Genomic DNA, 131,707 nt, shown 5'->3' with positions numbered 1-131,707 from the left:
ACTTGGAAGATGCTCACTTGTCCAAACTACAGCTTGCAGTGCATCTGGGTATCCAAATCACTAGTGCTGCTGTCTTCCCCTATGCCAAAGGGACTGCTCCAGACTTCAGCAATATTGCAGTGCAAAGTTTTGCTATGTGCTTAAATCCTATCTCAGAATGAGTCTGTCCATTCCTTCTTAAAGTGGAAAAGCAACCCTGTACTGTGAGGCACCAGTTAGCCTTCAACATGTGCTGGGGCCACGTGATTACATCCACAGGGATAAGGGAGGGAGGAGGGGGTGCTAAGTAACATGAAACCAGTGATTATGCATCACATGCCTCGGTCTTGTGTTTACAAGTCATCTGAATAGCTTTGGCCTTTAGTTAAAACTGCCCAAGCTGCAGTCCTGTGCAGATTTACAGTATTGCACAAGTGCTATTAAGTGTATGGGCACCGAGTGCTGCTTCTGTGGGCTGTGTGACATCTTTTTCTGTGTAAGTGAAGTCTGTATAGGTGAGAAAAGTATTGTGAGGATGCTAGTCATGGCCTGACAGCTCATTATCTCTGAGCCCAAATGAGTTTTTGTAGGCCCTAATGCCCATGTTTTGCTGGTGGACTGGTTGTTCTATGGTCCTCTACAGCTAATGCCCTTACTGTCCCAAAGCCAGGAGTTGCTGCCTGTTCTCATAGAGGCAGGTTCAAGTGTTTCAGCTGGAGCTTCCCCACTGTGTTCTCGAAGGCCCAGTGTTTTCCTTGCTCCTTTTGCATTTGTGAAGATTTGCCCCATTTTTCTCTAGCCAGGGAGTCAAGCATTTCTTAGCACGACCAAGTGCAATCTGGCAGTGTTCTCCAGGGGAGCCCAGTGTGGCTTTGCACGCCAAATTAGCCAGGGGCTTGTTCTTAACCATCTCACATTGATCAACTTCAGGAGATTCTCCCCTTAGCTGAGCACCAGCATGTCACAGGAAGGTGTGGGCAGCCTGGGTCCTGTGACAGGGTACCCACGTCCCATTTTATCTGTATAAAACAAAGCAGGGGGCAACTGCCCCTGCGTCGCTTCAAGAACTCATTCAGAGAAGCACTTCCTGACTTCAGCTGTAGTCACGTTATTCATTCCCTTCCCTGTAGTCACGCTCCAGGGAGGTTGAGTTTGTTGCAGCCCTTTGTGGGGTTTATGCTTTTTGATCCATTCTGTGCTGGGCATTTGTGTGCGTATGTATGCGTGTGAACACAGCATCTTGCAGTGGGGATGGAAGAAGTCCTAAGAAAGTGAGTTACTAAACTACAGAGTGTGGAGTTCAAAGGGATTAGAAACTAAGTTTGGAGATGACTAAGGGGAACAGTTAAGGACTGTGTTTAGCTTCATAATTTCCCCAAGTTCCTGACGTTTGTTTTTTTTTTTTTTTTTCTCAGGAAGAAAGCAATGTAGGTATAAGAGCTGTGTTTATAGCCACGCTCCCAGCTGATAAACAGGGACCAGGTTTGTACATTTCCTAGGGAGCAAGTTTAGGAAGGAATGAAACATCAGGATTTGTCAGAGCTCAGGGAGAATTCTCGTGTGCTGGTAACTACATTCAGAGCTAGTTCCCTCCTGTGAGCTGAAATGGGGTGGAGTCTGTGCTGCTCAGGGGAAGTCCAAGGCGCTGCTGCGCTCCAGTGCTGACCGGCTGCCATGTGGTAGGGAAACTGGTATGTAAAAGGAAAAAATCAGCTTAAAAATTGATAACCCGAGCTCTAAAATAGTGCAGTTGCACGTTGCAGGACCCCGTAGTGATGTGTGAGTTCTCTCTGCGTGCAATCACGGTTTGCCTTTGGCCCTGTGCAGGCAGTAGGATCGCAGCTGTGAAAGCAGAGGTGATGGGCAGAGCTGCTGGGAGCTGAATTCAGCATTGGTGTAGAAGCTGAATGCAATGGAAAAGCTGAAAGCCACAGCCACTGTGTAGGCTTTTCTCTCTAAATTGAGAAAATTAGGTACACAGGTGAAATTCGCATTTCTCTCTTTTTTTTCCTGAAGGGGAGGGAAGGGAGAGCGAAGCCCCACATCCTGCCAAGTGGGCTGTGCAGCCATTTGCATCTGATCTGTTCCACCTGGTGCTGCTCCTAGGCCAGGCCCTTTGTAACGGGGTGGGCACAGGGAATGTTCTCACACATATATTCCTGCTTGCTTCGGAGACCCTTATAGCTGGGAGGCAGCAGGTAAAGCCTGGAACGGGAGAGCTGGTGACTTTGGCAGGTAGATGTTTAAAACGCTTGGACAAATACTGTCAGGAGCGGCTTGAGGAGAGGGGGAGTGATTTTGGCACAGGGCAAGTGTGAGGATGCATTAAATGATCTCCTGAAGCTCTTTCCACTGTTATTTTCTATGATTTATGCATTAGCTTCGTTTTTGTAATTTCCTCTTTTCTAGGTTGATTAATGCTAAATTTAATTTTCTGTAATCAACTTGAGCATGCAACTTGAAGAGATGAGGTTTAGGCTGATTGCAGTAAAAGTCTACCTATCCTGTCTAGCTTGAATAAAGCAAAACTATTTTTATCTCTAAATTATGCAATATTTTCATGGTGCTCTGCAGCGTACTTATATTTAGCCTTGGAATGGAGTGCTCTGTTTTTTCAAATCACCTAATACAAACTTTGAAAATGGGTTTTTTAATTATGAGGGACCCACCTGCATGCCATCAACCAAATTATTAGCAAGGCAGGGAAGGATAACCAGTACTGCTGTCAGACTTCAGCTGCATGCGAAAAAGGTTTAAATGCCAGGAACAGAAGTTGCCAAGAAATAACTTTAAACACCAGGTGCTGGAGAAACAAATTAATATGGCTTATTTTTAGATATAGCTAATGGAGGCCTGATGCTGGCTTTTACAGCAGCACTTGACTGGGCAAGAAAACCAACGAAAAGAACACAACCTCTTTTTTAAAAATAAAAAGAAAGAAAGAAGAAGATGCAATTTAATTAAAAGCCTTAATTAGGGAGGAAAAGAGAACCTGCTCCCTTCTTCGCTAATTTGTGAGACTCCAGTGAGCTGTTCCTGTGCTCTTACTTATCGGAATTGCCTTTGATGTGGTTTGGGATGACCTTGAAGTAAGAAACCTCTGTGCAGAAGCGGTTCCTGAAAGCCTTTCTGCAGCACTTGCAATTGAGTTTCATTTTGGCTGCATGTTGCTGCTGGCAGGGCCCGCTGCTAGGAGTGGCGAGCCTGAGTGTTCTTACTCAGCTGATTTCCTCCAGTGGTGCAGGGAGTCAGAGGTAATTTCTAGACGAAGCAGGACCTGAGACATTATTGAGTATCGCGAAGCCAACAAGAGGGATATCATAGAATCCTTAGAGTTGGAAGGGATTTTTAAAGGCTATCTAGTCCAGCTGCCCCACAATAAACAGAGACACCACAGCTAAATCAGGTTGCCCGGAACCTGGTCCAGCTGGACCTTGAAAGCCTCCAGGGACAGAGCATCCACCACTCCCTGTCAAAGACTTTTTCCTTGTATCCAACCTAAATCTACTATTTTTAAGCTTGAAACCATTTCCCCTTGTCCTGTCACTTGTTCAGCTGAAGAGCCTGTCCTCTTCTATGCCTTCCCTTTTTGAAGGGCTGCTCTCGGGTCTCCCCAGAGCATTCTCTTCTCCGGGCTGTACAGCCCCAGCTCTGTCAGCCTGTCCTCACAGGAGAGGTGTTCCATTCCATGAATCTATTTTTGTGGTCCTCCTCTGGATGCACTCCAACAGTTTGATGTCTCTTTTAGACTGAGGACTCCACATCTGGATGCAGTACTCCAGGTGAGCCCTCAAGGGCGCAGAGCAGAAGGGCAGCTTTGAAAAACTGCTGCAGTAAGCTTCCCCTAACTTTTTTAGCTTTAACTTTTTAGGAAGTGGATTTGCAGGGACATTCAGGGCCACTTTGTCAGTGGTTTGGCTGAGGATACAGGTTACAAAACCTGGGTCTTTCTGGTAGGTACAACTGGCTGGGAGAAATGTGGGAAAACAGAGATGTGTTGATTATGGGTGGCTGTTGGATGCCTGTTAACAAGGAACAGCCTGTCGTGTCTGTAACAACCTGGTGGCTTTGGGCATGTGCTTCAGCAGTCCGTTTTCAGTGGGCTGAGTTGACTTTGGTGGCAGTGATAGGCAGATCTTTCTGTAACAGCCTGGTGCGATGAGTGCAGCTGGGATCAGAGGCTTTTTGTCCAGCTATTTGGTGAGGTTGTGTGGAGGAAAGTGTCCCTGTGACTGTATTTTTAGGAACTGCAGGTGTTTCCTGCACCTGTCTTTGATGGTTTGCCCTGCTGCTTCTGCTAATAACCGTTTTCTTCAGTACAGTTCTGATTTGTCTACTTGTGTTATTACTCAATTAGAGCAGGTCTGTTGTTATTATTTCTGCTGGTGCCAGCTTGTTTTAGCATTACCTAGGTAATTCCCAGCCCTTCCCGGTGAGGTCCCTGTTTCTCCCTGGGGTCTTGTGGCACCGCCAGCTGTAGCTCTGCCGATGGAGCCTCTGGGATTCGGGAAGGCACTTTGTGTGTCATCCTAGCAAGTTGTTCACGACTCCAGGCACGGGGCTTGTGATTCGGCTGCTGAGAGGACTTTGATGAAGAAAGGACTGTTTTTTTTTCCTTACGGCTGCAAATGAAAAAGCTTTTCACTTGGGAGTCGTGGGTCATATTTATGGAAATGTGACGAGCGGTTGCAATATTTATAGCGGTTACAGGAGCGATTGAATCTATCTTTTATTGATACATATTTACATGCCCACAGAAATCCTATTGCACTGTAGCTAAGAGAATTTTATTTAGATTTAGTATTTTGAAGTAATTTTTTAGTGCTTCTCTATTATCCAAGGAGTGTAAGATTCGATATTTCAAGTAGAACTGTCACCAAACAGCCGGAGGTTTTTAAAGGATTTTTATTTTACATAAAGATAAATGTTGAAGACACATTTTTCAGAGACACCATCTGTTCCATGTTGACCTTAATTTTCTGGATGAGTGCTTTTCCTCAAACGTTTTAAGTCTTGTCTACATTTCATTTGCTTGGGAGTGTTTAGGATATTTGTTGAACAGGAAATCAGATATTCAGAATGCAAACACGCCATTACATTGCAAATTATTGCCTTTGTATAATTTAGCAAACTGCTGGGTAAATAGTTCTGCAGACTGGTGGGGGCAACGCTGCCTCTGACATCTGGCAGATTGGCTTTTGGTGGGGCTGCATTTGATAGAATCGCAGAACTCTTTGAATTGGAAGGGACTCTTAAAGGGCATTTGGTCCAACTCCCCTGCTATGAACAGGGACACCCACAGCTTGATCGGGGTGCTCAGAGTCCCATCCAGCCTGACCTTGAATATCTCCAGGTATAGGGCATCCACCATCTCTCTGGGCAGTCTGTTCCAGTGCCTGGCCGCTCATATTGTAAACAACTTCTTCCTTATATCCAAACTAAATCTCTCCTCTCTGAGTTTGAAACAGTTTATCTTAGTATCGCAACAGACCCTGCTAAAGAGATTTCTTGCTCAGATTTCAGATGCTGAGCAAGAAATATGAAGGTTCCACTGTGACAGTGGTGCATGAATGGCTCTGGCCTGCTCTGCAGGCACTCTGTAGGGACAGGGATAGGATAAGGGCTTGTTGTCTTTGTGGCCCTGGTGCAATTTGCTCTTCAGACAGAAAAATGTTTAGTTTTGTGAGATAAAAATACATTTGTTTCCGTGTATCTGCTTTTCCACGGTATCTTCAGAAAACCAATTTAATGTCGGTAGCATCATCATAGAATGATGGGTTTAAAACCATTTGATTGTGTGCTTGTTATGTTTCTGTAGATAGTTCTGCAGCAAGAGGTCTGTTTTCGCTTTGTACAAATAATTATTTTGAGACAAAACATCCGACTTCTGTGTGATTTAAAGGAGGCATTCTTAAAACTCTGCTTTTGCTTGGATATGGTCATAGCTGCACAGCAGCAGTTAAGTGTATGTAATGTGACAAGAAGTACTTTGGTCTACTATGTTGCAAGGTAACTACGAAATAATTGTAGAGCTATTTGGAAGAGCGCAACTGTGTTTCTTCAGTTGGTATGAGACAGTTGAAGGCAAAATGCTTATCCATGTGAATATCTGAACTGCCTTGAGGTGGCACTAGAACATTTGTTGTAAACGTTTGGGGCTAGGGAGCGCTGCTGCTTTCTGCTGGCCCATAGGAGAGGTCAGCACAAGCAGAGCTGCCAGAGGAGAGAGAAGGAAGGTGGGTTTTGAGAATTATTTTTTCAAATTCACTTTGCACAGGAATGAATTGAAGTCGCTATTTTGAATCTGTGGTTCCCATAAAGCATGCTCTACTTGAAGGAAATTGCAACATACGCACATGTTGAAAAACAGAACAGCATTTTGTCTCATTAGAGATTGCTGCTTATCCCAGATAATCTCTGGATCATAACTAATTAACGTACCTACACCTGAATATGGAGTTAGCTACAGGTGAGAAGGAGCTTATTTGTAATGAGCTTTTTGTCTGGTGGAAATGAACGGATTCCCCAAATGCTGTCCTTTCATCCAGAATTTCCTCACCAAGAACTGGATAATGTAGGGATACAGACTGGCTCTGTTGTGCCACAAGCTCTTTGCTCCCTTGCCATGGTGAGTTAGCACTTGGGGTCCTTTAATCCAAGTCTGAAGGAGAAAGACATCCCTTTGGCTGGTCTCAGTGATAGCAAAGAATAGGTGTTACCGTTTATAGCCAAATGCAGTCCTAAACATCATTTACTGCCTCGTCCCAATGCAGACAAATCGTTTTCACACTTGATTATGAAAATAGCACTAATTGTCATCCGGTTATTCTAGACTATATATATTTTTTCCCCTCCAAGGTAAAAAATGTAGATTTTCTGATTAACAGCAACAGTAAAATATGACTGATTTATTTGAGAGCTGCTTTTTGCCAGGCATGCTGCGATAACAAAAGTAGTGTTCATTATGACATTGTACTGAGTCACTTGTTGATGCTATTTGAGGGAGAGAATCTGGTTAAGAAACTGGAACAGGATGTTCATTTTATTTCAGTCTTTGTAATCCTGAGTCATCTCTAATAGCTGATGAAACACAGAAACTCACATTTTAGACGGGGCTTCTCTTAACATAATTTTGGGATGCTGTAATTTGGTAGAGGGTAGAAAAAACGCAAAAAACCCCACAAAGCTGATTTTGTGCAGAGAGTTTTGTTTTAGTTGTCATTCTCTGCCGAAGCACTTGTAAACTTTGTACATCTGCAGCATTTTGCCATGTCTTTAGTTATTTTGTTGGTGGGTTGCGACACAGGTTGATGTGTGCGTAGCTCACAGCTGTGCAGGTATTGGGGTTTTGAAAACGTCGTTTCTGCTGTGCTTTCTGGCTGGTTTAGGGATATGGCTTGTGGGCTGCACCCACTGGTGGGCAGCGTGGGGAATGCCATTACGTGCATGTGAAGCAAAGAGAAAAGGCTGAATTCGTGCTTTAACTGCAGTTTTGGATATAATCTTATGTGAATAAGATTATCCTGCCTGTGAATTTGCCGGACTGTTGTTATCCAGGTGACTATTGGATTAGTATGAACCAATCACCGTAGTGCTATCTCCTGTGGAACTTACTGATGCTGATACGATCCTGAAGCTGAGCTTGCTTCCTTGTTGGAGCACAGAGACCTTCCAAAATAATTTGTGTGCATCCCTTAAGCTTCACTTCAGGGTGGCAGGCAGCAAATCTATACCAGCCCAGCTTACTTATGGGCAGCAAATAAAGTATATTGGCTCTGTTTAAAGCTGTGGGAGAATTTGCTTAGGAAGAACGTAATTATTGGGTCTGGAGTCTGAGTAGGATGCTCACTGCTGCTTCAAGATGTCTGTGGACTGTGTGAGAGTACCTACGAAGGCTCCTTCCCCTCTTAATAGAAAAGCAGAATGAGCATGGGGAATGGAGGTAAAAGTGTACATTTAAATCACCTGCAGCCGAGCAGCGTAATTCATTCATCCCTTTGGCACTGTTGCTAATTTATATTTAAAGCAATGTGAATTTCATGAGCATTTTAAAAAATCATATTTTAAATTCAATTTGCTGTCAACTCATTTGATGTTTTATGTAAAGGCATTTCCCATAAACAGGTTACTGAATATCAAAAGACTTCTCATGCATAATTTTTTGAAGGAAATATTATAATAGAGATGTGAGCCTGGCCCTCCTGAGTCAGGAACAGTGCTGGGATGGCACTGTTCCTTGGTGCTTCTCTTACTGCAGTCAGTGAGTGTCCCAAGCGAGTGGCATTTGAGAGGCACGTAGCAATAATAATAGTGTTTTCTAGCCTGTAGTGGATTGTTCTTCAATGCACTAGTGATAGGTAATCTATGAAGAAAGGCATCAGCAAGTTCTTTTCCAGATATCGGAAAGAGAGTTAAAAGAAAATGGATTGAAATACCTCAAATGCGAGAGAGCTTTCAAGTTGTCCAGCTCACATGGAGCTTAATGGACTGGGTAATATAGAGAGAGATGTTGAAAAAGTAAGACATGTTTGTTAAAAAAACTGTTGAAGAAATAACTGCTGTCTTTCCTTGGTACACGATTCTTGCTTGTGCTCGGAGATTGCTGTTGTTTGGAAGGTGCAGTGCTATGTGAAATGGCATCAGAGCTGTCATGGAGCTGAATCTTTTGCAAAAAGAAAGAAATTGGTCTCGGGGTGACCCCAATTTTTCTTCCAGGTGCTGAGTAAAGTGCCCTGGGTGTGAGCACGTAGCGTGCAGGTAAGCAGCTTGGGCTCTCGCACTGATTTGATGGATTTCTAGCACAGCACATCAGGCCATGAAGGTTACTGCTATAGCTTTTTATTTATTTATCTGTTATTTGAACTGGCTGCATTGTAGAAGTGAGCTTCTCCCTCTCTTTGAAATCCGTTAGAGGAAAAGAATACCAAGCCCCCTGGTTTTCCCAAACCTATTGTTTTCCCCCTAGCTTGTGATTGCTCTGGAAGGAGTTTGTTGTTGTTGTTTCAGCTAGAGAAGAAATCTCCACCCCACCACTAAGCAACAAAATGCTCTCCAAATGGGGTTTCTGAGCTTGAGGTGAGTCAGCTGAAGCCACTGAAGTGGTTTTGAGCAGCCCTGACCCCAAATATCTTCCTTCAGCTGAGCACAGTTCTGTCTAACCCAGTGTGGCCAGAGTTTGCTCCCATTTTTAGTGCCTTTTCAGGGCCTCGGGGTGGCATGGAGGTTTCTAGAAGGAGTTTTGTGGAAGGCACAGGGATGGATGAGGTTGGCCTTGTTTTTAGGTGCTGGAACTTGGCAGCGTGAAGAACCACGATGGCCCATGCTTGGGGCCCACCTCGGGTCTCCAAGGTTGTGCCAGGCACAGGGTGCAGCCTTCCTGTCCCATCGCTCTGGCCCCAGGGAGAAGCCTGGGGCTAAAGGACAGGTTGGGCACTTGGTGCTTATTTCTCTTCCTCCTCGTTCCCTGGCTCTTTTTTTGGAGGAAAATCAAAGGCATCCCTGAGCATCGTGGGTGTCTGGGACTTGACTGAGCGTGGCCAGGGTTGGCTCCTAGTTCTGTGCAGGACAAACTTCGCCACAAGCCCTGTGCGTCTCCGAGCTTGATCTGCAAGCGTGTGGCATCCCCTGCACCACAGGGAGACGTGATATTTCAGTGCGCCGATAGGTGGTGTGAGATTGCTGCCGTTTCTGGGAATATAGAGCTTTTTTTTTTTTTTCTTAATAGTGGGATAAGAGGAATGAAAGCTCGGTTCTGTGCCAGCTGTAAGTAACAGCTGAATCAGAATTTTAGCAGGGCTGCCCCAGCCCCTAGTGATGCAGCCAGAGTTTGTCGTTTGGAGCTCTGCAAATAAAAGAAAAAAACAAAAACAAACAAACAAAAAACCACAACAGGATCTAAAATGACACTGGGAGATCCAGTAAATCCTTGCAAGCTAAATCTGCAAATGCATCCTGCTGATCAGACCGTGGGGTGTCCTATAGGGCTTGCAGGCAGGTTGTGTTGCGGTTCTGGGAAATATGAACAGTTTGTTGAGAAGTTTGTTTTGGAAGAGAGGTGAAATAGTACTAAGCTTTTAAGGGTGGCGAGGCACTGGAACAGGCTGCCCAGACAGGTAGGGGGGTGCCTCATCCCTGAGGTATTCAAGGTCAGGCTGGTGGGGACTCTGAGCATAGGTGTCCCTGTTCATTGCGGAAGGGTTGGAATACACGGTCTTTAAAATTCCCTTTCAACTGAAATGATCCTGTGAAATGTATTCTGTGTTAATACTTGGTTCAGTTCTTTCTTCAAAACAGACCACTGTGGATTGCTGTGTGCAGGTCTGCCCCGCAGAACACACCTCTCTGCCCTCCAGTGTTTAATGCAGGGAGGCTGTGAAACCAAGCAGAGAGAAACATAAGCGGTGCAGCCTGCATGCAGGCGTGTTTTCTAAAAGGGTTTGTGTGCTGCAGCTGGCAGTTGTCTTGCTCACAGCTGTTCAGGGAATGACAATTTCTCTTTGTTGCAGCTTTCAAGTTTTTTAGTCATGTCTGTTTCATATAGAAACAATGACAAAGAGCATCTTCTGGGCTGTTTCCATCAGAAGGGAAACATCTGGTTGGGGATAACGGGGTTCTGACAGCTTTTCAGCAGCGTGGTTGCTGATTGACCCAATCCCCAACAGGTAGCTCAGCAGAGGAGCAGAGCTCACCGGTGTCTCCAGGCTCCGTGCCCGCCAGCAGGCTGCTCTCATCAGTCAGGGAGTGGGACATGATGGCACTCAGCGTGAGATGCAGGGTGACAGCACTGCGCTGAGGCCTCTTCTGCTAATCCTTGCTTAATGTGGTGATGCTGCCATTGTTAGCGGCTGTTGCTGGACAGGATTAAGGAAGAAAAACCTGTGAGAGGCAGGATTGGTTACGCATTATCTCCCTGTATCTTTTAATCTCTTGTGTGGTAAGGCCTGATGTTCTCAAGTCTCCCTTTTGAAATGGCAGATAGAAACATATTGCTGCTGCCTGGAACCTTTAATCTTCAAATGGAAATAAGCTTTCCTTGCAGAAGCAGGCTGCTTTTTCGGATGTTCTCAGAAATGCTGATGTTGTGCCTTGGTTGATCTGGCTAATTAAAAATGACTTCTTGTCAATCCAAACTATTACTTTGATGGCAATGGCAAAAAAGCAAAGTGCAAGAAAACCAGCGTTAGAGAAAGATGTGCCTCACTTTGTCTGTCTAATTTATGCAGGAAGAATTTAGGCTTTTGTTGCCAGTCTGGATATCCTCAGACCCTTCGGTTAGGAACTGTTACTGTTTCAGTTACTGTTGGTTGCACAACAGCTTATTCAAAGCCTGTCATTACTTGCCCATGTTCGGGGAGGTCGCTGTGAGCTCTGAGCTCTAGCTTGCTAAAGCTGCTGTGCAGGGCTTCACTGCGTTTTGTACATCTCTTTTCTGGATCTTATGGAAAAATTCTCAGAGTGGTGAGGTTTGGCACAGGCTGCCAAGGGAGGTGGTGGAATCACTGTCCCTGGAGGTGTGTGAGAAACACGTGGATGTGGCACTAAGGGACGTGGTTGGTGGGTGCAGTGGGGATGGCTTGATAGTTGGACTCGGAGGTCTTTTCCAATTTCAACAGTTTTATAATTCTGCTCTGTGATTCTATGAATACAGAATATGACTTGGAGGTGTGTGCTTGAATTCTTAAGCGTGCTGTTGGTCAAGGTGTGGAGGTCCCACACATGCAGGTGGTGCTGGCTCTGTCACTCGCTCACACACCCATTTTCCACAAAGGCACAAAATGATACGCAACTCCCTTTGCATATCAAATTTCTGAAACGGTAGTACAAAGGATCCAGGTGCCTTAATTAGATTAATTAGACTCAAAATGGCAAACATGACCACCTAGCAACAAAAGTGAATTGTATGCAAACAGTGCATCAACTCAACTAGTCCTCCAAAGCAGCCCCTTGATTTTTTTCTCCATCCCTACTTTAGCCATCAGAAGGTGGCGTGGGTCTGGCACGGATCCTGCATGTGCTTATGGCAGAGCCTTTTGCCTTCCCAGGGTGGAAGCCTCAAAGAAACAATCTGCTCAGGTATTCCTATGCTCCTACACCCCTAATTACAATCTCATGACTTAATCATGAGCTGCCTTTACCTCAGGTCTGCTCGTAACATCTTTCTCTTTTCAGCTTTTGACGTGTGGGCTTTCCCTTTAATGTTTTGGTTGTTCAGTTCTTCGGTGAGTGATGGGACTGAAATGCCTGCTGACAAGCAAAGAATCTCACAAATTCCTTTTGAAATCCACCTAAAATTGCAAATTCAGTTCTCAAATGCAAAATCCAACCACTTACCTCTCAAGGCATGCTACCAGGCATGGGCTTCCTGCACAAACAGGTGAGTGGCACTGGTATAACACACAGCTTCTGTGTTTAAAGCTTGCTGCGCTCCCAGATTCAGGCCTACTTTCTTACTGGGGAGTCTCAAGATAGTCAGTATTTTCCTTAAGGCTCAATCTTCCAGCCCTGTGATTATGAGAAACTGCTTTCATTAAGTAAAATTGGCCTGAAAGCATGAGAGCAATCAACTGGCAGATGCTGCTGGCTTGAAAACTGCAAGATAAAGACACGTACCCCTAAATTTTAAGGCCTTTTGACTTTTGAGGTTGTAATTTCTTTCTGGGAAACCATGGTGATAATTTTGGTGTGCTACTGACAACTATTCACAGCTGACTTTTGTTTCTAAGTTGGCATCTGAAAGATACCTCCGCCACCCCCCCTTCCAGGTTTTGCTTCTTCAGGATGTATATGATGGTGAAACACCTTGTCTGTTTGATTTTGAAAAGATTTCTTGTAATGTATGACTTTTGTGTTTGAAATACTGTTTCTTCTTTGACTAGAAGCTTGGGATCCTTAGCCAGCCCTCTGTGAGCACGGCTGAGATGTGCAGGCTGTGGAGAGCACGGCTTGCTGACAAATCCCTCATCAGGCTGTTATCTTCCGGTCGCATCACAAACACCCACACTGAGGCCTGTTGTCCTTTGGATGATGTGCATGTGCAAACAAAATGAAAATCTTAAGCATCCGTCATGTTCCCTCACAGAAAAGATCCATATGTCCCCCCACAGATTTAACTTTTTCGTAGCAAGAAAAGAGAACTCAGCTGAATAGGGAAGAAAACATAGATTGGGAACTGGAAACCTTGGAAGCTGAGTATTTGTATTGTGCTCTTAGCCAGTGCTGCAGAGCTTCGGGAGTCCCCTTGTCAGCCCTTTGCTGCACAAAGTTCTTTGGTGGTTCTGCTGCAAATGGTGAGGTCATCTAGTTCACAGGTATGCACGTGCCAATGTCGTGAGGATGAGCTGCTGCTGCCCGGGTGCTGCCAGAACTCTGCCTGCTTGCTGGGGAGGTGCCAGTGCTTATGAATGACTTCCTCGCCTTTGCCAGTGTGATCTTGCCCGGGCTGAGCTGCTTTCGTTGGGTTTCTGTAGCATGGCCAGGCTCGCTTTGCTCTCCTGTGACTGACGAAGGACGTTCAAGACGGCTCTGTCCCTGTACATCAGTGCCCTCCAAGGCCGGAATTGGCTCAGATTTCGCCCTCTGCTCAAAACAGCTCTGTGATGGTTGCCTTTGGTGTTTAGGATTACTTCTAAGGGTAAGCGCAAACGTCTCTTCTCATCCTTGAACTGTTGTTTCCTATTGCCACTATCATCTTGAACTTTGCTAACTGGAATAGCTGAGAGAGAAAATTAGCGTAGGATCCATTTCCTTGATGTGTAATATGCTCAAATTCTTATTGAGAGCGCTCCACTGCCAGTTCTTCTTTCCCTAAGCCCTGCTGGCAAAATAATTCACAGTAATGGGTACTTCCATGTTGAGAGTTGAAGCATTCATTCACTTCATAAAATACATGCAGCTCTACCCAAGAATAGCACTAATGTTGTTAACCTCCCTCAGAACTGTTACATCTTCAGCTCTTTAGGCCTCTGTCCTTTCAGGTGCTTGTTATTGATGGCAATTCAATTGTTAATCTGTTTTCAGTTTTGAGAATCTGATTATATACATCGAGAGGAGACAAGACTGGGACGTCGATCGCTGGCTCTGCATGTTCTTGCCTTCTTGGACGTGGTAGAGGTGGGCTGTGTCAGTAGCACGCAGGGTGGCTTGAGTATGGAAACGTGCCGCCTCGTGCCATTGTGGGGGTGATGCATCTGGTCACTCTGCTTAGGCAGCTGGGGGTGCTGGGTTCATTTTCTGCTGAGAAACCGGATGTGGTCCGGTGAGAGTGGGCAACGGCTTCCAAATCTACAGGTGCTGTGTTTCAGGGTGATTCTTCTAATCGGAAGTGGAAAGAAGGTTTAGATTTTTGGACAAATTTCTAATGTGAATTTAAGGAAATTCACATTCTAATACTGGTAAAGAAACAAGTAGTGAAGCAGCGGAAGCTGCTCATTTTTGTATTCAGTAGAAGTGGTGTCAGCAGGTACTCGTTGGCAGTGGTTCACGTTCTGCACTTGGGTGCAAGGATATTACTGACACTTTTTGTTATTTAGGTGAGGAAACGAGAGAACTGTGAATTCGTAAAACTTGATGAAGAAACAGATCTTTAAATACTTAAAAATAAATCTTTAAATACTTTAAAATCTTTAAAAATCTTTAAATGGATGAGTAATTCACTAGTACTTAGCTGAGATATAAGCAGTTTGGGCCAAGTAAGGACCCTATAGGACTCTATAGGCTTGTCATTCTCTGTAAATTTGGTTTAACTGTTCATAATGCCCGTAAACAGAAAAAAGGAAAGAGTAAAGGAAAACAAAGCTTGAGGCACGTGAGCTGTAACTCTTTTTAAAATAAATAAAAGCCACCACTTTTGGTGACGATAAATGCAATAAACTAAAGGCTAATGCAGGAAAAAGCAGGACTGGGGCCCAAACGTGATTATTATGCAAGTCAGAATGTAATTCTTAATGCAGGAGGGGATGTGGGAGTGCAAAATGTGTTTGATATGGTAAAATTTTTGCTGTTCTGTAGCTTTCAGCCTAAAGTTGAAGATTTCCAAAGTTGGAGCTTTGGAATCGCTTTAATGAGAAATACTTATTTTTACATTACAAATGAAATAATGGCCTAGAAAAGAAAAAAACCCAGGGAAGTATGCACAAAACACTGGGATTAGGAGTGTGAAAAACCAAACAGAAAATTGCTTTCAGGTTCACATTTCAGAGCTGAAGTGTCCTGAGTTCTCAGATGTGACAAGCAATCACCAGCTCCTCTTCAACTCTACAGGAGCTGCGGAGTGCTCAGTGTGCGTTTGAAAACGAGGCCACTGATTTAGGCTGTCGCATAGGGACTTAATGAGCTGATCTGAGACATCCACTTCAGGAAGTTTTGACTGGATTCACACGAGCCCTTCAAGTCAGAGTGTATCATTTCGTATTTCCCATGGCCAGTCAGAGACTTAAAACTGTTTTCAATTTTCTGATGCAGAGCTTGCTTATAGCCCTGGAAGGACGGTAGGTATTTTTAAGCAGTGCTGCCTTCACAACTGGTCAACCTCTCAGAACTTATTTGCTTGTGTACGCTGAGTGTAGCAAATGTTAACAGCTCTGGGACAGGCTAGGTTGGTTTTCATTTCCAGAGAATTTAACCAAACACTTGATGGTACAAAAGTTCTTCAGCGGATCAAGTCCCACCACCTTCTCCAGCCAGATGTATGTAATCCCTGGCAGTGATTTGCCCATCCTCTTAGCAGCGTCTGGTGATGGAGGCTCTCCTGCCACCCCAAACAATCTTGCTAGTGCCTAGTGCTGGCTGCTGTTGAAAATCATCCCCTCCAATTGTTGTGATTCTCTCTGCTGGCATATAATCTCAATATTCTTTCCCCTTTGTTCAGAGAGATAATATCTAGATTATTCTTTCCTAGTTTTGAAGTGTCCTTATGTCTGACAGGTAGCAAACTTCCCTTTGATGTTCTCTTTTTTGGTTCTGGAAGGTTGAGAGAGAGTTATGACAGATTTATTTTCTTAGGTACGCTTGGCTCTCTTCAGTTGACCCGCAGCTTTGTAAATGCAGTGCTTCAGAGGAGATCCAAGGAATTTGGGATTTGTTGTTACTGTCGATCTGTGAAGATTTCCTATACCTACTGTGTTTTATGGTTTACGCCTTCCCTGTTTCATATGGGGTCTATTGTGGCTAATCATAGGGCATTACATTTTTCTTCACTAGAGTACGAACTGGATTACGTTTTTAAGACTGTTCGTTCTGCCGATTTGTCAAAATTGTGTTCGTTTTAGCTCTGTCTTCAAACTCCCTTAATGCTTTTGTCATCTGCAGAATTAGTAAGCGTGTTCTTTTCCATCCTCCAAATTATTTATGAAAGTGTTCAAGTCATCTAAGACAGATCATCCTGGAAAATAGCTTTTCAGTTTGACAGCGAACCACTGATAACGCTCTCTGAGGACGGAGCATTGAGCTTCTGTGCTCTAGGTCACGTTTCCCTTTTTTACAATTATGTCTTCAAGACTGTCAAAAAAAAAAAAAGCTAAAGGCAGAATTTGCACCATTGCTTCTTTGATTTCTTTTCAATGAGAAGAGGCATACGACACAGCCGTGGGTACTCACGGATGTTTGTCTGATCCTACGATCAACCCAATTAAGGTAGGGACAAGCACATCCTATCTGATGGGCAGGCCAAGTTGAAAGGAACGGTTAGAGGGGAATTTACATCTTGCCTTTTGTTTGCTCTGAGTCCGATGGGATGCAGATGATCAGGACAACACCAGAACATGCTCTCCCGTTGGTCAGCTTGTAAGATGGGGCTTCACCGCGAAGTCCTTGGAGCTACATGGAAATGCATGCAAATGTTTGGAGGGCCAGGTTATCTGTCCGCTGTTAAAGAAAACCTCCATGCCACAAGTGGTTGCCTGCTCGCAGAGCAGCCCTCAGTAACAGAGAGGGGCAAACAGGTGGATTCCAGTCTGGAAACTGCCCATTTCTGGCAAAACTTCATGGCACGGGGCTGAGGCGCTGGGGGGCTGTGCCATAGCATGCTCAGCTTTGCTGCCTCAGGTCCCACATCTGCCACCCTGAGGTGTCGTAGCGGGGCTGTTGCTGGTTTTCACTGTGCTCCGGGCCTGCTGCATGGCTGACCTTGACTATCCACAGCCATAGTGGAAGGGTAAGTCCTGCGGAGCAAGCCCCAGCTAGAGAGGAAAATGCCAAGCTTGGATTCAGTGCGTCCTTGGACTGCGCTTTGTCGCATAAATGAGTAGTGAATCACAGCATGGTGATGCATTGCAGCTGGCTGCTCCTCTCCTCTCACATACCACCTGTGTTGCTCCTCAGGTCGTCAAGCTCCAATGGCACAGTGCCTTTTGCTCAGCTTGAGCGTGCAGTTGGGGTACGGGGGGAAAGCGGTGCCGCTAACTGCTGAGGGTGTAGGATACCCCCACTGCTGCAGCAAGAGATGTGCCAAGAACGTTTGTCTCCACTAATGGCTAACATTATGAATAAGTAGCATTCTTTCTGGTGATGTACTTTCCACTGGAAGGTAGCTGCTCACTGCAGCTGGAGCATACGCCCCTTCCCGCTTTTGCCCTGCTTTACAGGGCAGGCGTGTGCTCAGTGATAGCACACAGCAAGGCACGCAGGGCATTTAGCACTACATCCTTATCTCAGTTGATGTTCAGAAACCTCTGACTTGTTCATGGCAGGGAGGAGGCAGAGCTATGAACTAAAAGCACCCACATATGTCTGGAGTAGAAGGAAAAGGCTGGTTTCTGACGGTTTCATCTTACATGGCATAATAGGCTCTAAGCTGGAGAGTAATGCTCATCTGCTGTGGCATTTGAGCCACCTCTGTGCTGTCAGAGGGCAGATTTTCAGTTGAATGGATGTGCAGCAGAGGAACCGGCAACAATAATAATTTTTTTGTGTTGTTTCAGTGGTACTGAGGACCTGCTCCTGATTCCCTCTCCTGCAGTTTCAGGGTTAGTTCTGTGCATCTGGTGTTGGCATCTTGTCCATCATCAGAAGCCCAGGTAAGAATAATGAGGCGTTGCTTTAAGCATTGTAAGATTTTTCTAGTGACTCTTAATAATGCCCTGGGTGTTTCTCTTGGCTCCTGTGTCCCACGTGCATTACAGTCATTTCATCACTGCAGTGTGAATTGCTCTACAGCTGTGCAGAGCAGGAGCAGGATGTGGGATGGGTGACTGGGGCTGTAACAAGGGCCCTCCGAGTTGTTGGTGCGGTTGGCAATTTTGTTCGAGCCCTTTTTATCCAATTTATTGTGAGTAAGGGGGAAAACACCGGCCTTGAAAGTGGAGGAGAAAGGAGCTGTGCTGGGAGGCGCGTTACGGACCTGGGCACATCGAATCGTTGTGTTGCAGGAAAGCACAAACAACACGGGAATTTTATTTGCGTGCTCTTAGTTTCTGCTCCTCTTCTGACATAGGGGAAGCAGTTGTGTTCACTAGATCTCTTCACTTTGAGTAGCTGTTTGCGTAGCATTAAGACAGATGCATTTTGGAAGCAGAGAGTTATAGGTTACGGGATTGTACTTGGTGAAGTTGTTGTTCAATGAGATTCCTGTTTTGACGCTAAAATCAGAAGTTGCACAATCTTTTAGTGCTGTGTATGCCTGAGCTACCCGTGGTATGCAGCGCTAAGTCATTCCTACGAGCAGCGGCGCTCTGAGGAGATTGTGCATTACGTCACCACCAGTAATGACAAAAGCCAGGAGGAACGCTGAAACCTCAGAGGCTACACCCCTCCAGGCTCTGGTTAGCACTGTATTAATATCTATGTTCTAATATCTATCTATATCTATCTATATCTATGTTTCTATCTGTGTATTAATATCTATGTTCATATAACTATGCATGTGTTTGCATAGCTTGGAAACAAATATGGCATATGGAAGAGGTTCAACTGCTCCAGACTTCTATTCTTAAAGGAGCTTGTGCAGTATCAAGGCCTGACAGCAGTGGGAATCTTGACAGTGGGATATAGGGCACGTTTCCACTGTGGCTCTGTTTTGAGGGAGGATTAACATTGCAGTTGATTTTCTCTGCTTCTTTGGATTGTGAAAATGATAGACGTGCTGAGCGCTTCCAGATGTCTGCTTAGCACTGTGTGATCAATGGAAGCCTCCCGCGTGTCGGTGGAGGAGATGAGTAACATCCCTGCGGGAGCTTGGGCAGCCTGCCTCGGGGAGCACCACCCCCAGAGTGCCACGTCTCATGGTCTGCCATCCCTCCGCTCTCCCTGCAGCCTGCTTTCAGTGCTTTTCTGTGCGTGTAAGGTAGAAGAAAGCTCCCAAAAATAAAATAGCTCAGTGGGCAGCCTGCTAGGGAGCAGCTACAAAATGCCACCACCCGTCGGGAGCTTCTCCAATCTCAGCTGGTGTCACAGGACGGTGGTGGCTGTGGGCGGTGTTCTCGTGTTACAGATGTGATAAACCTCTGTCAGAGTTTGACTAGCAGCTCCGGCTGAGGATTGCTGATCAGATGCTGTTGGAGCTCCCACTGAGCTACCTGGTGTGTAGGAAGTTAATTTTCCTTTCTTGCAAACATGAATCAATTTCTTTAATAAGCAATAGTTTATTAAAGGGAAATAAAGTCTTTAGGGAAGAGGAACTAACTAACATAAAGTACACTTAATTCTAAAGGGCTCTAATTGCTGCACGGTCCTGTCAAAGGCAGCTACTTGTTTCTTTGAGCTGTGCAAGTTAATGACCTCGAGACCTTTTTTGTGTCTCTCTAGAAGTGACAGCATCCACATTGCATGACTTCATTGTCACTGGTTTACAGTAATATCCCTGACGAGGACTGCTTTCTATCTCCAAAGCACTGGGAAATACTGCAGGTTCTGTCTGTGTGTCATGTATAGCGTTCCTCACACTGACACCATGTGACATGCATTCATTCCTGGATATGCAAACTGCTGTGGTTGTGCTTGTGCAGTTGAAGGGATTGCTTGTACTGTAGAGAAAGATGTACGCATCAGGCGTGTCACTGAACGACACAGCACTCCCTTATTAATAGTTTCAGTTTTTAATACCGCTTTGACAGCTTTCTGGAAAGCAGATGTAAACATCCCCACAAATACCAATACATGAAAATCCCCTCTAAGCAAGGGTGGAAAGCTACTTTCTTTTTGTCTCTGCGCTGATTCCTTGCAGCAACCTTGGCCACGAGCAATGCCATAGAGTCTATGTAGGAGAGAAAATTAGCGTCCTCACAGCCTTGTAATGTCCCCGTTATTTCTAAGGTGGATTTAATACATTTAAAATTTGAAAGTACACTTGGCTTGTGTCAGCTCCTTGCTCTGCCTGAATGGCTCTCATGGTTGCTGCCTCACTAATCTCCGCTTTGATTTTACCAGCATTTCTTATCTGCTTGCTGTGGTCCGTTTGATACATGCAGCTAGAAAAGTAGTAATGCTAAATAGTAAGATAATACCTCTGCCCCAGTATAAAAGGACTTTCTGTTCTTTGGTAACTTGGAGCTCTGTAACGACCTCGTTTTACCGAGCCTCTTTGTGATAATTGGTATTTTTGCCTTTATGTCTGTAGCAGGAGGACTGAGCCAGGGTCTTCAGGGGCTGGAGACAAAATCTTGGAGCTGGAAGCTGCATTGTACTGTGTGGATCCAGACGCCCACTTCAGCAATGCTGCATCTCTGCTGTGTGGTGATGGCAGTGCTCATATACAGCCCGTGCTGCTACCTTAAGGCAAGCAGCATGCCAGCAGGCTGCCCACGTCTTAACCTGATTTTGGCGTTTTCTTTTTGCAGCAGATAACCCCAAGAAAGTAGTCTTCTCCTTCACCTTTTTTGGGATTCGGGAGTGTATGAACTATTCTAGGAGCAATATGGTCTGTGTAGCCGTCTGGATGCCTGCTTATCGCTGTGAGACAAGTGCCTGGAAGCAATCCTCTGGGGAAAAACCTGCTCGTTTCCACTATTTACGCTTTATTGTGGCAGTATCTGAGAGCTGCGGTTACGGTTCAGAGTCACATCGTGCAGGGAACAGATCATGAGCAAGCCTGGCATGAAAGAGGATGGTTCCTTGGGGATGGGCTAAAGTTTGGTATTATTCTCAAGTTTTCTAGAAAAATACATTTAGTTTCTGAATGAGTGGCAGAGCTGGTGGTATATATGGCCTGCATGAGTAATACAACTTCTTTCATTGTTTTACTTCAGGCTCCAAGCCGCAGAAGGCTAAGTGCCGGGAAGGGAAGCTGGCAAGCCAAGCTCTGACAGCATTACTGCCTCCAGGTGGTACATCTCAGAGGCAAACACTAGCGTTTATCCTCTACACTGGGAGAATACTGAGGTACTAAAAAAACCCATCCACACAGGTTTGAAAAGATCTAAGTCATCTGCGGGGAGTCAAGGATTCATCGTGTATCAGGAGATACAGTAGGTGTTTAAGCATTTGTGCGGTATGGGGTGAGGAAGGTAGTGAACGCCTATGAAAACTCATTATTTTCTGTCTTGTTTTGTTTCCTCTTTAATGAGGAGCAGCTCTTTACAAGTTATTGCAGATTTCCTGCAAAATCTCTTTCTAATTTGCTGGGTTTTCTTACTAGTCCAGTGCATGCTGAGAAGTGGCGTAATCCACAGCAAGACCCATTAATTTCAAGGAACGATTCAGCTTTGGTAAAGCTGATTAGCTGAGAGTGTTAGGTGATAGTTTTTGCAACATAAGAATTGTCAAGCTATTAACAATTTTTACATGGATTTTTCCGTTCTTCATGGTTTTGAAAAGTATTTTAATTGCTGATGGATGCCGGGAGCACCTCCTTTTCTCCTCTAAAAAACAGCAACAAAAACCCAACCAATCAAAAAACCCAGAAAGCTTAGTTAAGTGGCTTCGAGGATTAACATAGGCTAGTGGAGTCCCGGTGAAAAACCACTTGAGGATGCATATCAAAGTTGTAATAGTAATAAATTGTGGACAGAAAACAAGCAAGAAGCTCGGAATGCAGCAGCAGGCACAGCAGTGAAGCAGGGTAGTGAAGGAACAATAGCAATAATACAATTTCTGTATTAAATCTGTTAAGAAGCTATAATATACATGAAATATAGCACCCTTCTCCTCGCCTGGTAGTATTCACATAGCACACAAAGCTGAACACACCAATTGCATTGCATAAAGAGGATTACTGTGTAAAAGAACTTTCTAGCAGTCAGGAAAGGAAGGACCGCTTCTCACGAAGGGTGTGACTGAGCTATTGAAATGAGAACAATAACAGCTCTCGGTGCTGATGACCATGGAAGTTTGATGTCTGCAGGTTCTTGTCAGGCTCACCATTTGCTTTGTTAAGTGCTGGAAGGAAGCAAAGTCGCTGCAACTTCATGGAATGCGTTGGGTGGAGAAGAGGAAACTCCGTTTCCTGTCAAGTAATTATTTCAGCTAATGCTTTTTTTGCAGTGCGTTGCCAGCTGCGTAGTTGAGTGTAAATACTGCTTGGGGGAAGATGGTGGGGCTCATTTAGTAATTTATAATTTTAAAAACTAAAATAGGAGTGAAATAAAAGTTGTACGAAGACAAAGAAAGAGGACACTGAGCATGGCGCTGTAGTGCGGTGATTAAGATTTATAGAGCCAAAATGTTCTTTCACATTGCTCCAGTAGGGATGCATCAGGGCAATTTTGTCACGCTCTCTGTTATAAGAAGTAAATCAGGTAAGTTCCAAGCAGAGTTTTTTTGGTTTATCCCTATAGCTTTATTCCTTAGTACGTATAGAAGCACTTTCCCAGATTTCTTTTCTTTTTTGTTTTTGCTAGGGTATGCCAGGAAACAACCTAGGAAATAATAAGATTGGAGCAGGAGAAAGTTGCTTCTAACCTCAGGAAAGTGTGACAACAGTGACCTGTGAAACCACAGGTCTGTGCTACAAGAAGGAACAGTAAAAAGCATGGGTAAGGAAGGGAAAGCCAGGTGGCACGTGCTGCTTCTCAGCAGCTGCGTGAGAATGGAGCAATTCCTGATGAAGGCCAAACATGAAGGAGCATCTCAGCCAACATGATTGCTCGTATCTTAATATAGCAGAACTCTTGGCAAAGCAAGGGGATGAGAACCAGGAACGGGAGGGAGGAAAGCTGGGTTTGCTTTCCAAACCCATTTGGAGCACAGAAAAATTCTGCTGGTTCTTCAAGGCCCCTTCCTCCCAGCTCCCACCCTTCCTGCAGATGGCTTCTCTCGTACGCGCCTTCCCCCACCCACAGCCCACTCTTCCGTTTCTCATCTGTATTTTCCTACTCGTTTTCTCCTGTCATGCACTTCTACCATTCTTAGTTCCTCTCTGTGTTTTCAACTGAGTGGTGGGTACCTTACTGTTAAGACGTACTGGGAGCTGGTTAAGAAAATCTGATGGGTTTATAGGATTCTGTAAATTCTTTTCCTTTTTTGTGAAAGAATTTAAAATAATTCCAAAAATCTGTAAAAATTTTGCTTTATTTGGAACTAGATGTCATATATATACATTACATTTATGTTATATGAGGTGTTTTAGAGATAGTGCATAGCATGGTCTTGTTTGAGGTCGCTGCTGACCCTAACGCATAAATGCACGCATTGTGTATCGTAGGCTTCACTTTTGTTTGTAGAGGAGTGCAGGAGCTTGCAGAGGACGTAATCGTTCTTCCAAAGAACTTACATCGAGACACGCAAACAGAAAATCTCTTCTTCTCAAATTTATGTAGGACTTGTTTACACAGGTCTCAAACAGCTTGTCACCTCATACTGTCTTCAGTCATAACCTGCTCGCTGACTTTCAATCTTCACAAGTCATCAACAGAAGAATGTTAAACATGGTAAGAAAATGAGGGTTATTTCGAAGTCACGAATTGCTTATAGCTTTCCCTGTGATATTGTGGAAATGACAATTGACTCTGCAAATATAGACAGTTTGTGTGCATTCATAATTGGTTGGCTGCTAGCCACATGTTTCCACCGTTCCCTTTTCTGCGTCTCTCTTGGTGCTTCGTCGAGCTGTAATGACTCAGGGATGAGGCAGCTGGTTAATGCAGCTCATGCTGTCACTCTCACAGGGCTCATTTGCCTGCAGGCATGTCAGAAGGAACAAGTAATGTAAGGGTATGTATAATCATGGTTGGTACTGCACTGAGGAGATGCCAAAGCTCACTCAAAATGAGTAGCATAGAACACAGGAAGCTGAGGAGCTGAGGAGCAAGACACGTGCGCTTGTAGTGAGCATTGCATTTCTGTAGGCAGACTGTTCCCTGTACTTGGCCTAAAAAAGGCGTGCGTACACAGTCTGCAGCATTGGCATTCTTTGCATTCTTACCTCACGTTTGTTGCACATTTTCGTTATTTAGCACGGCTGATGCCACCTGACCTCTATGCAACAGATGAGCTGACCAGAGAGGCAGCAGGTCCCGATCTTCCAAGACATTCAGAACCCCCACGTGCACAGCCCTAAGAAACCTGAGCTGAGGCGTCGGACCAGGCCATCTGCAGAGATTCCCATCCACCTCCGTTGTTCTGTTGTTCCAGTTTATGTTCTGCAGCTCACTCTGCTTTGCAGGTTGGTCCTTCTTTGTGTACAGGAACTGCTACAGGATGATGTATGGTTTGCATTCTGGTGGGTGTGAAATGCAAGCACAACATCAAGGCTCTCAGCTGGCACAAGCCTGAATGTACAGCTGCACACTGTCCAGGCAAGGCAGATCCAGGTATCCCTGCTGCTGCTGCAGCACACCTGGGCTGGGCTTAGCTGTTTAGCATTTCAGAGCACTAAATGCACAAGCTTCTCATCATGACTGTTGACTGCAGGTAGGTGGCCTTAGTTTGCATGTCTTCATTCTTAATTCTGCAACAGACTCCAATTTTTTGAGAGCTTTGCACCAGCAGGCGGCAGACTGTGTTGCAAGGGAGGTATGGGAGACAGCTTCAAAAACAAAACACGCATTAAATAAAGAAGTCTCAGAACCTGTGGTGATGATCTAGTACAGTTATCTTATGAGCTATCCTAAGGAACTGTGTCTTTACGCTGTACAGGGTTTTTGCCTAAAGAAGGGAGAACAATGGGAGTTATTTCTGAATCAGGCTGACTTTGAGCTGTATACTGGAGTGGTGTTCAGTGGAAGTCTCCTCTTTCTGCCTATTTGTTCAAAAGAAGGGAAGTAAAAGGTGAAGCACTAGAGAAATATATATGTTGGGAACCACGGAATGATAATAATTAGAAAAAAGTCCTCCAGAGAGAAATAATGACTCATAGTTTATGTTCTCTCGAGCGTTGCTATGGAAAAAGAGGTTAGTGCCAACAGTCATAAAACAATATTAATCTCTGATGTGAAAGAAAAAAAATAATAACAACCTCTAGCTTAAACCAAAGCAGATTTGGTCTGCATTATAGCAGCAAGCTCCATTAAAGAGGATAACAATGTAAGAAAAATTAAAGGTGACATTGATTAGCAGGCTTCAGCACAGACATAGATACAGTTAGAGAGAATGCTCACACGAAGTTTGAGCGCAGGACTGGAGGAGTAAAGGGAGGGAAGCAAGATGCATGGAACGACCAGATGCAGGCCAAAGCCTCCTTGTGCTCACAAATGGGCCCATCTAAGGGCTGGGGCTGGCTCTAGGGAAGTTCACAAAACAGAACCTTGGCAATGGGCAGCTACAAGTGGCTATTGGCCTATTTTTACCATTTATTTGGGAAAGTGAGGGTGGTGAGTCAGGAAAGAGGATGCCTATGTGCTGATGCAGCACCCTAGGCTGCTCTGGCAGCTGCGCGGACTAGACTTCCCTTGCCTGGGCAAAGCCCAAACCGGGCCAAAGCAGCTCTGAGCTTAAAGGGATCAGGTGCTAATGCCCTCTTTGCAGTAGTAGCACTGCTTAACGTCTTCCTTGTGCCTCTGAGAGCCAGCACTCCTAAGTCATTCAAGTCAAAAGCAGACAAAGTATCAGCAGCACAGGATTCAAGTAAGAAGAAAGAAGATTGAGATGGGAATCGGATGGGTAAGAAAGGGTTGGCAAGAGATTGATAACAAATTGCAAAGAGATGGAAAATAAATGGGAAGAGAGGAGATGGTGTAGAGAGGGCATGAGATGAGTGTCTGATGAGAATGTAAGGAGTGGGGGAGGGGATATATGAGATAGGGATCAGAATAGAATGGGAAGACAGTGGAAATAAGCAGAGAAAATGTGGATGAGATGGGATGGGGTTCAGAACAGGTAGATAAGAGCCTGGAAAGAAGCAGAGAATATGTGGACGAGATTGAGATGAAAGTGAGGTGAGATGGGATTCAGAACAGGTAGAGACGAGCCTGGAAAGAAGCGGAGAATATGTGCATGAGATGAGATGAGAGGGGATTCAGAATACGTAGAGAAGATCCTGGAAAGAAGTGGAGATTTTGTGGATGAGATGGGGTTCAGAACAGGAAGAGAAGAGCCTGGAAAGAAGCGGAGTGTATGTGGGTGAGATGTGATGAGATGCAGTTCAGAGCAGGTAGAGAAGATCCTGGAAAGCAGTGGAGAATATATGGATGAGATTGAGGCACGGTGAGATAGAGATGGGCTTCAGAACAGGTAGAGAAGAGCCTGAAAATATTTGGAGAATGTGTGGATGAGATGGGGTTCAGAACAGGTGGAGAAGAGCCTGGATAGAAGTGTGGAATATGTGGATGAGATTGAGTTGAGTTTGAGGATTAGATGAGATGCGATTGAGCCGGGATGAAATTGAGTCAAGGTGAAATTGAGATAAGATGGGGATCAGAACAGGTAGAGAAGAGCCTGGAAAGAAGCGGAGAATATGTGCATGAGATGAGATTAGATGAGATGGGGTTTAGAACAGTTAGAGACAAGTCTGGAAAGAAGTGGAGAATATGTGGATGAGATGAGATGGACTGGGATTTGGAATAGGTAAAGAAGACCCTGGAATGAAGTGAAGATAATGTGGATGAGATGGGATGAGATGAGATGAGATGGGGTTCAGAACATGTAGAGAAGACCTTGGAAAGAAGTGGATAATATGTGGATGAGGTGAGATGATACGAGATGGATAGGTGTTTACCTCAGACTCATTCCAACAGTTGATTCTGGTCATCATGCTGCAATCAGTTCTTTTCTAAAGCAAGGTTCGCTCCACTTGCAGCAGGTAAATCTTTGATTGACATATACTTGGATCATAACAACTGATATGACATAACTGGAACTTAATAATGTAAGAGACATCCTATCATTTCAGTATAATTACAATCAGACTTTTGAATGGTTACATGCATCTGCCGTATTGTTATCTATGAATATGCAGTTATTTCAAGTTCCCACACACACACATCCTTTTTCAATATAGATAAGCGCTACTGGATGGATCTCACTGGGATATCTCTAAGAATGGTAAATATTTTGCTTAGTTTCAGGATGTAAGTCTTCAGCCGTGACAGTGACTCTCACACCTAAATTCTTCTTGTTCCCATACAGCTTGAACTGTTAGCCATTTGTTTTCATTTTGTTGAGCCCATTCTCTTTTTAAATAGGTAGAATATAACCCCATTTTCAGTCAGACTCAGCACAGTGATTCGGTATATGGTATACATGGAAGCATTGAGGCTTCTTCGGACAAAAGCTGCAGCACAGTTTGTGGCAGGATCTTAAGTGAAATTAACTAGATGCCATCAAGATCAAAATTATCTTTCAACTTCATTTGCATTCTCCCAAATCACCTTTCAAATTTCAGTGGGTAAATTGTTTCCTTTACCTTCTACAATGAAGAGCTAGTCTTCCTGTTGAGTTATGGCAAGTGCATCTGCAATTAACAGGTGCTCTTTAATGTTAGTTCTTTCCTGCTGAGGTTATACCTTAGATAAAGCACCACTGATTGGTTCCCACTGCTGATAGCCAAGTCTGCAGGGGTGTTGCAATGCATGATGCACTTGTTGCATCTGACACCCCATTTTTATTCTTTGTTCTCCATCTCTTCATGATTGCCACTACTGCCATTAACGTCCTGGCCCCATTCATTTCCTGAATATATTTCATTTCTATGCTTAACAGTGGTTGAAAGGGTTAAGCATCTATTAGAATTAGAATTCAGTCCCACATACCCAGTATGCCCAATATTGGCACGGGACTGTGACCATCCAGTTAATGTGACCAGATGAGCATAAGCTATTAAAAATATTTACCTGAAGAAAATGCCTGTCCGAAACACTGACACTGATGATACTGCAGGGATCCCTGAGAATGGAGCAGTGTGAGAATGTGAGGGACAGCAACATGTGAGGCACAGCAACACAATTGGCATTTGTAAGCATTTGGAAAACAAAACGAAAAATAAACCAGAGCTTATCATTTCCGGAAGAACCGAGGTTGGCAAACGCATAACTGGATGAGAAAAGTAAACAAAAAAAAGGTTCCTGGTCCCAAACAAACCACAGCTGCAAGGTAGGTCAATTCCAGATAGTTTATTTTGTTCCTTTCCTCCTGGTCATCTTGAGCCTTCCAGGTAAATTTGTTAAGAGGCTCCTGGCGGGTAAAAGGGACAGTGTGTAGCAAATCAGTCCACATCAGTTGTCTTAGGGAATAATCATCCCAACAAGCAGCTCTTTGAGTAAGGCACCACGGGGCACGGTGGTTGCCGGTGGTGAAAAATAGGCCTGGTCCACTAACTCAGATTCCTTCTCAATCAACAAGATCTGTTCTCCCCGCTAGCTGCACTTTCCATACGCAGTCTGTCTCTGATTACCTAGGGGTGTGACCAAAACCTTTCAGCTAGCTCAGTAACAGAACAGGGGACCTTCTCGATACTGACATCAGAGTACCCACCTTCACTCTCCTTGTATGTATGCCCACTTAGTATCAGAGGGTAGTGGAGGGTCACCAGCTTTTATGCTACATCTTTTTGGGCTCTCACATCCTCCAGATTTTCTCTTCAATAAAAGTCACTATCTGGGAAACGAGTGTTTATCTCCCTCTCTTTTAACAACCATTCTCTGTGGGCTTGCTGAAGGAGGGCTTGTTGAAATTTTCTTCTTTTACAGTCCCATGAGATCTCCTACTTGATCCAGCACATATGTAACCAATTCCTGCAAGGACTGAATGATTTGGGTTCCTGCTGTGTACTGATCTTTGTGGTTCTCTATGGCAGCACTAAGAGCAGCTCCTAGAACTACACAAATGAGCGATTTTTCCCTTGCCCTCCCCCATGCAAATCTGCTTGTGGAGCGATTTTATATGAGCTGCAACTCCCTCTAAGATGGGCCAATTATTCTGTGCCCACTCCAACTGCATGGAGGGAGAGTTTGACACTGTGTTTTTTAAAGAGGTCGAGGAGCCGATTACTGCCTTTTTTTATTATTTTTTTTTTGTCCCCTCTATTTGTTAGTGATCATGTCTCAAAATGTGGAGCTATCTGCTCCAGGGGGAACACACGTAAAAATCAACAACTGACTCCCTGCAGCCCCTAAGGGTACTCAGGTACTCTTTCCAACTGATAAGGTAGTTGCTACTACCACGTGGACACATTCGGGCTAACCTCGAGACACAGTCTAATAGCTCAGGTGAGTACACAGTAGGTATTCTTTAGTCTCCCTATTGCTGTGTTACAACTCTTAAAGCCACTTCTTCACTGACAGTTACAAGAAGGCAAAACGGTTCCTTTAAAGCAAGCAGTTCTAACACAGGTGCTGTGATTAAATCCTACTTCAATACTCTTACTAATTCTTTTCCCTCTTCTGTCCATTTTAATACTTTCAGTTCTCCCTCTGATAGTTACAATCTCTTTGTTTTCTTACGCATACACTTCTACTCATCACCTACAGTATCCAGTTAGACCTAGAAACTTTGACAACTCCCTCTTCTACAGCAAAGAAAGCTGTACAGTTCTTTCAGAACTCTCCATTTCCCCTCAGAAATTACATGCCCAACGTATCTGACTTATTTTTCCACGTACTGCAGTTTATTTTTAAACACTCCTAGCCCTTCCTCCCCAAGAAATTCAGGAGTTTATTTCGTAGAATCATAGAATGAATCCTAGAATGGCCTGGGTTGAAAAGGACCGCAGTGATCATCTAGTTTCAACCCCCCTGTTTTGTGCAGGGTCACCAACCACCAGACCATGATGCCCAGAGCCACATCCAGCCTGGCCTTGAATATGGATGGGGCATCCACAACATCCTTAGGCAACCAGTTCCAGCCTATCATGCACATTCTGTAACACCTTTATCCCTTCTTCAACTTGAAACTTCTCCAAATTTTTTCTCCAGCACTCATCCAAGTAAACTAGGTGACTCCGTGAATCCTTGAGGTACAACAATCCACCTATATTATTGTTTTCATTCCTTTTCCTTGTACTCCCTTTCAAAGGGGAAAAGACCTCAACTGTGGTTGAAAGAAAATAAATCATCTTTTAAGTCTGTTATGCTGAACCATTCTTGTCTGTGCGCGATCTAACTCATTAAGTAGAGGGGTTAGGAAGCATGGTACATCACTTGACAACTGTTTCATTAATTTTCCTTAGATCTTTTACCAGCTGATAAGTGCCATCTGCCTTCTGTACTGGCAAAAGGCAAGTGGTGAAGGGTGACATACAGAGTTTCACAAACCATTCTTAACTCATGTTTGTATTACAGACTTAAGACCCATTATCCTTTCTGAAGGTATGGGATGTTGTCGATGTTCTGCAGCTTCACTCCCTCCTTGGACAGTGATTTCTAAGTGAGTAACTGTGAGTCCACCCCTGTTTCCTTTCCCTGTCCACACCTTTGCATTTGTTTTTCATCATCAGCTGTTAACAAATTCCTTGATACCTTGAAAACTAGCAAAACAGATATAAACTGCAATCCTAATTTAACCATCAAATCTCTCCCCAGTGAATTGGTCCCTGCTTTTTGGCTCGTATACCAATCACTCTTTGACTATTTTATCTTCCCATTTTAATTCAGTAGCCTCAGTAAGCGAAACTATCGTTCCTGATCCCTCTACCCCAGTTATTCTCAAGGTGTTCCCATTTACATTCAGTCCTAGTATTTTATAAGCTAAACATGATCGAGAATTGATCTAATTGTTTTGCTAAACCAATAGGATCTTTCATTAGTGATTTCAATTTCCTTTTAAAGTTTCTCGCATCTCCACTACTAAGCAGGGAGTTTACTTATCCAGCATCTCTGGTAACATTGCATCTTACCTAAGAGCATACTCACACGAGTTAGTGGAGTTAATAGCATTAGATTTAACAAAGCAAGAATTTATAATACTTCTTTTGCGTTGTTCCAGTTCTTTCTCAAGCTGGCAGAACTTGTTCTTTTCAGCATCAGCACTAGTCACAGAACTCCACTCAGGTGGACTGCTAAGGGGCTGATGCGAGCCCATGTCCTCCACTCTGTCAGCTGTCTCTAGCCTCGCTCCTGTAGTTACACAACTTGACTAGAGGCCAGGATATTAAAGGGGAACGCCATTCTGTAGAGGAAAGCGACTGAGTTTAGTGCTAGAGAAAGGTCCAGGGACTAAACAGCTTAAAGGATCCCATCTGGGGTTTCTCTGTTCTTGCTTACCTTCAGAATTTTGTGTAGCCGTGATTAACTGCTGTACTCCCTAAATCCAATAAGCGACGTATGTGGACTCCTCCTCCAAAGCAAAAAAAACAATAATAAAAAAGGCAGTTTTACTGTTTATGTGCACGTTTGAAACCTGACAAATACGATCCTTGTCAGACTTGTACTTCAGCCAAGATACTCATTCCCCTGCAATTGGTTATTCAGGCCTTACGAGACCAACACAACATCTGATCATTTCCCATTTATCGTCATTGCTGGTTCTCTAATTTCCCTTCTGATTTTTCGTTATATTTCGTAAAGGGCTTATAGCAGTCACTGCCCGGGGGCCCTCTCTCTGTCCCCCACCTTGGAACTCTTATTCCCCATTTCCCTCAGCAACCTACAGCCGTGCTACTACAGGAACTGCTCTTCTGCAGCGTCACGCACAGCGATTCTCAGATCTATGAAATGAGGTGTACCATCAACCACACTGTGTGCACAGCATACACTGCAATGCCTGCTATGTTTCCCTAACCCCCAATTGTTCACATACCTTGCCTTTCAAAACTGTCTTTGGGTCCAGAGCTGGTTTCACAATGAACTACCACTGCCAACCTGCAGGGCCACAGAAATAAGAGCGGGGTGCGGTAGAGGTGGAGGCTCGCAGCAGGTGACTTTGTTTCCTGGATTTCAGCACTGACTTGTGAGAGACACACTGTACAATCAATGAATGTGCAGATATTACAGTTATGAGGTATACCAGAGAGCTTGGCTATATAGTTATTACAGCCAAGCAGAAAAAATAGGACGCTTACCCATATCCTGGGCTCACTTGTGAAACTCCAGTGGAGTGGATCTCCAGAAGACATCCTTCCCCACTGCTAGTCAGCTTTTAAATGGGTCTAGTAGACATGGAGCCAGGCTGTAAATTGTTTCTTCTGGAAACTTCTGAAACTTCTGGAAAAACAAGTAATTATTAGTCGTAAGAGCTCCGGTGTCTGGAAGTCAAGCTCTCTTGCCCTAATTAAAGAAATCACTGGATTCCGAGACTCACTGGGAGGCAGAGGCCCCTTGTTTTAATCCTTAGCAGTACCACACGTCTACATGTTTCTAAGGGATTGCTGGTTTTTAGATATACCTCAACTCTAATGTCACCAGACAACATCCGCTGCTGCCTTCTTCCAGAGAATAGATGCCCTTCCTGCATGAGGCAGTAGATTGTCAAGATAAAAAGTGATAGAAGTAAGGTTTAGTTACATTTTGACATGAACAGAGAGAAGAAAAGTTATAAGTATGTATTTTTTTCTCCACTGTAAATTTTTAAGACCCTTGTTTGGCTTGAGTGAAATCTTAGGTGAGGGCCTTGATGTTATTTTTAAGATAGTGAATGATTGTAGGTAACCGTTGTTCAACATTTGGGTAACTTAAATTTGTATTTCAGTGTCTCCGTCTAGGAATGTTTGAACTGCATTGTGATAAATTAACAAATGCTTTGGCAAAGCGAGCAGATAATATTTGTGAAGAAATTATTGCCAAAATGCTCAAGGATCGTCAATACAAGTGTGAGGTAACTCAAACGGAAAATGTTTTTTGAAATATGTCTAGTTTTGCTTCCACTGCTGAACTTCATAAAACTTAAAGCATATGATAATTTATTTTTTGCTGTTGCAAATGTATGTGATTTGTCTAAGGATGACTAAAACAAAACAAACTTGCCAAACTGTTTATTTGTTTTTCAGGCTATGTGATGAATTTGAGAGAATATCAGAAAAAGCCCTTAGTACTCCATCTAGTACACAGGAGCTAATGGAACTTAAGGTACTCTCTTCTTTTTAATGAGACCAAGCAAAAACAGCTATGAATACTATTATTCTGTCCTGGAGTAGTAGCATATGCAAGTTATGTAGTTAATGGGTGTGATTCTGACCCTCTTGAAGTCACTGGTGCTGTATCTGTGTTACAGAATTAAAAAGGACAGGTCATCTTTAGCCATGAGGCTAAAAGGCATAGCCTGGTTCTTTTAGAAACATCTAAACTCTTCCTCACTGAATCATCATGCTTGCAACTGAACTGCCTACCTAGAACAATCTTTTGTCTCTGCAGTCATCTGTGCTGCGATATGGTTGGAAAGCGAGCGCGTTGACATGGACCAAAACTCTGTAAGGCAGTGCTAAAGTGAGGTGTGTGCAGATCAGAGGCTGCGTGTGATCCTCTGGAGTGCATATCAGAACTTTTATATTTATTTATCTAAACAATTGAGGAAGAAATTAAGCTTTACCCATATCTAATGTACAGATTGACACTGGTCCCCTTTGCCTGGTCTGCATGTCAGAAGGTCTTGTACCATCTACGTGTGCATCCTGAGGAAGACTGGATATTCCACAATGTGAAGAGTCATCCTCATTCATTCACTTTCAGCGTATTGTAATTAATGCATTGCAGTTTGTGTGCTTACAGTGGCACACAAATCTGCAAAAGAGTAGGTTTACAGATTGTATTGTTCAGTTTTAACTAACCTAACTCTCGCCAAATGGGCAAGTGGCTTAAAAAGATTGCCACAGAGAAACAGCTTCTCGAGCATAATGCTAATACTGTGGGAGCAAAAGGAATGAACGAGAATAGAATGAACAAGAATGACAGAGCTGACGCTTCTGGTACAAGTTCTTTGTCAGCCATGTCATCAGGTAAAAATAATGATGACTTAATCAAAGTTGACAAGAAGTTGGCAAAAAAGCTGCTGACTTGACTGGAATTAAAAAGAAGATGCTCAGGAAAGAACAGAAACTCGTGACATTCATTCACTGCATCAATCACAGGCATACTGTAGGGTATTTAATGTCTTTTTGAGGTACTTCATGCCTGATACACCTCCATCTTCATTAGTAAAGCTAATAGTCCTTAGGGTGTTCAGCCCCTTGATTTGGAAAACGGTGATGGAGAGAGATGAATTCCTTATAATTCAATGGAAAACTGTAAGTGCACTCATTCATGTTTTGAAATTTCTTGAGTCTTTAGCACTGGACAAGATTCATACTAATGAAGCCCTCACCAAGCTACTTTGAATAATCTACCAGCAATCCTGGCTAATGTGGGAGGTCCTGTTTGACTGGAGGTTAGCAAATGTAATTCCAGTCTACATGAAAGGCAGGAAGAAAGATCTAGGGAATTATACATCTGTCAGTCTGACCTATGTTGCAGGGGAAACTGCAGAGCAGATCATCTTGCTTGCTATCACATGGCATATATGAAACAACCAAACGATCTGAGGCAGCCAGCTTGGATTTATGAACTGTAGGCCCTATCTGACTAACATGATCTCCTTTTTTGGCAAGATGGACTGCTGAGTAGGTGAGAGAAAATCTATGGATATTGTTTACCTTTTTTTAGTAAAGCATTTGACACCATCTCCCCCAGTGTTCTCCCAGAGAAACTGGCATCTCATTTCTTGGGCAAGTATATTGTTCTCTAGATGAAGAAGTGGCTGGATGGCTGGACTCAAAGAGTCCTAGGGAGTGGAGTTCAATCCAGTCAGTGGCTTTTACTCAGGGCTATCTTTTAGAGCTCAGTCTTTGGGCCAGTTTTTTTTAATGTTTTCATTATTGGTCTGGATGAGGAGTTTTAGTGCATCCCCACAGGAGATACCAAATTAGGTGACACTGTTGATATGTTTGATATTAGCAAGGCTTAGCAGGGGGATCTGGGTAGGCTAGATTGATGGGCCCAGTCTAATCACGTAACATGTAACAAGGCTAAGTGCCAGATTTATTAAGTGCAGCCAACTGATTGATCTCTGGTTGAGCCCACGAGCCAGTCCTGTTTTAGTTAATAACGTAGATATAACTGAGAAGTTTAGTCACAGATTCGTGTGAGGCAAAGATTTCAAAGATAGTGTCTTGCAGCAAGTGTACTGTTTTATTTATATCTCCCTCTAGCTAGTATAAGGAGCTAACAATTTCTGCATTGCAATGTACCAATGTAAATTTAGATCCTGTGTTCTACAGGCTTCTCAACAGATAGTATATTCAAACAGTGAATGTTTCTTGGTTCCTCCGATTTAAATTCAAGCAGTTGAATTTGATGTTGAAGACTCAAAATCCATTTGTAATATCCTAAACTAATCAAAGAAACCTCTTGAAACCTCTGATGTAAGGAGCTTAAATATGTATTTAGTTCTTAACAAGAAACCTTTAAGAAGCTCTCATTGGCAAGTTGCATGAAGTAATTTTCTTTTTACATACTGTGTTGAATTATCATTTAAAATTTAGTAGATTAGGGTTTACAGTTTGATAGCTAAAATCCCGTCTTCTCACTTACTAATACCATTTCTGTAATCAAAACTTTGCTGTTGCTTTGATGTATTCAGGCTCCAGTTCAGCAAAGTATTTGCATACGCATTTAAAACAACATGACTTAGTCTGTTGCTACTCAGTCAAGTTTTGATGTATGTGCTTGTTATTAAATGTGTGGAATGTAGATGTGTGCTTGAAATAATTTGGGCTCCTGCGTGGTTGGCTGAATGTGAATCTGAGTGGTTTGAGCTTTTGTTACGGTGAAGCCAAACACAGAATATAAGAGCAATATCTTTTTCTGAATAAAAAATAGAATGTTTAGAAGTTTAAATCTGTGCTGAGAATATGGTGCCTTTAGAATACATATGATACTATAGTGTCTGCTGGAGGAATAAAGTCACAAATTACCATACCTATATGTAACGTGCAGTATTTTAGGCAGCATCAAACTCTGTTTCTAACAGTTATTCCATATAATTGCTGGAGGGCTGTATCAGTCTCCTTTTGGATTCTTTTAATACATTGTTGTTTGTTAGGTCCGTACTAATAAATGCGTTCTGATACGCAAAGACTGCTATTAAAAATGAGCAGAAGTGTAGATTCAATGGGTAGTTTATCCCTACCTAAAAATGTTTCCAGTAATTTCACATTATGTCACGTTAAGATTTTCTTTGTCTTCAATTGTGATATCAGTTTTTATACGTGCTGATGTGTTATTGATCTGTCAAATTGGCCGGATTATTACTAATGCAGCTCTTCTAGAGGCTTTCAGAAAGCATTGTTATAGACTGTCATTTAAACTGGGCTGTGTTAAAGTTCTGTTAAGTGTGCTGCACGGAATGCTTACGTGTGTCAGCACAGTTCACTGCCAACTTGTGAGATTTGAAAGAAGAGTGTAATTTGTATTTCAGTCATAATGAGCAGTGCAGTAACTGACAATATTCTTTATGTTCTTAATTCTAGGGAAGACCTAATCTTAACTGGGCCATCCAGTGCTTTCCTTTCTGAAGTGTGTCCTTATTTCTTTGTATTTATTTCACTATTTTTAAGTTGCTAGCATCCTGCATTTTGCCCAGATTTGCAACACTTACAGTAGGCTGTCGGGATTGGTTTTCATTGGTCCCAAGATTTGTGCACACTGTATCAACCATTCCTAGGAGTTTTGTTCAACAAAATATCTAGTAAGGCAATTGTCTTCACATGTTATGTGCTGTAAAAATAGACAGTACCATGCTGCTCCAGGTAAACAAGTTTTTGTATTGCGTATTTCTAAATTTATTAATTTTTCCTAGTGAAAATTTAGTTTTGAAAGATTAACTATTGGCTGTTTTGGCATTAAATTATATATGTTAATCTTTCCTTTTAATTTCTGTTCTCAGGCTTGTATACAGAAAGTGGGAACACAGGACATGCTTGAATTGGAGCAGAAGTTGGTGGATGCTTTGAATTGTATTGCTTTCCTGATAGAATGTGTCAGCTTTTCGCCAGCAGACATTCGACTGAACAAGAACGTTTTTCAGTGGTATGCACGAATGCCAGATATCTTTGAAGAGCACAGAAAGATAATTGAGGAGAAAACAGAACAGTTTCAAGATGGTCTTAAGGTTTGTAACAACATGTAAAAAAACCTTTCTGTTACTGATTTTAAATAACATCTAGAACATGAAATAATATTGGATGGAATAACTTCTTTTATTTTCTCATATATTAAGAAAAGTGTTCAATATGATTTTTTTCATAATATTCTTGATATTAACTAATTTTTGTCTGTTTTCCACTCATTAGTATTTCAGACATGGTTAATTTTAAAATACAAACCACGCATCATATTTTGCTTTCTGAAAGCTCTTTGGCTACAGAATTTTCATTGATGTTGATGAAGGCTCTCTATATGGAATAGTAAAATTCAGATAGCTCCTTTAAAGACATGTTTACATCTCGAGAAGACCCTTGTAATTGCAGTATATCAAATTTATGTTATAGGTCTCAGAAAACAATAATAATAATAAAATATTAATTTATGTGTGATTTCACTGTTAGCATAATGGCAAACGTCTTAAATACATCTTAAGGTGTTTTTTTTTTTTTTTTTTAAACTTTTTTTTCTCTGCTACATTCTTTATTTCATTATATTTACAAGACTCTTACGTTACAGTTTACTACACGAGTACTGGGTTATGTGCACAAGGATTGCTAATTATTGGGTTGCTGATGTGTCAGGGTTACTGCCTGTATAAACATACGCTTTGGCTTTCTTTTGCTCCTTACTCTAGTTAAAGTTTTGTCTTAGACAGTAAATACTTGGAGATAGTGAGTTTCTGTGTTCATGAGGTACGTTCAAAGAAGGAGCTTCTAAGTTTCTTTTTGTATTACAAATAAATGTGCAGCATGCACTGCGTTACCTTGGAACTGGTTATTGCTTTGCATGGTCTGATGCTTGTTTTCAGACACTGACCACTACTGGTACCTGCTGTGACATGTTTGTGGTCAAGTGGTATATATGAGGAAAAAATCTGTCCTTGAACTGTCTGGCTTTAAGACAAGATATGCCTATGTCTTATGAAAATGTTTAGCTTTATCTGTCGTTTGATTAAGCAAATCCTATTATTGCATTTCAATCTGTGGTACACTAGTTTCTTCAGTTTAGCTTTCTGTTATTTGCCTGCCAGCGGTGTCCACCACAGCTGAAATTTCTGTGTCTGACTATATCCTATATCCTATGGCATAGCAGAGGGGAAACCAAAGTCACTTCTGTAATTTAGCCCAATAAGTCACTGCAGCTAATAGTAAAATTCAGGTCAAAATCTGTAATGTGAGTGGAGCAGATACTAAAGATTTCATATGCCGGATGCTGGATGTCTGCAAGTGTGAAGTAGCCTAATATAGTGAAATCAGAATTATTCGTTATTCCTCCTTTGTACAGAAGATTAACTTCATTGTGATTTTTTATTTTTTTTCTTCACATGCTTCGATCAGGTATGGCGTGAACAATTTGTGGAGGACCTGAAAAGCTGTTTTAAGCAGGTTGAAGAACTCAGCACATTTGGAGATGTTCAGGAAGTCAACAGAAGAAGGCGCAAGCACTGAAAACAAAGTTGGATCTTGCTGCTGAAAAGGTACAGGTTGTAGTCTAAACTAGTCTGGTAGTTTGAATTGTAAGGTTTAATATTTGTGTTTCCAGAGCCAAGAGTTTACGTAGTAACACAGTTACTGATATGTAGCAAAATCATTCCTTATTCGTCTCTGAAGCATTGTATGCAATTTACAATTTAAACAAAATTTACATAATTAATTGTTGCTATATGATCTTAACAGTATAGTACTTTGCATAGAGGAAAATTGGATGAAGTTTGTGTAGGTTCGCATGGATCTATATTCTATAAAGTATAAACTCTGATGCTTTTTGTTCCCTCCTGTCTGTTATCACCTCTGTATTGATGCAAGTTATAGAGTAATGTCCAGATACTGTTTTAAACTTCTGTCTGTACTCATCTATTGATAAGCATAAATGTTGAGCTGTCAGAAGGATTGCTTTAACTGCAGTCAGTGGCAGCAGTTGAATAATTGACTAGCTTAGTAACTCAAAACATAGTTTGAAGCTCATTGAAAATACTAGACAACCTCTGTAATACCCATGACAAGGACTTGATAGCATGTAGAGCTTGGTTTATGTTCCGTACTTCTGTTCTCTCTGCACAGATTGATCAATTTAATGCAGAGGAAGAGTCATTTGGATGGCCAGTATCTCAGTACCCTCAGCACAAAACAATCCAGAATGTTCTTGCTCCTTATCTACGTCTCTATGAAGTGACTGTTGAATTCAACAGAAAGCACGAGAGCTGGACAGAGGGGTCATTTATGGAAGTGGATCCAGACAAAGTAGAGGGAGATGTAGGAAACTACTGGCACAGATTGTATAAGCTAGAAAAAACTTTCCACAATTCTCCAAGTACTTTAGCACTAACACAGCAGGTTAAATCAAAAGTGGAGGAATTCAAGCACCACATTCCCCTAATTCAGGTGATTTGCAGTCCTGGCTTGCAAGAAAGGCACTGGGAAGAAATATCAAAAATTGCTGGTTTGATTTCTGAATGGGATCAAATGGAGTTCACTTTTGTTGCCTACAGAGAAACAGGAAGCCATATTTTGTAATCAGTAGATGATATTCAGCTGTTACTGGATGATCACATTGTTAAAACTCAGACTGTGAGAGGCTCTCAATTCATTAAGCATTATGAGAAGAGGATAAGGTAAGCTTTTTGTTTTATTTTCCAATAGAAAGTCACAAAGTGATCTTGCCTAGAAGAAGTGATAGATAATAAAGTTAAAAGATAGTTGATAAAGAATATAGGGCCTTCACTTGTTTTTGTCCTCCTTCAACAGTGAGTTAATCTCATCTTAAAGAACTAAGGCTTTTGTCTGGGTCAAAGAAAACATTATTTACTTTTAAGCATGCTTTTTACTTCTGATTAAAAGTGCCAGTGCATTGGAGAGGCCGCAATACAGATTTGACATGCTCTGGTATTGAAGGCAGCAGACTGTAACTTTGCTTTTGTTTAACCAAATAGTTTAAATTTGAGTTAAAGAAGGAAAGATTTTGAACTAAGAAAATCTAGATTAACCTTTCTACATAAATTTTAAAGCTGCTGAATCTTTCAGCCGTGCATTAAAATGTTAATTAAAAATGTTAGCCTTTTTTAAAGGAGACGCAGAAAAATTAAAACAAGACAAATTCTAGTGAAGGAATGGAAGGTGTTTTTCATTATAATGCAGAAACTTGAAGTCCAGAACTTAGCTTAACATGTTAAAAAATCATGTACTTTTATCTCTGTGCCCTATTTTTAATGTGATTTTTGTCTTCAATAAATCCTTTACTTGCTTCATGAATTTCTCAAACATAGCCAAATTGTGGAAGAATAAGATCTGGAATCTGAAGTTTGCCCATAGTTATCTATCTCTGTAAGTACTCCCAAACTCCCATTAGCATCCAAAAAAGCAATTTCAGCACGTAAGAAACATGTATGCATACTTATACATATATACACACACATTCCGATAAGTGCTAATTTTCTTATTACTACTGCACCGTAGTAAAAGTATTTAGGGAAGAGTTCCTTATTAATGTAAAATGGTTGTCTTTACCTATTTAACTATAAAATGTGTTTAGGAAAATAGTAAACACACTATGGTAGTTTCATCCAAGTTTCAATGTTCTTTTTTTATATTTAATTTTTTGAAGGTTTTTTTTTTTTAATCGGTGGGATTTGTGCTAGTACAAGGAATAACTTCTGTATTTGAGATCTAGGTGATTACAGAGTAGTTGCTTTCTCAATAGCCCAACAAACATGTAGAATTCTGGATTCCTGCCTGAGAGTTTTCCAAGTTCCCTGGTTAAAATTTTGGTATAACAAAGTTAACTTTCCTCTTGGAAAGCTGCATTTTTCTCTGCCTTTGGTAAAAAGGCAGATACACGATATACAAATGACAGTGCCTAGAAGATGAAAGAGGGACTTAGGATGTGGAGAAGATACATGGAAGAAAAGCTCTTGGTTAGAATCTGTAGCAGGTAAATGGGTGAATTGGGAAGTATATTTTCACATGGATCATTTTACTGTATTCTCTGCAGCCCACCATGTATGATGGTCTTGTTGAGAAAATTAGTGTATTGTTTTGTGCAGTACATATTTCAACAGCATGCTCTCTTAAAATATTTCTATCTGCACTGCCCAGTGATAGGAGAATTGCAAAATGATGTGCTGTTTTTACTAAGAATTATTTCAAATTGTCTGTGTCAGTGAATTAGAAATACTAATGACATCAGAGAATTGATAATACCATGTCTGTGATACTGGTGAAAATTATCAAATTATGCTACCAGTGATTGTAAATAGTGCAGAAAAACTGATAAGAAAAAACTGAGAAGAAAACTCAGAAAATTGGTAAATGAGTGAAGATGGAATAACTGCTGAATAATAGAGTTGTGTACATATATTGATGTGCAATAATATTGATGGATAATTTTGATATCAACAAAAATGTTCGACACACATTTGTAATTTGAATTCAGAAATAAGTGATGCTTTAAGTGCCTTATATTGGCTATTTATTACTTGACTTCTTTTAATTAAGACAAAATGGCTTCCTAGGACAATATCTACATGTTTATGGCTTAATTTTCAAGATTATGTTAGTTTCGTGGCTTTCTTTTGCACCTAGCACACAATTAAACATAGCAATCTGGGCTTTTGTGTATGCCAACAACCTGACTAAATACTCAGTTTCTCTGAACTGAATTGAACTTGTCCATACATACTACGTGCTACAGTGCGTGCTCTGTTCATTTGCTGGTACTGTTAGTCTTCTTATTGGATTAATTTCATCTATGAAATCCTACAGTCAACCTTACAGAAAATACGTAGTTTAAATACACACAGATGATTCTGTTGCAGAAACAAGTGTGGACGTTTTAATGCAGGAAACCAGGTGAGATGAGTGTGATACTCCATTGCAGTATTAAAACTTAGGCCTGCTGAATATGCAAGTTACCAAAAAGGTCTCAGCAGTGTGGGAGTAGTGTTCTGGTAGTATCAATCCATACATTTGAACTTCTGCTGTTTCACAAGGAATGGGAAGGAAAGTTGTTGTTACTGCAGGACATCCTGGATGAATGGCTGAAGGTTCAGGCTACGTGGCTTTATTTGGAGCCAATTTTCAGTTCTCCTGACATCATGGCTCAGATGCCTGAGGAAAGCAGGCAATTCAATACTGTTTTTAAAACATGTAAAGACTTGATGAGATCAGTTTTTGAGGTAAGTATCCATGTCTTAACAATATGGGTTGAATCTATAGTACGTACAAGAAAATTGCTTCTTGTAGCACAGTACTTAGTTTTCTGTTTCTTAGCCCCATTTCTTAGATTCTTTTTAAAATGATTTTGTAGAATTGTTTCATATTGAATCATAGAAGCACTGCTTGGGAGGGATCACTGGGGTTAAAAGTGGAACACTTGCCAGCACTGGATCAAGCCAGCCACAAACTTCCAAGGACAGGGAATCTTTGGAGATAACGTCCAGAGACTTTGATGGTGTGCGTTGTAATGTCTAAGCTGAGTGCCCCATGCAAATATCTGTACCTGTTGCTCCTTGTTGTCCAGTTGTCACTATGGAGAAGAGCTTGGGTCTGTGGTGTTTTCCATTGTTTGGTTGCTGTTTTATTTTTGTTCTGATTTGTTCTTTGATTACTCTTTGATTAGTTCCAGGCTCCAGTTAAATTTTACATTAGTTTTCTTCTCATCCTTTCCTTTCTGCTGCATGTACGCTCTCTTCTCCCTCAGCCGTGCCCCTCATGCTCTTTCTTTCTTCCATCTTCTAACATAGAAGAAAAATCAGAAACTTATCAAGCTAATGTGAAATCAGCAGTGCTCACTCTAGGGAAGAATCAGGTAAAAATAGTAATAAAAAGGCAAGAATTTCAGATCTGTGTTGTGCAATATATTTGCAAGCGTTGTGTCTGCTGAATTATCTTCTTAAAGAATATCTTCTAATTTATTTGGTGCTAATCAGTTCCGAATTATTTTTGAATGTGATATATCTTATCACTGGTAGAAAACAATATATTTTTGTTTGTGCAGGGGTGTATAAATACCAAAAGAATGGTTTAATGAACCAAAGCTTATTTTCTCTAAACAAGCATGCCTTACGTTCCAGTAGATGACACTCTATTTCCACAAATCCTGTTTCAGTTTTATGTCTTAAGTATTGTTCCTCAGTCAATTGGAATGGTCTTTCTTAAATAATAATGCAAACTTGAGTCTGCTTTTTTTTGCATTTATATGTGGCTGTATAATGAAATTGTGAGAGGAATCAAGATGCTTCCTTTATTTCCTTTATTTCCTTAGCTATCCCTCACCAACTTGAATAATCATTTATTAGCAATTCATTAAAACTACTGAATTTAAGCAAAGCGTTAATGAGGATTAAAGGATTTATTTTCCGCTTGTCTTAAATAAATAAATAAGCAAGTAAGATCACACAAAAACTAGAATACAGAAGCGTTTATGTTTCTTTTGAGGAAGAAAGAAAAGAAAGAAATTCAAGGCTGCAACCTGTGATATGTCAAAAATGATACTTGAAAACTAAAGTTAGTGATGTCCTTTTAGATGGGTACTACAACTGTTTTCATACACTTCATTTATAGTTTTTGTGACACAGCTTGTTTTTTTTGCTTCAAATTGATAAAAAACAGAACTGAAGTTTTGAATGACTCAGGATGGAGGCATTCCCTTTTTCTCCTTCATGCCTTAGCAGAGCTGTAAGTAGGAATTATGTGTTGAGAAACAAAACGTTTGGGTTTTTTTCCTCACTTACCTTTTTTTTTTCCATATGAAAGAACAACCAAGTAGAAAGAATCTGTTTCTGGTGCTGGCAACATGGCTTTGATTTTCTCCACCAGCTGCACTTAGAAACATGCTAAGAAAGGAAGCAATTCCTTTTTCTGTTGCACCGGTTATGCATTACAACGTGTTTTATAAAACAGATGATTAACTGCATTTGCGTGCTGACAGATTAATTGCCTACGTATAGATGAGAAATATGAGTACTCAATTTACTTTGTTCTGTTTTGGTATGATGCAAGAGGGAAGTAACAGAAGGTAAATGTATTTCATGTTGAAGAGAACACTGCTTATTACGTTAGAGGGCCACAACCTATGAGGATTAATTAGATAAGCATACAGTTATGTTTTTGTTGTTGTTTATTTGTTTTTGATAGATTAGAAGCATATTTGCATTATGAGCAGGGAACTGAACCAAAGCTAAATGCAAACTGCAAATCATTTCAGAACGTTACGAGTTTTTGAACTGTAGCTGAGTTTGGAATTTGTTATTGAATGCTCCCAACTGAGGTTGAACAGCAGTCAGGATGGTAGATCAGAGATGCATTGTTGCTCTGTGAGGAATTAATTTCTCATAGAAACATTCTGGGCTTTGCACAGCAGTCTGTCTTGTCTCTCTTCATCTGTCACTGCAGCATGACCAACCCTTCTGCACTGTGATACTGTGTAATTCTGCAAGGCCCACCAGGAACTTTTTTTGAATGAGACATTGTGTTCTGTGACAAAACTGCTCCTACTGGAAATAGTTGGGCTGCATCTTTGATTTTTACTCTTACAGCTGCATTATTCTACAGCCAGGAGTTCTTACATGTCCTTCACAGATTGATTAGCCTGAAATAGTCCCTACTGATTTCTTTGGTGTTTCTCGTCGTTTAGTTCATTGTGTACTTACATTTTTTTTCCCCTGTAACCCTGGTCACGTGTAGTATATAGTACTCTTACAGGTACAAACTCACTGGACAGAGCCTAAGATTTCTAGTTACTCTGTTTCCTTCTCTTCTTTGATCTCAATCAAATTCCAGGGAAATGCAGGTGGTAAAGGAAAAGCTATTGAAGTGTGTTCCCAGACTAATCACTTCGCCTTCCCTTCCCGTGATGTTGTAGAACTTTATGCACTGCAACAAGAGTAAGCTTGAATCAGTTGAATGGTCAGCAAGTCAGGTAATATAAACCAGTATGGGCCTGAACAGTGCAGTGCTGGATTAATTCAGTCATACGTGAACCCACAACACACACAACAGGTTCTAAGTAGAAACATTTGTTTGGTCTCACTTCCACTGTCATAAATCTGCACATCTGGATTTCCTACTTGGAAATATCTCTCATTTTGCTACAAAAATTTCATACTTGGTGAGTGGCTTAAAATGTTAATGGAAATTAGGCTGGAAATTGATAGGTCACAAGCTATATATAAAATGCCAGAGTTTGATATTCAGACAACTGTATTTCTTTCCAACTTGCTTTTTAGCTTGATGATCTTCAGATCATTTGCAAAACCTTTTAATTTTATGCGTTTTTTTTTAAATTAATTGAAGCAACTTTCAACTCACGCAATATATATTTCTTTAAGCACATATGTTCTTTTCACTGAAGGTGTTAATTTGAAAGGCAGTAGCTGAGGGATATATGTTGTTATCTACTCAGTGTAAAAATATAAGGAACTGTTTATCAAGCAGTGTATCTTAGCATGTGTTATTCAGGTGCTATTGTAAAAAATAAAAAAAAATTGTGATTCTTCTAAAGAATCTGTAACTTTATATTAGCAAAAATCTTTAAAGATGTCTTTAGTTAGTAATCATTAGGATAAGATGCCTTTTTCAGAGCATATCACTAGTTAATGTTAGTACTGAAGTCCTATAGACAGCAGCAGTGCTGCCTACTTGCAATTTTGCCATCTCAACTCCGGATCTTATGTATAGAAGTATTTTACATGAGAAAAGAGATCATTTTTTTTTTTTTTTACATTGGAATTTTACAGATTACCAGATGAAGTGTGTGTCAGTATTGTTGCCATACAAGCATACTTAAAAATCTGTCACAATCTTTTGCTGGTTCATTTTTCTTAATTATATGGGTATGATTATGGGATGGATTGCTGTTGGTTCAACAAAATGACAGGAATCACTCTGATGAATTGATTATGTTTTGAAAATTATTTTCAGAAATAGTAAATGTAGTTTAATGCCAACTGCTTAACTGCTTTTCTAGTGAAGCCAGAAACTAAAGATTATAAATTGTAATTCTGGCAATTACAGAGTAAAGAAAAGTATGAAATAAAGTTCAGTTTTGCTCAAGACTTTTACTGCTTTCTGTGTGAGTAGACATGAATGTTTTTATATGGTTTGATTTCTCTTTCAGGACAAACATGTATTGGCAGTGGTAACAATAGACAAGATGTTGGAAAAACTGAGGGAGTGCAATGAATTTCTGGAGATAATTCTCAAGGAACTTAAGGAATACCTAGAGAAGAAGCGCCTGTTTTTCCCAAGATTCTTTTTTTTATCTAATGATGAACTCCTTGAGATTCTTTCAGAGACCAAAGATCCTACCCGGTACCGTAGTATTTACTAGATGCATTTGTGACTCCTTGTGCATGCAGACAGGCTTGCCATATTGTTTCTCTGTTTCTCTATAAGTTGTTTTTTTTTTCCCACTGACAACCATGGCGTTAAGAATGTACTAGTTGGGATTTTGTATTAGGCAAATGCAGAGTGATTTTTAATGCAAGTAATTGCATTCTTCTTTGTTTCCTAAACTAGTAACCTTTCTGTACACAGTTTTTCAGAAAATTCAAGAGTCCAATTAATAATTCATAGAGAAATTAGCATACTGTGTTGTTTTTTTCCCAGTGGAAAATTGAACATCAGGTAGGATCCATACACTGCAGTTTTATTCCCATTGTTCAGATCTGATAGCGTCCAGTGCAAGGCCATGCAAGGATAAGAATTAAAATAATGAACAACCTTCTAATTACTAAGAAATAATAATGCAGTGCAATTAATAGGTTTGCTTTACTTAAATTCATTAATATTTACAATAGTTCTGTGGAAAGGTATAAATAATGAAACTTTATGCACTTTAGGTGGATTAACTTGTTAAAGAGAGGATTCCTATTTGTCTTTTTGGATTATATATTACAGAAAACATAAGTAATATTGTACATCTTTAACTGGTCCTCTCAAAGTCGTGCAGTGGGCTTCTTGTAGGTGTAATACAAAAGAACTACTGTTGAGGGTAATATTTTTATTAATAAGCTTAAAACAACCTTTAATTTCTTCGAAAGTATTTTTTGTGAAAAGTTAGATCTACTTTTCTAAGGTTGGAAAGGAAACAATGGCAGAAGCTGTTTAATACTAGTTTTGATTTATAGAGTACAGCCTCACCTGAAAAAGTGTTCTGAAGGAATTGCAAGAGTGGTGTTTACTGGTGTGTTAGATATTACATGCATTAAAAGTAGTGAAGGAGAGACTGTGAAACTCATGCAAACAGACCATTTCAACCTCTGAAGCTAGAGGTCAAGTTGAAAGATGGCTCCTTGAACTGGAGGCAGCTATGCTGAATTCTGTCCACAAGGTAACAAATCATAAAGCTTTTATTTTTCTCTGAAGCATGAAAAAAATAGTAAGGTGATTGATGTGTAGCTGTTTAAAGATTGAAAGTACTTAGTTGTGGCAGTTGTGCTGTGTGTCCAGCACAAAAACAGCTACGTTTAGGACATGAGAAAATGGCTCATAGAATGCAAGGAAACAGCCTCAAGTTGTGCCAGAGGAGGTTTGCATTGCATATCAGGGAGAATTTATTCGTGGAAAAAGGGGCAATGCATTGGAATAGGCTACCCAGGACAGTGATGGAGTCTGCATCCCTGGAAGCATTTAAGAAATGTGTCTGTGGTGCTGTGGGATGTGGTTTGGCGATAGACTTGGTAGTTAGGTAGGTGATTGGACTTGATCTTAAAGGCCTTCTCCAACTTAAATGGTTCTGTGGTATTTAGTCCTGGTGTTGGAGTGTTGCGAGGCGTAAGCAGTAAAGTTCATGGAAACTCATGCTTGAAGTTAAGCAAATATCAAGTAGTCTGTTGAATTAAGGCATTTAAGCATAATATCTTCTGAAGGCAGAAAGCCACCTTGATTACATGTCACTTCAACTGCAATTTGACTTGTCCTTTATCAGTGATTATAAGTAGTACCAAGTATTGATGTATTTAGGCATATTTGTTTTCGATATTTCTGGACCTCATTTCCAAATGAAGTTATTTAGTTATTCCTTAGGCTATTGTCATTTAGCCTTGATTTCTTCTGTTAACATTCACGTATATAATCATTTTTTATTCTTTGCACAGCATGAGCATTAAAACCATATCTTTTTTTAAAAAAACAAACAACTAATCTGATATCAGTTTTCTGGATTTATAATGCTCTAAATTTCTTAAAAACGAAAAACACTTGACCCATGATTCTTTTGTCAGAGATCGTTCTATGCTCGGGGTGTGATATTAAAGGACATGATTCAAAAGAAAGTATGCCCTTATTCTTTAATACTCCTTTTAACGTTCCTCTTAATTCTGACTACCTTAATCAAGATTCTGAACTCTTTTCAGATTGTATTATTCGAGTATCAACAAGATCACATCATCATGTCATAAATTTAGCTATCTGTCATTTTCTTTGTTTCTCTTCAACGTCAAGTGAGGTAATCAAATGTACATGCTTCTGACACTGTTGTACAGCATTACAGTTTAATTGTACTAATGGTGTGTTGGCAAATAGAAGTGAATAAATTCACCTGCTTGGCACATGTAAGTAAGAAGTGGCCGAGCACCATTGGTCTGCATTCACTCTTGATTTCTAAACTTTTGTAATGATCTGAAACACATAATATTTATGTAGTTGTGGTGTCAATGCAGATACATTTTTTCCATAGTGGGTTATTCATGCTATTCTGTGTATAAATTGTTGAAAGTAAAGAGATTTGGAAGTGCAGGACGTACAGCAGGTTTTCATCCAACTCGTGTTACATGATTTTCTGAGCAGACATCTAAATTTTCTTAAGCTTTTGCCTTACTCTTACTTAATTTTGCTAATGGAAGAAAAAAATACAAAATGTTAGGGACTAAAAGATTTTCCTAAGTTTTGATTTCATTGGGATTATCCTTAAGTGGTGTAATAACCAGATTTATCATTCTGTTACTAGAAAACGTACATGAAGTTAGATATAAGTTTAAATAATATGAACTGCAAAATTCAAAGCTCTGTATTTATAGCAGAATAACTGTATTTTAAAAAGACTTTTCAGTTTGGGTTGTTCATTCTAACTAAGCTGCATTTGCACTTGTTTTCTAGTTTCATTATGGATGGAGGTAGAAAATTCTATGTTTTCAGTGCCCTGAACGTGTTGTGAAATTAATTCTCAGAAATTTTTTGTGATCGCTTGGTTCATGTTATCACATTCTCATTTTTTTAATCTTGGAGGAATTTTCTTGCAGGATGTCAGTGTCAGAGAGTTAGAGTTGAGGCTGGTTTAATTTTGATTCTTAGTACTGCAACCTAACCTAAATTCTAAAGCTAAACATTACTTATTTTCATATGTGGCTACCACGTGCTTCTATCCTATGTAGGTCATCCAGGATGCAATTGAAGCTTATCCCAAAACTCCACGTGTTGACTGCGTGTGAGAGTGGCCTGGACAAACTGTTCTTTGTGTATCCCAAACTTTCTGGACGATGCAGGTAGAGAGGTCTATTAGAAATGGCCAGAAGGTAAGAATATTCAGTGTATACTTAAATTTTGTGCAATTGATGTAACGCAGTGATGAATCCAACCTTTAGTTATCTTTTTGAACGAGTAGCTGCTCAGTGTAATAATTAATCCTTTTAATACCTACTTTGAAGGTACACTTGAGCTGTGATTCTTGAAGACTTTGAAGTTAATATTTTCTTTTGAATGTAGGCATGCTTCAGCACGCTATCAGAATACATTCCGTATAGCTTAATATGTATATTATACATTTCTGTGAAAACAGATCATTGGTGTATTCACATGCTATTAACTAGCATGGATAGTCTCTGTCTGTAACTTAGCTTAGCTTCCTACATGTTCAGAACTTGTTATAAATATGGGCTAGCACTAGCAGAAGATAAGTACCGTCTTCACTCTTGTCAAACAATGAGTGCATGGTTGATACAGAGCATGTTATCTGTTCGTTAGGTGGTGAGAAGAAAGGTACTGAAGGCATTGAATTAAGACTCAGGATATGTGTTTTGCAAAATCTTTCCTCTGTTTCATCAGTAAGGATTGCTATTACCTGTTGTATTTGGAAATGTTCCAGACTTGTTACTAGATATGCGTTATCGTCTGAGGCAGCTAGATTTTCATTCTCTGATGTTAGGAGAGAAAGGAGCATCAGGATTTACATAAAACGGTATCTTTGGCACTTCATAATACTTTCTCTTACCAATTTTTGCGATGTGATGCTATGAACTGGAGAAACATCTGCAGTATTTGCGTTTTGGGGTTTTTGCTGTTCATATATAGCTGAGTTATAACACAAACACAGACTTACACCTACTCTTTAGTCTATATATGAAGGAGTGTTTCAAGGCCATATAACGCCGCTTATTCACAAGTGGAAGCAATGGCTTCTGATAGTAGTGGTCATTTCAAGAAATTTTATTTGTCAGATGGATGGGGGGAAAAACAAGCTTCTGGGTGGACAGAACTGAAGGAAGAAGAGAACAGTATTTCTAATACAAGGAATAAGTCTTGCAATGGACTGGAAGATTTGAAAAAGATTTAAAAAGAATTTGTTTTTCTAGTAGTAATGGTGATCCTCAGTTCTCTCGGGAAAGAAGGAAAGCTTCTGCATACTGCACCATTTATCTTCTCTTGGTGAAAGTCTTTCAGGAAGGAGAAACAGAAATTCTAACCTTAGAGATTTTAAATCCAGCATAAAATCCAGAGACTTCAAATCCAGCATCGTCTTAATGAGGTTGTTAGTGAATAAAGGTAAGAGTTAAGGAATTATTAAATTCATTTGGTTTGGGGAATGTTTATAACGGAATTCTGAGCCTAGACAAGGCTCTTGTCTAGGCTACGTTAAGTCTTTTCTATACTTGGATATTCAGGGAAACCTGTCACTCCTGTAGGCTTTATTCAAATTCTTTTGTGCTGGTAGTTCTGCCCATCTGGCCCCAGCCCAAGAATCTTCATTTTGCTGCAGAAAGAGACTTGTATGTAGTGAAGGACAACTCTCAGTCTCAGAACATTCAAAATTCTTTATTCTATTTCTATTTTGTACTGAAGCATATGAAACAACATTCACTGACCACATGAGAGGCGTTCTGTGTGACACAGCTTTATCTTGGTCGAAATAAACGTTATCCTACCTACAGCATCATGTTTTGCTGACATCAAAGGCACTCTGTGCATACAGTGACAAAACACTTCTTTTTTTAACAGCTCTTCAGTGTTTTCTGGGACAGGATACCAGTCTCATTTAAGTCATTTCCTATGATTAAAAATTTACTCATATGCACATGCACACACGCAAGCATACACTCGGGATTCTTTTCAACATTTTTTAGTTGTTTCCAACAGATAACTGTACAAAGGTACAAGTTTTTTATTAAAACAAATAGTGAGGTAAGATGTGTAGAAACAAAACTGTTTCATAAATTTGCAGAGTAATATTTTGTGGAACGCTTTCGTTTTCAGTGGAGTATATAGTCAGAAGTGCAGTAGTAAAGAGTGATACTGAAATGGGAGATGAGAACATACTAGTATCTAGATTTTTACAAGTTTGCTTGGTGAAAGCCTGGAAAGCTTGGTGGTAAGCAAATGGTGGTAAGCAAACTTGAGTGGTGTGTTTTGGATGCTGCCTGATTGAAACTTCTGAAGCAACTCATAAAATTGAAGTGATTTTGAACTTTGTTTGCTCTTTATATTGATAAATTAAAAGTAAGTAATTCTAAGTGGATGATTTAATCAAGCTTAGTGTTTGGAAAATAATTAGCTGGGGTGAGAGATGTCAAAATAAGAAAAATTCATTGGTGGTTACTGCTGCCAGAGTATGTGAAGATGAACAACATTCTAGTGTGGAGAACAATCTAAACCAGATGTAGGTAAGTTTTTCACTCGACAAATAGCAGAAATTTCTGACTTTTCTGTAAGGATTCAGAGCAATCAAGCTTACTGTAGACCTTCAGTGAATGCAGCTTCCTGAAAGAGCATTCATTTGAGTGCAAAAGATACGGATGTCTAAGTGGCAAACTCTAACTGTTTCCAGGTTCTGATGTCTTTCCTTTTTAATTTCAGCTTAGTGAGGCACTTATCACTTCTCAGTATTGATGTGAGTGCTTTCCTTAAATTGGAACTTTCCTATTTACTGCAACCTATGAGAATGAAAAGGATTATGACTGGATTGTTCCTAACTACTGTAGAACTTAAAGTTTTTTTTCTAGTATTGTGATGTTCGAAAAAGAATAGAAAATTTATTGTATACATATAAGCCAGTCGTTAAAATATGTGTCATTTTCATTTTATTAATGTGAAATTTACCAAAAGCTAAGGAGTAATTCATGTATTTCAGGAAGAAATAAGTTATGCTGTTTTGTCTCCTGAGATGTGTCATTGATGTCTCCATGTATTGTTCTGTAACATTAAAAAAACAGAGTCAAATAGATGAAAGCCCTATTGAACTATGTCTGTGAATGATAGTTTACTGTTGTAATAGTGAGAAGGAATATTTTGATATAGAAAGAGTAATATAAGAAAAAAATCCTCATGCCTTAGACTAACCCTGCAGTTACCGAACTTGTAAAAATTTTCCCAGGCACTAGAGGATTTTCTGGAACAGAAAAATAGGCAGATAGAGGACATTGTCACCTTGGTGCGAGGAAAGCTGTCTAAGCAGAATCGTGTGACGCTTGGAGCACTTGTTGTGCTTGATGTTCACGCTAGGGATGTCCTTGCATCTCTAGTAAGCAAGAAAATCAAAGATGAGAATGACTTTGAATGGCTAAGTCAGCTTAGATACTACTGAGAGGTAAGTGAAACCTCTCAATCTTATTAGAAGGTAATTTCCATTCATAGCTTTTCGATTTCTGCTTGCTTGCTGATACAGAAAATAGTTACTCTGATGTGATAATTTCTGCTGATAAGAATATACCTTTAACTGATAATTCTGTGGATTGCTAACTAAAGTGTCCAGTAGCCAAATACAATCAGTTTCTAATGAAAATCTCATCACTGCTGAATCTCAGAATGTTGTCTGAATCGGCAGCAGAGATTGCTGTTGTTCAAACACTAATTTCTATTATTAACACTATTTATTATTGTTTCTGAAGAGTAAAACGTGGTTTAGGGATGACAACTAAAGATTTTAATCTCATGTCAATATTATTTTATGTGTTACTTGGAAAAATAGCAACGTTTACACTGCGTGGTGGTAGCATACAGTATATTTGCATTTGTCAAGACAACATTTCCCAATTTACGGAAGACATTGCACCTAAAATTAAAATACGTTGTGTTGCCATATTAGAGTCATCAAGTTGACTGCAAATTCAGCTGTTGGTCATTGGAGCTCCTGGAGCAAGTCTAGTGAAGGGCTGCTAAAATATTTATGGGACTGGAGCATCTCTGATAAGAGGAATGGGTGAAAAAATTAGGCCTGTTCAGCTTGTAGAAGGCTCGGGGAGATGTGATCCATGTACATAAGTATCTGAAAAGGGGATGACAAGAGGATGGGGCCAGACTGTCCTCAGTGGTGTGCTCAGTAATAGGATGAGAGGAAATGGGCAGAAACTGAAACGCAGGAAGTTCTGACTGAACACGGGGAAAATGCTTTATTGTGAGGGTGATTGAGCTCTAGAACAGGTTGCCCAGGGAGACTGTTGAGTCTCCTACTCTGGAGATATTTAAAAGTTGTCTGGATACAAGCCTGCTTAGTATGCTGTAGGGGACGGAGAAGAGAGGTTGATTTAGAATGATTGGCTAAAGTCCCTCCTGCCTCAACCTTCCTGCAATCCTGAGATACAATTACTTCTGTTTGAGAAAGACCTTCATCTTTCTAAGTAGCTGAACAAGGCCATTTTAACTCAGCAATACGGTTAGTAGGGTTTTTTTTCTCAACAGAAGTTAATGGAAAAATGGTTTTGTGTTCATACTTTACTATCTCTGAAATGGTGATATTTTTATTTAATTGAACCACAAGCTGTCTCAGAGCAATGCACCAATTGTTTTAAAAGGGTTGTGCTCATCTACAAAGTTGAGGAATACTGTGCTGTCTTTTCTCTTTGTGTAATCATTTCACCTATAAAGTCAGTGCCTTATTTTCTTAGGAAGGACATCTTCAAACAAGAATGATCAATGCTGGACTGAGATATGGATATGAATATCTTGGCAATACACCTAGGCTGGTTATTACTCCACTTACAGACAGGTTCTACAGGTAAAAGCACTTGTTACTAAATGTTCTGTGCTTGCAAGAATCTACTTAGTTGAGATATTTTAGTCCTAAATTGGGTGACTCCAGGATTTTATCTTTGATGTTCTAATAGGCATAATTAGAAATGTTTTAATTGATTACAGTTCATCCTGTATGAATATTTTGGTTTAGATTTCTAATAAATTTAGTCTTTTGTAACACTGTGGTTAGTGATAAATGGATAGTAAGCTATGGGTTTTTTTTTTTTTTTTTTAAACTTTTAGTAAACTTAAAACATCTCTATGTATTTGTGGACTGCAGTTAGCAGGAGCACGCAAACTGTACAACCTGAGGAAAGTTTAGACATTAAACAAGTTTTGAGAGCTCCTGGGAGAAGTTGGAGCAGCTAGAAAAATAGCATGAAATTGTTACAACTTTTTTTTTGCCTTCTATTTTATTTTCAGAACCCTATTTGGTGCGCTACATCTACATCTCGGAGGTGCTCCTGAAGGTCCTGCAGGAACTGGAAAAACAGAAACGACAGAAGATTTAGCCAAGGCTGTAGCTAAGCAGTGTGTGGTTTTTAATTGTTCCAATGGATTGGATTACATCGCGTTGGGAAAATTCTTTAAGGCTTGGAAAAGTCTTGAGGGTCCTATTTTAAATTATATGAAAATATTTTATTTGCTTTTGTAATTGAAATGTAATTTCTTCCACTTCTAGGCTGCTATATAATGCTAGTATTGTGCATACAGGTCTGTCTCCTCCTAAGAATCCACCTGAAATATCGAAGTGTTTTCTCTGTGCTTTAGGAATGAAACATACCATAACGATTTTATTTGTTCAATATGGACAACATAGATGCCATTTAGATGAATACATTTTTAGTAGCTGATTGCAAATTTAGGGGGTTTGGGATTTAATTTAAACTCTAAATAAACTAGTAAGAACCATTGTATTAAACAAATCAAGCATATTTATGTTTCTATTGGCCTGAGTAGACAGCTCTGTATTATGAAAATATATTCTGAGTGGTGTCTGTGCCATTCCAAACAGTATCCTATTCCTCACTGGAAAGGTACAAAAATAGAGCATTTCTGCTTTTCTCTCTGGCATTATTCTTCCCATTTGTGTTAAGTGACAGAACCGCATGGCGTGGCTTCAAGATTTGACGTGAGAAAAATTCAAACAAATAAGCAAAGCAATTTTCTTTTTTTTACCTGTAAAACGATTAAAGCAAAATTCTGTGTCTTAAATAGGAATTTGTAGAAGAACTATTACCAAATCACAAGATTCTGTCTAGACACAATATGTACAGCAGAGATGGTACAGTGGCATTTAGGGAACATATAGAAAAAAGAACTATAAATTAATGAGAATTGTAGGAAAAGAGAATTGCTCTTTGGTTATAGCTTGGGTAACCTGTCGTGCTGTAGTTCGTTGTTAAAAGACAGTCATTTCTGTTCATGCTGTAAACCAAATGGTTAATTTTAGCCCTGCAGAATTCCTTATGTTCCCTGTTGTCGTTGTGACCCCCATCAGGTATAAACATGAACAAAAAAGAATGAGTAGGTTTTTTGGAGGCCTGTTTAGAGGTGAAAATTTCCCCCTTGTCCAGTTCCAAAATGCTGACATTAAAGGTAAGCCATGCAAAATGTATGTATTTGATAGCACTTTGCCTATGACTGAAGAAACAGGATTTCAGTTTACATGGTACAGGTTTTGTGTCTTTTTCCCTAAGAAAATTTTTAAAATTTCTGTAATTCTTTTTGGTGATTTCTGCTATTTGGAGTGAGTTTGAGTAGACCTTAGTGCCCTAAATCATGGATATAAGTGCTGTCTTTGCACAGTAAAACTTTTTCTCATTACTGAATAGTTTTGGTCAGCGTTGATATGTTCAAAATAAATGGGCACCAATCAATTAATCTGATGCCTGTCTTCTAGGGTTTGTTATCTTGTGGAGCATGGGCTTGCTTTGATGAATTCAACAGAATTGATTTGGAAGTGCTTTCTGTGGTTGCTCAGCAGATTTTTACTATCCAAAGAGGTAAACTGTTACTTTAACTATAACTTTGTTTTATGTATGACAAAGACTAGAGATGGAGAAAAAAAAAGTCTAACAATGACAGAAGTGTGTTTTTATTTTATTTTATTTTATTTTTTAATTTTTTTATTTTTTTTCCCTTTACAGGCATTAATTCAGGATCTGACACATTAGTATTTGAAGGAACTGAATTGAAACTTAACCCTACATGTGCTGTCTTCATTACCATGAATCCTGGCTATGCCAGGCATTCAGAGCTCCCTGACAATCTTAAGGTATTGTAACATTTGGCATTTTAATCTTTTTAATAGTTAACACAGAAAGTAAAAAAAAAAATAACTTTTTGCCAAATAAAAAAATTAAGAATATTTAATATCAGTTACCTTCGAGTCTTTTAAACTGCTTGTTTAATTACACTAGCGTAAAAATACTCTCTGAAAAAGAAGTTATTAACAAAAATTAGATTTAACAATGGAAATAAGCTAAGTTTAAATATGTTGGGAAATTGTTGAGTGATTTAAGGGCTATCAATCTGTCAGGATTAAAAAAAAAAAAAACTGATTAAAAAAAAAACAAACAACAAAAGCTTAATGTTTCTTTACTACGTGCTTGAAAGTTCCAAAAATAAGAGGAACACTTCACAGTTTATAAAAAGTATTAGGTTAATACTGAATCTAAAATTGATCTTTGACTAATTTCTTTTTACTTCTGACCAACAATCAAGGTAACATCTGATGGGACTTGCAGTGTTTTCAATATGAGAGATTTCTGTCTTCTGTAAGTTCATTATTGAGTGATTGTTTCAAGAGTGCTGCATCCTTTCTTATCCCTTAAATACAGTTGTCATATGTCCATAGCAAGAAAATAAATCTGAGCACAGATATTGATAAATTGATAATGTGTGAATATTACTCAGAACCATTTGGGAAGTTTACTCATTAACCCATACCTTGAATAGAAGGTTCAAAAACATTAATTCTGTAAGTGAAAAAGGATAATTTGGAAAACTTGTCGATGAATTATGAAAAGCAACAAAACTTTGATCTGTTTGAAACTATTCTGGTACTTGTTCGGTTAAAATATGGTAAAATTGAAGCACTGGCTACAGCTAAACAATGCTAGTAGATGAGTCTGAGGGCAGCACCTTGTTTATGGTACTTGAATTGCACTCCCTATTCCTTCTAAAGCTTGTGGCATTTTGTGTTGTAATTTTGTTGTTGTTGTTAATCTTGAATGAAGAAGAACTATAAGCATGAATAGTCATAATTGTAAAATATTGCTGAATAGTTAGGGAAAACTGTTAACATATTACAGTGTAGACATAATAATAATGGTAGCTGACTTCAATTGGCTCCTGCTTTATTAAAGAAATAATGGAAACGTGTTTTACGTAATTGCAGAAAAAGTTGTATATAATGATGTGTAATTTTTCCTGTTGTGATTTTTTTCATTCATGTATTTAATAGGCTCTCTTTAGAACGGCAGCTATGATGGTTCCTGATTATGCCATGATTGCGGAGATAGTTCTGTATTCTTGTGGTTTTGTTTCTGCACGACCTCTATCTGTAAAAATCGTGGCTTCATACCGTCTGTGTCTGAGCAGTTGTCATCCCAGCACCATTATGATTATGGAATGAGAGCTGTGAAGTCAGTACTTACTGCTGCTGGCAACCTGAAGGTAAATGATTTCTTAGATTTTTTTGTTTCCCAGAAATTTACTCAGTAGTGCAGCTCTTTCATGATAAAAGGCACACAATTATGTAGAATGGCAAGTACACACTCAGTGATGAACATTAAAATGAAAAGGGTATATTTTAGGCTGCAAACGTGAAAAAAACCTCAAACCTAAAAGGAGAATTCAAGAAGTTTGTGACCTGATCACCAACTTAAAGGGTTGGCAAGCCCATTAAGTGTGTTGGTTATCTTTCAAGAATTCTGGTTCAGTGCAGATTTAGTGACTTGTATTTGGCATGTTGGCTGCTGTTCTGCGTTATTTTCTTTACACCCTTAGATGCTTTTGCCTTAATATGTTAACACCTTCCAATAGCTCACTGGCTAGTCTGCCAAGTGTGACTCCGGTTTCTCTCCACTTCTTAAGAAAAACGGTTTAGGATACAGTATTTTATTTTGATGTGCGTTATGAACGAATGACATCAAAGGCCTCCTTCCTCCTCCTCCTCCCCCCCCTCAAAAAAGAAAAACCAACGAAAAAAACCAACGCATTACCAGCAAAAGAAACTGAAGCAAAAAAGTAAACAAGCTGTATATCATGGCAAAATATGCTTATGGTGTACGTATCTCTATGCAAGCTTTTAGACTTTCCATTTTGAAAGCAAAAGGTCTACTCAGAACAGGGAAAATTTGTTCTTTATATGAAGAAAATAAACACATATTAAAAAGCAAGGGTTTAATGCTTTAGGAAAAAGTACAGTTTGTAATAATATCTGTAACTGGGCATAAAATAAAGTTCAGTTGGCTTGAATATAGAAAGCTACTGTAATCTCCTTGACATCAAAGTATAAAAGTATGTCCAGAATGTTTCTTATTGTTTGTGGACCTGAACTTGCCAAAAATAATTACACAGATGAACAACAGGAGCTGTTCAGTCAACTAGGCTGTTTAACATTGGCTTTCCAAAACTAATAACGTAAAGCTATTTAGTATCTTTTTTAGCTGAAATATCCATTGGAAGATGAAGAAATTTTGCTGCTTAGATCCATTACACATGTCAACCTGCCTAAATTCTTGTCTCACCATTTACCACTTTTTGAGGTAAAAAAAAAAAAAAATACATATTTTCACTAATGTTAAAAAAACTTGTAAAAAATGCTAATATTATATAACAGATTTATCAGAGTAATAGTCCAAATACTTCAGTTTAGCCCCTAATTATTTTTAAACAGTCTTAGCTGTTCCTTCATAGCAAAGACACTGACCATATGAGTCTACTGTTCATATTTCTGTTAGCTAGTCTTTTGTTATTGAGAAAAGAAAAAGCTTTTTCTGCTTTCTAAAAGCAGCTTCTGTAAAGTAGTTTGACAGAAGCTGATCAATTAGGTAACAAATTCTTTACTCTATACGCACATAAACATGAAAAAAGCTCATGAAATAAATATCAGTAATAAGTTTTGGCTCAGACAAGGTTACGTGACATTCATAATTATTTTATTTTTATCAAAATAGATATTAGTTTGCCTAAATTTTAAAGAACAAATCATTGATTGCATGAGTTTCAAACCTAATGACAGTAGAAATAAGTATGCTTTTCAATTAATTGTTTGAATAGGGTATTACTTCTGATTTGTTTCCTGGTGTGAAGCTGCCAAAACCAGACTACAATGACCTGTTGGAAGCCATCAAAACAAACTGTGTTGCTATGGATTTGCAAATGACTGATGTATTTACTATGAAGATCCTGCAGATATATGAGATGATGATCGTGCGTCATGGCTTTATGATAGTTGGAGAGCCTTTTGGTGGAAAAACTTGTGCGTATCGAGTTCTGGCAGGAGCACTGGGGGGCGTATGCGAGAAGGTATCTAGACACGTTTTATAAATATTTCTTGTGAAATCTGTTTTCAAACAAATTTTAAAAAAAATAGAATTGTGTTTGTACAAAATACAGAATTTACCCCAGGGTCTCTAGGCAAGCATAAGGGAAAACTGAACAGAATTTGATTGAGAAGTTGTCCTTTCAAACTTAAGGAAGGTTCATTCCTGAAGTGGTTTTTACTCACCTGATCTCTGATTTGTGCAATATTACATGTCATCTTTAATCACGAGGAGACAAGAAAAGAATCAGTTGAAGTTAATAAAAAATAAAATTGATATCTTTGACTGGTTTAAGTAAAAACAAAACACAACCAAACCAAAAGAACCCTGTGTGTAGTGGTGTTTTGATGTCAATCTCAGAAATTTACCAAAACGGTCATACTTATTCCTTTGCAAAACATGGGATAAATAAAACAAAGACAGGACTTGACCTGTTTTCATCCACGCAAGTGTAAGTACAGTTCTTGGGTATCTTAACTAACTGCCTAATGTCCAATTCACTAACATTTAAATTAAGTAAAATCCATTTTTACATATCAAGCCACTGTTCGGTATTGAAATTATACTTCCAGCTGCATGCGATAAAGTTGGGAGATTTGTCTTTATGCACTTGTATTCCATCTTTGAAATGTAATATTTATGATATCTTTCCTTCTCTAACCTGATGAAAGTTTTATGAAGATTTAATATATATGTAAAATTCAAGATATACCATACGATATAATTAATGTTTAATGTTAACACTTTTGTACCTATAGGGGCTGATGGAAGAAAACGAAGTTCAGATCACAGTTTTAAATCTCAAATCCATAACAATGGGTCAGCTATATGGACAGTTTGATCCAATTTCACATGAACGGTCAGATGGCATCCTAGCAGTGAGTTTCAGAGCATTTGCTTCTTCTCAGGTAAGTGCGAACAGAGTTAAAGTATTATTGGAAACGACCTTTCAATACATGCATTTCAAGGTGTGTTCACAACAATTGTAGGGTTAATAAGCTTAACTATCTGAATGCAGAGACTATGGATTGTTTTAGTTCTGCTTTGCTCCATGCAAGTGACTTTCTGGGTGCTGGCAAAATGAGATTTGTGTTTCAAAAGTCCATATGTAAAAACAAATTTTGTTATTGTTCTTTGCATCTATTAGAGATAAATGAATATTTAATCCTTATGCTACATTGTCCTTACTTATTTTGTCTTGTTTGGAATAAAATCTCCAATATTTATGTATATGGTAATTTTGATGTTAGTTTTGGTGTTAATTTTGGGTGAAACTGATTCCTGCGCGTGGCTTATGTCTGAACTTCCATTAAAGTCCATTGAAACATTTTGACTGAGTATAATAAAAGAAGGCTGAGGAAGATGGGGCTGGAAAAGAGAAGGCTCCAGGGAGACGTGAGAGTGGCCTTCCAGAATCTGAAGGGGGGGCTTTAAGAAGGAAGGTGACAGACTCTTTAGCAGGGTCTGTTGAGACAGTATATGGGGTAATGGTCAGAAGCTAAAAGAAGGGGAGATTCAGACGGGATATAAGGAAGAAGGTTTTTACAATGAGGGTGGTGAGGCACCAGAACAGGTACTGTGGGATAAATCCTGATGCTATCCATCTTTCTGGGAGACTATCAAAGCCTAGTAAGTAATGGAACTGTAGCAATATAATGGTCCTGCTGTTGGTGAAATTAGGGAAATTTCCGAATCAGCTTTTCTCATTGCATTCTATCTAGACCAATGGTAGAGTAATACTTTATATTTGAGGAAAAAAGCTTTTAACTCTTTGGAGATTAAACAAAGTCATTACTGCATTTTTAACTGAGATTCTCTAAATAATTCCTAAGAGAGAAGCCATTCCTTCATCATGTCTTTTTGTAGAGAGTTTTGCTTTTGTTTATTCATGCCCTCAGCACGAAACCTGTGTACAATCAGTTTGCAGAGGGCAAGTCTTGAAAGTTATATAAGCAGATAATTAAGTTAAGTCTCATGTTCTTAAGCTGTTATTTTCTCTTCCTTTTGTGTCATTAAATTAACTGCAGTAAATTAAGTTACCTAGTAAGGATTATGTAACCTACCTCAATTTTTAAGTTACTGTTCTGAAATAATAATAATAATTAAAAATACCAATAAATCACAAGGCATTCATTTGTAATGAAGAATATGGTAACTTTTTACTGCCCAGTTAACTTTGAGAGTGGTACTTAAGAATGTGGTGTTTTCTTGGGATTCGGTATTGATAAAAAGACTGAAAGAAACGTTATCATAGAGTTACATTTCTCTCCAGTTTTTGTATGTTGTCACTGTTATATTTTCGTTGTCTTAATTGAGAAGTAGAATGTTATTTCTGCTAAAAAGACTGTGATGTCTAAAAGCTCCAACATCTATTGATGAGAGATTAAGCAGCTCACTAGAGACATTAATTTATGTGCAGTATTGCTCTCTAGCCATGTCCAAAAGGATGACTTTGAACCCTGTGATTTTACCTGTGTGTGGGTAAGAAAGTCCTGTTCAGTCTTATTTAAAAGGATGACTTTGATCCATATTTCCTGCAGAGATTGCATTTAAACTAATAAAGAAGAGACTTTGGAAGGTGTCTAGCATTATAAAATAAGATCAATCTTGACCATAAAACTTATCTGTAAATTTTTTTTTTCCTATGCCATTTGAAGGCAACATTCCTGGGTACTCTTCAAAACTAAGCAAAACTATTTTGACTTGTGGCTGCTTTTTTTGGTTTGGGTTAGTACAGGCTTTACAAATCAACTCCTAATAATATGATGAAATGTTTTGCTTGTACAAATACTAACATACTGAATATGTGTAATATACTGTTTCGATTATTTGGGTGTTTTTTAGAATCCGTGAAAATATTTGTAAAGCAAAGTAGAAATTTTTCTTTGACAAATAAAGGTTCACTATTATTTTAAATACTGGTTTATCCGATGAAATATGATTAAAGTGTTATCTTACAGATAAATTACTTCTTTTTCATTGTGAATTAAATAAAAAATGGTAGAAATTGTTTAATTGCTATTTGCTAGATTGCTTTTAAGTTTGTCTACATATGTATTTTAAATTTCTCCTCAATTCTTCCAGAATTTCCTTTTAAATAATTTGAATAAAGAAGTCTATAAGCCACTGCTCATTAACTTTTCAGCGCAAACTACGGCAGCTCAGACTCAGAATATTATAATGTCAAAGCTGGATAGAAGGAGAAAAGGAATTTTTGGGCCTCCTCTAGGGAAAAGAAAAGTAACTGATATCTTTCTGTACGCAGGTGTTTAAATGCAAACGAATATATGAATGTGTTATTTTTGCAACTGACTGCAACCGATATCAAGAAAGGTCGATAAATCCCCAATTCTAATTCTTCTCATTTATTTGCAGACGTTTCCAATCTTATTTCTCTCTTTCACTAGTAATATGCATCTCATTTTAATCAACCGAAAAGATGATACAATACAGATATATGATATGAACAAGTGATCAGCATATCATATTTCCCCCTCAGTGTTTTGTGATTCTGTGCTTTAGATAAGAGTTCTGTACAGCTGAGGTGCTGCTGACAGCACGTAACTCTTGAGTGTTGCTGTTTCTGAGTTTTATACAAATCAAACAGTGGAATTACCAAGGGTTTGTCATTGGTTGTAGGTCTGGATTTCATGTTATGGGAAGAAGAAGCTTGTTCATCCTCGTTGCTCATTTGTGTGGGCGTCTGTGAAGAGATACTCAGACAGAACTCTGGAGTAAAATAAATAGATTCAGAAACCCAGATAGGTTTCCATTCAAAGCCATCTCAGTTTGTTGCTCAGATTACAATTCTAAATAAGAAAAAAGAGAAGAAAAAGGGATAAATGGCATAAATGTGTTTCTAGAACTTGCATTATTTGAATTAGGTTAACTGTGTGAAGTTGTTTCCAGCGGCATATGCTTTAGGAATAGCAGTGCCAAAAATGATATAAAGCTTAATAGACTTGATAGTCTAAGTGAAGTTTGAAGCTTTCCTGGCTCTTCTTGCCTCTGGAGTTTTTATGGGAAAAGGCATGTCAGTGGCGCAGAAGGATTAAGTAGCAAGTACTATTTTGCACTCTTATTAAATGCTCTCAGATACAAGAAAAGAAATACAGATTTTCTGTCTTCTGTATGTTTTGGAATGGCTTTAGAATTGCCACGGTTTCTATTGTGGCTGTTTGTTTTTATTTAACTTGGCAGCAAATCCAGTAAGACCTTTGTGATGATTCTCAGAAGACTGTACTTGTGTACTATTCCAATTCAGCAAAATCAATAAATACAAAATTCTTTTGTTTTCCTTTTCAGGTTGTATTTGTAGATGATGTTAACATGCCAGCCCGAGAGGTCTATGGTGCTCAACCTCCTGTTGAATTACTACGACAGTGGTTAGATCACTGGAATTGGTATGACCTTAAAGATTGCTCAATGATTAAACTTGTAGATATTCAGATCGTTTGTGCGATGGGACCACCAGGTAAGAGACATATATTATACATTTTTTTCTCTCTTTTCTTGGTTTCCAAATGCTAAATTCTTATTGCTTTAGTTTTGGCCTTCGTGGCTATGAATAGGATTTAGGGAATGCTTTCCTTGCAGAAAATATGATCAGCAGTCAAATTGAAGTGGTTGAGGAGCAGCAAATTGACTACACAAGTCTAACGGGAGGAGATATTGCTTTGCAGGAAGACAAGAGCGTATCTGAACAGTATTTTTGAAAATGTTTCGGGCTAATGAAGCCTTGTTTGAAACTTTTTTTAAAAAGCACCAAGTGGAGATCTGCAACAGATAAGCCTTACTTTTCTTGGCAAAAACATGAAGTAATCGCATGATGTCAGGAGATCATCTTTCTCATAGCCTGTGTACAGACTATATATATATCTATATCTATATCTATATCTACATATATATATATATATACATAGACTGTGTGCAGACTATATATATATGTAGTGCGCTCCAACAGTAATGCCTCCTGTTTATTTCTATGGAAAATAAAAACAGATGCAAAGGGCACTACAACACTGATATAGGAAATCCTGATGTACAAAACACTGCTGTTCAGCACAGTCACCACCATTATCTGTGCATTTTTGCCAGCAATGGGAAAGAACCTGTATGTTACATTTGTAAACAAATCTGCATCAGTAGAGAGGACAGGCTGTCACCGCTGCTGAAACACACAACCCACCACTTCATTGTGCTCACATCCGCTGTTTGGTTACCATAAATGTTCTGTAAGCATCAATGAATGTCAATGGACACATTGTTTTTTTCTGCATGGAGGAGTTCAGTGACATACTGTTGCTTCATATACTCTTCCACATCAGATGCTATTGTCAGAGTGCCGCTCTGCTGCCATGTGTTGCATGGCAACAACATATAATGGAATATTAGTTGACAGAGTCATCCTTTACTCCCATGCTACCAATATATGCCTATGCTGCTATGGGCAAACATAATAAAATGGAAGACATTACTTCCAGAAAAGTCTCTTAGCTGCAGCTCCGCATTCCGTCAACTCCCTCCACCCTCTTCAGGGTTTTTTACATCATATCATATGGTATGGAATATTGGAATATCCTCTGTCCGTTTTAGGTGAGCTATACCGGTTCTGTCTCCTCCCAACTTCTTGCGTGCCCTTAGTCCCCCCTCAGTAGTAGGACGATACGAAAAGCTGAGAAACTGAAATGTCCTTGACTCTGTGCAGCACTGGTCAGCAACAGCTGAAACACTGATGTTATCAACACTGTATTTTGTCCTGAAGACAAAACATAGCATTATACTGGACATTATGAGGAAAAAAGAGAAAATCAACTTCCAGCTGAAACTAGGACAGCAGTGTTCAACCACAAAGCACTTTATCTAAACAATTAGTCTGTGGAGCTGAACAGAGGGAAACTGTGAAAGAAAAGCCCAGCTTAATTGCGCATCTTACTTTTTCAAAATTATTTTTTACTTTGGCCGAATTTTGCAGGCACTTTTTCTGTAAAACCTCCTTTTGTTCCTATCTTGAGCTTTTTTGCATGGAGATGCTTTCGAAATCAAGAACGTACATGTAAAGTTTATGATAAAGTCTTTCTTCTTCTACAGAAGTGTGGTTAAAATAAGTTCAAGTCTATCTGTCTATAACTTGACCATTTCAGTCTTTATTTTGTATACTATTTATTGCAAGAGAACACCATGAATACTTTTACTAGCTTGTTGCTTTCATTAATTTTATGACCTGGTGCAGTACTTTTTGTCATGGCACTGCTAGCTGAATGAATGATGAAGACTGAAAAAATATTGCTAGGCTTTTTCTGTTTTACTCTGTCTTCTTCTGTCATTTACAATAGTACTGCTTTCTAATACATAGGTGGCGGTCGAAACCCAGTAACACCACGATTCTTGCGACACTTCAATAAAATCACCATTAATGAGTTTGATGATGAATCCATGTACACGATATTTTCTAGAATCTTAGACTGGCATCTGACTATATGGTAAGAGATCTTTTTGTATGTAGAAAAATCAAAATAATTTAATTATGTTATGGGAAAATTTGAAATAAACGTCTGTAGGAACTTTGTGTTGTAAAGAAATGAACATCTTTTATATCCTTTGCATTTTGTTATATTCATTACTTCAGCTGAGCTGGTGATCATGCTAAAATAGTGAACTTATTCTTCTGAAGTTTCCAACAAAGTTCTAGATTAGCTGAGCCTATTTAAGTTAGTTGAGACATCTCTGTAGTACCGTATTATTTGATGTATAAAAAACAATTTGATTAGAAATTGTTTAAAGAACAAAACCAGAATCTATTCTTAAATTTCCCGTTGTTCAAGGTTTATTCTTTCTTCAGTCTTTCACTGCTGAATAATTTTAAATTGTATTATTAGATTTTTTTATATTTTTATTGATTCAACGTCCGTTTTTCTAAACATTCTAACAGCTAAGTCTCAGAAAATTGTAGTATCCTGTTTCTAGACTAGGTTGATGCTTGACAGCTTCTGACCCTTTGAGAAGGGAGACTGAAGGAAGACGGCAAGGGCTGTTAGACCAACTTTTCTGTTGCCGTTGTTAGTTGCAAAAATCTAGGGTAAAAATCTGGGGAGGAAAGGGTATAATTGCTTATGTCTGACCTTAGGCAGTTTTTCCAGTGTGTTCCATGGTTGCTAGTTTTGATTCATAGACAAGGTTGATCTTTTAATCTAGTAAGGGAACTGATATTTTTCAAGCTGCCCGAGAGGAAGTATAACTCCATTCTGTGCTGGTGGGACCTCACCTGGAGTACTGCATTCAGATGTGGAGTCCTCGGTATAGGAGAGATGTCGGCCTGTTGGAGCACATCTACGGGAGCGCAACAGAAATGATCTGAGGGATGGAACACCTTCCCTGTGAAGATAGGCTAAGAGAGCTGGGACTGTTAGCCTGGAGAAAAGAAGGTTCCGTGGCGAGACCTGATAGTGGCATTCCAGGATCTGAATGGGGTCTATAAGAAAGAACGGGACAGATTTTTTAACAGAGTCTGTTGAGACAGTATGAGGGGAAATGGCTTCAAACTAGAAGAGGGGAGATTTAGACTGGATATAAGGAAGAAGGTTTTACAGTGAGGGTGGTGAGGCACTGGAAGAGGTTGCCCAGAGAGGTAGTGGAATGCCCCATCCTTGGAGACACTCCTAGGTCAGTCTGAACCAGGCTCTGAACACCTTGATCTAGTGTGCGTCCCTGTTCATTGTAGGGGAATTGGACTAATGACATGGAAGAGTCCCTTGCAGCTCAAATAATGATTTTATGACTCCGTAAGCACAGAATTTTAAAACTAGCAGGGACTCAAGAGTAAATCTAAGTGTGCATGTGTTGTATTCTTTATTAATTACCACCTTTTATACCTTATCAGTTACAGCTTTCCACTGCAATTTATAGAACTGATTCCACAAGTTATTAATGGAACCACGCTTATATATAAAGAAGCTATGAAAAATCTACTTCCTGCTCCAGCCAAATCACACTATTTGATCAATCGCCGTGATTTTTCACGTGTTATTCAAGGTGTTTGCCTGTCAAGGCCTGAAACAACAGAATCTACAGAAATGATAAAACATCTCTGGGTTCATGAGGTAAATCACATAATGTTAAGAAATTATTGTTATTATTATTATTATTGTTATTTTAAGATGCCGATTTGACTATTAATGTTTTTGTGATATCTTTTCCTATTGCCTAGCAGCTGTAAATTGCTATCGCATTCATGAGACAAGGTTTTTTGTATTCTGGATGGGCAGACTTAATCAAATATGTCCAGGTGGAGACTGGTGACAAGTAGTGTCCCTCAAGGATCACTCCTGGGACTGGTGCGCATCAACATCTTTATCTATGCACCTTCAACAAGTTTGCAGACAAAAGCAACCTGAGTGGTGCAGTTGAGATTACAGAAGGAAGGGATGTCATCCATGGGCACCTAGACAGGTGTGAGGAGGGAGTTCATGGGAGCGGGATGTTGCATTTGCGTTAGGGAAGTCTGAGATACATGTACAGTCTGGGAGAAGAACTTTGTGAGAGCAGCTCTGCCAAGAAGAACTTAGCGGTCCTGGTGGATGAAGTGCTGGACGTGAGCCAGCAGTGCTATATGTGTTCTTATAGCCCAGAATGCCAAAAGAAGGGTGACGAGCAGAGCAAGAGAGGTGATTGTCCTCCTCTACTCTGCCCTTGTGAGGCCCAATCTGGAGTACTGCGTCCAAGTGTGGAATCCTTACCTCAGGATAGATGTGGAGCTTCTAGAATGGGTCTAGAGAAGGGACACAAAATTTATCAGAAGGCTGAAGCATCTCTTCTATGAAGACAGGCTGAGGGATTTGAGTTTATTCAGCCTGGATAAGAGAAGGCTGTGGGGAGATCTCATTGCAGCCTTCCAGTACTTTCAGGGAGCTTATAAACAGGAGGGAAATCAACTTTTTACGTGGGTGGATAGTGATAGGACAAGGGAGAATGGTTTATACAAGAAGATTTAGATTAAATGTCAGGGGGAAATTTTTCACCGAGAGCGTGGTGAAGTGCTGGAGCAGGTTGTGACAGAAGTTGCGATGATCCATCCCTGAAGGTTTTCAAGGCCAGGTTGGATGGGACCCTGGACAACCTGATCTAGTGCCTGATTTAGTGGTTGGAAACCCTGTCCTCCTGTGGAATGGGGGTTGGAACTTCGAGGTCCCTTCCAACCCAAAGCATTCAGTGGTTCTATGCAAATACGAATTGTATCTCTGTAGACAAATTGACCGTTGATTTGCTTGCATGTGATTATGTGGCCTCTGGTTGCTGCTTTGAATGCTTACGCAGTCCTTTCGATTTCTTCCCTCCTTCCTCCCTACGAAAAAAGACAAATCAGTTGTGAAAAGAACAGCAAGTAGTCCTGAATCTCTGGAAATCTGAGCGATCTAAAGTTTGATCCCTATTTTATTACTATTTCGTCTTTTTTTTTTCTTCTGGTCTTCCTTTAGAAGAAACTCCCAATCTTTCTGCAAATGCTTCCCATCCATCATAGTAGAATGGACACCTTAGAGGAGCAACTTAGAAATATCCCTTCTCTGGCTTTTTATTTTTCCTCTGGAATTAAAGGAAAGCAAGGTTGTTTATAATTGTTATGCTTTCAAAATATTTGGCATCAGTGATGGAAGACATCTTTGATATTCAGCCCATTGACCACACTTTCTCAAAGCAGGATAACATAAAAAAAGGAGCAGTAGCAAATTTTGAAGAGGCTTTTCTAGAAGCTTCTTACGTTTCTATAAGTACAAGTACAACGCATTCCAGGAAATCCATTTCTAATCTTCACCATCTTTTTCATTAAAAAAGGTTCCTATTACCCAGCTGTCATCTTCTTTTTTGAAATACAAACTTTAACTTCTCCTATATTTTTGTAGCAGAAAGATCAGAAGGCTTCCTTCATCTGCAGCAGCCTTTTTTACATTTATACATTAATAAACACATAGTATTTATTAGAATATGTATAGCAAATGCATATGTGTATGTATTTCCACACAGATCTCTACTTTAATTCCAAGGTAATAATACTGGGCTTGACTGTTCCAACTGACTCTAAATATCTATTTTTTCTATGGATTGAAGTTTAAGATTATTTATATTCTGATTTTTTTTTTTCTGATTTGTATTTGGTTTATCTTTATTAAAATAAATACAAATGTCAACAGCAGAAACAAGCAGAAACTGCAATGTAACTGTTCTGATCATACAGGTCCTTAGAGTGTATTATGATCGCTTGGTGGATAATCCTGATCGGGCTTGGCTTGTTGGATTTATCCAAGAAGTTGTGAATAAAGACCTGCATGAAGACTTTCATGGACTTTTCCAGAATCTGGACTCCAATAATGATGGCAGAGTGGAGGAAGATGACTTACGTACCTTAATGTTTTGTGATTTTCATGACCCTAAAAGAGACGACACTAAATATAGAGAGATCACTGATGCAGATCAGCTGAGATTAGTTGTAGAGAGTCACCTCGAAGAGTTTAATAACTTAAGCAAAAAGCCAATGCAGCTAGTCTTGTTCCAGTTTGCTATAGAGCATATTTGTAGAATTTCCCGTATTCTGAAACAGCCTCGTAGCCATGCCCTCCTTGTTGGTATTGGAGGTAGTGGCTGACAGTCTCTTACTCGATTAGCAGCCCAGTACAAGTCTGAGTACAACCTTTTCCAGGTTGAAATAACCAAAAGTTACAGTACCAATGAATGGCACAAAGACTTGAAAGATATACTAAGAAAATCTACGGAAGCAGAAATGCAGGGAGTTTTCTTGTTCACTGATACACAGATAAAAAAAGAGTCATTCCTAGAAGACATTAACAACTTACTAAATGCAGGTGAAGTGCCAAACCTTTTTGCAGTAGATGAGAAACAAGAAATTTGTGAACAAATGTGTCAAATAGATCGCCAGAGGGACAGGGCCAAACAAACTGATGGTAGTCTTATAGCTCTTTTTAACATGTTTGTTGATCGCTGCCGAGATCAACTTCATATAGTATTGGCAATGAGTCCAATTGGAGATGCTTTCCGTAATCGCCTTCGTAAATTTCCTGCTCTTGTCAACTGCTGCACACTAGACTGGTTTCAGGTAAAAAGAAAAATTTTATTTGGCTTGTTTTTCTAATGGAAATGTAGTAGAAACGTGAGTTCAGACATTTTTTTAGCAAGTAATTCTGATTGAGATAGCAGCGAAAAATACCTTGGATTTTTTTAGTGTCACGCTTTAAATTGTTTACACACATGGAATAAACCTAACTGTAATAAAACATAGTACTGTAGACATTATAGTTTTAAAAAGGAATTGTTTTCTATTATTGCAAGGACTACCAGCACCTGTGCTCCAAAAAAAAGTTTGGAACTGCAACCTCTGTTAAAAACAAACAAACCAAGTAGTTTTCCCTACTCTGCAGTAAGACTGTATTCTGCATATGACATCCTAAAGGCCCTAGGTACATGATTTAAAGTATATGTAATCCATCATGTTTTAGAAGGTCCTGGTCTAACTTTAAAAATTCTTTTGAAGAGTAACAATCTTACACCAATATGGACATATTGAAAATGTGAGATTTTCCTTTTGGTAACAATGTTTCCTCAAGATGAGATTTGACAGGAGGCTTGAACTAAATCTCTAGGTATTTGAGTTCTTTCCAGTTATGTTATTATAATGATAATGCAGGCCGATTCTTTATGTCTCGGTATCTTCATCTATGAAATGGGATAAAGATTTTTGTTTTATAAAGTGTTTTGATATTTATAAGTCTATAATATAAGGTATATTTATATCTCTGAGTAAGAGAAGTGTTGATCCATTTTTCATAGATGTGGCCTGAAGATGCATTGGAAGCAGTTGCCTCTCCCTTGGAAGATGTCGAAACGTCAGAAGAAACTCGAAGTGGGTGTATTGATATGTGTAAAAGCTTTCATACATCTACCATTGTTTTATCTGATTTATACCACGCGGAGCTTCAGAGACACAACTATGTTACACCTACTTCGTACTTGGAATTGATCTCCACTTTTAAAACTCTGCTTGAAAAGAAGCGCACGTATGGATCAATGAAGCGTCCTTTACTAACAGAGCACAAGTTCACAAAAAGTATTATTTTTTTAATCTTCTATAGCTAATCTGAACAAAACAATGAATTGTTTCTAGTAAATTAAAACATAATTGAAATTGTAATAATTAATACATCCTGTTTCCTCTGAGATTCATTGGAGGCTGCAAGAAAGATATGTGGGAAACCAGCTTCTGAGTTGCTAGGTGCCACGGTCTTGCTAGTGAGCTACAGCTGTGCTGAGCTTCTTCAGAAGGGGTTTCTGCACATCTGTGCAGCTGTACTGTATGTTCCTGGCTGGTGAGAGGAAGTTCTTCTGCTTCCCTTTTGTTCCCACTGATTGGACATTGCCATACCAATTAAGACAAGTTTTGAAGTTCACCTAAAAAATTGCTGTGTCACATTGTACTAATAAAAGGATTTCCTCAATTATACAAACTCTATTCCAGCCTCACCTCTTCCCTCTTATTTTTTCTCTTAACTACTGTATTGTGATTTTTGCAGTTCTTGGCACTCTGTTGGCAGTACCTTAATAACTGCTCACTTACCTTGCAGTGATAATAGATTTATCTATAAACCAATCTCTGTGTATGCACAGTGAAGCAATTGAAAACTGTGGCTCAAGCAATTCCTTTTACGTTCATTCGTTATTTGTTGAGTGAATAAAACAAGCGTGATGGAGTGTTTGATTACTTGATGTATTGAGAAATCTGAGGAATGAGCCCTAGTGAATGCAGTGGTGAAGTACTGATAAAATGTTTTTGTAATAAAGTGCTATTTATGTTCAGCAAGGTGATGGTAATGAAAAGAAGATACGAAGTTGGCTTGGAGAAACTGAACTCTGCTACATCTCAAATCACCTCGATGCAGTCTGAGCTGGAAGCTCTGCAGCCTCAGCTACGGGAAGCCAGCACACAGGTCGATGGGATGATGGTGGTTATTCAAAAAGAATCCTCAGAAGTAGCCAAAACTGAAAAAAACTGTGAAAGCTGATGAAGCAGTGGCAAATGAGCAAGCTATGGCTGCCAAAGGCATCAAAGACGAATGTGATGCTGACTTAACTGAAGGAATGCCTTATTTAGAAGCTGCTCTGGCTGCTCTTGACACTCTCACTGCACAGGTACATCTAACTGTGTGTATTTATGCACTAGAGAGGTACTGTGAGAAACATAAGCATGGAATATCTACTTTGCAGAGTTTATGTTATACTAACTTTTTAATTTGTAAGCTTTTTTTTTTTTTTTTTGCTTTTAAAGAGAAAGCATCGCTGTATTTTGTAGCAAAAATACAATAAGACTGTTTTTGCAGACTGATCAAATGTTATACTAGACATTTCAAAATTCATAGCTATAAGTGTATTTTGCCCTAGCTAGAGGTTAGAAAAAATGCGTATACTTTTAACTTTCTTATTCATAACTTTTCTGCTTGTCAAGTAATATTTTTAGATTCAGTCTTTTGGAGTCTAGGAATTGAGATTCTGTGTTTCCTTGTGTTAAGGGAGTATGATATTGGGACTGGAAGCGGCCAACTTGTAGTTTTATGGATATCCAGTTTTGCCTTGCCCATGGTGGGATGAGAGGAAGTTTCCCAGACTGCAAAAGTGAGGGTGGACTGTGTGCTTCCGCTGTTGTGAGAAACAGGATTTTCGAATACTTTGAGGAAATCTTACGTGAAAGCAAATGTTTTGTTATCTATAGCTACTGTTGTTATCAAAAGTTTCAGATTAGGTCATTGTCAGATCATTGGCATGGTTTATGAAAATAGTAAATGACTTCTTAGGCTCATCAAGGCTGTTGCGTATTTGTGAATAACGAAACGGGAACGTGGCTTTGAAGGCCAATTAAGTAATTCCTCAGCTTCTTTAACTGCCCAGTGTATCAAAAAAGATTTATTATAAGAGAAGTAAAAAAAGAAGTAGGAACTTCCAGGGGGAGGGTGGGGGAGTAAGAGGTTTTTCCTCAAAACGTAATTAAGTAGCATGACGAAAACAAATAAAAAGTGCATGTAGGGGAGCTTACAGCACTTACACCGGACTTTCTGATTCACCCTTAACTCTGCTGACAGCAAACGCTGCCCACAAACCCATGTGCATAAATGCACTACTAAGTACCTTTTTTAGAGTACTATGAAATTAGTATCATTTTTTTTTTCTGTCGTTTATTCATTAATGAAAATACTGCATTGCTGGAGCTATAATCTGCCGTTTTGGTAAACTCTTTTGATAGAGTGCGCTTGTCATTTGTCATCGTCCCAGTTACAAAGAGCATTATTACATACCAGTATCTCCCTCTTTTCAGAAAACGGCAGTTCTCTTGCTTTTCTTACAGTTATTCTCACACTTACATGAAGTTTCTTACACTTCACGTTGCTTTTAGTTGCTTTTAGTTTGCATTTAGTCTTTAAAATAGTATTTTACTCTACTTAAAAACCTCATCATGTTTCCTTGTATTTTGTCCTTCATTTTATTTTATGGAATGGCTAACTTTGGTCTTTGGTTCTCTTCGACTTCCTTCCCCAGAGTTTCTATCAGCCTGTGTTCTGACTGCCTCAGTGAAATTCCCTGGCTTTATTTATCTGCTGTCCTTTCTCTCATTTGAACACTTGCACGGTTACAGTTGTTCTTAAAACGAAGCTTAAAGCTCCATTAACTGTTGTTATTTTCTTTCTATTTTCATCCAGTCTTATCATTTCTGTGTTTTTGTGGCATGAGTAGAGATTTCCAGAACGTAGAAGATATGTCTTTCTATCCAAATTGCCAAGGTCTTAGAACTCAAAATAAAAACTAAGTAAAACCTTGGTGAACTGTCAAAATCTAGCACCAACTGGCAAGATAATTGTGAGTCTAGAACTCCATTAATGTTTTAAGTACATTATTTTCTGAGAAAGGCTGTTAGAAATTGAATTTCCATGCAGAGTTAGTCTTGGAGAAGGATGATGTTACATAAATCTTTAGTTCACTTACCTTCTGTTTAATTGGCTCTGTTTGCACTTGTAGAATTATTTTGTTCTTTTACGCTATGCTTACACATTTGCATTTTAAACATTGCTTATTCATATTAGAAATTGGAGATTTTTCTTTGCGTGATGCAGTGTTTTTCTTAGTTACTTCTTTCCTCCTTCAGTTCATTCTGGGGGTTTAATAACTGACCAGAGTACTAATTGATTTAATTCAGTACTTGGAGAGCACTATGGTTGGAGACAGTTTTGCCTTGTGTTATCCCAAATCTATTAAGCCACTGCTGAATTGATTCTATAAGTTTGGAAATACTGTTACAGAGCCTGAACCGAAGGTTAGCGGTAGAACGTCTGAACTCCGTGACTGAAGTGCAATGCCCTCTGCTGATTCAGGGGCAGAAATTACGTATGAAAATGAGCTACAGATTAGACTTTTTTACTCCTCCAAATTGACTGTTAACTAGCTTTCGTGTCTTTTTGTTGAGAAGGCAATGTTAATTTGAACTCCAGAGCACTTCAAAGAGAGAAGTAGAGTGGGGGGTGAAAAAAAGTATTATTTTTTTTTTCAGAATGAAAGTGAGCTATATATACGTGAGAAATACACAAGCTTTTGGAATCGTAATGTGTTTCAAATTATCGAGTTTGAAAATAGTAGGTGTATGTGGAAAAATATTATCTTGATAGAAAAAGGCTTATTATTTCTACTGTAACAGAGGAATTAATTCAAACGAATGTTCAGAGTTCTAAAAGTTGGATGTTTTACTTTGTTTTGTTTTATTCGTTTGTATGTTTGTAAGGATATTACAGTGGTTAAGTCCTTGAAGAGTCCTCCTGCTGTTGTCAAGCTTGTAATGGAGGCCATATGCATCTTTAAAGGTATCAAGGCAGATAGGATTCCTGATCCAACAGGTTCCGAAAGAAAAAGTGAGGATTTCTGGGGCCCGGCTAAGAGACTTCTTGGTGACATAAGATTTCTTCAGTCCCTTCATGAATACGACAAGGATAACATTCCCCCGGCTTACATGGCTATCATAAGAAAACAGTATCTTACAAATCCTGAGTTTGTACCAGACAAGATTCAAAATGCTTCCATGGCAGCAGTGGGTCTATGCAAATGGGTCATAGCCATGGATGTTTATGATAAGTAAGTATGTGTAAAAATAGTAATTAAAATAAACTTTGTTGAAGAAGTGAGTTTGTATTTACGCTAAAGGAAATTTGATACTACTTCTTACCGATGCAAGATTTGTGCAAATAAGCAGTCATAAACATTCATTCATAGAAGATATCTGATGTTAAGGTGTATATCCTGATTTTCAGTTCTAGATTTTTCTGAGAAGGCACAGGAGCAATGCTTATTCAGTTAGCAAATAAAGTTAACCTTTTTAGAGTGTTGCACATAGCAAACAGAGATATTATTGAAATGTCTTTAGAAGTTTCTGACCGTATCGAGCCCTGAGGATACCTTGCGTATCCTTATGCGCGTTGTTTTTGGTGCGCTGAAAAATATACGTAGTTTTGATGATGTTTCCTACTCGGAAATATTTGGAACCCACAATTAACAGTAAATCACCACTGGGTGACTAAGGTCAATCTGAAATTTGAGTCATGGTAAGTAGCGTTAGAATCGTAGTCGTTGACTAAAATATTAGGAAATGCATACTTGCTAGTTCTGCATTTGAGAACAACTTCAGATGTTATGGTGACCTATTTTCTGAGAGAAAATTAACTACAAATGTGGACTTTGAACAGGATATGCAACTTAGAAGTAAGAGAGAGGATTAATTAATTACAAAGTTAATACTCATGGAATAGTGAGTTAGGGATGTTCTGTCACCTTGTCTTGCTACGTTTTTGGAAAGATAAACAGTATGTTTTCCATTCTGTGTTGCTTCCAATGCTCTCCTCATAGAAGTATTGGTAGAAAATACTGGAGTCTTCAAAACTGGAAAATACATCCTTGGATATGAAAAGCTATTAATTTCCTTGTGGGTTAGCTCTTTGCACGTGTACAGTGTATCTGTAACTTAATACAATTATTTATGTGTTTCCAGTGGCAGAAATCCATCTGTAATGGATTCTAAGTTGTGACTAAATGAGATACAACTCAGAAGGATAACCATTTTCACTTTAAGGTATTAGTTATTACAGAAAGTTTTGCAGAAACTGCCAAAGTCAGTCAGTAGCAGCACAGAAATAAGTAATGAAGCAAATGAAGCAAACACCAATTGTCTTCTCATACCACCGAATAATGAAAAACAGGACAGTGCATAGCTGCAGAGTTGCTGTCATTTCCCTTTGTCTTTCCTGTATTAACTTTTTTTGATAGTAATTCTGGAATGAGGGTGCATTTTTCAGGTGTTCAATTTATTCTTTGACTTTGTTTAGAGTGATAAAAAAATGTTGCGCCCAAAAAGCTGAAGTTGAATGAAGCTGAAGGAGAATTGAAGATTGCTATGGATGGTCTAAGAAAGAAACAAGCTGACCTGAAAGAAGTCTAGGATAAATTGGCTGTACTCCAGCAGACGCTGGAATCCAAGAAACAGGGGAAGGCTGACCTAGAAAATCAGGTACATGATGCAAAATATGAACTGTTGTTCCACTGATTTTTCATCAGTTACTTGAAATTTACTTCATTATCAAATGGTATTTTTCCTTTTAACTGCCTGTGTGCTGTCTTACTTGTAGATTGACTTCTTTTTATTTCAGTGATAAGATCTTGAAGATTTGAATGGACGAAGCATAGGGAACGAATGCTTTAGAGTAATGAAAAATGCAGATGTGATTTACAGGCATAGCTCTCCTGCATCCTCACTCACATTTGCTTTCCTCGGAGGTGGTTAATTTTCAGCGGTTTCAACAGGTTTGATTAAATGTTAACTTGCAGGCCAATACATTTGAGGTTTTATTTACACCTTTTGTGCCAAAACAATTTTTAGTGTGTTCATAGTAAACTGTTTCTGACTGCAGAGGTACTGTGCGTGCAGAGACGTACAACTTTTAGACAATGGTTTTTTATTTTATGTTTTTAAGATTTGTAATACAACGTCATAAGGTTTTGTTACAAGAATACTATCAGAATTTAAAATTGAGCCATTTTATCTTCTCCTTTGCCTGAAATGTGTCCATACTAGATAGAAAGAACTCAAACAGAGCTGGATTAAATACCTGTTAAATCAAATTGGAAAATTTGGAAAAAACTTGGAAAGCTGATTTAGATAAAAACCTGCAACAACAGAAATGCAGATTGTGTATTTGTGTTTTTCTCATAGGAAATAATGTACCTACTTTAGTAAGACAACGATCTCTTTGAGGTGTTTTTGATTATTTTGCGACACATAGATTGTTTCGTTTACTTTAGTACTTTCCGTATCGCACGCGGAGCTATCATGAATTGCGGGTTTTATATTTGTTGTCTTTCTTAATTTAGATGAAAAGGCAGCTGAAATTTAATGGGTTTCACTGTGCCGGTAGCGAGAGTGTTTTTGCTTTTGAAGCATTTCATTTGTAAATCGATGTTTTCTTTATGTTTCAGGAAATTGTGTAAGAAAGCACCTGCAAAGAGAAATTAATTGTGAATACTTTTTTTAATTTGTCAAGCGATCACATAAATAATCAGTTTCATTTCTTTTTCCCTTAAGGTTGACCTATGCTGCAAAAAAATGCAGCAAGCAGAGCAGTTGATTGGAGGCCTCGGTGGTGAAAAAACTCATTGGAATGAGACCGCTTTGGAGCTGGCAAGGCAGTACATCAATTTGACTGGAGATACACTTATTTCGTCAGGAATTGTAGCTTACCTAGGAGCATTTACATCCAGCTGCAGAAAAGTAATGTGCCCTGTAACTTCATGCATGTGTTTTTTAATAATCTAAATTTAATTCACTTTACTTCTTCCCTCATTTTTAATCAAAGTAATTATTTTCTCCATTTTTCTCAAGAAAATGTTGTGCCACTCTTTTGAACTATTGTTTTCTTCGTAGTACAGACACTTCGATATTACTGTTTTAAATCCTTTATAGAGGGAGTTCATTTTATAAGTATTTATGGCGTAAATAAATAGCAGGTTTTACACATCCCATGTACATAATTTTGAGAGTTTTCTGTTTTATTCTTTTAAGTGCATTTCAAGTAACTCACTTTGTGTCTGGGAAGGTAGGAATATTTTTGGAGAAATATCGAAAAGGGTTCTCAGATGTATTCCTGGCAAGTGTGAATTCTTGAAAGACACATGGAGGCATCTCTAACCAAATATACATATATTTCATGTATAGAAATCACACACAAAGGCATTTTTAGTGACATTTTTAGATATCCTGTACAGAAGCATGAGTTTCTCTCTGTTTGGAGATATACTGCTCTTGAGAGTAGCATGTAGTACAGGAAATGCGTTGAAAATTATGTTTTTAATAGTTGTGGAAATATTGTAAATAGGCAGAACTTTAGTTAATATTTGCTTCTTTTTTCATCTACATGCAAACCAAAGTGTGGATGTTACTGTGTAAAGTGAGAAACATTCCTTGTTCTGATGACTTTTCCTGAACGACTACCTTGGGAGAGCCAGTGAAAATCAGAGCTTGGAATATTGCTGGGTTACCCTCTGACACATTTTCTATTGATAACGGCATCATTATCTCATAAGTAAAACAAATCTTCAAAAGCGTAGTTGTTTTTAATTGCTTTCTTACAACATGCTTGTCTGTTAACTACCTGTGTAGATGGTTTTCTACTGCGTACGTTTAAACTGTATAGCCAGTTTAACAACCAGAGTTATAATAAATAAATGACTGTAATGTTTCAATTGAAGAAATACTAATAATACCCTTCAGCTTAATACCCTTCAGCTTCATAATGTGAAGTTTTTAAATCTGTGAATTCCCTCTCCTCTTTTTAAACTCCTCTGGATTGCTATAAAGATACCAAAAGCAATGATATTTCACAGACGTGCTGCGTACGGGATTACTCTTCAGTTTAAGATGTTCTAAAGCGCTTCACCTGTGCTTTGGGACGTCTCCATACATGCGTAAACACAGGATAAAAAAAACCCCAAAACGATATTCACCTTCAAATTAATATATATTTCAGGTATTTATGACAGTGCTTTTTTGTTGATCGGTTCTTTGTGGCGGATTGATTAAACAGAAGCTATTCGCAGAAGAAATACTAAGTGATAAACATTCTGTTCTAAAGCTTGACTTTATCCTATTTTGAATTCATGAATGATGCAAGAAGTGAAAGAATAGAATTCTATGCTCATAGTATAATTAGTAGATACGAAAGTAATCATCCTTCAAAAACTAAAGCTCTGTTAATTTAAAATAAATGTGCTGTCTCTTACTACCAAGGGGCGTTTCTGCAGGGCTAATGGAGACTATTTTGTAAATCCTTCTGTGAGGATAACTTACTTTTTTCCTATATGGAAATGATAAGGAGATGCTATAGATCTCACCTGCTTGTCTACAGACAGTATTTTGCCAAATGATGTAACATCCAGGCCCGTTATGACTCAATGAAGCACCTCTCGCTTCTGTCCAGTATGCTCGCCAGCACTTAGCTACCAATTTCCAGCTACTGGGTTTTCTTCTTCGGGCAACAGAAGCTGAGTTCACCTTGTTTTGACTGGTGTTCTCTTTGTGATTGTTACCCCATATACTTCATTTCACATCTGTTGCTCTGTATTTTCCATACAAAGAATAAAATCTTCTTAGAACCAGGTTAGTGGTTGGCAAGCCTGTTAGTTGATACTTATGTAAAACATCCTTTACATCTTTTCTGCAATATTGCATCTCATGAACTTGCTGATATAAATCTTTTCACTTCTGTTATCGTTTACATGAAAATTCTTGTCACTGTTTGAGGAGGCTGATGTTGTGCAGTGCTGGTGGTCGGATACTTCTTTTAGTGCAGAGCAAACGTTTTCACACTTAGCTAATATTGTATATTGAGCTAACGTTTCGAAACATAGATGTGCAGTTAATAATTCAGCTTTGGTAATTAGGCAGGTGCTGTGAGTACAAAACTAAACAGATGTCAAAGAATAATTCACTAGCTAAAAACCTCAATGTATTTTTCACACTTAAAAATTAGAATTGATCGTACGTCTGGAAGCGAAACTTTTTATCGAAGTTTGTGGAGGTGTGCTGAGATTATGAATGTAGCATGTAACTTTGTAAGCAATTACCATATTAATAATTCGATCACCTAAGCTCCAAAGTTGACACATGTTAATGAATCCACCGCTTCCACAGTACATCCCCTCCCATCACTTTTATAAAGCTTTGATCAAAATTCCCTTTGAACTGACGAGAAGATGATTAGCATTTTAAAACTAAATAACGATGGCTCGCAATTTTGAAAAATCAGATAAGTTTAGCTCAGGTTGAAAGTACGTGTTATGCTTGTCGTTATATGTGTGTGCCTACATTTTTTTTTAGGACCTCAAGAGCAATATAAAAATGCAACTTGAGGTTTTTATAACGATAAACACTTTTTTTTTTTTTTTTTTAAAAGGTAGAATTTGAGAGCTATTTGGAGGTTTTTTTTGAAACATACATGGTATTGCTTGTGCATTTTTGTCCATTAAAAATGGTTTCAACAGCGATGGAGACCATCCGTGTTTGACTGTTATTAGAGTCAGCGTACCTACGTGTGGTAAAGAATGCTGCAAAAAAAACCACATGAAGTAGTAATTAGCTCTGGCAAAAATAACATTGAGATGTTTTGCGTGTCGATTGTGCTTTAGGGTTAGGTTTAAAAGATGATATCTTGAAGTATAAGTCACCTGTTGCATTGAAAATTCCTTTCGTTCACTTGGCAATGCTAACTTAAGTCTACAACATTAAAGCTGTTCAGAATTTCCAAACTTACAGTGATCTTTTAGTTTGAAAGAATTATAGAATTTAATGAGATTAATCTTTCTAGGATTTAAGAATTATTATTCTAAGAACTTTTTTTGAAAGTGGGAAGTTATTTTTTGTGAGCAAATAACTTGAAGTTTCACGTTTCCTCTTAATCCACTCAAGATTACAGCCGAGCATGTACCTAGTAGGATTTTGGACTTGCAAGCTTTTGTTTTAATGAAAAAAGAAAATACATTGCCTTAAAAATGACTTTGAGGTAACAGTTAAGAGCTTATGTTTCAGCCTTTAAATGTGTACTTTTCCCTTCAGAAATGCAAGAAGATGGCCTCTTATGATAGATCCTCAGGGTCAAACAAATAAATGGATAAAGAATATGGAAAAAGTCAACAGCTTGCACGTGATCAAGCTCAGCGACCCTCAGTTTGTTACAACACTGGAAAACTGCATTCAGTTTGACAGTCCTGGTAAGTTATTGAATAATGAAAGTGTAAATTACAGGAAAACATGGAGAGGGCACAATGGAACTCTGGTGTCAAATTTTAACTGCCATCGTTGATGTCCTTGATGCAGGTTATAAGCTAATTCTTAGGAGAAAATGATTCTAATCCTCAGTTTAATTGGTATCTTTTAATTGCTCTGCAAGAACTGTCTTTTGTTTTCATGTTACAGTCATATGACTTCTAAAAAGTAATGTTGTTTCTATTTATGGCTTTTTAAGAGTACGAATTACTCGAGCGCTAGGTTGTGATAATTTAATGATTCCCAGATTTGGTAATTTTACTGCAGCTGCCGTACTGTTTTACCCTCAAACATAAATGAGTTAGTTAATAGAATACGTAATGATAATTGCAGCTAATTTTAATTGGATAACTGGAGCTCCAGTAAAGAAATAGATTGTTTATTCTCCGTAATTTCTCTTTCAATTTTGATGTTCTTGAAGTCTTGCATTGAGAGACAAGAAGGCAGGGATACTCGAAGTGATTTCTTTCGGTGGCACATGGCGTATGATTTGTTGTTACGTCCCTTTTTAAGATGGTAATTTTAAACTGCTGTTCTAATCCATCGGCAGCAATAATAGGAGATTCAGCTGCTTGTTTGAAAACAGATATAATATTAGGAAAAAAAGAATAAAGTAAAAATTCAGTTCTTTAATTTGGTTTTCATTTGGCCAAATGCTCTAAGAAACGTTAATTAGATATGTAAATTTTGCCCGATAGATATTTTCACTTTTTGTGCATTGCTTACAAATTGCAAAAGACAATACTATACATTAAGTAGTATAAATAGTATAAATGCCAAGACGGCCCTACTAATGCTTACGTTGTGTTGAAATGCTTCTAGAGAATATCGGAGAAGAACTGGATCCTATTCTAGAGCCACTATTGCTCAAACAGACATTTAAGCAGTCAGGAAGAATATGCATTTGCCTCGGAGACTCCACTATTGAGTATGCTCCCAAATTCCGCATTTATGCTACAACTATGCTGAGAAATCCACACTATCTTCCTGAAATATCTTCCAAGGTGAGAATTTTGAAAGTATAACTCTGTTTTAACTCGAGTGATTCCTTGACTACAGCGGGGAAGATTTTCCGGCATTTGTTGAGTCTTCCTCACTTACAATTTTGTTTTCTTTTCAGCACTACTGGAAGACTGGTGTTGTATCTGATGTCTAATACATCACATTCCAATAACAATGTATTTTCATACTCTAAGAAACTGTTGATTTATTGTAACACCTTTTCCAGTCTATATCTCTTGATGCTCTCAGTAACCTTTATTACAAAAGCGTATTCAGAGATTTAATATAACATTTGCATGACATGCGAACTCTAATTAGACTTTCATATTCAAGATTCTATTTTGTAGTATAGGTAATTTCTGACATTGTGCCTCCTTTATGAAAGATATAATAATAAGAATTCTTAACAAATGCTAAAATCGGGAAATAATTTTTATATTTGAGGAACAAAAAAAAGCATTTTTCTGCTTTGAAGAATAAAACGGGTGGGTTTTTCATCTTAACATTACTTGAGAGAAGTATTGCACTTTTTCTTCATCATTCCTTTTAAAGAGTTTTTAGTTGAAAAATGTTGCAAATAGGTACTTTGGCTAAAGGCTGTACTGAAACACAGAATCTTTGAGTCAAGCTTTGTAAACGTGATATTCAGCAATGTGGAAGGCTAAGTTTCAACTGTGAAGGACTACTGAAAGTGGGGGAAAAAAGCACAAAAATGAATGAAAGGGAATAACTTTTGTTCAGTTCTTTTATCAAAAAAGATAATTACCGTCAGGTTCAGGAAAAGAAAAAAAGTTGAAATATAACAGGAAAGAGAGCTTACGAAAGATGTACTCTTAGTCCAGTATGTATGTATTTAGAATTGTATGAAAATTATTTCCTAAGAATTGCTGATAGTTACTAGAATTAAAATCTTCTAGTTGTCAATCAGCAATTGACACAGGGAGAAGAAGACAGAAAAGTAATATCTAAGTAACCTTGTCTGAACATAATTGTAACACCCTTCCCTGTGATTATCCTGAAGGTCGCTCTGGAGATAGCTAATGGAAAAAGAGTCCAGAGAAAATAGTTATTGATAGGACTATCGTATTTCATGGAAATGATCGTAATGAATTCTGATGTCTTATATAGCGAAGCCTTCAAAGACACACATAAAACGTATTTGCAGTACAGAGATATATTTGCGGTTATTAGTCAGTCAGAGTATCTTTCCTCCATTTGTAAGATTATTTATTAGAAATTGAGTAATTCAAAAAGCACTAAAAAACCTCATGATTTTCAGCTCTAGGAATGCTGTCTATTCACATGCGTTAAAAACATCATTACGGCCCTCTGAGGATAAGGAAGAATGCAGATTTTAACGTTTGCACTTAGTCCTCAGCGATTCAGGTATCTGAGCCAGCCAACTTTTCAGAGCGTAGCCGCTCCAATCGAAAATTACCTCAGAGCTGCTCGTAGCAAACTTTTTGCTTCGAGGAAGAGAAATGGAGCTTCTGAAATGTTCCTGCTGCTAATAACCTTTAGATGTATATAATCTGTATATTTAGATCCCTCTATACGTTATGTATTGGTTTACCAGTATTAAAATTATAGAGAAGATGGGGGAAGAAAGTAGGCCGTGATGCTTGTAAAGATCATAATGATTCTTAGAGTCACGTACAACTGAACTTTCCCTCAAAATTCCCGTTTAAAAAAAGCAGTGAAAGAGCCCCAAATTAGGTGTGGTGTAAGGAATACCTATTAATGTTCTATTTTAAGAAAACGAGAATACTATCTCTACTAACTTGGCAAGCGAAGCTCATGGAAAAAAGAATTGACAACTTTTCATACTAATAGTGCAAGAAGATTAAGACAAATTGACTGTACGGGTATTCTGTATCGTCACTAATCCCGAGGTTCAGGTGAATGTTTTTTGGAAATACAAGCTAATGATCATCCATACCTACCAAAAAAGCCCAGAGAGAACCTATAGTCTTACAGGATAGTTCCTTCAAGCAAAGACTTTAATCAGTGAGTTGATTTTCTTGGTTTTGAATTACGCACATCAAGGATTTTCTAGTCTCTACTGGTAATGTATTTTTTTACCTTTTTCGTACAAAACATTACATGTTTTTTGCTTTTTCAGCCAGAGCACATCATTTATTGAGTCAGTTATAAATATGTTACGGTACAGAAATTCTTTTAGTGAACAAGTTTTTAAAATGTCTTTTTTTTTTTTTTTTTATTACTGATTTTCTCAAGAGAAAACTACAAACTACATGAGAACAGGACAATTAAGGGGGGGAAAGTGTATATTGCTGGAGCAGCGTCAACTAAAAGTTAACTCCAGCATCTGTGTTTCCACTTCCTTGATGAAAATTGCAAAGACTGATTATGAAGTAGTAGGAAGTTTTTTAAAATTCTAAAAAGTGATCTGTATTTGTATTTTTCTAAAATACTGTGTCGGCATCCCTTCTGCAGTGGGATGTTCAGATTGAACAGATCTGGAAAACAAACATGAACCAATGTATTTACAGAACTTGTGCATTAATTTCAATCTTCCATTCGTATAAATCTCTCTGAAAAAGCTACTTGAAGGCTAAAGGTATCGAAAGGGAAGATCCTTTTTTTATGTGCAAGCGTTCATTTATGTTACGTGAATCCGTCACTTGAAGCATTAGAGTTTCAGTGTAATTTCAAGCACTAACTTTCCGGTACACGATCTTAAACTCTCATCTGCTATTCATTTACCATCCAATTTTCGTATAACGCGTCATTATGCAATCCTCATCCTGTAAATGAGGAAGCATTTTAATTCTATATGATCAATTCTCAAAACATCTTCCTTCTAACAGGTAGCGCTATTGAATTTCATGATAACTTCAGAAGGAATGCAGGATCAGCTTCTTGGAATAGTAGTTGCAAGAGAAAGACCAGATCTTGAAGCAGAAAAACAAGCGCTCATCCTTCAATGGGCTGCAAATAAAAGGTATGAAGATAATTTCCCTTGCTAGGGACAGAAGCAGATTGCAGTTTAGGAAAATCAAAATCATTGGAAATACTTTTCAGAGGCATTTTTTAATTGTTCTATTATTTAGGTCTGATTTAACTGGAAATTCAAGAGCATGATTTTTGAGAGCCCGGACTCGGCTCGTTTGGCTTTTAGACTGATCAGAACGCACGGTCTTTCTCTTACTCGTACCATTTATGGCTTTTTGTCACAGACACAGTTTGCTATCTGTGGGACTGTAGTAAAATAGTGAAGAAGTTAGGGGGATGTGTCATCGTAGAGCAAACTCCTGATCCTGTCTCCTGTCTTTACATGTCCCTTTCAAGGTTATTAACATTATTTGTTATTAACATGATTTGCTGTCCTCACAAATGTTGATGTTTTACAGTGGTTTTTTTTCCCACTCTGCATTATATTCGCTATTATTGCACATGCGGAAGGGATCTTTGCCCGCAGATCAAAGCATGAAACGTGTAGCATTCAAAATGTTGTGACACATTCTCCCTTTGCAATGTTTATTTGGAGTCTGAAATTAGCTTAATTTTTCTGAAATTTAAGCCAACCCTTAATAACAGATACAAAAAAGTTTTCTTACGTAAGTTGCGTACCGTGGCAAGAATCTACGTGTAACCTTCTTCTGTAAAACTAGCAGAAGATTGCCAAATTTAATAAGCAAAAAAAAATTGTATTTTACCATAGGCAACTAAAAGAAATAGAAGACAAGATTTTAGAAGTTCCTTCGGCTTCAGAAGGAAATATTTTGGAGGATGAAACTGCTATTAAGATATTGTCTTCTTCCAAGGTTCTGGCTAACAAGATTTCTGAAAAGCAAGCTGTAGCTGAAGAAACAGAAAAGAAGATTGATGCCACTCGTATGGGCTATCGTCCTATTGCTGTCCATTCATCGATATTATTTTTTTCTATCACCGATCTAGCCAATATTGAGCCGATGTATCAGTACTCTCTCATGTGGTTTATTAACCTTTTCGCCATGTCTATAGATAACTCAGAGAAATCAGAAGATTTACTAACAAGGTAAGAGGGATAATTTGCCATTTGTAATTGGTGACATTTTCGGTTAGCCTAGAAAAGTTATTGCCATTTCTGCAAAGCATGTCCCGCAAAGCGTCACGTTCTGAAACATTCCTTGTATATATCTGCCGGATATTGTTCTGGAAGACAATTTCTTCATAGAGACAAAATGGCATGATATAATACAAGTGCATCATATTTCGCAATTTTATTTAGTAATTACAACTGTAGCCACGTGTGAAATTGCAAAGCAGCAGAGCGATTAAAATGGTCCGCTCACCTTAATTTTGTATTTAATGTATTGACTTTGTATGCCTTCCCAAAGTAGATAAGAAACATTCACGCAACTGGTAAAAGAGAATGAAGTCTTGCGTCCGGGGCCCTAGGCTGTAGAGTAGGAAAAGCAGTAGTTATTAACCCAGCAAATGTTGGAATGTTTGATTACGGTTTTGTATGCTGGGCGTCCCTCCCTCTTCCATTTTTTCTTCACGAGAACGGGAGAAACTGCAATCTTCAATGATCTAATAAAGCAAGCCCTGAATTTATTTTAAGTGTGATTGATTAAGGTTGCAGTAGGATTTTTCAAAATATAATACTGAAGTGAATTATCTACACTGAGATTTTCTTAAGAGATCTTTTCAGTATTCCATCAATTCAATAAATAAATTATATTTCGGCTTCTCCAGATCTGTGGATTAAATGCACGGAGCTTTGCTTTTCTAGCTTAGCTACTTCCGTGGTCATTCAGTGAATGAAAGACAGGGGAAACTACTGTAGAAAAACAGTTGGTGTTACAGATTACAATTTCTGAATTATCTGTGACAGTCTGTGTTTCATCTAAGTACGAGTAAGGTACGGTTCCTGGCAAGGTAGCGCTTAACGTAAAAGCGTTTGTTTTAATGGTGTACTGAGATATGAAGGTTATTTTTTCATTAGAATTTAGTCAAGGTCTGTATAGTTCAACGTTAGCATACCCATTTTTATAAAAAATGCTACGCATTCAAGTCAGACTTAATATTTTGTTATCATATTTGAAACTACGTTCAACTTATCCTTCTCCCAAAAGACAGTGTGTGTTCTATACACCTATCTCTTGGACTTTAAATTTTATGTGTTCTTGTCTCAAAAAAGCAGCCACATGGGCCTATGTTCCTAAATCAAAGTCAGCGAGCGGTAAGACAAAAGTTTTTTACTTAGTTTATTTGAAACAAAAACTTTGTGCTAGCAGAAATTGGAAGATGCGGGACCCGAATTCCAGCTGACAGTATGCATTCCCAGGGCACGATCGGTGTAAGCTCATTTTCACAGCTTTGCCCATCAAAGACGTAAAAAGGCAGACCTGCTAAGGCACAGAAAATTCTGTCAGTTAATAATTCACATGGGATTTTTTTCCTGGGTCATCTCCATTAATCAGGTGGTATTTGCTACTACATGCTCTGAGATTTTTATATTTTTCTTCATTCTTTCTGTGTTTGACATAATTGTATGAATGCAGGTGCTCAGTTTCTAACCATCTGTATAGGTTTTTCATTTCTTTTTGGCTGTTCTAACGTAATTCTTTGTGAAACGATGACTGATAAAACTGCATAGATGGATTCCTTTTTTATTTTATTTAAAGAAAATAATTAACAGTCATAAGTTTTTCATATATTTGCAATTATAGCATCTGTAGAATAGGAAATGGATTACAGAAGGTGATCAAAAGTCAGCGGTTTGGATTGGAACCATGGTATTTGTGTCCATAATGAATCTTAAGATCGTTGTTCTTTTCACCACTCCAAAAGGAGACCACTCATTTTTTTGGCAAAATGTGGCGGGGAGTCATAATTTTGGTTTTTGTTATTTTGGTCAAAAATCAGTACCTCAATTTAATGATTCTTTTGAGGCTAATTGACCAGAGAGTTTCTTACAAGTAAGGGGATCTAATTTATTTGTATTAGGTTTCAAAAATGCACAGGTCTTAAGCATGGTATTAACGGAAGAATGGTTCTTTTCCTGACACCTGTAGGTTGAAGATTCTTAAGGATCATTTCATTTACTCTTTTTACATCAATGTCTGTTGCTCACTGTGTGACAGTGGACACACACTGGACAAGCTGCTCTTCTCTTTTTGTCTAACTGTGAATCTCCTGAAATACGACAAAATGGTAAGTAATTAAAAATAATCCTCACGTTCAAACGACCAGCCATAAGAAGTGAAAGGATAAAATATGAAAATAAGCGTATACGTAATAGTAATATTTAATCCAGAATTTTGTTGTTTGAGTTTAATAAGCAATCACTAGAAGCGAAAAAGATTCTCTAGAATAAAATAAATTTGTCGCAAACGGGTGTGGCAAAACCGTACAGGATGATAATAACTTTTCTGGATGTTATTAAAACTTAAGTCTGCCCTATACTATTCTTAGGGTTAAGGTTTTACAAAATTTTACTCTAACATATTCCGAATTCTCAAAGCGCATAAAAATGAATTGTGAGAGGCAATTTAAGAAATAAGTCATTTTCACTTAAAGCGTTAAATGTTGTTAATTTTTTTACAAGGAATTGCTGAAAGCAAACGTGAGTTTCGTTTTTACTAATTCTTTACAAAATATTTTTTTACTAGGATTTTTTTCTTTCTTTTTTTTTAATTCACGATGAAATATACTCACTTCAACCTCAATATCCACAAGGCAGTACTTCTTAATATTGCTCGGTGGTTTCACAGTATCACCGAAGCATTAAAATGAATACTTTCAAGAGCTGACACAGCTGTGGACAAGCTGCTTGCATTTACAAAATTCAAGCTGTCAAAGTTTTGAGAAAAAAGAATGAGACAGGTAATAGACCAATAGTTGGACTCACATTATCGTAAGTTTTCAAACTGTGTTGTCCCACGAGGTATTTCCAGGATGGGTTTTGGGTTTATTTGCTTTTTCTGCTTCAAAATGTTGGGAATTAAGAACAAATCTAACGTTGTCTTAAACTGCTCCTTCCTCCAATTGAAAAACACAAATGAAAATCCTCTTAAAATCAGCTTTTATGTTAAGTTTTCCAGTTCCTCAAATTCATTGTTAACTGAAAATCAGACACTAATTGCTTCAGGTAGGAATCTTTTTCAACTGGTCTAAGAAATTCCATAAGCATGGTGATTTCCTATGGAGCATATTAAAACTAGCAGATTTTATTTAGTTAGTTCTGAGAGCAGCATTTTTCCCGCAGATTAGCAAGGATGAGTGGAAATTCCTGTTGACCGGTGGCATAGCCTTGGACAGGATGGGATGAAATCTGTCAGCTAGAAGGCTTGCCGTGCTTAGCAAACATTCGTAAGGATTTTACGCGACTTAAAGACGGATGGAAAACTGTGTACAACAGCTTGGTACGTTAACATTCCCAATTGCTTTCTTCCATAAGCTAATTAATATACATTTATTGTCAGAAAATGAAGTATTGTCATTTTACAGGGTTTGGTTTCCGCATATATGAAAGTAAAAATTTAAGCAAATTGTGTGGAGGGGCAGATTACTGCCAGTTTGTCAGGTGGCTACTGAATAGCAGGTGACAATTTGAATTGGGCTGGAGTAAAAGAAGGCAAAACCTGTAGAAGTAAGGCGACAGTGAAATAAGCTAAATTCGTGTCAGCCGCTGTTGCCTTATCGGTAGGTCCATTTGTTCACCAGGCTTTGAGGATGCCTTTTTGTACCGTTATATAGGCATTCAGCTTTTTTGGGTAAATTTAAAAAACGACGGCAACAAAGACAACCGTAACTGTTTTAGAAATACTCAAGTGGGATTCAGGAGACCTGCGTCCTATTCCAGAGTGACAGATAGGCACAAATGATTTCTTTAAACATTTTCACTACTGTTCACTCAAAACTGAGCCCCTGTAGATGACTTACACTCCACTTTTAGGCACTTGCTTTATCTTACTGTCAACTTTTCTTGGCGCTTGTTTTACCATACCGCTTCTCTTCTGCTTTTAGTTACACCAAGCTCTCACTGTACACACAGTTCCGATCCAACTATTTTAAAAACTACCATTAAAAACTACGGCTCCTTCAGTTGTCCAGATAGCAGGAAACAGGCAAATAGCAGAAATTAAGCTTGCCTTAAGTATTTACATAACTTACACGGTAAGTTGAGATCTTCAGTTCATCTTCCAACACTAGCCATTGAGAAACCGAACATGGAAATTACAGGCTTTGAAACAGAGGGCGAGGAGACAATTTCATTATCTACACTAAGATTACACCATTTTAAAGTAAAGGTGCTGACTTGCAGAAGAAAAGAATCAGGGTCCACGTATTGACCACTAACCGCATTCAAAGAGACAAACTGAAACAGGAATTTCTTCACTTAAACATCATTCTAAAAAATAAGATCTACACTGTCAGGTCATCAGTTAAATGATTTAAAAAAAAAATCTAAACAATTAGGAACACCACAACTAGGACCACCATTATTGAACCCTGAACGGTATATACATTGCCTGTCACCGTCTTGATCTGGAAGAGGCGTTAGGCCTCTTACTCATTACAAAAGCATTTTCTTTCAGCATTCAGCTTCAACAATAATACTTCCCTGTGAAAGCACAGGAATGTTGAGAAGTGCTTGTTAACGGGTCTCAGTAAGCATTTTTCTCTGGTAGAGGCCATCTTTTTCACCAGTATGGTTTATCCCCGGCAACGCACAACCAGGCAAAGGGCAGTTTCGTCTACGAAAGGAGGAGAAAGAGGGCGCAAAATGACTTCAAGCACCCTCGTCGTAAATAACAGTATGATGAATATAGCTGTCTCAAGATCATCAGAAAACTATTTGACGTTTGCTTCTCCTACTCTTGCAACTCAGGTTTCTTCCAAAAGCAGAGAAGACCTGACTTGAGCTCCCTGCTCCAAGAGTTACATGTATTTTGACTAAAGTTAAGCTCTGTATCTTAGAGCAGGGACCGAAACTTGGTTTCCCCCAGCCAGCCGGCCCACTTAACCTCAAAGCTTACTGCTGCATCTCTGCTTCTCATGGAGAAGCAAACAGTTTTTGGCAGTAGCGCAACTCATTACAGTTTTCGGTGCAACCTTCGCTCATTAGCATTTCTTAATTTTCTCAGTGATACCGAACTAGCACTGTTTTTGCTGTGCTCTTAAAGAGTCGTTAGCGTTTTCACCATGACATACCTATTTCACCCATATATTAATTGAAAAATAAGATTAGAATCTAGAATGCTGCACTAAGTGCTAAGGAATCATGGAGAGGTTCAGAGTCCAGGCCCTTTGAGGAACGCAAGCTCCATCACTAACGGATTTGCTAAATCAAAGTTGCTCGGAACCTTTAGTCCACCCGCACACCTCTGTGCCCGGCCCTTTACATGCGAGCCTAAGTTGCCCCAGTGCAGCCATAACACCAGTGGCCAGTTAGCGTTGTACTGGAGTAAGTTAACATACACCGCACGCTCATGGTTATTCCAGTCTAGTAACTGCTGTCACCTAGCTGGAATATTTATAAGCCGCTTACAAAATAAGTTCCGGGGCATTCTTTGACTCGGTTTTTCTGTTCAATTTCACTCAGATCCGGCATAAATACCGATTGTCATATAATAGCATAGCATTTCCTGTACCTCATCTCTCACCTGCTTTCTTCCTAGAGAAGAGAGGAACTGGGGTCATTACATTTTAAATACCTGAAAAATGAGTGGCTTCTCTGCTACAGTAGATGCTCCCTAGATATACTTTAAGTTATTTTCCCTCACTTAATGTTTTTCCTTAAAAAAAAAAAAAAAAAAAAAAAAAAAAAAAAAAAAAAAAAAAAAAAAAATCCCATTCCCGCAGATTTTTACGAAGTCCCTTGTGAATTGATGTATTGAGTTAAGATAATCAGCAATTCACATGATTCACAAATGCTTTAGAGAAAAATGAAATATTTATGTTTATAGGATGCTCAGCACAAGGATTTTCCTGCAGAGGGGCAAGCAAAGTTGGGCAAATTCCAAAGGATGCTCATCATTCGCTGTCTGAGACCTGAGAAGGTACGTACAAGGCTACTGCCTAATTAAAAAAAAAACACAAAAAACCCATGTGTATTTTAGAAACAAAAAACATTTGCAAATATGCATTTCACCTGAGTTGCTGCATTTTAGCTCCAGCTGGCAGCTAAGTGTACGCTTGCTTAGTACTCACAGTGAGACAGAGGAGAGAAACAGATGTGGTAAGACTGTGAAAGTTCACGCTGAGGTAGTCTGTTCACCAGGTAGAAGTCACAGTAAGATAAATGCTGTTGTTCCAAACGTACCCTCTCCTCCTTCTTTACCCTAGATTTTACATACGTAACAATAGGACACGGAATATACCTTTGGTTAGTCTAGAAACTAGCCACATCTCCTCCCAGAAAAGTGTAATGAGCAGACTTATTAACATAGAAGGATAGGCCTTGAGCGTTTTTTTTTTTTTTTTTTTTTTTTTTAACGTTTCACTGCATACACCAAAATCTCCTGAGCGTTTCCAGCTCAAGATCATCTTACGAGCCTAGTGACTTTCCTTTTTTATTATGTCTGACAACTTGGCTTGCGTAAGTTTTTCACATTGCTATTCAAGGTCAATTAGACTGGTGTAGGAACATAATTTAACAGTAGAGTAGACTGTTAAGTAGTAATTACTGCAGACACCCAGATCCATTTTGTTCTACAGAAAGTATTTTGATTCAGGACCTTAACGAGCGTCTGGCTCAAAGACTCGAATAAAGCGTAGATCGCAACAGGTACTCACCATTAGTCATCTTTATTCAAAAGTCGCCCCACGAAAAGCAAAATAAAAGTATTCGCTTACATATTTATCATACATTCGCAGGTTATTGGGACTAGCATTAGCCCATGTCTAGCCCTGAGAAAACATTTTGCGAAAGAGAGAAATAAATCGGTTGCTACTTCTGCTCTAGAGAGCCTATTTAGAAATTCTCCCCGCTTCCTCAAACTGCTGTTTAGCTTAATATTAGTATTTGTACCAGAATAAAAATATTTTTACCATATAAAGAGAAAAAAATGTCAGTCATATTCAACTTCTGGACTCGTCGTATGAGCTTTCAGAAGGTTGGCAAGTCAGATCGGCTTGGGTGGGCGCCGGTGGCCATGGCGTATATTGATGTTTGGAGACAAAGTTATCTACGAGACGCTTCCTAGTCGCAGCAACTTCTTCTTCAAAGGCATTTATTACGCTTCTGCCGGTTTTGCACTTAAAGCAAAGCAAAAGATTGAGATTTTCAGATGAGTAACTTATCTAATTTAGAGGGGTTCAGAACTTAGATCCTCAAGAGGTCATTTATCCGCTACTGATCTTAGCTTAGAAGTATGCTTTCTAGGAGCAGTACCACTGTCTGAATGGTGCACAATGGTCCGTCAGGTGATTTGTACACGAGTCACCATCAATTCAGAAACTTTTCCACCAACCTCGCCACTGGGGTTCAGTTCAGTGATTTTTATTTTATTTTTTTTAATATATTTAGCAAACTTGTAAGTTGCAAGCCCATTGTTTACACTTTAAATCGCTTCACGGAGAGTGTCTTGAATTTAGTTTTAGTTTAGGTAGTAACTTTTTACAATTTGCCCAGCTTCTGAAGTATCGGACCGCTTCCAATAAAGCAGACTGCTCCTCTTTTTAGCTATTTGAGCACTATTTATTCTTGATGTAATCTTGACAGCCACCAGATATGCTTTCAATAGGAGACCTTATAAGCAAAATAAAGATCTACTGCGCAAAGCCACAAAGAGCTTAGACGACGAATAAGGGGCACAGTTAGCACTCCCCATCAAAGAGTTTGGCTCACTTCGTTCTCTATTATTATCCATAGAATTAAGAGAGGGCATATCAAAGGCCATTAATTAAAAAAGCTCAGATACATGTGCTTCAGTATACGTCAGCAGCACGGCCCACACAAATGCCGTAGGGACAATCAGAACTCAAGAACTGTGACTCATTCAGAAGCTGCTTTAAAGTCTGATAGCATAATTACACAGCAATTCTATATAAAGCTAGAGACAAAAAGCAGCAGGCCGACCAAGTCTTATTTTGTCAGGTGTCTTCCCTCTGAGAAAAGATAGAGCTGCTAATTGTAGTTTCCGGGAATGACTATCATGCCCTGAAGTTCATTTTTCTACTGTAATGAGTTGTTGGGTGAACAATCAGAACAAAACTAAGTTTTCTTCCAGAAGCTAGACAGTAAACTAGGTTTGGAAGGGCTAGAGGTGCAGGTTCTTAGCAAATAAGGCATTTTAATTGTCAATTCCAAATTAGTCCCATTCTGGCATTACGCCATCATTCCCTCCATAGCATTCAACCATCTTCAGAAAGGAAAGAGTTGTGGGTTTCTTTTTTTTTTTTTTTTTTTTTTTTTTTTGTGTGTGTTTTGTTTTTGTTTGTTTGTTTTTAAATAGTTCAGCTTTACATTTTAAGATTACTTAGTTAACACTTACAAGGAAGGTTCTTAGCCGCATCATCTCCAGCATGTAATACTCCTCCATTGTCAGATCATCAAACTGCTTAGTAAGAGATAAAAATCCACAGCTACGACGTTTGGCGTGTTCCTCCCTGCAGTGTGAGCCCAGAACAAGAACGGGTATTAAAACCAAGAAAATTGCACTTCAAGACGCGTAAAAAGCAGACAGGTTTCTTCAGTATTTCTGTCTATGGGCAGGGAGGCATTTAGCAGATAAAATCTGAAATATAATTCAGTCTTTGTTAGATAAAAACCAGTTGAGCAAGGAACAGTGCGAGGCAAGATCTAGGCTGATTTTACAGCATTGATAGAAATTATTTTCCGCTTGCCGAATCAAAAACGTTCTCTTTGGATGCAAGAGGAGCAATGAAAAACTATGCAAAGTATAATTATCAAGTGCGTTAAGGTTTAAGATAGGATAAACTTTTGGTAGGCTTCAGTTTAGAGAAATGCTAGGAAACTTGTTAGTTTTGTAATACGTAAGGGGGCGTTGTCAAGGACATTTAGAGAAATATTTTACATGGTTAAGCCTACGCTTACCTTGGGTCATCATTAGGTTCCCAGCCCTCCAGTTCTATCAAGCAAAAGAAACATTTTGCTACATCCGGTTCATTTGCACTTTGGCAGTGGATAAAGCCCGCCTTTGCCATCTGCAAGAGACAGTTCAGAAGTTTAGAACTTCATTCAACACACGGCTCATGCTCACAACGAACCGTCACAAAGAACTTTTGGTAATGTCTTTCCCTGCCATATCTATCCGCACAGATCCAGCTGAAAAAAGTTTTAAGAGCGAGAGCTGCAAGCGGACACGTAATTAGTAAAGGAACAAGGAAAGGTCTGGTCTAGGGAGCAAGTTTCTACACAGTTTTTATGTTGGTAGGCTACCTGAGTACCTTTGGTATTTCAGAAATTAGCTAACTCATCTACAGATGCATTCCACTATCTGTGCACATAATCTGCTCTAGCTAAGAATAATTTTTTTTTTTTTTTTTTAATCCTGGAAAAAAAAAATGTAGCATGTGGCTACTGCCACAGAAAGCCCTTACATATAAGCTGTAGGAGTTGAGCGCTGTATTTTACTGTCAGTTTAGAATGGCCTCTGGTAAGAAAACTGAAAAAGAAGTTGGTTTCAGTTATCAAGATTCACCTCTTAAACAATTCCCTTAGCACGGTTTATCTGAGATTTAACCCAGTTGTTTCATACTTGTGCTAAAACAGAAGCTCGGTCTCCCATTTTCAGCTCTGAAATTGAAGCCTGCAAGGATGTAAGCATTAAAGCATTAAGTTTACTAAAATTAAAGTTATTTTATTTTTTCATATTAGATTCATGTAGCAATCATTCCACTACTTCATCCTTCCTGCTAGATGAAGTAGAACAGTCTTCTAAGCTTCTTTCCAAAAAGAGAATCTGCAAGTAGACACACAATATAATACAAAAAGTAACCATAACTTTGGAATATAAAAAATTGTAGGTAGATCAGCAAACTAAATACATAAGCTTGTAATCATTCTTCTGCAGTATCTCAGAGTACAGTCAAGTTGGACCACCCAGCTTATCATCTCAGGTTAAGCAGAGGCTCACAACACCACTTGAACATAAGCATACTAACATGAACAACTTCATTTTCACAGTGTATCAAATACAGGACAAGATTAAAGTATCCTTTATCAGACTCACATTCTCTGGAGAGCACTTGCAGTTTTTCACAAAAGGCCAATTAACAAAGGTTTTTAAGCGATTTTCATAATTGTACATCTCTTTATACTCATTCAGAAGTTTTGAAGCTGAAAGAAGCTCTTCCAGAAGCGTCTCCATCGGTGCAGGCTGTAGGGAGCGTATGTCAGAGCTCCTGTCTTTCCAGGTCTCCAATTTAAGGTATTTTCCTAATTGGTGACACACTACACCTGTGAAGCAGAGCGGCTTTAAAATAAGTGAGAACACATGGGTGAGAGTAGGAGTGTGAAGAGTGGGAATCAAGTCTTCTTTTGTTTCAGGTATGTGATGTTTCATATTATGTATTTATTAACTGAAATGAATGGTGTTTACAATGTATGATTGTATTTATTATTGTAATCCTTTTATAATTGTGATGTTGAAAATGTAAGTGAAAAGCTTATAGAAATTCAATAGTTTTATGTAGAGTTGATACAGAAGCTGTTGAAAACACATAGGTTGTAATAAAAGGGATTGAACCGCTACTGGTGTTTTTGAAGTGTATTAAACTACTTGAATTTCATGTTAAGGGTCAAAATTTTATATTGCGTTTGTTGATGTTGGATCTTCGTAATAGTGAATTTTTAATTATGCAATATCCCATGTGTTTTAAGGTTTATTTGTTAAGAGAAATAAAACAAATGGCGATTTCAAAGAGAAATGTATTTGTGGATGTTTGTAGTTCCTGAAGTTTCAAGTAATTTTCTTAAAAATAGTTTTGCATTTATGTTAAGGTACTGTGCTTATTTGTCTTCTCAATAATAAATTAAAAACGTATGATATTATTTTTTGGTGCAGTTTGTAAAACCAAGGTACTATGACTCCTGAAACTGGTTTAATTAAGGTATTAGAAAGCTGAAACGCTTTTTATAATACAAATAGCACGCACGCGGGCGGATTTCCAGGTTCGTACATCCCCGTGTTACTTCATTCGGGTGTGGGATAGAAACAATATGGGGGATCACTTATTTCAGCCATTGTAGGGCACGTTTTTATTACAAGACTGTTGTGGTTTCGCTTCATACATTGTAAGTCATTTTCTTGGGTCTAAATTGGTGCTTCATTTTCTGTGTAGTGGTACTCTCCTCGTGGCTTATAGTAAGCTGTTCAAAGCAGCATAGGAACACTTGCATATCATTAGGACATTCAGATTTTATTGCTTCTTTTTCTAGGGCATACCAATGGCACAGAAATTCATCATTCACAACCTGGGCCGTCAGTTTATCAAGCCACCTCCATTTGATTTGTGGAGAGCGTTTTCTGACTGTCACTCTTGCGCACCACTGATATTGTATGTTCTCACGGTGATGACCCCAAGGTAGCGCTCATTAAGTTTGCTTATGATCAGATATTGTAATATCTTCCTTTTTTTTTTAAGGTAGACTATGCGTTTCCACGTGCGTTTGCGTGTTTGTATAAATAGCTAATTGAGTAGAAATAGAAATACCGAAGCAAGCTCAGAAAACCTTTTTTAGGTGCTTCAGAACACGTTGAAAGGGGTCTTTTGGTTCTCCTTAAGGGGAAGCATAAACTGTCAGACAGTGTGGTAACATAGCATCTTAAGATCATGGGTGGAGTTTGCACTTAAAAATTAATTACGTGCATTCTTACTTGTTTTGACTATGATGTTATTTAAAGCAGACAAACTAGCATGAAATCCTAGCAGTAGAAATCAGCACTTTTGTAAAAGAGGGTTGTTATTCTGAAGCTCCTAGATTTCCTGGAGATAGATTTCTTGCACTGCTCGTCTGCGACCACCAGAGTTTTTAGCCGTTGAGAGGCAGCGAAGGAAGGAACGTGGATAGTTCTGCCCAACTGCCGTTTGGGGAGCTCACGTATGACCACGCCGGAAGGAGCGTGTGAGGTAAAAATCAGTAATATTTTCAGTACGCTTTTGAAAGTATAAGTTTGAGGCTTATAGGCAGTTCACTATGCTCAATGGCAATTCCCATTAATTATTTAGAATCGCCACATTGGTTCTGTCTTTATCCTTCTGGCCGCTGCAGTAGAAAGCGTCTGCAAACGGGGCAGAAGCGGCCTATTTCTGAAACATTAAATTGAGCGCTACAGCCGCCTCTTCAGGCTGAGAGCTTTTTTGCACGTCTATCGCTGCAGAAAAGCAGCACACTAACCAATGTTACATTTGAACGGCTGCAGGTTTGCAAAAAATTATCGGAGTACAGTTCTCGCTTACCGTTTGCTAGAGTTCTTAATGCATTTTTTATGAGTAGGTATTATCATTGTAGCTTTTGTGAGAAGAGCTATACGACAGTAAATATGCAAAGTACACATGCCATTGCCGTTGAGGTGCACGCGGGGCACCTCGTTTTCGTTCACGTGTTGCACAAAGAGCAAAAATTTCAGTCTGGTATTCCGCAGCCAGGAATGAAAGCGCTCCGGCATCCAGGGAAATGAGAATTGTCTTAAGTTTGAATCTCATAATCGTCGCTTGTGAGACTTTCAGAAATTCATACATCTAACTGGAATAGTTTCCAATTTCCTGAAAAAAAATTGCATAAATAATAACAGAGGAGATGCGTGTTGGTCTGTCACTTATTCCAGTTGTTTTCATACGCATTTATTGTAGGAGCTTAACCCAGAGGCAGCACATCGGGATTTCAGAATCTGGCTCACCAGCTACCCGTCTGCCACATTTCTGGCGTTCGTTCTTCAGAACGGAGTGAAGATGAGAAACGAAGCGCCAAAGGGTTTACGGGCGAACAGACTTTGTTCATATCTGATGGATCACTTGCCTGACTCTAATTTTTAAAACAGCTGCAAGAAAACGGTTAGTAATGTGGCGGTGGCCTTACTTTGCGAAGGGGTTAAGGAAAATGGTGACCACCTAAGTTAGCTCTGGGTAAAAAAGGTTGCAAGTTAAATAGTTGTTCTGTATTGCGCTCAAATTGCTTTTGATTATCGGTAGCAGAAAAGGAAGCGTTTTCTGTTTTCTGCTCGTCTCCTCCTTCAGCGGTGGCTTCTTAGCATGGCTTTGATAATACGTGTCTTGAAAAGAAATGAATTAAAAAGCACGCTATTTGCCATTGCAAATCTGCAATGTTGTTGTCGCACGGGTTTTAAGCGGTTGCTCTGTTGAATCGTGAGGGCCAATGGAATTTGTAGCGTTATTACATAAATGCCCTTCCCGGTGCTGGCTGTTTTTGTTAAGGCTCAGAAAGCTGCGTTTTCTGGATTAGATTTTTGTGCATCAGCTTATTTGACCAGAAAATATTTGCCATTATTTATCTTTCATAGCACAGTTGTTTTAAACGAGATGTAATACTTTGCTGAAATGTTTTCAATCGCAAACAAAGCCAACGTAAGCTTCGTAGGTGTTGCTCAGATGATGGGTGAGGTTGCTTTGTGACAATGTAGCTTTTTTTTTTTTTTTTTTTTTTTGCTGTATTATTGTTCTAAAGAATAAGCGGTGTTACATAAGAGGAAAGTAGCTCAAGTGTAGTATAAATAGTGAAATATTAAGTATAGAGATCAGACTGAGTACTAAAGTAGTTGCAGATCAGGAGATCTACGCTGTAAGAGGGAACCATCAGTTGTAAATGGTGGTTTGTTAAGGTTTTTAGAGAACGCTGGTTGACTTTAAATTAGATGATAGCAATAGTAACGTGGCTGTCAGGTTAAGTTACAGGTTGTGGCTGAACGTTTTTTGTTTTTTCTTTTTTTCTCTAGGAGGTGCCATACAATGCTTTTTGCTACATGACCAGGGAATGTAACTACGTCGGCAGAGTCACTGACAACTGGGATCACTGCGTACTACTTAGCGTTTTGAAGACATTTTTTTACTAGAAGTCATTACAAGTAGAGATGACGAATTTGATTCGAGCGGCCTTCGTTCCTGAAGGTGAGGTAAATATCTGAAAGTTGCAAATTTACTAGAAGCTTTCTTGGAATTAAGAGCTGGCCTAATTGAAGCAATACTGCATATATGATTATATCCATATATATTTTTGTGTGTCTGTGTGCATATATATACGTATACACATTGATATATATATATATATAAATATACATATAGATATGCACAAACGTATACAGAAAAATATATATGTATATAAAATGCATGTGCTTAAGCTTTTGAGTAGCGCTTTGTTGCTGGCATCATTGGTAGTGCTTTAGTGACCGGTAAGGTATGGAAATAATGGTAAAGAAGGAAATGAAATAGTAGTCTGAATTAGTACACCTTTGTGAAGCGTGCAGCGTGCACAATTTGGTACACTTGGAGCTCGGTAGAGCGACTTAGCTCGCTTAAGTTGAAAGGTTGTTAAGCTTGTGTAAGAGAATGTGTTCAGGGTTGTCTGTGGTGGAAAGGACCTTGTATTCAATAAGACGATGAAACAGCTGAGTTAACAGAAGAGTCAGAGCAGTACCTACCTGCAGGGGAAGCTCAGCAAGTGGAGGACTTAGTTTCCTTGTTTTAGTGAGGGCAGTGTTGATTATGGATGAAGGGAGTAGCTTAGAAAAAATTTAGGGGTCCTGTCAGCTGCTATATTGTGCTAACTGTTTGTGTACAGTCTTGGGATTTGTATCTGTTTTATTTTCAGATACTGTGTGCAAGTAGGGGTTCTAGTGGTTTTGAATGGTAGCTTCTGCAGTATTAAAGTCAAAACCTTTTTCTTTTGAGGAAACAAAGATGAAATGTTAGGTCATGGCAACTTTGTTTTTTTTCAGTGTTTTTTGTTACAACATGTCTAATGTTTGATATTACAGTCCTGGGCAGCTGGTCTGGGTGCCAAATCTATGTATTATGTTGTTCATGATGTTGTTTATGATGTGACAGGTGACATCTGGAGTAAGTGTCCCTGTGACTTTGACAATGACATTGTAGTGAGAAGATAATGAACCACTTAAAGTGACAGTATGAATCATAGAATGCTGGAATCAAGGAATCACAATGTTGGAAACAATGTACAAGATCATCTTGTACAACTGTGTGTCACCATAAGCACTCAACCATATCATGCAGCATGTTGTCCATGTGTCTCATTGAGTGTGTCTGGGAATGGGACTCCATGTATATAATTGTGTTCCTGTTCCAGAAATGGGACAATTCAACAAGAATCAATAAAAAAGTGTCAATGTCCAAAAACACATGAAGGTACATGGAATACTGCCCTCTTTCATATTCCATAACCATGTTTCTGGACATGAATGGGCGATCTCGTTCCTTCGTTCCTTCGTTCCTTCGTTCCTTCGTTCCTTCGTTCCTTCGTTCCTTCGTTCCTTCGTTCCTTCGTTCCTTCGTTCCTTCGTTCCTTCGTTCCTTCGTTCCTTCGTTCCTTCGTTCCTTCGTTCCTTCGTTCCTTCGTTCCTTCGTTCCTTCGTTCCTTCGTTCCTTCGTTCCTTCGTTCCTTCGTTCCTTCGTTCCTTCGTTCCTTCGTTCCTTCGTTCCTTCGTTCCTTCGTTCCTTCGTTCCTTCGTTCCTTCGTTCCTTCGTTCCTTCGTTCCTTCGTTCCTTCGTTCCTTCGTTCCTTCGTTCCTTCGTTCCTTCGTTCCTTCGTTCCTTCGTTCCTTCGTTCCTTCGTTCCTTCGTTCCTTCGTTCCTTCGTTCCTTCGTTCCTTCGTTCCTTCGTTCCTTCGTTCCTTCGTTCCTTCGTTCCTTCGTTCCTTCGTTCCTTCGTTCCTTCGTTCCTTCGTTCCTTCGTTCCTTCGTTCCTTCGTTCCTTCGTTCCTTCGTTCCTTCGTTCCTTCGTTCCTTCGTTCCTTCGTTCCTTCGTTCCTTCGTTCCTTCGTTCCTTCGTTCCTTCGTTCCTTCGTTCCTTCGTTCCTTCGTTCCTTCGTTCCTTCGTTCCTTCGTTCCTTCGTTCCTTCGTTCCTTCGTTCCTTCGTTCCTTCGTTCCTTCGTTCCTTCGTTCCTTCGTTCCTTCGTTCCTTCGTTCCTTCGTTCCTTCGTTCCTTCGTTCCTTCGTTCCTTCGTTCCTTCGTTCCTTCGTTCCTTCGTTCCTTCGTTCCTTCGTTCCTTCGTTCCTTCGTTCCTTCGTTCCTTCGTTCCTTCGTTCCTTCGTTCCTTCGTTCCTTCGTTCCTTCGTTCCTTCGTTCCTTCGTTCCTTCGTTCCTTCGTTCCTTCGTTCCTTCGTTCCTTCGTTCCTTCGTTCCTTCGTTCCTTCGTTCCTTCGTTCCTTCGTTCCTTCGTTCCTTCGTTCCTTCGTTCCTTCGTTCCTTCGTTCCTTCGTTCCTTCGTTCCTTCGTTCCTTCGTTCCTTCGTTCCTTCGTTCCTTCGTTCCTTCGTTCCTTCGTTCCTTCGTTCCTTCGTTCCTTCGTTCCTTCGTTCCTTCGTTCCTTCGTTCCTTCGTTCCTTCGTTCCTTCGTTCCTTCGTTCCTTCGTTCCTTCGTTCCTTCGTTCCTTCGTTCCTTCGTTCCTTCGTTCCTTCGTTCCTTCGTTCCTTCGTTCCTTCGTTCCTTCGTTCCTTCGTTCCTTCGTTCCTTCGTTCCTTCGTTCCTTCGTTCCTTCGTTCCTTCGTTCCTTCGTTCCTTCGTTCCTTCGTTCCTTCGTTCCTTCGTTCCTTCGTTCCTTCGTTCCTTCGTTCCTTCGTTCCTTCGTTCCTTCGTTCCTTCGTTCCTTCGTTCCTTCGTTCCTTCGTTCCTTCGTTCCTTCGTTCCTTCGTTCCTTCGTTCCTTCGTTCCTTCGTTCCTTCGTTCCTTCGTTCCTTCGTTCCTTCGTTCCTTCGTTCCTTCGTTCCTTCGTTCCTTCGTTCCTTCGGTCCTTCGTTCCTTCGTTCCTTCGTTCCTTCGTTCCTTCGTTCCTTCGGTCCTTCGTTCCTTCGTTCCTTCGTTCCTTCGTTCCTTCGGTCCTTCGGTCCTTCGTTCCTTCGTTCCTTCGTTCCTTCGTTCCTTCGGTCCTTCGGTCCTTCGTTCCTTCGGTCCTTCGTTCCTTCGTTCCTTCGGTCCTTCGTTCCTTCGTTCCTTCGTTCCTTCGTTCCTTCGTTCCTTCGTTCCTTCGTTCCTTCGTTCCTTCGGTCCTTCGTTCCTTCGTTCCTTCGGTCCTTCGTTCCTTCGTTCCTTCGGTCCTTCGTTCCTTCGTTCCTTCGTTCCTTCGTTCCTTCGTTCCTTCGTTCCTTCGTTCCTTCGGTCCTTCGTTCCTTCGTTCCTTCGTTCCTTCGGTCCTTCGGTCCTTCGTTCCTTCGTTCCTTCGTTCCTTCGTTCCTTCGTTCCTTCGTTCCTTCGTTCCTTCGTTCCTTCGTTCCTTCGTTCCTTCGTTCCTTCGTTCCTTCGTTCCTTCGTTCCTTCGTTCCTTCGTTCCTTCGTTCCTTCGGTCCTTCGGTCCTTCGTTCCTTCGGTCCTTCGTTCCTTCGGTCCTTCGGTCCTTCGGTCCTTCGGTCCTTCGTTCCTTCGTTCCTTCGGTCCTTCGGTCCTTCGGTCCTTCGTTCCTTCGTTCCTTCGTTCCTTCGGTCCTTCGTTCCTTCGGTCCTTCGGTCCTTCGTTCCTTCGTTCCTTCGTTCCTTCGTTCCTTCGTTCCTTCGTTCCTTCGTTCCTTCGGTCCTTCGTTCCTTCGGTCCTTCGTTCCTTCGTTCCTTCGTTCCTTCGGTCCTTCGTTCCTTCGTTCCTTCGGTCCTTCGTTCCTTCGGTCCTTCGGTCCTTCGTTCCTTCGTTCCTTCGTTCCTTCGTTCCTTCGTTCCTTCGTTCCTTCGTTCCTTCGGTCCTTCGGTCCTTCGTTCCTTCGTTCCTTCGGTCCTTCGGTCCTTCGTTCCTTCGTTCCTTCGGTCCTTCGGTCCTTCGTTCCTTCGTTCCTTCGGTCCTTCGTTCCTTCGTTCCTTCGTTCCTTCGTTCCTTCGGTCCTTCGGTCCTTCGTTCCTTCGTTCCTTCGTTCCTTCGTTCCTTCGGTCCTTCGTTCCTTCGTTCCTTCGTTCCTTCGGTCCTTCGGTCCTTCGTTCCTTCGTTCCTTCGGTCCTTCGTTCCTTCGGTCCTTCGGTCCTTCGGTCCTTCGTTCCTTCGTTCCTTCGGTCCTTCGGTCCTTCGTTCCTTCGTTCCTTCGGTCCTTCGGTCCTTCGTTCCTTCGTTCCTTCGTTCCTTCGTTCCTTCGTTCCTTCGGTCCTTCGGTCCTTCGGTCCTTCGGTCCTTCGTTCCTTCGGTCCTTCGGTCCTTCGTTCCTTCGTTCCTTCGGTCCTTCGTTCCTTCGGTCCTTCGGTCCTTCGGTCCTTCGGTCCTTCGTTCCTTCGTTCCTTCGGTCCTTCGTTCCTTCGTTCCTTCGTTCCTTCGGTCCTTCGGTCCTTCGGTCCTTCGGTCCTTCGTTCCTTCGGTCCTTCGGTCCTTCGGTCCTTCGTTCCTTCGGTCCTTCGGTCCTTCGGTCCTTCGTTCCTTCGTTCCTTCGTTCCTTCGTTCCTTCGTTCCTTCGTTCCTTCGGTCCTTCGGTCCTTCGTTCCTTCGGTCCTTCGGTCCTTCGGTCCTTCGGTCCTTCGGTCCTTCGGTCCTTCGGTCCTTCGGTCCTTCGGTCCTTCGGTCCTTCGGTCCTTCGTTCCTTCGGTCCTTCGGTCCTTCGGTCCTTCGGTCCTTCGTTCCTTCGGTCCTTCGGTCCTTCGGTCCTTCGTTCCTTCGGTCCTTCGGTCCTTCGGTCCTTCGTTCCTTCGGTCCTTCGTTCCTTCGGTCCTTCGTTCCTTCGTTCCTTCGGTCCTTCGGTCCTTCGGTCCTTCGGTCCTTCGGTCCTTCGTTCCTTCGGTCCTTCGTTCCTTCGGTCCTTCGTTCCTTCGTTCCTTCGGTCCTTCGTTCCTTCGGTCCTTCGGTCCTTCGGTCCTTCGGTCCTTCGGTCCGCCGGTCCTTCGTGTCCTTCGGTCCTTCGGTCCGCCGGTCCTTCGTGTCCTTCGGTCCTTCGGTCCGCCGGTCCTTCGTGTCCTTCGGTCCTTCGGTCCGCCGGTCCGCCGGTCCTTCGTGTCCTTCGGTCCTTCGTGTCCTTCGGTCCTTCGGGTCCTTCGGTCCTTCGGGTCCTTCGGGTCCTTCGGGTCCTTCGGGTCCTTCGGGTCCTTCGGGTCCTTCGGGTCCTTCGGGTCCTTCGTCCCCCCGGTCCCCCCGGTCCCCCCTCCCTTTTACACTCCTCCCATTGTTCCCTCTTCTTCTTATTCGACCCTTCCCTCCTTTCTCACATCTCCCTACCCTCCCTTGTTCATCTCTTTAATTACTTTGTTCTTTCTCCCCCTTTCTTTCCCCTCTTTTCTCACCTTTTTCCTTCTTCTCTCATTCCACCCCTGCATCCTTCCCTCTTTTTTGACATTCCCCTCCCTTTCCCTGTTCCTCCCCCCCACCCCTCATTAACACACACGCACTTGAACTCAGAGTATTTTATTGTCTTCCTTTTTTTTCTCCTCCTACCCTTCCCTCTTTTCTGCCATTCCCCTCCCTTTCCCTGTTCCTCCCCCCCACCCCTCATTAACACACACGCACTGGAACTCAGAGTATTTAATTGTCTTCCTTTTTTTTAGGGGGAAGTAGTGATGTCGGCTGAACTGGAAGAAGTGGTGAACAGCATTTTGAAAGGCAAAATTCCAGGACTGTGGATGATTAAGTCCTATCCAAGTCTCAAGCCTCGGGGCAGCTACATTCATGATTTTTTAAGTAGACTTAAGTTCTTACAGGTACACACACTCCCATGTTCATTTTTCCTTGGGGAATTCTGCAGATTACAGGGGTCAACCTGGCAGTAGAACTGTTAATCAACCCCAAGCAGCCTTTCTGTCCCATGTGATCCACCCATCAAATCCCCGTCCTAGTTCAGACGCAAGGGTGGAAGACCCTGTCATAGGCCCGGCTGAAGTGCACAGCAATGCTGTCTGTCACCACCCCTCTCACCACAAGCTACACATTGGTTAAGCACAACCTTCCCCTCTGAAGCCCCGCTGGCTGTCTCATCTCTCTCTCATTTTTTTTTGCCATCTCACCAAGGAAATTCTGTTCCATGTTCTCCTTCTTTTGTCCTGGCATAGAGGCATGTGACAGTTTCTCCACTCACAACCTGAAATCTGTTACCTTAAGATCAAATAATAGCTTTCAGTGGAATTAAGCTTGATCAACTTAATGCCAAACTGTGGGTCCTTTCGCCTGTAAAATTACAGCTCGCCCAAGCTGACCTTCATCAGTCACCTCAATGCTTGGCCCTTTTCTGTGCCTTAGTCATCTCTGTTGACTGAGAACAACAGGTGTTCATCTTCTAATGAGACTGTCACACCACAGATGCTGAAATAAACCTTAACATGACTTCTGGTTTCATCTGGGACTGAGTTATTTTCTTTCTAGTGCTGGCTCTAGAGAAATATGCTGTTTATGTACGGCTCCTATGTTTTAGTTGTTGCTGAGCCATGTGAAGAATACCACAGAGTCACCCTTCAATGCATCAAAGGTTAAATGACTCTGGCTGTTAAGTTGCTTTCTAAATACTACCAGAAACATATGCTTCCCCCTTCTGTCCTCTCTTGCTGCTGCAGATGTGGTATGAAAATGGAATGCCACCCGTCTTCTGGATTTCAGGATTCTTCTTCACTCAAGCGTTCTTAACTGGTGCCCAGCAGAACTATGCCAGAAAGTACACTATTCCAATAGACCTGTTAGCATTTGACTATGAAGTGCTGGAAGATAAGGAATATGACATTGCTCCAGACGATGGTACGTAAACCAAGCATTAGTTAGCATTACGTTGCGGACTCAAGAGTTCAGCAGTTAAGTTACTGAGTGTAATTAAGTAGCAACGCAACATACAGAAAGGTGCTGTTCCCCCACCAAACACACAAAATACGCAAGAAGCAAGAAGCTACATAGAACATTACAGGACTCCGATTTTGCCTGAAGGGATAAAATATCATCAACACAGAATAGTTCTTACCCCCAGCTCCCCACTGCAAATAAAACTTCCAAGCACTATTAGCTTGCCCTTATTTCTTTCCAGTTACACAACTTGGAAGATTTTCCTAAACCAATGAAAGCAAAGCCATTGGCTGTTGACTGCACTTGCTTCGCTACCCTTTGTAAAATAAGTTGGGGATATGATTAGGATGCGCAGTACAGAACTACATTCTTAAACACTACTCAGTCGGTCTCCTGTCTTCAGAAAAATGAAGCATTAAACTGATCAGTTCGTAATACAATGGCTTATGAGGAAGGGAAGATCATCATGCTCTTTAATACTTTCAAGAGAATCCCTTTGACCAGGGCTTGTGAGAAGAAGGCTTGGGCAGGGTGCTTAGGAAAACATCACCCGATCAGTTTCAACTTATCATCATTTCCAAAATGTTTTTTTCTAATTTTTATAATGTTTGTTTACTTATTATAATTTATATTTATATTATATCATATAATATACATAATATTATAATATTTATATTATACTTAATATATATTATTAATTATAATTATATATAATATATATTTAAAATATTATATATTGTAATATTATATATTGCATAATGTAATATATAATATATAATAATAATATACATTTTAATATATTATATATATTATTATATATTATATATGGTATATATTATGTATATATTTATATTATGGTATTTATTGTTTATATTATTATTTAAATTATTTATATTATGGTAATTAATATTCAAGTTTACATATATTTCTTATTACTTTATTGCATTTAAAATTTAAAAAAAAACCAACCAACCAACGAACAAACCTTTAAGTTTTAATTGAGTTAGATTTTGAAACAACCAAGTTTGAGTACTGAAATACTCTTTGAGATACCATCACATCTCCTCTGAAAAAAAGTCAACAGAAGTTTGTAGTACACAGCATATGAGCAGGACTTTATGCTGACCTGTGTGCAAATCATGTCCTGTATTTTCAATTTAAATTTTGTAACTGCCTTAATGTTTGTTAAAGACCAGACATGCTGCTCTACTGCTAGACGCTCAAACTTTCTAACTTTATGAAATCTTAATTTATAAATACATTTATAGATTTATCAAATCGTAATTATACCAAGTTTTAACTCAGTGTAAGAAAGGTTGTGTTACAAGTAAGTATTCCATTGTCCATGTGAAACACTAAAATTGACCGAGGCCCACACCGTCAATCAGCTGACAGCAGAACTGGCTGCTGCTTTCAGTTAGAAAACCCTTCCAGCACTCCTGTAACGTGTTCTCTGATGCAACCGATTTAGGGGTCTACACCCAGGGACTGTTCTTGGATGGAGCACGCTGGAACAGGGAAACTAAAAGGCTAGGAGAATCTCACCCGAAAATCCTCTACAATACGGTGCCTGTGGTGAGTGCGTACTACGTTTTGTAACATTTCTATAGTATTATATGTGAACAAATTCTGTAGATTAAATACCTAAGTGCCTCCCTTTAAGGGAGCAACAGGCTAACTCAAAAGTTTGTAGCATCTCTAAGTAACAGCGGTATGTTTGACATAGCAGATTGCTACCTTGAACAAAATCAGCAAAGACAAGATGCAACAAAAAGCAGGTTTTCAGGCTTATCTGCAAAAAGGCAAAAAGCAAACACCACTCTCAAAAATACTTAGGCCCAACCGAGAATGTTTCCCACCCTCCCGCACCCCCCTTTAAAAAAAAAATAATAATAATAATTAGTGACAAGGATTATTCTGTGCTGCAGATATGGTTAAAGCACTGTAAGAAAGCAGACATTCCACAGCGACCCAGTTACCTGGCTCCAGTGTGCAACACCAGCGAGAAAAGAGGAATCTTGTCAACCACAGGCCATTCCACCAACTTTGTCATTGCGATGACCCTTCCTTCCGATAAACCGCAAGAACACTGGATCAAATGGGGGGTGGTGTTATTATGTCAGCTTAATTCATGAACTTACCGCCATTACTGAGGGTTCCTTTCCTAGATCCCCCGTGAGGAACGCGTGTCGGTTCTCAATGTCCATAGTATCAATACGTATGAAAGTATTCATGAATAAGTCAAAAACATTTTGCACGTTGCAATTCGTGACGTATAAAAGATTGTGCAATAAAACCTCATGATAGTCAACAAGCACATCTGCTCCTTTAATAATTTTATTTTTTTGAAGGCTCCTTATTTATAAGGAACATATACGTAAAAATGAACACAACACTGTTGACAATGAACAGTACAGCATTTGACCTTTTCCAGCTTTATAAAATTAAAAAAAATAATGATAACAAAAAGACTGATAGCTAAGCTGTATCTTATAGGACCATAATCACATTAGAAACCATAGACTCAATCGTTGACAGGAGGGGATTTTTTTTATTCAAAAAAAAAAAAAAAAAAAATCACACTGCATCTAGCAACAACAGTATTTTAAGCGTAATCACAGCAGATCGAGTGCAATGTGATCTACATCAAAATTCATATGGGATGTCACACAGTGACAGCATTTTAATATACAAATAACACGCCCTCCAACAAATCAAAGTTAGATGAGACTCTGGATTCTGCAGAGTGGAATGTACAAATCAAGCGGAAATGTAGTGGAATTCAGATCGGCCGTAACGTGACTTCAAACTGTACATGAGAACAATTTGAATAGCAGTCCTGGTGGAAAATCTACCAACGAAGTCACGGTGTTACGCTGCCCTTTGTAACTTGTAATAAATATCACAAAATCAAAGACAAGCAACATACGTATTTAAGGAAAAAAATCCAGTACCTGCCTTGAGAGATCGTATTTTCCCTTGTCTGAAGACTGTCTTGAAAGCAAGTTGAATATTTTCCTATGTGGGCAGTGTATGAAGCTAAAACCATACTCCAACTAATACAAAGGAAATATACTACCTGAAATAAACAATTTTTCATTTGAAACTTATTAAAAGAAATAAACTTACTTTAAAAAAAAAAGAAAAAAAAAAAAAGAGAAAAGCTTCAGTTAGACCACAAGGCCCCCTTTACACTCGACACAGTTAACAAAAAACTAAAATTAAGGGTCAGTTCAATACATAGGCAACATAAGTTATCGAAGCTAAGATCCTCAGTAATTATCCCGTGACTCGAGTCTCTTAGAAAACCGTACTCAGGGATGTACGGTGAGCACCGGGTAAAGGAAGTGTCACCTAGGATCTTTGCACTGCACAATGTCAGCAAACCGAAGCTAATAACACTACACTTGCTAATCAGGGTCCGACGGTAAATGCTTTTGAGGAGGAAAACTAACGAACCGACGAGTTCTCAGCATCATGTGGCTGTGTGTCTAAACTCTGTGTTTCGGCTTCTTCACTGAAGAAATTGTGCTATTCTTTTGAATGGACCCTTAATACTGTGCCTCGATACTGCATTAAGAAGAAATACTGGTGAGAACCAACCGACACCTTGACAATACACAAGCTGCTTCTGTTGAAAACTAAATTGACCAATGAAGTTTCAGAAACTAACAGGCCACGAGAAACGCACAAACTTGAAATGGAATGCAGATACCAGCTGGTGCTCCTTTTAGCTGTTAGCATCTGTTTCAGCTGCTACCCTGGCAGCGAGCAGACCAAAACAAAACTTAAAGCATGTAGTCCAGCAATGGCTTACCTGGCCTACACAAAGGAGACAGCAAACTGGAGGTTCTGGAAAAGGCTACTTCCATGATTACGAGTGGAACTACAGAATCAACTCTGGCTCCTCAAGAGCTCAGCATGGTTTTCCTCAATGAGATAATGAGTACAAGAAGAACTCGCTCCTGTCTGGCAGAATAACTCTCTCAGCAAAATCTAATCCGGGATGTGCTCCCAGCATGTCAAGGCCAAAATCTTTCAGTCTATCCTTCCAAATTAGGCCTACGACCCATCTATCGTATTCGCTTTTTAATAATCGAATACCAAAATCCTTTAAAAAAAAAAAAAACAAAAAAACATACAAACACACTAGTTTATGCTGGAATTAGTAATCTTAGTCTCAACCACAGAAATGGTTGGTGCCTCAACGACTGATATTGAGGCACTAGAGAAACAGAGTAGAATAAGTAATCCTACATGCATGTTACATATTTTAACTTTTGTGCCCACGTTCAGTAACTAGCATGTTTGTTGTACTTCAACCTAGGAGAAAACATTCTAAAATAACTGTTAAAGAAAAAAATCCCATACTGATTCTCCATGAAATTAAGAGTTTGCACACATTCACAGCCACAATTCTTCAGTAGTTTATGCTGCAAGTGGCACATGTTTAGCATCTGTAGAAGAGAACCAGGAATAGCTCAGTAACTCCAACGTCAGGGATTTCCCCAAGCTAGTGCTAATTCTACTGCAGTTTGCATTTTCCTACTAATATCTAAGAACAAACATCAAATTTTAGTCAGGAAAGCATCGTCAAAGTGATCCTCGACAGGACATTGTAGCACTTTGCAGGGTATATTGCAACAGCCTGCCTTCTTACATGTGAAGTTAAAATGAGGGAGTGCACCTTACAGTTTTGGCCTTCTTTTTTTTCCCTAAAATTTAAGACAGCACAGTGGTTTCCACTCATCTATTGTTGTTAAGATTTAATAGTTCAAGTCACCACTTTGCAGAGGAACCAGCGCTATGCGTGCGCACATGTGCATATGCGGAGATAGAATTAGATACTTACATATATATATACATATATATATATATACGTATATATATATATACATACTATACGTATATATATATTATATATATACATATATATATATATGCCTGCTGCTTAAGACTTGTCCAGTTCTAAAAGTGTACTCCGGTTCCTTGCATAGGTACAATTTTCAGCTGTAAAATTTTCTGGGTTCTGGTAAACAATGTAAGAAATGCTTTTTTCCCCAAGCGTGTACATCCTTCACTGTCTTTTTTTAATATAAGCAAGCAGCACACTGAACTTGACATTTATTTCTGGAATTTACTATTTCCCAATTGCCACTTAATGGAGTTTAGAAGATGCGCTCGGTCATCTCATCTGATTTGAATTGGAAAAATGCAGCAGGTAACACATACAGAAATGAATGGGATGTACTTGCGTAAGCAGTGCAAGCCGCTGCTTTTCCTCTAAGCTATGTGCATACAGTGAAACAGTGCAGACTCGAAGCCGTACAGTAATAACAGCGTATCCACAGCAAAACCCGGGATATGGTCAAAACTGGATGTTAAGCACAATTTTATCTTCGTAGAGGGCAATCACCAGCATGATGGCAAATCCAAGAAGCAGGCCTAGATTCTGCAGAATGAACTGCCCCACCGGACAATAACCGTGCTCTTCGTTATCTCCGTCTCCGTGAAGCATTTCCGGAAGCTAAAAAGAAACCCGATGAAAAAAAAGGTTATTTCACCTCTATTTTATGTAATCACTGATAAATTTATAAGACGATATTTATTGATGAAGAATAAGCAATTGAGGTTTCAGTTATAAAAAGAAGCCACAATACATACTTAAAACTAGACACAACTACTGTATTTTAGAAAAACGGTCTCAAACACATCATCATGTATTCACTAGACAAAGTGAACACTCTTCTCCACCGGGCGCTTCTTCAGCTCTTCCTGGATCGCACATCTAGATGAAATTCCAGTATCAAGGGCCAGTCCATTATTCTTTCTGTCTGCACTTTCAAGTTTGTTTCCTCAATTAAAGCTAGCCACGTGGCTCTAAAGACTCGGTCAATTAACTCAGCCCTTTGTCTTGTTATATGCTTTATGTATAGTCACACGTGTCTGAGAACAGTGAAGTTCATCATGCACGCCACAGGTAATTCAGGAGGAATTTCACAGATGTCTATAGAAAGTTCTGAAAGCTGTGCCTGTTCCTCAGCTACAAAGAAAACATGAAATAGTACTGACAAAAGCGCTAAATAAATGCAGATGTGGAAGATGTAAAAATAAATCTTCCGCAGCGCCTTACAGGACCACCCAGGCAAGACAAAAATAACTGAAAGCATTTCCTTCTTTTACCTTTTTCACCTTTTTGTCAATTCATTTCTTCGTAGACCATTTCGAGAATAAAACAAAACATTACATAGATCAAACAGAAACTTCAGTCAGTAGAGAGCAAAAGTCTCTATTGTAGCTCTTCATAAAATAGGCTATAACTGTTCTGGTTATTCCAAATATCTGAGTACGGTACAACAAACATAAACAAATAATCAGACCACCAGATCAGCTAAGAAGATTAATATATTGCCTGTTTGGTCTTGCCTTACCGTGTTTCACAAATATATATAAACTGGCAATTCGAAAATTTAAACATTAAAAAAAAAAATACACAACGGTATGAAAATTGCTCATCTCTGCTATAGACTACTGAACTTCTCAATTTATAGGCTCCCAGTATGACTGATTTCAGTGACTGGGCATTAAGACTAGTCCTGTCAATACGAACATGTCTCGCAGTTGAAAATTTATAGTTTCTTGCATAGATGTGAAAAAAAAAATAAGATATTTGTTAAATAAAATACGTATGTTATAAAACTATATAATATATATTATAAATTATATATGTAATTAATTCATAAATACATAATATAAAGTATGAAATAGATATAATTTTCCAGTAAGAACAGAACTCAAAAGTCATCTCCACATAAGTGACAGCAGGAGGTCATGGAGAGCCTTAAGGATTTAAGATTTCCTGAGTTGAGTTCAGGTTCTCCATCCTCTCAACTAGGAGAAAACTATATTTTAGCAATACAGAAATATATCTCCTCAGATGAGCTTCCATCATACACAAGAATACCAGGTCAGTTGCCCCTTAGCGGGCCTCAGCTGAGCTGCAAAACAATTAAATTCCGTTCCTATTAGGTGTCAGAAGACAGGGACTTAGGGAGGAAGCCAAATTAAGGAGTCGTAAGAACTCGGTGCGGTTTCATGTGTATCACACAGAGGCACTCCCACTCTTGTTTACAGTCAGACTATATTGAATGCTTGTGTGCCTAAGGAAATGGACCAAGAGTAAAAATATTGCAGAATGAAAATATTGCCTTCCTTTATACATTCTGTCTTCAGTCAAAGTACATAAAGCAAAAAAAAAAAAAATACGAGCACAGAACTTACAGGAAACTAGCTGGTATCCAGTAACTATAGGCTATCGCAGAACATCTATATTTACACAAGGAGTTATTCTCTACTATGCAGCCATTCGCCTCAGCGAGACCTGAAAAGGACTGACCGACTTAATTTATAATAGCAACTTCAACACTGGGGCATATTGACTAATTAAAGCTCTCCATAATGAAAGAGATAGCCCATTTTTGGCTGCCTTAACACAGACAGAAAAAAATACAGCGATGATCAGCTTTTACGAGTCCTGGTCCTAAAGGTTCTAACGGGAGGGGGACTATCGCAGACCTCCGTAACCAAACCTGAGTTTGAAGGCGAGAAGCCTTTAAGTTAAGTTTCCTGAGCCCAGCATGGCAGTAATGGCAGATGTAAGTTTGCTAAGCGAGACAGATCCTGCCGATACCAGGAAATTCAGTAGAAACCGAACCCTTTCTTTCAGCTGTCTTCACTAATGCTTCAAGGATACCGACAAGGCAGAGAAACCTGACAAGGAACTTCGAGCTGCTGGCCACAGGGGAGAGGAGTTTTCAGAGTGTCAGCCGCTTTGGTTTGCATGAGGGAAACAGAAAAATCAAAATCGTCTTACCATTTCGACCAACGCCACATAGAGGAACATGTCTGCAGTGACTGTGAAGATCCACAGGGTGATGTTGATCGCATACTGTCCCACTGCTGTGCCGATCAGCATGCCTACGTAAGCCATCACGGTGTGCTCTTGCAGCCCAGAAGGCCAACTGTGTTCCAGGCTGCATTAAAAGAAGGGTGGCCAGCATGGAGAGGGAAGTGATCGTCCCCCTCTACTCGGCTCTTGTGAGGCCCCATCTGGAGCACTGTGTCCAGGCCCCCGGTACAGGAAGGATGTGGAGCTCTTGGAGCGGGTTCGGAGGAAGGACCAGTAAGATGATCAGAGGGCTGGAGCTCCTCTCCTGCGAGGAAAGGTTGAGGGGACTGGGCTTGTTTTTAAGCTTGGAGAAGAGAAGGCCCTGGGGAGACCTCGTTGCAGCCTTCCAGTACCTGAAGGGAGTAAACAGGAGGGGTAATGACTGTTTACATGGGTGGATAGAGATAGGACAAGGAGGAATGGTTTTAAACTGACACAGGGGAGCTTTAGGTTAGATACTAGGAGGACGTTTTTCACGCAGAGGGTGGTTAAGTGCTACAACAGGACGCCCGAGGAGGTTGCGGACCCCCCATTCCTGGAGGCATTCAAGGTCGGGCCGGATGTGGCTCTGGGCAGCCCGGTCTGGTGGCTGGGAGGAGAGTAGCAGGGAAGTCGAAACAAGATGATCATTGTGGTCCTTTTCAACCCAGACCGTTCTATCACTCTACGATTCTATGCTAGACGGGTTCAAAAGAAGACTGGACAGCAGGACACAAAAACTCTCGTAACACCTCTGTGTGCAGCAACGCCTTGCTTAAAATACTATTTAAAGGTAACGATTCATCACATTAATCTGGCACCAGTTCAGGCCAAGGACAAAAAAAAAAAAAAAAAAGCCAAGAGCTCCTCCCTCAAGCTGCTCTTTTGTAAATCTTGGCGCTCATATTTCACGTGATGTACCTTGTGGCTGATGCATCACAATAAGCTAGCACCCGAGAAAAAATGCTTCAGCTACAGGCAAGAGTCAAAGGCATCAGCAACAATGCTTACAGGCTTTAGCCAAATAGCCATTCAAATCGACCGGACTCGGTGATAATCGGAACATCTGGACATCTACACAAAGACTTCTACTTAATCATTTCATTTTCTGTAATACGTCATACGCTATATAACATTTTTGAAGACAACGCAATAGACTCTGCACAAAATGGCAGAGGTGTAACAAAAAAAAAAAATGTACCCTCTGTACTCCCAAATACCTTTCTGAGCGTCCTGAAAATACTTCACAGAATACTATAGCTGTATGTCTGCCAAACACATCTCAACAGTCTCATTACATATGCTGAAACAATACTGCTCAATCACTCTGCAAAGGTCCGGTCACCCTCGCTGCAATTGCACCTATCCAGAAGCTACTGAGAGTAGTGTCACAACAGAATTTACACACACATATTCACTCAGCCTTGTTTGTACCAAGTACTGGTTTGATAAAATTTGTTACCTAATTCATGGGGCAGCTCGTGACAAAATACTGCTATAGATGTACTAATCCCTCCTGTCAGACCAGCACTAAAAGCTGCTCCTGAAAGAAAAAAGAAAAAAAAGTTACAAACGCTATGTTACTACGTAATCAATGAATGTACAGATGTTATAATTATGAAATATACCACTGTGTTTGGCTAAGCACTTAATATACCAAAAGACAACAGATAGAATGCTTACGTGTATCCTGGGCTTGCCATGAAACTCCAGAGAAGGGGATCTCCAGAAGGGATCCCTCCCTGCTGGTAGTCAGCTCTTAAATGGGTCTAGGAGAGGTAGAGCCAGGCTCCACCCCTTCCAGCAGCATGGGTCAATTGCCTTCACCTGTGCTCTCGTGGCTGACTCATTGCTCACCTCAGGTGATCAATCAGAGGTGCAGGCCATGATTCAGCAATTCCCATACACACACTCAAGATAGTAATTTCTAATAAAGCAAAAATTTCTGAGAAGAGCAGTTTATTCATTATTGCAATTGTGGGTGCAAGCAATTACGATAAGGGAGAAATTGCACAACTAGTCAGTGAAATCCATGCCGTTACATACCCTGGGTCCAAAGCAGGTAAAGCCTTTCCTGGAACTCATTGCCTGAGTGTCTCAGGCTCACCAACTTTCCTTGCCGTTGCTACCTTATGTTTCCATACAGTATCTGTTTCCAACACGTTGTTTTTAGGTTTGTTCTGTACTCTTTATGGCAACAGGAGGCCCATATTCTCAAAAATTAGCACACTTGTTCTGCCCTGTACCAGACTCCCCCCTACCCTACATAATTACATTAACTAGTGCCTATGCCAATTATACTTAAGTCCGAATGCCCCGGTCTTCACCTGATTCTGTTTGGGAGCTTTCTTTGTGAAAGGCAACTTAACCTATGCTACATACAGAAATACTGGAAACCTCCACTGCAATAAGACAATCTACCTCTCACGTGTCTTCAGGGCAGCCTTAAGAATGCTGTTACAGCATTCAATAAGGCTTGCCCCTGTATGATTACATGACAAAAGGAATTGACACTCAGTGTTCTTTTCTTCTGCCCAGCATTGTACCATTACAGCAGTAAAACAAGTCTCCAGGTCGCTCTCGATGACTTGAGGAGCCCTGCTTGAAGCCAGCCATCAACCTGAGGAGCATATTGATGTTATATTCTGGTTTGCTCTTAGCGCTGGATAGGACTGCGTTAGTCCACTTGCTGTGTCAACTCAGGTCAGGTCTCATCTCACCCCCTCAGACTGAGGGAAGGCCCAGTGTAATCAATCTGCCATCGCTGGAGAGGATTGCTTCCTCCATTGGGGTGCTCCTTCAGGCAATATTCTCGCCTTCTTCTTGGAGACGAGCACCACGGTATCAGCATCCCAGGATGATATCAGGCTGGCCTGGGTCTTTTTAACAGCCAGCTCTGCTTGCTGAAACACCTCTTGTTCCTTCTCCCCCAGTCCCATTTTTGGCCTTTCTTTGTGAGTCAATACAAAGGCTTCAACAGCTGTGCTAGGTGGATTATAAAGGAATGCCAGTAACCCAATATAATACACCCAAATTCTTGCTACTTACTTGGCATGTTAGGGACCTTGAATTCCTCACTTTTTTTCCTATTACGTCACTGGTAGCAAGGGGCTTATTGTAGCATGAGGTCCCTAATTCCCACCAAAAACTTAAGCAGATCTGGAATCTTCAATGTGTCACCATAAATGGCCTCCTTCATGCCTATCTCTCTGATACACTATTTTGGCATACTTCCATTGAGGTCCACAAACCGGTATTTATTGGCACATAACTCCTGTTAGACCGTGAGATTCTACACGCTGCCATAGTTTACCGCATTAATGAATGGTTTTTGTCACTCCATATTACCATCACATATAGTCTGTCTAAGGGCCGGATGCGTGGTAACAGATGCAAGTTGGGAAATCTTGAGTCCATTAATTACCACTATTTCAGCCCCCTCATCCCATCATCTCAAAAGCCAGGCTGGTATCTTCTCTTATGGTCTTCATTGCAAGTTGTAGCAAACTGTGGTAGAAAATCCATTAGTTCAGTGGCTGCATATGGGCACAATGTTACACGTAGTGTGTGGTGGGCAGGGGGGGGGGGGGGGGGGGGGGGTGTCACTCTTTATGTGGCAACCCTGCTGGTCTATCCTGGGTTTTTCCTTGTCTTTTGAGTTAGTACCTGTCCTGTTTCGAGAGCATCTGGGAATCTAGAGAATCAAGAAGGGCTGTCACATGAAAAGTGACCCCCCTGCCCACACCGCACCATGTGTAACAGCTGAGATTCCCAGATCCTCTACGTGGATTTCAGTTTGCTTGGCCTTCTTTTACTTCATAGACTCAATTAGATCAGTAGGAGCCCTGGATCCTAAGTTATCCTTTCCCCCGTCTAATGATATGGTCTGAATTTCAAAGAAGTTTCATTTGAAAGTGTAGCAGTTCACCGTAGATGAAAACAGATGAAATTTTATTTCCCAGTTACCAAACTTGAGGTTTTGAAAGCTCATTTTCATCATTTAACTCTTCCTCAAAGCAATGATATTTATAAAGACTGAGTAGCAGCAGCCATATTACAGCAAATGCTGCTGCTACTCTTTCCTTGCTCACTAAAAAATTTTGAGCTATTTTATTTTTCAAGTCAGCTATTTCTGAAAGGGATTTAATAATGGGACCATTGTACCTTATAGGTCCCTGTTCTTCAATAACTGGTACCAAACCTAACAATGAAGGACCCAAGAACCCTGGGGTTTTCCCTTGGAGATACTCCATCAGTGTATTTGGCATCTCAGTAACCATCCACTAGTTTTTTGGTTTGTTAAGGAAATCCTTTTTAAGCATCTGGCTGGCTGACCAAATATAGTGTTATAATGCTACAATGTGATGGAAAGAACAGTAATAATCTCAGGGTAGCACAATCCTAGATTGCAGCAAACTAGAACAAGCCCAAATGTAGCAACAGCAGATACAGAAACAAAGGAAGAAAATCTCCTTACCTTCAAATGCCTGCAGCTATGTGAAGAACTGCAGTGAAATGCCTTTACCTCTACTGAGAGAACTTAAAAGAGGTCTGGGAAGGGGTGGATCCTGGCTCCAGCCCCTCCTTTCACTCAGATACATTGCTTACACATGAGCTCCCCTGCATTGGCCCCACCTTCCCACCAGGTGCTCAATCACTGCTTCAGGTCGTGGCTGAGCACAGCTTGACAGCGCAGACAGGCCAGGCACATCTGGAAGCAGCTCATGCAGTTCAATGCAGATATGCTTTCAGGGCTATTTAAAGTGGTCTGATAAAGAGTGCACGTGGAGCTGGCAGGTTTGGGGAACTGTGTAGGTGTGCTTGGCTGTGTTTGAGGTCTGATGCTGTCTGGAAGCACAGCCGGAGCATCTTTGGTGTTTGCATCGCCAAACAGCAGCAGACACTGAGGAAGGAAAGCAGGGGACGTCTATGCACTCAGAAATGGCTGACCTTTAAATTTAATCTGCCGGCTTCTTGCACTGCTTCTCCCAAAGATTGAAAGACCTGCGTTTCACGTTATGCATTTATTTGTCATATTTGTCGTTAGTTACAAGTAAAAACATTGGAAATCCACTGTAGTTAATACAAAATAGAAATAAAGCCACATGAGTTATGCCTTATTTTTTCCTTGCAAACAGTATCTCCTAGATGACGCTGTATACATCAGAGCTTAACTTCTAACAGTACTTGCCTACAGTAAGCTCTTAGCAACTAATTTCCAGCGTGATTTGCTGGTCACAGATATCACCCTCGTGGAGCAGTATCTGCTAAACATGTCACGATGGCGTTTTATGCTGTAGTTTTTATTTCCCCTGTAACTGGTGATGCTAAATACAAGTTGAAGGAAGCAACCTTTTAGTGCAGTGTTAAGCATCGGTAGAATTATATTTGTATGTATATAAAAAAATAACCCAATGCATAAACAAACAGGGATGTAAGGTGACCGTTGCGGGTGCTCTGCTTCCCTTTCTCCACCTTTGTGAAGTGACAGGAATGAACATTCATAGCGAACGGGCTCCTCTGGAACCTCTCATTTTCCACAAATTTTGAAAAATTAGGCGTCTGATTTTTGGAGGTGATCCCAAGCTAAGTTATTGACAGAGAATCAAATCTCATGCCTTTGCAGACTCGTTCCTATGTAAACTCATGCCTGTCATCATATTCAGTCCCTAATGCAGTTTGCCCTTGAGGCATACCTAAAAAAGCATTTTCACCTTTTTAAAGTACTGCCCTTACATCCCTGTTGTTATCTAACTCTTTTGTGTAGATATAACTCTATATATGAAATAATCTTTAAAAAGATAAGTTATACTGTTTCCAAAATACTCTGACATACAAAGTTGTGCAGGTGCAAAGTTTGATAGCATTTTGTTACAAGGATTAAGAATTAATTAATTAGTGTTATCTGAGTATATATTCTTTAAGCTGGAAGTATAGATTTAATATAGTGGGCTTTTATTTTTGCTCCTATCCCCCTTTTTCCTTAACATTTCATAGCGTTTCATACTTCCTTCAGACTATCTCTGTGTTTCTAATAACCCTAACCCTATCAAACTCCTCTCTCTCTTTTTTTAACTATTTCCAATCCATTAAAGGTACAGCAGTTGATTACACGTTCATGCTTGTCGCTAACGTCTTTCTGTAACTCCGTCAGTTTGAAGTACATCTTTTCTTTTCATTTCCATATAAACACGGTCATTTCTTCTAAGCCAGAGACTACTGGCAAAAATCCTGTGCCTGCGGAGACCGATGGAGCCAACGTTTCAGTTTTGCTATGTACTCTGCTCTTTTGGCCTTGCAACATCAGGGAGCAAAGCTCCACACCAGCAGCACAGGTTTGCAGCTACAGAGGCTGTCAGCGTTCACAGAGCATAGCAAAGAAACCATGCTCAAGTGTTCTCACTGGTATTTCTACGCTCACATACAAAATACTAAATACTCTGAGAGAGGAAAACAGAAGTATTTGGGCATTCTGATATGATGCAGTAAATTATCATTGCAGAGAGAAGGCTGGAAGAAACCCAAACACCGCTACCACACGTGTAACAGAAACCAGTCATTCACTTAGGCAAAACCGTGGGCATCTGGAAGCTGAAGGACGGCTCTGACGTCTTAGGCTGTTTGGTCTATCTGCAGAACAGCTGCTTGGGTTGTTTCTTCATCAGATTCTTCCATTTCTCCGCTGACCGGTTTGCTCCTTTCATCATACAGTTTCTGGCTGGAGTCTTCGAGAGGCATCCCGTACTCTTCATCATCCTCAACAATGGACAGCTCAATGTTGTTGTTTGTCACGGCGCTGCTTTCCATCCTGGCTTCTTTCTCCAAAGAATCAATGACGGCTTTGCTCTCCTCAGCCAGAGACGTGGTGGGGGTCATATCTGAGTGCATGTCGGCAAAGGACATCTCCTCCTCGTTCTCGGCCTGGTCGGTGCTTGCCGTATCTGCCGGTCTGTCTTCAGCTTCAGCGGGACTTTCTCCTTCATGGGATTTCTTCACATTGAATGCGAGCGGAACTTTGAAAGGTGAACTCTTGGAAGAGGAGGATTTCTGATGGTGCACTGTAAGGGATTTCTTAATCTTCTCTCTCCGTTCAGGTGAGACGATCTTCGTGCTGATCTTGTTCATCTTCTTCTCGATGTTTTGTCGGGAGAACGCTTTCTTGAGGCTGTCGACCTTCTTCAGGCTGGTCCTTTTAATTTTCTCAGCTCTTGACTCTTCTGCTTTCTCATCTGCGCTGTCGCCCACATCATCTTCATGATGTATGTCATCCTCTGAAGATAATTCCACTGTATGCAAGGTTTCTTCCAGCGTTTTGTTCTCATCCACGGGCTCTTCTTTTCCTTCTGTAATGCTGGGAATAGGCTCCTTTGCAAAAACACTGGCAGGGATCTCATTTTCCTCCTGAAAGAAATGACAATATTTGAGTTTCATAGTTCACAGATTCAATAAATAAACCATAACCCTGAACAACTACTTCTTTTTTTTTTTTTTTTATATATATAAATTCCAACAGCGAGAGGAAGGATGCTGAACATCTCTTGTTGTTTCAGCGTATTTAACCAGTAACAAGCCACTCAAAGCCCACTGAACCATTATCTGGTAACAGTTTAAGACTAATGAGCTGTCAACTGTAAGATTTCTCTTTCAGAGGGACTTGGAATGTATACAGAATGGAAATTCCATTATTTGTCATTTAAATTAGCTTCTCTTTTAAACACTTCAGAGGTTGTACACCGATTCCCTGAGAAGAAGAGGTGATATCATGGCTACGGATGCCTTGGTGCAGACAGATCACTTGTGTTGGCCTCGTTCCCAACTAGAAGCAAAGACAGTGAAGCTTCTTGGATAACACTGGACTTAATATGGTGAGTAAAGCACGACCCACCATTTATTCTTCTCCTTTCTACGATCACAGTGATCTGAATATTACTTCTGAATAACAGCGAGTTAAGGGAGTGAAGTTTTGCCCACTGGATGCATAATAAGATTTATTACTCCCTGCCTAACCTTACTTCCTTTGGATGGCCTCAGGTCTTTGGAAAGACCCAAGGGGAAGAGTTGTTTGTGTGGGGTTGGCCAAAAACACTGATGCTAGTGTTGATATGCCTTAAACACACCTTAAAGGCCTCTGTGCTACACAGATGACTGCTCAGGCAGTGAGAATGCTTCTTTGTCTTCAAGGAGAGAGAACCAGGGAGTCTGAGGAAAATCTATAGACTCTCCCAACCGTCTTTCTGTAGAGTAAGCCATGTGGCCCAGGATATTTAGAATGCATGCTGTTCTACAACTATTTAGAGCACAGAAAAAAAAAAAAAAGAAAAAAAAAAAAGGGAAATTTTCTTAGTGTACTGGGAATTACTAGATATTGGTAACTGAGAAATGAAAAAAAAGCGTTGTGATTGGGAAGGAATTATTCAGTCTTTTCTTTGTTTGTTGTTTCTTTTTTAACCAAAAAATTATCATTAGATATGACAGCAGCAAGTGCTGAGTGAAATGGTTGTAATAGCCTCAACTCTCTCCCCAGTGGGCTTGAGCTTACAGTTAAAAGGGTAAAAAAGGCCACATACGTTGTCAAGTTCATGCTCATTACTTCAGGGCTGGCCATACAATTGTGAGTGCTGAGAGCAGTGTTCTGAGTTAGATTTGCTGGCAAGGCTGTATAAGGATGGCAGAAGATGCCATGCTACTTTGTGCAGTTCTGTTTCTTTCTTTAAAAATAAAATAGTAAAGGCTATTGTGTGAGCCACTTCTGCAGCTCAGCGATACGCTGGTGAATAACTGCACACAAGTGGGACTTGGGCGTGCTGATGAGTTATGCTGCAGGATAAAGAAAAGCATCACCAAAGAGGTGGCTGGATACGGTCTGGATGCTCCCATGGTTTGGATGCGGTTACACAGACGGCGCTTTCTCTGTGGTGGGAGCCCCAACAAAGCAAGCACCCTTCTCCATCTGCTGCTGCAGTTCTCCTCGCAGTGACCACGACTACAGAAAGCACCTGTGCCAGCTGTAAGTGAGCATAACTCTTACTGCAGAACAAATATTTGTGTGTTCTTCCTGCTGCAGATAATGAAATGTGGATTATGTGAGTGGGTGCAGTTTTAAATTACTCCCTAGAGCATGAGAACTCAGTAGAAAACATAATTTACTCATCTTGTGCATTCTTTGCAAACCTAGGTAATTGCTTATAGTTTTAAACAACTCAGCATTCAGCTGCGAGCTCCCAGTGGCTCAGAAAACTGATTTCAGTAAGTATGGGTATGCTTTTGACTTGTGACTCTAGTAGAGGGGCGTCACACAAGCTGAACTCTTAGACCCAGAGGTGAGCAGCACGGCTCTCTCCAGAGACAGACTGTGGCCACATCAGGCTGAAGGACTGCTGAAAATACAAGTGTGGATTTTATTTCACCTTCTGTCAAATTTGCAATTCAGTAGAAGGGAAACAGTCAACTTATCCTTGTTTTTAAAAAAAAAATTAATAAAACCCAACCAAACCACTCTTTGTGTGCTAACGAGCCAATGATTCAATTAAAAACTGATAACAGGGGGTCTTTGACAATCAGATAATACTGCAGTTGAGAAATCATGTGTGTCTAAGCTTCCCGTATGGCCTCGCAAACACCAGCCTCTAGGCGCCTCTTGATCTGCTTGAAAAATGGGAGTAGCATGCTTCCCTATCTCACAAGTGTACAAGACCTTAGGATTATGGGAACCATTAAAATGCAAATAAAAATAAATGATTTAGAAGGCTTTGGAAACGCAGAGGCAGTGCAGTAGGAGCGCCCTGTGCTGCAACAGCCTTTCCCATTTTAGTTACCAGTACGGCACTATAAGAGAGCTGCTGTTAACTTTTAGCCCTGACACGTCCACATGACATCTGCATTCTCTTCTGATAAACATCTGAGCTGTCTGGTATTTCATTTAGAAAGATGAGAACAATACAGTTAAAAATGCTGATGGTTACAAACTGCATAGCTATTTTCCATGAGAGGAGAGGAGAAAAAAAAGAGGAGGAACTTTTTACTTCTTCCTCTTGATCTAATCTAAAAACCTAGGAAAGGAGCAATACCTCATTTCATTATCTAGATTTGAGCTCAAAAATGACACTTGCATTTTCTGATGTCAGTTTGTATGCAGCTTGTGAGCCTGAATTCTATTTTTCCTTGTAGAGCTGAAAAGAAGGGTGCAAGATCTCTGCATGCGAGCTGTTGCTAATGCCAGGAGTATCAGCAAAGTCAAAAGCAGTGCCTTCCTGTGGCTGTGATCAGCTCTTCCTGAGAACCTCCCATAGGTCATCATCCCATCCACAGCATATGCTGAGAAGGAGCACAGCAGCCATGGTGAGTGGCACGCGACTCTGAAGCCTGAGGGAGAGCAGGTGGATGTGTGCCTGATGCTGCAGCAGGGAGGTGCTTTGGTTTGGATTTTTGTTGGATTTGCCATATTGCATGTAGAAAGAGGCCCTCCAGAAGGGGAGGTGGCATTTTTCTGTGCCTACAGCACTCTGTGCTGCTAGATGCTATTACAGTGCCTAAATGATTACTGGCCTCAAGCTTGTTTTGCTCTGCAAATAGGTATTTCTGTCAGAGCATGACTAACGCTCCTAAAAGCAGCCGGAGCTCCACCTTCACCTCCTTCCCACCCGTGTTCTTCAGATCAGCATGTCCCAGTGGATCTGGAGCTGCAGGAGGAGGATGTGTCTGGCTGCCCATCTGCATGTCCTGTACAGGCTGCGGTGTCTGTGGCTTGGCCATCCCATCCTGTTGCCCTAGGTGGATCACGTCCCAGGGGCCACGCGAGATGTTTCTATCATTAATCTATGTAAGAGTAATCAGTATGGAATCAGAGAATCATTACGGTTAGAAAAGACCTCCAAGATCATCTAGTCCAGCCGTCCAACTACCACCAATATTGTCCATTAAATCATGTCCCTTGGTACCATACCTACACATTTCTTGAAGACCCCTGGGGACGGTGACTCCACCACATTCCTGGGCGGCCTGTTCCAATGCCTGACAACTCTTTCAGAGGAGAAGCTTTCCCTAATATCCAGCTTGAACCTCCCAAATGAGAGCACTCGTCTGGGGATGAAGCATTCACCAAGAGCAGCATCTGACGTGGGTTTGAGTGTCAGGGTGCTCAACTCCAGGCTATAACTTTGTCATACTGTATATGGCCTAGTTTCACTAGCTAACATGACATTTTACTGAAAAGTTAAACACAGGCCTTTCTCCTCTTGAATTCTGCTTCTGCAGCTAAAAGTAAAACAGCCCACCAAACCACCACCAAAAACCCAGTCATGTGGCAAGCACAAAATAACAATGCCAAAGCTTAACAAGGATTTTTGAAACAGACATTTCAGTGTTTTGCTAAATTGCTGTGTCATTTGTAATAACTTCAGCATCCCCAAACACTTGGATACAATGCCATTAAAATATGCCACTAATTACTGCAGATATACTCAAACTAGGAGCAATGCAGACAGTCTAGGCAGAGAAAACTTCTGTTTTGATTTTCACTCTGACCTCCTCCCTGAGCTGGAAAAGTGGGTCCTAATAAGACAGGTGCTGTGTGTAGTCTATTTCCATTTTGAGTTGAAAAGAAGTCTCCCCAGGCCAAAGAGAAGTCGCATGACAGCAGTTTCACCTTTGTTTTTAAAGAAATCTGGCATCAATATGGCCTTGCTGACTTCTCCTTCCTGGTATTGTTTTTCTCTGGAAAAGCAGAAACCCCAGCCAGCCTTCTGCTCTCTTTTCCCTCCCTCCAATTACCCCACGTTGACTAGCACTCCTCTAGCCCCAGCCCCTCCTGTGGGGAGGCTGCTTGTGCTCCTGGCAAGTTTTCACTTTCCTGCTGGCTGCATCCTCCCAGTGGAAAATCCCACTTCCTGCATGGAGCGAGCCCTGGGCGTGCCCTGGAGCACCCCAGTCGTTGCCTTCATCAGCTGAATGGCAGCCTGCCTTTCTAAAACCTCATGTTCTGCTCCCACTGTAGGTCAGTGATGTTCCCTCCCCACCAGAAGGTGGTCAGTGACATCCTTGTGACAGAGGCTGTGTTTTAGGACCCAGCATAAAGGAAGGACTCTGACTTTAACGGATCTAAGCAGTTCCTAACTTTGCAGGGCTGGTTAGTGGCAGGAAGCGAGCTATCAGGATGCTGCTTCGTCCTCCAAACATCTGGCATGGTTTCTTTCACTCACAGCCTGCAGTTGTGGTAGCAGCGGGGTCCCAACTGCACAGCACACATACAGCTGTCTTCACTCTTTGTGCCTTCGAAAAATGCTAAAAGTTGGGTTTCCTGAAGGAAAACACTGTATACCTTGTAATATGTGTCATGAAACTTCCTTCCCCCTGCTCAAGTTAAGCGCACCCTCCCTGTGGGGTGCAGTCAAGACGTGGGCCTGGAGGTGCCCATTCTCAGCTAACAGGAGGTGGCCACGCTCTGACTCACAGAAGCAGCTTCCAAAGCCGTCAGAGACCAGCAACGTGCATCTTTCCATTTAGCTCTTCCAGGAATAATTTCCACATTCCTTCTGGGGTGGAAACTACAATGGCCCCTCCTCTCCGGGCCACGCCACACACACTGTCATTTGGGAGAACAATAAGCAGAGCGGAGGGGGCTTCCTCTCCGTGAGGACGTGGCTGGACGCTGGCCAGATCTGCCAACTTCGTCAAAATTAAGGGTTTGGTTGTTTTGTTTTTCTTTCAAAACAGGAATCAACTGTCCAAGAAGCAGAGCGAGCAACTGACGCCATAATACGCAGCCGACAAACTCAGTGTACTCGGCTGTGACACACCCCAGCTGTATGCTCTGTAGGTCTCTCTCTTTTTTTTTTTTTTTACCCTTCTCCTTTCCTTTTTCCTTTTCTTTTCCTTTTCTTTTTCTTTTCTTTTTTTTTTTTTTTTTCTTTTTTTTCCAGATGTGAAACTCACGTCCTGTGTTTAGTTAAAGTTCATGCCGCGTTCTGTCCAGCCCATTGCTTAAAAAGGGGAAAATATGCAAACTGCTGCTATCACTGGACAGGCTCCCGGGAGGTTTCGCTGCATTTTTAGCTCCTCTCTGATGGGGTGGGAGTGGGGCAGGAGCTGCACTTCTGCCCTGCTCTTGTGGGCAGACAGATGAAGGGTGGTGTTCAGGGTCTGTTTCCCCAAACTGGCCAAACATTAGCAAATTGGGAACTTTCCCAAAGTTTGCTAAGAGTTAACCAAAGCGGCTCTGTGCCCAAGTTTGCTAAAAGTTAGGAAAACAAGGGATCTCTGCGCCAACTTAGCTGTGAGTTAGCAATACGGGATTGTGCTCCAAGTCTGCAAAATGGGCTCTTTCTCTGAGTTTGCTAACAGCTATTAGCAAAACTCAGAGAAGGCTCTTTCTGAAGGTTTGGTAAGAGGGGTCATGGGGCCTTTCTCAAACTTCACTAAGAGCTGGGGAAACCACTCCCACCCCTTAGGTTTGCTAAGAGTCGGCAAAAGAGGATTTTTGCTAACAGTTAACAGGGTGGGGCTCTTTCCCCAAGTTTGCAAAGAGCAAAAAAAAACAAAACAAAACAAAAAAACAAAACAAAAAAAAAAACCGGGACCTTTCCCCGAGCTTGCCAGGAGTTCAACGGGCCCTTCCTGCAGGCTGACGAGGCGCCAGCAGCAGCAGCAGGGCTCCCTCCCTCCCCACGTCCGCCAGCGGCAGCAAAACGGGCCCCGTCCCGCCCCGCTCCTCACCTGGAAGATGAGCACTTTGAAGCGGTCCCTGCGCAGCAACTGCGCGTGGTGCTGTTCCAAGCGCCGCACCTGCGCGCACTGCCGCTCGAGCCGCTCGCGTACGGCGCGGGTGTGCGCGCACACCTTCTGCGACTTCTCCAGCAGCTTCTCCACCGCCGCGCCCGTAGCCCCGTGGCTGCGGCACAGCTTGCCCAGATCCCCCTGGATGCCCTTCACCGCCCCTTCCAGCCCCCGCTGCCTCTGCTCCATCTGCCGCTGCTGCCCTTCCACCGACTCCAGCATGGACACCAGCTTTTCCAGCAGGGCCAGCACGGTCAGGGCGTTCACTTGCCCTCCGCCCGCAGCCTCCGCCGGCGGCGGCACCGCGTTGCCCCCCGCCGCCTCCCCCATGGCTGCCCCGGCACGAGCCGCCGCCCGCGGCCGCCGCTCTTAAGGGCTGCGGGAGGAGCCCGGCCCCGGTGTCGGCCCGCCCTGGGCGGTGGAGGGCTTCCCGGGGCGGGCCGGTCCCGGCTCCGGGCTCGAAGCCCATCGCTCGTCGTCGGTAGGTGGCGAGAGACACCGCGGAATGCGTACCGCTTTCCTTACTCCCGCTGCTCTTCCGAGCCTTCTCTAAAGATTCTGAAAGTGCTCGAGGTTCATCCTGCGCCCGTACTCTGTGCATCATCGGGAGAAACTGCAGTAACGTAGCCAGCACGAAATGCGAATAAAAAAAATGCGAAACTTGTCCCGTGCCTTAGCAAAGCAAATTCATGGGTAACATTTCTGTCTTAGTTGCAAGGCCCCTCAGCCTGCACCGTAGACTATTCTTCGGGGGACGCACGGCTCAAGAGGTTCTGCTTGGTGCCACCCACCCTGGGGATGCATCGTGAGAGATGTGGTGCTGTGTCAGAAGCGATGAGATGGCCCCAAAATGGTGCCTCTTCCAGCCAGCCACGGCATTCCAGCTGGTGGCTTTGACAGCAGCTGTCAGATCTGATTACATGGCGCATTTTTTAACAGAGCTGTCAAGTCGGCTGAACCGTTTGGTCTTTGAGGAATCAGCATTTTGATCACGGAACTGTAGAATCACAGAGTGGCTTGGGTTGATATGTTGCCACTCACCAGCTCAGGCTGCCCAGCACCCCATCCAACCTGACACTGAACACCTACAGGGAAGGGGCATCCACAGCTTCTCTGGGCAGCCTGTGCCAGCACCTCACTATCCCTCGAGTAAAAAATTTCTTTCTAACATTTAACTTAAATCTACTTTCTTTCAGACCACTGCCCCTTGTCCGATCACTAACAGACGGTGCAAAAAGTCGGTCTACTTCCTGCTTGTGAGCCCCTTTCAAGTACTAGAAGGTCTCCCCAGATCCTTCTCTTCTGCAAGCTAAACAAACCCAGCTCCCTCAACCTTTCTTCGTAGGTGAGGTGCTCCAGACCTCTGGTCATCTTCATGGGCCTGCTCTGGACCCACTCCAACAGCTTCACATCCTTGCTGTGCTGGGGGCCACAGGTTAGGACACAGTACTCAGATGGGGCCTCACGAGGGCACAGAACAGGAGAACAATAGGACAATCACCTTGCCCTGCCCTTGCCCTGCTGGCCACCCCTCTTCTGATGGAGCCCAGGATACAGTTTAGTCAGGCATGATCTGCCTTTGGTGAAGCTGTGCTGGCTGTCTTGGATCACCTCCTC

At 40.1% G+C, this 131,707-nt stretch overlaps 2 protein-coding genes and 1 pseudogene across 3 annotated transcripts; 1 reads left to right on the top strand and 2 right to left on the bottom strand.

Annotated features, from left to right (window-relative positions):
- Positions 1–14,159: 14,159 nt before the first annotated feature.
- Positions 14,160–110,528, top strand: LOC306949110 (dynein axonemal heavy chain 7-like; annotated as a pseudogene). Its single transcript has 50 exons — positions 14,160–14,233; positions 20,528–20,643; positions 20,748–20,861; positions 21,156–21,288; positions 21,545–21,614; positions 32,902–33,020; positions 33,200–33,278; positions 37,129–37,353; positions 38,726–38,865; positions 39,449–39,999; positions 42,199–42,232; positions 42,373–42,558; positions 46,500–46,693; positions 47,512–47,714; positions 49,756–49,896; positions 52,968–53,180; positions 54,478–54,587; positions 55,028–55,196; positions 56,508–56,610; positions 56,755–56,882; positions 58,074–58,285; positions 59,281–59,379; positions 59,894–60,142; positions 60,918–61,067; positions 63,244–63,399; positions 64,465–64,633; positions 66,515–66,641; positions 68,039–68,258; positions 70,388–71,263; positions 71,995–72,221; positions 73,019–73,350; positions 75,983–76,329; positions 77,574–77,755; positions 78,827–79,012; positions 79,656–79,819; positions 82,352–82,506; positions 83,384–83,565; positions 86,395–86,528; positions 87,249–87,584; positions 89,590–89,728; positions 90,783–90,939; positions 93,487–93,579; positions 98,925–99,105; positions 100,528–100,540; positions 101,440–101,520; positions 102,478–102,594; positions 107,178–107,330; positions 108,177–108,354; positions 109,865–109,968; positions 110,322–110,528. The product of its transcript is annotated as a dynein axonemal heavy chain 7-like (transcript).
- Positions 94,601–97,854, bottom strand: LOC306949180 (baculoviral IAP repeat-containing protein 5.1-like; the record flags this gene model as incomplete). The annotated part of the gene is made up of 4 exons (XM_079538958.1): positions 94,601–94,777; positions 96,016–96,130; positions 96,579–96,688; positions 97,717–97,854. The coding sequence occupies 4 exons, from the start codon at positions 97,852–97,854 to the stop codon at positions 94,601–94,603; spliced, it is 540 nt and encodes a 179-aa protein (XP_079395084.1).
- A 12,404-nt stretch (positions 110,529–122,932) lies between the features above and the next one.
- CAVIN2 (caveolae associated protein 2) lies at positions 122,933–130,420 on the bottom strand (the record flags this gene model as incomplete). The annotated part of the gene is made up of 2 exons (XM_079539303.1): positions 122,933–123,721; positions 130,031–130,420. 2 exons carry the CDS (start codon positions 130,418–130,420, stop codon positions 122,933–122,935), a joined length of 1,179 nt encoding a protein of 392 aa, XP_079395429.1.
- Positions 130,421–131,707: the final 1,287 nt, after the last annotated feature.

The sequence above is a fragment of the Tetrao urogallus genome (genome assembly GCF_951394365.1).
Source record: "Tetrao urogallus genome assembly, chromosome: 8".
NCBI lineage: Eukaryota > Metazoa > Chordata > Aves > Galliformes > Phasianidae > Tetrao > Tetrao urogallus.
The sequence above is the reverse complement of the archived record's forward strand: the minus strand, read 5'-3'. Positions and strand labels throughout refer to the sequence as shown.